This window comes from Dromiciops gliroides, chromosome 1 (genome assembly GCF_019393635.1).
Source record: "Dromiciops gliroides isolate mDroGli1 chromosome 1, mDroGli1.pri, whole genome shotgun sequence".
Taxonomy (NCBI): domain Eukaryota; kingdom Metazoa; phylum Chordata; class Mammalia; order Microbiotheria; family Microbiotheriidae; genus Dromiciops; species Dromiciops gliroides.
Window position 1 is genome coordinate 68,916,052 of NC_057861.1, and position 144,179 is coordinate 69,060,230.

Below are 144,179 nucleotides of genomic sequence, written 5' to 3' on the forward strand. Positions count from 1 at the left end.
CTGGTTCTTTCCCTGTGATCACTCACAGCATTGCAATAAAACTTGGAAAACGGAGTCACTGAGTCTTGTAATTCTTTTGGGATGACTCATGATCAATTTGACTCTGAATTCAGCTCACATCATTTAGGGAGAGCCTTTCCATCAAAGCAAGAAGATGTTGGAGGGAAATTTCAGAGATTTCAAGGGATTTGTTGAGGTTGAATGTGAGAACCAGAAGGGACTTCAGCAAACAGGACATAGATTGTAAGAGCTGTAGGGGCTCTTAGAACAGGATGGCTGAGCTCGGAGGGATGGAAATGACAAACATAGTTGACTGAGAAGTGACTGATCCTGACCTGGTTTCAGTTCTCAGGTCAATGAGTTGCCTGGTGCTGACCAGACATAATCATTCTGGTTTTTGATTACTTTAAAAAAGTCCCAAACTCTCCCTTCCTGAGATTCCCAAGATTTCTTCTTGAACTTTAACTTGTTATGCAAGAGAATTTAATCTGGTAAAACTGAGATACTTAACCCCACCAAAAGCAGTCTTGTCAGTCTCTGTCTTAGTAACCCATGTAAACTCCATCCCCAGTCCCCCTTTTTGGGTACTCCAGGTGCTTTCTGGGTGGTACACAAGCTGCAACAACTCTGCCCCACTTAGATTAAAGACCTCAATTTCATTGCATTGATTTTCATTAAAACTTCAGATTGACAGAACATATATTGTCAGAGTTGAGAGACGCATTGTAGAGAAAATGTCAGAGCTAGGAGTGGACTTTAGAATTTAGAATGTCAGGGCTGAAAGAGACTCAAGGATGGAGTGACTTGTACATAGTAGATACTGAATAATTAACTTTTTTTTTTTAAGTGAGGCAATTGGGGTTAAGTGACTTGCCCAGGGTCACACAGCTAGTAAGTGTTAAGTGTCTGAGGCTGGATTTGAACTCAGATACTCCTGACTCCAGGGCCGGTGCTCTATCCACTGCGCCACCTAGCTGCCCCTTTCCTTTTTCTTTTTCTTTTTTTAAATAATTAACTTTTGGTGAAACGAATGTAGAATGTAGAGTTGGACGAGACAACAGAACATAAAATCAGTGCTGAAAGGAACCTTGGACATCATGCAGTAACATATCCTTCGCTTTACGGATGGGAAAATCAAGACACAGAGAGGGAATTCAACCAAACGCACAATTTGGCAGTAGCAGAAGCTGACAACAGTCTCAGTCTTTTGCCTCCCATCTTAGGGTACTTTTCTGCTAACATCTGGATGAAGAAAGTTGCCTAAAGCAATGGAATTTTTGGTGGGGGTGTATAAAATGTCTGGGCAGAAGAGGGCAGCCAGGGAGCAGGTTTTTGGCCCTGATCCTGGCCCTGGTGAGGTGGCAGGGGCTGGAGACCTTTGAGCAGAGGGAGATGGATCAACTTCTGTGGTTTCATAGAATTTTATAGGTGAAGAAACAGACATACAGAGAGAATATACCCAAGGTCCAGTAAGTGTTGGAGATGGGATTTGAATCCACATGCCCTGGCTCCAGAGACAATACTCTTTGTACCATGTCACGTTGACTTGCACAGAATTTAACCACTATGCTCAAGTTAATTCGAGAGAACCCATGATTTCCCATCCTCCTCTCCCAGTCAAACATACCATCCCTCTCGTAAAGGGCTGCAATATTACAGGACAACCCGAGAGTGATGTAGGAGGTAAAAAAAGGGTTAACAGAAAAACCTAAGAGCCAAGCTTTAATTCAGATATTAGCTCTAAAAGGGAGTCAGACCCCAATTAACAGATAACTTACAAGCCAGAATGCTGGGTTCTCATGCCCACATAAATCAGTACCCATAACAGGAACAGAGGGACCTAGGCCAAGGAGACCTGACAACAATAATGGAATTGACAGCCTATAGAAATTCAGACCAGAAATAAAAGAAAAATGATTATGTTTTGAAACTAGTCATGGGAACCAGAAAGAGACATGCATAGAAAAGGCCAAATTTGTCCCCAGATTCACCTTATGACACGTAAACCCCCAAAACATACCTCCACAGAAAAAGGTACCCACCTCGGGGGTTGGCTTAGGACCCCAGGAACTCCAAAGTAGGACAGATCCTCTCTTGTACCTCCCCAAGGTGGAGATTATTATAATGAGACTGATAATCAATTTATCTATACTATAAATATAACTGTCTTTTCTTTCACTATTTGAGAGATACCTTCCCACTTTTCTGGTTCTCTCCCTGTGATCACTCACAGCATTGCAATAAAATTTGGTAAACTAAGTCAGAGTCTTGTAATTCTTTTGGGACGATTCATGATCAATTTTTTTTTTAAATAAAGTATTTTATTTTTTTCCTGTTACATGTAAAGATAGTTCTCAACTTTTGTTTATACAAGCTTTCCAATTTCAGATTTTTCTCCCTCCCTCCCCTCCCTCCCCCCTCCCCTAGACAGCAGGTAATCTGATAAAAGTTATATATATATATATATATATATATATATATATATATAATAACATTAAACATATTTCTGCATTAGTCATGTTATGAGAATAATCAGAGCAATGACAAAAAACCTCAAAATAGAAAAACAACAGCACCAAAAACAAAAGAAATAGTATGGTTCATTCAACATCTATACTCCACAGTTTTGTTTTTTTTTTCCTGGATTTGGAGATCCTCTTCTATCATGAGTTCCCTGGAACTCTTCTGTACCATTGCATTGGTGAGAAGAATATAGTCCATCACAGTAGATCAACACACAATGTTGATGATACTATGTACAATGTTCTTCTGGTTCTGCTCATCTCACTCAGACTCATGATCAATTTGACCCCAAATTTCTTGCCCACATCAAGAGTAGGAAAGGGCAGCCACAGAGTGTTGAACCCCCTTTTGGAAATCTACCCAGATTGTAAACCTGTCTCTGACATAAACACTAGCCCATCTCCTTTGGGAACATGCTCCTATCAGGATTGTCTTGCTCCTATTACAAAAAGTTGTCTAAAAGAGCAATGGGTAGTTTGAAATCGTCGCTTGGCCACATTCAAGGGCTTTTTTGCCTTGGGTGCTACAATAAACTCTTTTACATATTTTCTTCCTAGGTTTGCCTAATTATTGCTGAACAAAGATTTTATTTGAACAGACTCATGACTGTCCCAGGCCATTCTCCTTTGTGAGCTGGGGGGAGAGAGGTAATGTGGCACAATGGATAAGAACAGCAGACTTGGGGTCAGGAAGATTTGGATTCAAATCCTGCTTCAGACACTACTTACCTGTGTGACCCAGGGCAAATCACTTAATGTAGATGGGCTTAGTTTCCTCAACTGTAAAATGAAGAGATGGGACTTTACTTCTGAGGTTACTTACTGCTTTAAATCAGTAAATCTTTGAGATGGGACCTAGAATACTGGGTTTAGGAGTTTCTCCACCTAGGAACCCTTGGATCTGGGAGTGGCAGAATGGCCAGAGGTCACATGTACCAGAGATAAGGTCTCTATCTCCCTTCAATCTCTGGTGGCAGTAAAGTGGCCTCCAAGCCTGGGAGGCCTCAGCTTTGGTAATTATGCTCATTTAATCCTGGATTGTCTCAACTGTGGAGGAGGGTTTTCTGAGGAAGTGAGGGCTTTGGGAGGGAAGAGGGTGAAGTCCCCTTAGGGAAGGCAGATATTTCCTTACCCCCTGCTGACAGAGCTCTTCCCCATAGGTGCAGTAGCACTGCTAAGGTCAAGAACAAGAAATCTTCCAGCAAACAACCTCTCAGGCCCTGGAGCCCTGACTGGGAAATCCCTCCTCTGCCCCTTCCTTCCCCAGGGCTTCCCTGGAGGGCACAACAGTCAGAGCTGGATATCTCCAGTTCCTTCAACTGATTCTCCTGGATGGCAGAGCTCCCAGGACCCTCACCATCCTGGGGGGTGAGGGGAGGGGGCTTCCTCTGGTTGGTCTCTAGATTGCTAGAATCCCTATTGAAACATGACTTCTCAAATGGAATACATGACCTAAGGTGTCCTTGAATAGAGAAGACAACAGGGCCATTACCTCCCTCCTGTGATGTTTAAAATCTAAATGTGTGGTCGCCTTAAATTAGAAGCTTCAGCACCACTCTTTGGGCATTAAGCATTTATTAAAGCATATTAGGTATCAGGGAAAAAAAGAACACGTGAAGTTAAGAAAAGGCCTATCTAGCCTAGAGTTCCATACTGGTCTGGTTCTTCCTCAAGTCCTCTGCCATGAGCCTGCTTCAACTATGAACTCCCCTCAAACTGAGTGTGAAAGTTTTTTATATGTCTGGAGAAGAGGCGGTCCTTACACACTGCTTCAAGCTGATTGGTAGGCATCATCCAAATCCATTGGTTCACTGGACTTGAAGGTGGTCTCAAGCTGAGTTCAAAGTCCTTAGCTTCTGAGAACAGTACCTTCTTAAGGGCTAGCCAGGTGTGGTTGCAATCTAATTAACCTGAAGTAGGCTAATGAGCATTCAATCACTCTCACTTAATTTAATAAGTTTAGATTAATCTCCAGGTGAGCCTTTGAGTATCTGCCAAAATCCCATTATTTTCTCACACTCCCTACACATTGACCTTCTTTGAATTAATGACCAAGTGATTCTCGACTCCTTGACTTCTCTGTCTCTCCATTGCCTCTTAGCTTTTAAAGCCCTGGACAGCTTGGTCCCAACCTATTCATCTAAGCTTGGTGGGCATTCCTCCAATCCTTGCAATCTGCAACTCAACCAAACTTCTCTATGTTGATGCCTCATCTCCTGCCTCTTTGCTTTTGATCCGTCTCCCATGCCTGGTATACATGCCCTTGGTTTCATGAAGCCTCCCTATTTTTCTCACATAGGGTTGTTGTTGTTGTTGGGTTTTTTTGGTGGAGCAATGAGGGTTAAGTGGCTTGCCTAGGGTCACACTGATATAGGAGGCAAAAAGAGGTTAATAGAAAAACCTAAGGTCCAAGCTTTAATTCAGATATTAGTTCTAAAAGGGATTCAGACCCTAGTTAATGGATAACTTACAAGTCAGGATGCTAGGTTCTCTTACCCACAGAAATCAGTGCCCATAACGGGAACAGAGGAGAGCCCATGAAGACTTAAGACTATAACAATAAAAGAAATGACAGGCTATAGAAATTTAGACTAGACATAAATGAAAAATGAAGATGTTTTGAAACTAAGCATGGGAACCAGAAAGATAAATGCGTAGAAAAGGCCAAATTTGTCCCTGGATTCACTTTATGACATATAAACCCCCAAAACACACCTCCACTGAAAAAGGTACCCACCTTGGGGGTTGGCTTAGGACCCCAGGAACTCCAAATTAGGATAAGCCCTCCCCTTTACCTCCCCAAGGAGGAGATTATTATAATGAGACTGATAATCAATTTATGCATACTATAAATATAACTGTCTTTTCTTTCTATATTTGAGAGATACCTTTCTACTTTTCTGGTTCTCTCCCTTTGATCATTCACAGTATTGCAATAAAACTTGGTAAACTGAGTCACTGAGTCTTATAATTCTTTTGGGACGACTCACGATCAATTTGACCCCAAATTCAATCACACATCAACACAGCTAGTAAGTGTCAAGTGTCTGAGGCTGGATTTGAACTCAGGTCCTCCTGAATCCAGGGCTGGTGCTTTATTCACTCACCACCTAGCTGCCCCCCTATTTTTTTTAAGATGAAGTTCAAACCTCATCTTCTACATGAAAATTTTCCTGTTTCTCTACTCCAGCCCTGCCAAACTCTTAGTGGCTTCTTCCTCAAATAACCTTGCACTTACCTGATTTGTATTTATTTTGGTTTTGTTGTTGGGTCGTTTCAATTGTATCCAACTCACTGTGACCCCATTTGGGGTTTTCTTGGCAAACATACTGGAACAGTTTGCCATTTCTTTCTACAGCTCAGTTTTATAGATGAGTAGCTAAGTCAAACAGGGTTAAGTGACTTGCCAGGGTCTCACAGCTTGGAAGTATCTGAGGTCAGATTTGAACTCTGGTCCTCCTTACTCCAGGGCTGGCACTCCACTGTGTGACAAGTTACTCTTGTATTTATTTATTTGCTTTTTATTTATGCTGTATAACATTTTTCTATGGACTTGTCATCTTTTCCATTAGAATGTAAGCTCTTTGCTAGTAGGGATTGTTTTATACATTGTATGTTTATTACCAGAGCCTAACATAGTGCTTGCCATATACTAAGTACTTAATAAATGCTTGTAGATTGAATTGAGTTGATCTTTCTACACTAATGTTCTTCTTCTTCTTTTTTAAACACATGTTTTTTTATTCTGAATAGAATTTTATTTTCCAAAATATATGTAAAAACAAAATTTTAACATCAATTTTTAAAAACTTTGTGTTCCAACTTCTCTTCCCCCTTCCATTCCCACCCCCCACCCACAAGAACTCAAGCAATTCAAAATAAGTTATACATGAGTAGTCATGGAAAAATTCCCATATTAGCTAGTTGTGAGAGAAAACAGTAAAAAAACCCAAAACTTCAGATTAAGGAATTGTCAAAGAGGAAATGAAAAAAAATTTTTTAAAATGTGTTTCCATCTGTTTTCAGATACTATCAGTTCTTTCTCTGCAGATGGGCTGCAATCTTCATAAGTCTTTCAGGGTTATATTGGATCATTGCCTTACTGAAAATAACCACATACTTCCTAGCAGATCATCCCCCACAATTGCTGTTATTTTGTATACAGTACATTTAACTCTGCTTCAGTTCATGTAGGTCCTTCCAGGTTTTCCTGATAGTATCCTGTTCATCATAAGCTTTATATAGTACCTTAAGCTTGACAGAGAATTTTCTTCATAAAAGCCCAGCAAAGTAGGTACCATATGTTTTGCCATTATAATCAATCATCATAATTATTTCCTTCTATCCCACTCCCTTCCTATGACATTTACTCTATCTTCTTTTTACCTATTCCTCCTCAGAAGTGTTTTACTTCTGACTATCCTCTCCCTCGCTGTGCACTCCCTTTTTTCACCCTTCCTTCCTTGTCCTCTTCCCTTCCTATTTTCCTACAGGGTTAAATAGATTGCTCCTCCCAATTGGGTATGAAAGCTATTCCCTCCATGAGCCCACTCTAATGAGATCAGGGTCCCTGAGCTAGTTCTGTGTTCTAAATTTTTCTTCTTCCCTCCCTCCTCAACCCTCCCTAAGAAATCAAGCAATTCAATATGTCATACTGATGCAGTAATGCAGAACATCTTCATCTTCCTTGAAAGTGTTTTGCTTTTTACTGCTCTCTCCCTCAATCTGCCCTTTTCTCCTTCCCTTCTCCCCACCCCCTTTTCTCCCTCCCCCCCCCCAGGGCAAAAGTATATTACTATACCTACTTGAGTATGTATGTTAGCCCTTCTCTGAGCCAATTCTGATTATATTAAGGTTCATTCACTCCCCAACTCCTTCCCTCCCTTCTACTCTCCTCCATAAGCTTTCTTCTTATTTCCTTCATGTGAACTACCTCTCCCCAGACCATCTCTCCCCTTCTCCCTCACCCAGTTTATTCCTCCTACACCTCAACCCCATTTTAATGATGTCATCATGGATTAGGTAGGTGGCACAGTGGACAAAGCACCAGCCCTGGACCCAGGAGGCCCCAAGCCCAAATCCAGCCCCAGACATAAGACACCCCACCCTGTCTGCCCTACAAAGAACAAAACATAAATGCTTTACAGATATCATCCCTTCATATTCAATTCAGCCCTGTCTTCTGTGAATTTCTTGTGAAGACTTTTTTTGTTTTGTTTTGTTTTGTTTTTTGGTGAGGCAATTGGGGTTAAGTGACTTGCCTAGGGTCACATAGCTAGTAATTGTCAAGTGTCTGAGGTCACATTTGAACTCAGGTTCTCCTGAGTCCAGAGCCGGCACTCTATCCACTGCGCCACCCAGCTGTCCCTGAATTTCTTACTGAGATAGTTCTTATGATTTCAAAGTATTATCTTCCATGTAGGAATGTAAACAGTTTGATCTTTTAATATCCCTCATGAAGTCTTTTTCCTGTTTACCTTTTTATGCTTCTCCAGGATCTTGTATTTGAAAGTCAAATTTTCTATTCAGTTCAGGTCTTTTCATCACAAATGCTTGAAAGACCTCTTTCTTATTGAAATCCCATTTTTGCCTCTGAAAAATTATACTCAGTTTTGCTGGGTACATGATTTTTGGCTGTAGTCCCAGTTCCTTTGCCCTCTGGAATATCATATTCCATGCCCTTCAGTCCTTTAATGTAGAAGCTGCTAGATCTTACTTTATCCTTATTGGAGCTCCACAGTATTTGAATTCCTTTTTTCTAGCTGCTTGCAGTATTTTTTCCTTGACCTGGGAGTTCTGGAATTTGGCTATAATATTCCTGGAGGTGTTCCTTTTGGGATCTCTTTCAGGAGGTGATCGGTGGATTCTTTCAATAATTTCTATTTTAGCTTCTGCTTCTAGAATATCAGGGCAATTTTCCCTCACAATCTCTTGGAGGATGGTGTCTAAGCTTTTGTTTCGGTCATGGTTTTCAGGTAGTTCAGTGATTTTCAAATTATCTCTCCTAGATTTATTTTCTAGGTCAGCTGTTTTTCCAAGGAGATATTTCACATTGCCCTCTATTTTTTCATTCAAATGGATTTGCTTTACTGTGTCTTGGTTTCTCATAAGGTCACTAGCTTCCAATTGTTCAATCCTAATTCTTAGGCAGTTATTTTCATCAGTTTTTTAATCTCCTTTTCCATTTGGCTTTTCAAACTGTTGACTTTTTTCTCATGACTCTACTGCATCGCTCTCATTTCCCTTTCCATTCTTTCCTCCTTTTCTCTACATCTTCTTTCTATTTCTCCTCCTTTCTCTTCAAAGTCCCTTTTGGGAGCTTCCATGGCCTGAGACCAGTTCATATTTTTCTTGGAAGCTTTGGATGTTGGAGCTTTGACCCTGTTATTATCTTCTTCTTCTGAGGTTGTATTGTGGTCTACCTTACCCCCAAAGAAGTTTTCAATGGTCTTCTGCTTTCTCTGCCTACTCATCCTGGCTTACTATTTCTTGGCTTTTAACTCCTTCTTAAAGTGTGGCACTGCTTCCAGGACACACTGTTCAAGCTACAGCATGGCCCAGGGGATGGTTGGGCTTCTTCTCAGCCTGCCTGGCCTCACTTTCATTTGATTTTAAACTCTCCACTGCGGGGTGGGGGGTGGGGGGTGGGGCTGCTTTTCGGCTCCACTCCTGTTCTCAGCTTCAGAGGGTCCCAGGTGTTTTGGGTTGGGGGGGGGGCAGACTTTAATCTCACCTGGCCTGTTCTCAGGTCTGGAGATAACCTCAGGCCTACTTTACTAAGCAACCAACCAGCAAAGCTTTCTGTGGTGTGGTTCTCAGCTTCCGATGAGACTGCTCCCCTCCCCCACCTGGGTGTCCCACAGCTCAGGATTTCTTCCTGGTTGCCCGCTGGGGTGGGACAGTCGAATCCTTCCCCCCAGTCCACTAGTACCCCTGCATTTACCCCCCCCCCCCCGGGGCCAGCCATTCAGTCCGACCGCGCGCTTGGTTCCAGAAGATGCCGGTGCTGCAGCCAATTCAGAGGCACTGGGGAAATTCCTCTGGCGGGTATCTGGTGTGTTGGCCCAATTGCAGGGTTAGGCTTTATTCGTGGCCCAGCACGGCCCCCTGAACTCTATCTATAGCTGGAGAAAACTCTCAGCCCGTATTTTTGTGTGTTTTTCTGCCCCAAGGGTTCTTTTATTGCTATTTTTGGGGTTATTGTATCAGGAACCCTGTGGGTTTAATGTCTTTCCTCTGCCATCTTGGCTCTGCCCTGTGGTTACCTGCACACCAAAAGACAACATCAGAAGAACATTAGTGGGGGCAGAGCCAAGATGGCAGAGGAAAGATATTAAACCTATAGGGCTCCTGATACAATTAACATATTTTTCATAATTATAACTTTCAATAGTCAAAATCTAAATGCATGTTGCTGCTTCACAGGATTCATTATTCATTCATACTGTTTATAGAATGAGATATTGGCCTAAACCAGTTTTCCCCAACCTTCTTGTCAAATATGGAATTCTTCCCTCAGTAATTTATGTTATTGGGCTTATCAAATACCGATTACTGTTTTTAGTTGGAAAGACTACTAGACCTGGACAGTAAGATTCATGTTCCTCAGTTCAGATCTGACTTCAGACACTAGCTGCATGACCCTGGGCAAGTCACTTAACCCTGTTTGCCTCATTTTCCTCACTTGTAAAATAACTGGAGAAAGAAATGGTAAACCATTCCAGTATGTTTGTCAAGAAAACCTCCAAATGTGGTCACAGACAGTCAGACATGACTGAAATGACTGAGCAACAAGAAAATTGTCAAAACTATTTGGTAATGGTTTTAAAATCCCAGAAAAATAAATGAGGGCCTTTTAATTTAAAAGTAAAAATTTTTTTTAAAAACCAACTAAAAACAATTAGTATCAAACCCAGGATTTGCACCCAGGCCCTACCCAGCTGGAAAAACAGAGAGAAAGTGTGGTATAGTGTGTGCACTGCCATCCAGAGGCCTGGGTGCAAATCCTGGGTTTGATACTAATTGTTGTGACTCTAGAGAAGTCCCTTAACCTATGTTAATCACAGTTTCTAGCATGTGTGCAGAATTGAAATAATAACAAAAAAATTATGGCTTAAGTTAATTTACAGAGTTAGTGGTATACTAATCAAATTACTGAGGAGCTAGCTACTCTTTAAAGCTAGACAAGATGAAAAAAATATGCATTAGGAAAAATAAAAAGGTTTAGAGTCACCATGAAAAAATACAAATAAAAGACTTGTGCTCCAGACTTCATTAACAGACTTCAAACTATTTTATAAAGCAGTAATTATCAAAACTAGGGCAGCTAAGTGGTATGGTGGAAAGACTACTAGACCTGGACAGTAAGATTCATATTCCTCAGTTCAGATCTGGCTTCAGACACTAGCTGCATGACCCTGGGCAAGTCACTTAACCCTGTTTGCCTCATTTTCCTCACTTGTAAAATAACTGGAGAAAGAAATGGTAAACCATTTCAGTATGTTTGTCAAGAAAACCTCCAAATGTGGTCACAGACAGTCAGACATGACTGAAATGACTGAGCAACAAGAAAATTGTCAAAATTATTTGGTAATGGTTTTAAAATCCCAGAAAAATAAATGAGGGCCTTTTAATTTAAAAGTAAAATTTTTTTTAAAAACCAACTAAAAACAGTAATCAGCATTTGATAAGCCCAACAACATAAATTACTGAGGGAAGAATTTCATATTTGACAAGAAGGTTGGGGAAAACTGGTTTAGGCCAATATCTCATTCTATAAACAGTATGAATGAATAATGAATCCTGTGAAGCAGCAACATGTATTCAGATTTTGACTATTGAGAGTTATAATTATGAAAAATATGTTAATTGGTTCCAGCCCAATGGAAATATGCGGTTTGAATTAGAAAAATGTGTCCACTTCATGGAATTCATTATTCTCACTAATTGGGCCCTAGTAAACCACAATAAGCTCAAAATTGATACCCAAGCTGTGTGTAAAAGGTCGCATCATAAAATATGAGAACAAAACTAGGTTAAGTACCTTTCATAATGATGAAGGGGAGAAATTTTCTAATCTTGACCCTTAAAGATTTTCAAAAATTGAAAGCATAAAAAGGCAAATTTGGCTGAACCAATAATGTGTAATAATGATGGAATGGTAGTGTGAGGTTAGGTTGTGAAATTTTAAAAAATGTTATTTTACTTTGAAATAAACAAGTATGTATTTTATTTTCTAACTCTTCACCTTCCCCCTGGGAAAAAAACAACAACCAAAAAACAACCAACCTCCTAACAAATGTGTCTAACCAAGCAAAACAAAACAAATCCCACAGTGACTATATCCAAAAACCTAGTCTTATTCTGCACCATGAATCTATCATCTCTTTCCAGTAGGTGTCATAGATTATCATCAGTCTTCTGGAATCATGGTTGGCCATTGCATTGCTCAGAGATCTTAAGTCTTTCAAAGTTCTTTGCCTTTACAGTGTAGCTATTACTGCAAAAATCATCCTTTTACATCTTGTTCACTTTGCATCCAATCCAACCAGGTTCTTCTGAATGCTTCCCTGTCATCATTTCCTTTTTTATGGGGGTAGGGGTGGGGTGGGACAATGAAGGTTAAGGGACTTGCCCAAGGTCACATAGCTGGTAAGTGTAAAGTGTCTGAGGTCACATTCAAACTCAGGTCCTCCTGAATCCAAGGCCAGTGTTTTATCCACTGTGCCACCTATCTGCCCCCTATCATAATTTCCTATTAATATTGTGAAGGGTTTTAGATGCCAAACAGAGAAGCTTGTATTTGATCGTGGAGGTAATAGGGACCTAGGGGAATTTATTGAGTAGGGGAATGATGTGGCCTGATCTGTACTTGACCTACTTTGGCCTCAAAACTCCCTCAACTGTGTTGGTTCTTCCGTTTCTGGTCTTAAGATAATTTTTCTTGATACAGAATATGGAAGCAAAAGAAGGTTGCACAATTGTTATCTCTCTGTTGTGTATAAACATGAAGCCATCAGCCTCGAGTAGGAGCCTATCCTTTTTTATGTTCCTCTTCTTGTATCCAAAATAGCTCAGGGCTGGTACTTAGCATTTTGGTCAAGTTTCAGTTCATCCCTACGCTTTGATCTTGGTGATAGTCGTGATATTAGAATCATGGCTCTCTTTTGTATTTCTCCTCCCTCTGGGTCCTTTTCCTTCTTTTATATATAGTCTTTCAAAATCTGAGTTCAGAGAGCAACTTTGTAGACACATCTGTGCTTTTAGATACGTCTCTCTTTTCTTCCTCATTAGGATCATATTTAGTTGTATTACGCAGAGGAGGGAGAGGTGCCCTGGATTTTTAAGGCTCCCATCTCTCTTGGGCATTGCCCTCTAGGGCAGCTAGGTGGTGCAGTAGATAGGGGCCTTGAGTCAGGAAGACTCATTTTTTGCTAGTTCAAATCTAACTTCAGACTCTTACTAGTTGTGTGACCCTGGGCAAGTCACTTAACTCTGTTTGCCTCAGTTCCTCATCTGTAAAATGAGCTGAAGAAGGAAATGGTAAATCACTCCACTGTCTTTGCCAAGAAAACCCCAAATGGGGAGCAGCTAGGTGGTGCAGTGGATAAAGCACCGGCCCTGGATTCAGGAGTACCTGAGTTCAAATGTGGCCTCAGACACTTGACATTTACTAGCTGTGTGACCCTGGGCAAGTTACTTAACCCTCATTGCCCCCCAAAAAGAAAGAAAGAAAACCTCAGATGAGATCACGAAGAGTCGGACATGCCTGAAATGACTGAACGATAACAATAACAATCCCTCTTGAGACATCTTTTTTTTCTTCTCTCTCGGGGCAATAAAGTTTGCCTAGGGTCACACAGCTAGTAAGTGTTAAATTTCTGAGGCTGGATTTGAACTCAGGTCCTCCTGAATCCAGGGCCTGTGCTTTATCCATGGTGCCACCTAGCTGCCCCTGGAACCACTTCCTTCTTCCTTTCTTTCTTTCTTTCTTTCTTTCTTTCTTTCTTTCTTTCTTTCTTTCTTTCTTTCTTTCTTTCTTTCTTTCTTTCTTTCTTTCTTTCTTTCTTTCTTTCCTTCCTTCTTTCTTTCTTTCCTTCTTTCTTTCTTTCCTTCCTTCTTTCTTTCCTTCTTTCTTTCTTTCCTTCTTTCTTTCCTTCTTTCTTTCTTTCTTTCCTTCTTTCTTTCCTTCTTTCTTTCTTTCCTTCTTTCCTTCTTTCTTTCTTTCTTTCTTTCTTTCTTTCTTTCTTTCTTTCTTTCTTTCTTTCTTTCTTTCTTTCTTTCTTTCTTTCTTTCTTTCTTTCTTTCTTTCTTTCTTTCTTTCTTTCTTTTTCTGGGACAATGAGGATTAAGTGACTTGCCCAGGGTCACACAGGTAGTAAGTGTTAAGTGTCTGAGGCTGAATTTGAACTCAGGTCCAGGGCCAGTGCTTTATCACTTAAGCTTCTTTTTGTATATTTTCTTCTCTCACTAGATTGTAAGCTCCTTGAGAATAAGGACTGTCTTTCTTTTTTTTATACTTGTATCCCCAGCTCAGTAAAGTGCCTGGTTTATACTAGGCCCTTAATAAATATTTATTGAGTTGAATTGAAGGGTAAAAGCTCTGGGATTATCTTATCTTTTGATTTTTAAAAATTGTTAATAGTTCATTTTATTTCTCTATCACCCATATTTCCCAATAAATCCTTTTCTCTCCTCCCAGAAGGCCATCCCTTATAACAAAGTATAAAAAGAAAAGAAGAGCCCCCCAACTTTGGCAAACCTAGCCCAAAATGATGTCAACCAAGTCTGACATTATATGAAGAGTTTAATCATGTTTCTCTTTCGATGGACTTGTAGAAACCTGCCTTCCTAAATAAAACAACTACAGTTCACACATATTTAATTCTTTAAAAATTTACAAACCATCTCCCCTCCCCCACCAACTACCCTGTGGTCCTCAGAATAACAATAACAACATTTAACAGTTAACATTAATTTAGTGCTTTAAAGTTTCCAAAAGGTTATTCAGAAATTGTCTCGTTGAGTTCCCATAGCCACTCTGTCACCCGCATTTTATAGATGAGGAAATGGAGGCTGGGGGTGGTTGGTGGTGGTAAGTGATTGTGGTCGCACAGGTGGTTATTGTCTAAAATAGGATTTCAAACCCAGGGCTGCTTGATTTTAAGTTCTCACCAGTCACTGTTCCGGCTTTCTCTCCTCCACTGTCCTAAGGGAAGCTAATCCTCTCCCAGCCTGTCTTCCACATCCTCAGTCAATTCTTGCTGGTCAGAAGACAGCCCCAGGAAGTACTTTCCTGTATTGCTTCTCCACCTTCTGAAAGCTGAAATGGCCAGCAGAGTAAAAATGGGCCCGATGATGAATTCCTAAAGAGTAGAGTGAGGCCGTGGCCAGCCTTTAGTGAGATAAGGTCACAGGGGGAAGCCCATTACCTCCTTAGGCAGTCTACTACTTATGACCACGCTTAGGATTTCCTAACATATTTCCTAATGGTTAGGAAGTTTTTCTTGCCCTCTGTGCTAAACCTCCAGCCGCTTTGCTTCATCCCACTGCTGCGTCATGCTCCCTGGGGACAGTCAGAGCAAATCAAATCTCGCTTCCTCCTGTTTGCCCTTGAATTCCTTGAAGAGCTATCACTCCCTCAACAGCCCTCACCCCTTTTTTTCTTCAGGCTAAACATCCCTGGTTTTTCCCCGCTTCAGCCTCTCAGCCACAGTCCATTCTTGGACAGGCTGATAGAATCACTTTCCTAATCCTTAGTTCTCAACACATCCTTGCTTTGCTCAAAACCTCTCAGTGGTTCCCTGTCTCTGAAAGGTTCTTTTCCTCTCAGGGTAATAATGAACCATTATACTATTTTTGGGGGAGGCAATTGGGGTGAAGTGACTTGCCCAGGGTCACACGGCTAGTAAGTATCTGAGGTTGGACTTGGATTCAGGTCCTCCCAACTCCAGGGCTGGTGTGCTATCCACCGTATCACTCAGCTGCCCCATAACCATTATTTTTGCTAAGCAAAGGTCCGTAGAGAACAGCCCTTCCTTAATGCTTTCATGAACAGAAAGCAAAAAGCAGCCCCAAGGGAAGTCCTCTAAGTTGGAGAAGCCCCAGTCCAAGAGGTAGGGCAGTCCAGCCAATCCACTTGTGGGGGAGTTCACTTTGGCTCCTCTAGGTTTGGGTCAGAGCATCCTGGCCTGCCCTGCTCCTCAAGGCCCCCGGTACTCTTCAGCTTGGTGCTCAAGCTGACTCCACCCGGATGTTGAAAGGATCCCAGGGCATGTAGCACATTTCCAAGACCGCCTGGCTAGGGCAGTTGTTGGTACATAAAGCAAGTATATAGAGTGGAGTCAGGGGTCACATCCTGCCTGTCCATCACCATGTTATTGACACAAAAGCCCTCTTACCTACTCCATAGAGTCTTTGGGTTGTCCTCGTCAGACACTCTCAGTGGTTGTCTTTTGTCCCTAGGATAAAAACCAGAATATTTAGCCTGACGTTTGAGGTTCTTTCCAGATTACCTCCCCAGCCTTATCTCACTCTAGAGAGAGAGAAGTGATAGAGTGTTGGACCTGATTTCAAATCCTGCCTTAAGACACTAGCAATGTGACCTTCCTAAGCCTCAGTTTCTGCATTTGTAAAATGAGCTAATAATAGCCCCTCCCTTATGGAGTTATTGTGAGGAGTATCTCAGATGAGATCCTATATGGAGAGTGAACTTTAAAGTGCCTTATAAATGCTCATTGATGTTATTTTTATTGTTTCCCCTTAATGTACTCTTTCCATCCAAACTGGACTTTTAAGAGGTCCCCTATGTCACCCTGTACCATCTTGGCTCTTTGTATTTGGACATTTTGCCTGGCCCTCTCCTTTGTCAGTCGATAAACATTTATGAAGTACTTACTATAAGCCAGGAACTGTGCTAAGCTCTAGGGATAGAATGAAAGATAAAAGACTGTGCCTGTTCCTAGGGAGTTCACAGTCTAATTTTTTTTTTTTTTAGTGAGGCAATTGGGGTTAAGTGACTTGCCCAGGGTCACACAGCTAGTAAGTGTTAAGTGTCTGAGGCCATATTTGAACTCAGGTACTCCTGACTCCAGGGCCGGTGCTCTATCCACTGTGCCACCTAGCTGCCCCCACAGTCTAATTTGAGACAACATGAAGCAATTATGTCCAAACAAACTATATATAGGATGAATTGGAAATAATCAACGGATGGAGGAAATTAGCATTAGGGGAGATAGGGAAAGGCTTCTTGTAGAAGATAGGATTGTAACAGGACTTGAAGGAAGCAGGAAGCCATGAGGTGCCAAGGAGGGAGAACATTCCAGGCATGGCCAGAGGAAGTGCCCAGGGTCAGGAAGAGAAATGCTTTGTGTGAGGAACAGGTAGGGGGCCAGTCTCACTGGACTGCAAGGCACATGTTTGTGAACATGGTTGATGTCTCCTGTAAGAATTTAAGCTTTTTGAGAGCAAGGACTTTGCCTCTTTTCATCTGAATTCCAAGAACCTAGCATGGTATTGGGTATATAGTCAGTGTTTGATAAATGTCTGTGAAGTTGAATGAAGAAAAGAAAGCTCCGGACAAATTTGTTTTGGAGTTAGGATTGGAACTCACGCTTCTTCCATTGGTTGGGGGTGGGGGTAATATATCAGATGCTCACTCCTCTAATTTCCCTAAGAGATATATACTCTCGGGCAGCTAGGTGGCACAGTGGATAAACCACCAGCCCTGGATTCAGGAGGACCTGAGTTCAAATCCAGCCTCAGACACTTGACACTAGCTGTGTGACCCTGGGCAAGTCACTTAACCCCCATTGTCCCGCAAAAAACAAAACAAAACAAAAAGAGAGATATACACTCTCCTACCTGGTCCCTAATACCTTAGACCAAAGAAAACTGTCTCAGCCATCATGTTGTGCTCAAAGAACCACTTCCCTTGGGCATCGAACCATTTTTCAAGGGGAAAAATTAGACAGTTGACCTTAAAGGCCTGTTTTGCAATAGAAAACTTTTAGAGGCAAACACTCAGCAAAACAGACTCCTCCACTGGTAGGCCCTTCTTGGTTGTTATGCATTACATAATGCTTTTCCCACCCTCTCACTTATCACTCAAATACAGGCGAGAGAAGCAGAGGTTCCTCTTTGAAGAACCAGATGTACCAGCACCATGCAGGGCAGAGGAATTGCTCTTCTCCTGGGTGAGTGTGAGGCCAGCTTGCTGACTTGGTTCTGGTAGGCCTAGGGGTAGGGAAGGAGCCACTCATTCACTATATGACTTGGGACAAAGCTCTTTCTTTTCTCGGGGCCTGAATTTCCCTAGCCTTGGTAACAAGAGGGTCAGGATTAGGTTTTTAGAGCTGGAAGGACGTCTAACCCAATCCCTTCATTTTATAGAGGAATAAACAGGGTCAACTTCTCTACATATACCTTTGATCCCATCCCCTCCTATCTTCTCCAGATTGTCACCACTATCAGCCCCTTTCTTATTCTTGGTTCTTCATTCTCTCCCTCTCTACTGCTTTCTCCCCTGTTATCAATAAGCATGCCCAAGTCTCTCAAATCCTTAAAAAAAACCCTCACTAGAGCTTATCATCTCCACTAACTAGCATCTTCTTTTCTTCCTTTCTCCTCTGAAGTCTTTGAAAAAAGCTTTCTACATTTAGGACCTCCATTTCCTCTTCTCTTAAGTCCTGGTAAATTTATTTTCTGACCTAATCACTTAACTGAAATTGTTCTCTCCAGAGTTACCAACAGTCTCTATCTCTTTTTAGGCAATCAGGGTTAAGTGACTTGCCCAGGGTCACACAGCTAGTAAGTGTCTAAGGGTAGACTCGAACCCAGGTCCTCCTGACTTCAGGGCCAGTGCATTATCCTTTACACCACATAGCTAACCTCCAACAGTCTTTTAATTCAATCTAATGGCTTCTTCCCAATCCTCCTCCACCTTGGACTTTCTGCATCATTTGATACTGTTGACCATTTCCTCTTGGATGTTCTCTCTTCTTTGGGATTTTAGGACACCACTCTCTCCTGGTTCTCCTCTCTGATGCTTCTTTTTCAGGTTCCTTTGTTAGTTTTTCACCCATGTAATCTCCACTAATGAGGGATGAACCCCAAGGCTCTTCCTGAGCCAAATTTCTCTTTTCTTTCTATATTTTCTCTCTTGTTGACTTCATCAGCTCCCATGATGGTGCAGTGGATAGAACATGACTTGAAGTCAGGAAGACATGAGTTCAAATCTAACCTCAGATACCTGCTAGTTGTGTGACCCTGGGAAAAGTCACTTAACTTCAGTTTCCTAAGCTGTAAAAATTGGGATAATGACAGCACCTACCACCCAAAGTTGCTGTGAAGATCAGATGAGAAATTTTTTATAAGTCATGTAGCACAATGCCTGGCACATAGTAGGTATTTAATAAATACTTGTTTCCTTCCTTCCATGGATTCAATGGCCAATTTTATTCAGATGACTTCCAGATCTATATATCCAGCCCTAGACTTTTTCCTTGGTGACAGTCTTGCAATGCAAACTACTTTGGATATTTCCTTTTGGGAGGGGCAGGGCAATGAAGGTTAAGTGACTTGCCCAGGATCACACAGCTAGTAAGTGTCAAGTGTCTGAGGCCAGATTTGAACTTAGGTCCTCCTGAATCCAGGGCTGGTGCTTTATCTACTGTGCCACCTAGCTGTCCCTACCTTTGGATATTTCCAACTGAATCTCTCAGGGATTTAAAAAACTCAATATGACCCAAGCACAATGTATTATATTACACCAAAACCAATCCACCTAACTTATTACTGTCTGGGTCACCACCATCTTCCCAGTGACCCAGGTTTGCAGACTCAGGTATACCCTCTCTCATCCCACATATTCTATCTCTTGTCAAACGTTGTTGTTTCTCTCTTCATAACATCTCTCACATATATCCCCTTGGTCCTCTCCACTCACACAGCCACTCCCTAGTCCCTCATCACCTCTGGAATAGATGATTGCAAATGGTCTTTTATTTGGTCTCCTTACTTCATTTCATCCTTCCAACAGACCCCAAAGAGAATTTCCCTAAGTGTAGGTTTCATCCTGTCATCCCCACCCCTGCTTAAGAAACTCCAGTGGCTCCCTATTGTCCCAAGGATCCTTTGACATTTAATTCTCTTCATCACCTGGCCCTTTCTTATCTTTCCAGTCTTCTAACACTTCACCTCCCTTCTTGCCCTCTGAAATGTAGCCATACAGGTTGATACCTCACACTCATTTCTCATCTTCGTACCTTTGCATTATCTAGACACCAGTCCTAGAATACATTCCCTCTTCTCTGTCACCTCTTGGAAACCCTGTTTGTTTTAAAGATTCAGTTCAAGGGCTACCATCTACACCTTTCCCAATTCCCCCAGTTTCTAGAGGCGTCTCTTCCCAAAATAAAGTGTATATATTTAGTATATTTTCTGGATATACTGTATGTATATATTATTGCTTTCATTAGAATCTTTTTAAAAAATAATAATACAGAATCCGTACTGACAATTCCAAAAGAGATATGTGTTTTTTGGACATGGCTAATGTAGGAATTGTTTTGCTAGACCATGCAGCTATGTATTGACAGATTTCTTTTTACTTTTAAAATTTATTTAATGGGAGGGAGTAGTTGGAAGAACAGATTACTAAAAAAAATACTTGTTACTTGAAAAATAGATACTTGTTCCTTGAAAATAAACTATTAAAAATATGAGCTATGGGCAGCTAGGTGGCACAGTGGATAGAGCACCAGCCCTGGATTCAGGAAGACCCGAGTTCAAATCTGGTCTCAGACACTTAACCCTTACTAGCTGTGTGACCCTGAACAAGTCACTTAACCTGAATTGCCTCACACACACAAAAATGTGACCTCCTTGAAAATGGTTCTTTTTCATTTTTGTCTTCATAGCTCCAATACTTAAAAACTGCCTCATGCATAGTAAATATTTGATAAATTTTTGTTGATTGGTTAAGTCACTAATCCAAGATCACACAGCTAGTAAACTTCAGGGGCAGGATTAAAATCCAGGTTCTGTGCCTCCTGAGCCAGAATGCTACATCATGCTGACTCCTTACAGGTGAAGAAAGAATTGGATTAGAAACTTTGAATTGGAACAGCCCTCAAGGGGGCATTTAGTCCAACCTGTTTTTGAGCAGGAATCCTTTTTTTTTTTTTAAATTAATAAAGTATTTTATTTTTTTTCCATTACATGTAAAGATAGTTCTCAACCTTTGTTTATACAAGCTTTACAATTTCAGATTTTTCTCCCTCCCTCCCCTCCCTCCCCCCCTCCCCTAGACAGCAGGTAATCTCATATAGGTTTTATATATATATATATATATATATATATATATATATATATATATATATATATATATATATATATACACACACACACACACAATAACATTAATCCTATTTCTGCATTAGTCATGTTATAAGAGAAAAAAAATCAGAGAAATGATGGAAAACCTCAAAATAGAAAAAAACCAACAGCATCAAAAACAAAAGAAATAGTATGGTTCATTTAGCATCTATACTCCGCAGTTCTTTTTTATTTTTTATTTTTCCTGGATTTGGAGATCCTCTTCCATCACGAGTTCCCTGGACCTCTTCTGTGCCATTGCATTGGTGAGAAGAATATAGTCCATCACAGTAGATCAACACTCAATGTTGATGTTACTGTGTACAATGTTCTTCTAGTTCTGCTCATCTTACTCATCATCAGCCCACGCAAGACCCTCCAGGTTTCTCTGAACTCCTCCTGAGCAGGAATCCTTTAACAAGTGGGTATGTAGCCTCTACTTGAAGACCTCTGGTTTTATGATCCCTCATGACCTTCTGAAGCAGTCCATTTTGCTTTTGATTGGCTCTAAGGGTCGGGGCAATTGAAATCTGCAACTTCCTTTGTTGCTTGGCTGAAAGGGGTCCAGAGAGTCCCTTTAGCTCTGATATTCTGTGATCCTGATGTCTGGTCAGAGTATGGCGATGGTGGGAAGGTAGATAGCTTCAGGACAAAAGAGAGGGCTCTAGTCTGGAGACAGGAGATCTGGATGCTCCTCTGTCTGGGCGTGCTGACTCCCTTGTGCCAGGGCACAGCTTCAGGAAGACATTGAGCCGTGGGCTTTCAGAGCCAGGAAGGAACATCCAACCAACTCCCTTTACAATAGGGGAAACTGAGGCCTAGAGAAAGAAAGGGATTTCCCCAAGGTGATGAGGCTAGTGTAGGGGGGATCGCCATCTGAAATATTGCTGATAGAAATGGTGTGTCTGCCTCAGTTGGCAGGATACATTATTCTAGTCCTAGGGCCTTCTCCCCCATCTTGACCATTCCTTCCTTTTTACTGCTGAGTTAACAGCTAACCGGTAGAGCCTGTTCCTCTCAGATAAGAACAAACTACTAATTCAAGCCCTAAAAGCTCATTCCCACTCCCCAAAATTTCCTTCCTTTTTCCCTGCTGAGTCAACAGAGGTTTTCTAAAGTTAGAGAACAAAGGATTGTCAATTCTCAGGGTCTGGCTGTCCCACAGGGTGGGGGCAGCAGTGGTGCCACATCTGGGGGGGAAAGGGGGGTGGTCTATATGTTTAGAAATGTCAGTGAAGAATGTGAACCCATATGGGGGAGGGACCTTGCGTTAGATCTAGGATAAAAGGGGGGGGACTTCACTGGAACACATTGTACCTGCAAGGGGTACTTGCCCATCCTTGCAAGGTCAAGAATAAATGGCCTTCCTGCTTTGCACCAGACCAGGAGTCCTGTCTCAGTTTATCTGTTTCTTACAATTGCCATCTATACAGGACTAAAATTCTAGCTAAACTGTCTAAAAATCTATTGAGTGGTCGCCATAAATTAAAAACTTTAGCAAGAGTTTTTAGACTTTTAAGCATTTATTAAGGTGCATTAGGATCTAGTGATCAGTGAGAAAGAGGCTGAGATTCGTTCAACTATATATCTCAGGGAGGCAGCATCTCAGCTCCACTCAAACTGAGGTCCCGGGCAAAAGCAAGAGCCCTCGACCCTTCCTCCTCCCAGAAGCCTCCTCTCCAACTGGAAACAAGGCCATCCACACACACACACACAGCTCGAAGCTAATTGGCTGGTAGCTTTGATTGACAGAACTAACAGGCAGCTCTACAGATGCAAGCCGGCCAGCTTCCAGGCATGGCTTGTCCTCACATGGTTTCTCCTCATGGCAGAGCTCCCCTACAGTATCTCTCCAGCAGGGGGTGTCATTCCAATTCTCACACTAGTAAGGGGCAGAGCCAGGATTCAATCTCAGGGCTTCTTATTTTTAGTCTATTGTTATTTCTGCCACTTAATGATTTTTTTTTTACTATAGTCACTTCATTTATTTATTTTCAGCAACAAACATTTATTTTATTTTCCAGTTACATATAAGGGTAGTTTTCAACATTCATTTTTACAAGATTTAGAGTTCCAAATTTTTCTCCCTCCCTCTCCTCCCCCCTCCATAAGATTGCAACCAGGTTATATATGTACAATCCACAAGTATTCCTTTTTTCAGTTCTTTCTATAGGGGTGCATAGTAAGCTTCCTCATTAGTTCCTTGGGATTGTTTTGGATCATTGCACTGCTGAGAGTAGCTAAGTCATTCACAATTGCTCATTGAACAATACTGCTGTCACTACGCACAATGTCCTCCCAGCTCTGCTCACTTCACTATACATCGATGTTCATGAGTCTTTCCAGGTTTTTTTGGGATCATCCTGTTTGTCATTTCCTGTAGCACAAGACCATTACGCTACAATCATATAGCACATCTTTTTCCATCATTCCTCAATTGATAGACATTCCCTTGTTTCTCAATTCTTAGCCTCCACCAAGAGTTGCTATAAATATTTTTTGTACAATTTTTCCCCCTTTTCTCTTTTTCATGATTACTATTGTTAACTGTTTCCTTCCCATCCTATTCCCTTCCCCATGATATTTATTCTATTATCCATCTTCTTCCATCCTATCACTCTTCAAAAGGGATTTGCTTCTGTCTGTCCCCTCCCCCACTCTGCCCTTCCTTCTTTTGCCCCTCTCTCTTTATCCCCTTCCCCTCCTATTTTCCTGCAGGGTTAGAGAGATTACTCCACCCAATTGAGTGGGTATGTTATTCCCTCCTTGAGCCAATTCTAATGAGATTGAGGTCTTTTAGTCAATTTTGATGAGTGTTAGGCTCATTTACTGCCCAGATTAAACAGATTATTCCACCCAGTTGGGTGTGTCTGTTAGTCCCTCCTTGAGGCAGCTCTGATGAGTTTAAGGTCTTTGAGCCTTTTCTGATGAGTGTAAAATTCATTTACTACCCTGCTCCTCTCCCACCTCTTCCCCCACTCCATAAGCCTTTTCCTGTTACTTTCCTGTAGGATTTCACTTCTGCCCTTCCCCCTCCCCCAGTGAATTTCCTTCACCCCTCTATTTAACCCTAAAGATGTCATCACATAGCTAAGTGACAAAGGGGACAAAGCATCACCCCTGGACCCAGGGGGATCCCAGCCAAAAACCCAGCCTCAGACACAAGACAGTCGCCCACTGTACAACCCCAGGTATGTCTCCCAGCTCCAATTTTTTTATGGTTCTCTAGGGTCTTGTATTTGAAAGTCAAATTTGCCATTCAGTTCAGGTCTTTTCATCACAAATATCTGAAAGTCTTCTTTTTCATTAAAGTCCAATTTTTTCTACTGAAAGATAATGCTGAGTTTTGCTGGGTAGGTTATTCTTGGTTGTAATCCCATTTCCTTTGCCCTTTGGAATATCATATTCCATGACCTCTGGTCCTTTAATGTAGAAGCTGCTATATCTTGTGCTATCCTGACTGGGGCTCCACAGTACTTGAATTCTTTCTTTTTGGCAGCTTGCAATATTTTCTCCTTGACCTGAGAGCTCTGGAATTTGGCTATAATATTCCTAGGAGTTTTCCTTTTGGGTTCTCTTTCTGGAGGTGATCGGTGGATTCTTTCCATTTCTATTTTAGCTTCTTCTTCTAGAATTTCAGGGCAATTTTCCCTGAGAATATCTTGGAAGATGATGTCTAAGCTCTTTCCTTGATCATGGTTTTCAGGTAGACCAATAATTTTCAAATTATCTCTCCTGTACCTATTTTCCAGGTCAGCAGTTTTCCCCAGAAGGTATTTCACATTGCCCTCTATTTTTTATTCATTTGGATTTGTTTTATTGTGTCTTGGTTTCTCATAAAGTCACTGGCTTCCATTTGTTCAATCCTAATTCTTAGGCAATTATTTTCATCAGAGAGCTTTTGTACCTCCTTTTCCATTTGGCCAATTTGACTTTTCAAGCTGTTGACTTTTTTCTCAAGTCTTTCCTGCATCACCCTCATTTCTCTTTCCATTTTTTCCTCTACCTCTCTAACTTTATCTTCAAAGTCCTTTTTGAGCACCTCTGTGGCCTGAGACCAATTTAATTTTTCTTGGAAGCTTTAGATATAGGGGCCCTGATGTTGACATCTTCCTCTGAGGGTGCCCCTTGGTCTTCCTTGTTACTGAAGAAACTTTCCATGGTCCTCACCTTTCTCTGTCTGCTCATCTTGCCTTTCTTTTACTAGACTTTTAGCTCCTTAAAGTGGGGCACTGTTTCCAGGCTGCAGTATCCCAAGCTTAAGAAGTCCCAGGTGGTATGATTTAAGGAGAATCAAGTTCTTCCCTCGCCCGGCCTGTTTCCTGGTCCTAGATGACCCCAGACTAACTTGCCAATCAACCAGCTTTGTGTGTTGTGGTTGTCAGCTCCAATGAGCCTGTGCCCCTCTCCCACCTGGGCCACTGCTACTCGAGCCTACCTCCTGGTTCTCAGCAGGGGTGTAAAATGCAAGTTCTGACTTAGCACCAGCATAGACCCCTGTAGTCTCCCCCCTGCCCAGGGCTGAGCCCACTCACCAGACTGTGAGCTTAGTTCCAGACGACACTGGTACTGCAGCTGATTCAGAGGCTCTGGGGGTCTCCTTCTCTGGTGAGGCCTTCCTGGGACGGGATCTGTGTCAGGGTGACTGTGAGGTTGGGCCCGACTCCTATATCAGCACAGCAGCTCCCTCCTTCTGACCTTCCAAGCTGTTCTTGGTTAGAAGATGATTTCAGCACATTCTCCTGTGGGTTTTGCTGCTCCAGGCATTTTCCTATGACCTTATTTGAATGTTTTTAGGAGTGATCATGTCCTGAGTTCGGGAGCTCACTGCCTTTCCTCTTGCCACTTAATGCTTGAACTTCCAGGAAAAGTTTTTTCATTCCACTGAATGTCAGGGATTGGAGCAGGCTGAAATGTGAGGTTTGGTTGGAGTTAGATATATTTTGATTCAGTGTACATGCACAGGATCTTAGGATTTAGAAGAGGAGTGGATTTAGGGATTATTGGTTAAACATCCTGATTTTACAGATGAGAAGATGGAGACCAAGGTCATCGTTTGGTCATTTCAGTCATGTCTGACTCTTTGTGACCCCATTTGGGGTTTTCTTGGCAAAGATACTGGAGTGGTTTGCCATTTCCTTCTCTAGCTCATTTTACAGATGAGGAAATGGAGAAAAAGAGAGTTAAGTGACTTGCTCAGGGTAACATAGCTAATTAGTGTCTGAGGCCAGATTTGAACTCACTTCTTCCTGACTCTAGTTTCAACCTAGGTCTTCTGAATCCAAGTCAAAAAGTCTTGCTATTTCTGTCCAGGCCAACTCTCACCTTCCATGAGCTTCTCCCCCTCCCCCTCCCCCCCTCCCCACCCCAAACAGGCTCAGTAGTTATCCAAAGTTACCTGGAGATGGATCCAGCTCTCCACCAGTCAAGGGATAATGTGATTTTTAGGTTGTATTAAGAAAGGCATATTTTCTAGGACTAGGGAAAGAAGAAAGGAAGGAGGCATTTAAAAAAATCCATTTATTTATTTATTTTTGTTTTTCTTGATCTTAATAGGATTTTATTTGTTCCAATTACATGTAAAGATAGTTTTCAACATTGGCTTTTATAAGATTTTGAGTTTCAAATTTTTCTCCCTCTCTCCCTTCCTTCCCCCCTCCCCAAGACAGAAAGCAATCTAATACAGGTTATTTATACACACACACACACACACACACACAATCACATTAAACTTATTTCTGCATTAGTTATGTGAAAAAATCAGAACAAAAGGGAAAAACCTCAACAAAGAAAAAACAAACAAACAAAAAGAAGTACAAATGGTATGGTTCAATCTGCATTCAGATTTCACATTTCTTTTTTCTGGATATGGAGTGCATTTCCCATCATGAATCCTTGTATTTCTGAGAAGAGCTAAGTCTATCACAGTTGATCATCGCATGATGTTGCTGTTACTGTATACAATGTTCTCCTGGTTCTGCTCACTTCACTCAGCATCAGTTCACTTAAGTCTTTCTGGTTTTCCTGAAATCTGCCTGCCTATCCTTTCTTATTGCACAATATTATTCCATTACATTCATATACTACAACTTGTTCAGCCATTCCCCAATTGATGGACAACCCTTCTATTTCCAATTCTTTGCCACCACAAAGAGAACTTCTAGCAATATTTTTGTACATGTGGATCCTTTTCCCTTTTTTATGATCTCTTTGGGATACAGACCTAGTAGTGGTATTACTGGGTCAAACGATATGCACAATCCCATAGCCCTTTTGGCATAATAGGAAGGAGGCATTTATTAAGGGTCTACTTGTACTGAACTGTGCTAGGCATAGACAAAGCATTGGGGTAAGTGCTTTTCCAGACATCTCAGTTGGTCCTGCCAGCCACCTTGGCAGGTATGTACCATTCTAATCCTCATTTTACAGTTGAGGAAATTGGGATAAACAGGGGTTAAATGACTTGCCCCGGGTCATAAAGCTAGCAAGTGTTTGAGGCCAGATTTGAACTTGTCTTCCTATCTCCAGGCCTAGCACTCTATGGTTCTACTTAGTAGCTGAAAGTCACATGGGTCTTCTCTGGTCAAACAATATTTGGAGTCAGTTCTGGGTGATAGATTTTTTGGAAGGACATGGACCATCTGGAGGGTATTCAGAGGAGGGCAGCTGGCATGGAAATGAACTCCAAGAAAATTCCATATGACGATCAGCTGAAAGAAGTAGGAGTGTTTAGCCTAGAGAAGAGTAGGCTCAAGGTATTTGAAAGGTAGTTATGTGAAAGAAAGATTAGGCTTGTGTCACTTTGCTCCAGGGGATAGAAAGGTGGAGTGGAGTGGATGTGCAGAGAGTTTAGGCTTAATAAAAAGGAAAACAAAAAAAGCTAACATCTTAACAACTGGCACTCTCCAAAGCATAATGGACTGCCTCCTGAGGCAGCTAACTTCTCCTAATCGGAGTGCCCACCAGCTGGACAGCTATTTGCTGTCTGTTCTGTAGATGAGAATGTAGTTCACTTATGGGTTGGATTAGATCATCCTTGAGTTCTCTCCCAGCTCTTGTGGTTATGTGAATATAATGTATTACTGATGGCTTCTAATATCATAACCTTTGAACCTCAGAGGTGGAAGGGGCCCCCTTTTCTATTTTCATTCTTTATCTCTGTCTTTAAAATATTTTTCAGGGTTATTTTTATGTAGTATAATGCATAGACTGTTGGACTTAGAGTCATGAAGACCCCTGAGTCAGAATATTCCAGGCCTTAGAACAGTGCCTGACACATAGTAGGCACTTAATAAATGTTGATGGATTGATTTTTACCTCAGACACTTTATTAGCTGTGTGACCCTGGGCAAGTCACTTACTGCCTTTCAGCCTCCGTTTCCCCATCTGTAAAATGAGAATAATAATAGTATCTGCCTCACATGGTAGTTGTGAAGAGCAAATGGAACAGCATCTGTAAAGTGCTTTGGAAACCTTGAAGTGCTATGTCAGTGCTAGCTATGGTTATGATCATGATCTTCATTTCTGGATATATCCCTTTGCCCTCTCCTACCCACCAAGTTGTCCCTTATAAGAAAAAAAGCAAAAAAGGGCAGCCATATTAACCAATGCCACAGTTGAGTCTGATGATATATTCAATGCTTCACACACATGGTAACATGGAGTGGTGGAAAGAACCTGCGTCTTGGAGTCAGAAGACATGGGTTCAAGTCTAGCTCTCCCACTCCCTAGTTTTAAGATGTTAATTAAATCTCTCTCCTTCTCTGGGACTTGGCCACTCCTACTATAAAAAGAAAGGCTTGGATTTTATCATCTTTGATAGGCTTTTAATCCTGTGATCTCTTGGGCAATGTGGGATAGCCTCCAATCTGTTGTGTTTTGCTCCACGATGGTAGGATTTATTTGGTTTCCTTTTATTTCTATCCTTGCCATCCAGTACAGTTATTGGCTCACAGTAGGTGCTTAATAAATGCTTGTTGGTCGACTGAATCCTGATGTTCCTCTACTTTTCCCACCCAAATTCTGCTCCCTCTCTTCCATGCACTTAACTTTATGTCTCTGTGGTTACTTCATCAATGTTTGTGGAATGAATGGATGAATGAATGAACGGGCCCTCTAGACATACACACACTCCTGGGAGACTAGAGGTTCCTTCAGCTCTTGAGATCTCACATAGAGGAGGGCAGAATTGCTCTTCTGAGGTTTTTGTTGTGGTGGCATAGCATAGCACCTGGCATACAGAAGGCATGTAATAAGTGCTTGTTGATCACTTGATGGCTATCAGATGATGACTTTTCTATCTTTTTCTCCTAGGCTTGTTCTATCTCACTTCCAGGATAAGGACACAGATGCACAAAGGTAAGCTGCTTCCTTCTATTAGGAATTAGAAGATGGTGGAATAAGCAGGGCTGGTGAAGGTAAAGAAAGTCAGTAATCTCTAGGAAGTTCATTGGTAGTGAATGGTTTCTCAAGATCTTGCTAGGCAGATATTCTCCTATTCCTCTGCTCAGTGGAGTGGAGTGAGATACTGTGATCCATGATGTGGGGCAATTTGTGAAGGAAGTGGCATTTCAGGCTCAGATATGGAAGACACCTAGTCTGGTCTATATTAGAGTTAGACTCCCTTCTACAATATCCCTGGCAAATATCTATTCAACATCTGTTTGAAGAATTCAAGTGATGAAGGACTCACTAACTCCCCTACCAGCCCCTTTCCATTTTGAGGCAGTTCTCATTGTTAGCAAGTATTTCTTTCCATGGAGTCTGACATTACTTCTTTGTACATGACTCACATTTTTCCTAGTTTTTCTTTTGGGCATCTTTTCTACATGACAACCCTTCTTCAGTTAGCTATTTTCTTGTCCTCTAAATCTTTTTTTTTCTAGTTTTATCAGCTAATTATTGGGTGGCATGAACTTTAACCCTCCTTACCATTTGGATTACTGTTCTAGAAATGTTCATGTTCATCATTCAAAGAATCACAGGAAGTGGAAAGGGGGGAAATCTTTCTTTGAAAGATCAAAGAAAGATCAGGCTTTTATCATACTCTTTGGATCATTACACTCCCACTCCAGAAAAAAAAAATATCTAAAACAAAGTTTGGGTATGATTCATGTCTAGGGATGTTTTCAAAAGGGATTTCCTAAAAGGGATTAATGGAGATCTTTCTAGGAAAATTACTCAATGAGCAGAGTAGTACATAACAGATAAAGGACAGTTTTTTATTTCTTCCATCACAAAAGAGATGCTTAAAATACAAAAGACTCATAAGCAAATACTGACAAATACTTAAAATATGAAATGGTAATTCTGATTATACTCTACTAGGAGGTAAGGAGAGGTCTTCAGAGAGAATTTTTTTTTTTTGTGGGGCAATGAGGGTTAAGTGACTCGCTCAGGGTTACACAGCTAGTCAGTGTCAAGTGTCTGTGGCTGAATTTGAACTCAGGTCTTCCTGAATCCAGGGCCAGTGTTTTATCCATTGTGCCACCTAGCTACCCCCTTTACCTACAAGTAAATAATTATGTCTTATAGACACTTTTTTATATTTGGTTTCTTTCTTTCTTTCTTTCTTTCTTTCTTTCTTTCTTTCTTTCTTTCTTTCTTTCTTTCTTTCTTTCTTTCTTTTTGGTGGGGCAATGAGGGTTAAGTGACTTGCCCAGGGTCACAAAGCTAGTAAGTGTCAAGTGTCTGAGGCCTATTTTGAACTCAGGTCCTCCTGAATCCAGGGCCAGTGCTTTATCCACTGCACCACCTAGCTGCTCCCCCCCCCCCCCTGGAAATTTTTCAAGAATGTTTGACAGATATTTCACATTCTCCTTGGATCTGCAGTGTTTGAGCAAGCAACTCAAGGTTTATATTTCCTTGCCAGCCATATATGTATGACTCATCCCTCTGGCAGGGGTAATCTTCTTTTCTGTGTGAGATTTAAAATTGGATATTAGATCATAAATCTCCCCTACTTAACCTTTCCCTTAATTTATCTCCCAGACTAGTAAATGGAAGAAACTTTTGGTTTTCTAGATAGACCTTTTATTGTTATTGTAGTCACAAGGTGATGTTGATTAGAAGGATAGGAAAGTAGAAACACAATACAAATCATCTCAAGTCTAAGCTTAGTCTATATTCCTTATAAAAACTCACCCAAACCGAAAGGCCACCTTTGGAGAGAGACCGTCTGTGCAGCGCCGTCAGGAGACCAGCCGAGCAGGCCGAAGCCCCACTTCCGTTCTCCCCACCCCGGAAGTCGAGTGCGCCGCAGGCAGTGTGACGTGCGCAGCAGGAGGACTGTTCATCTCCTCCCCAAAAGGGTGGTCCTTCAAAAACTGGCGTCTTTCAGTTATCCTAACCGACTGTTAAAAACCTTTCATATTTTTTTTACCACATCTGAGAAGAGTTTAGTTGTAGGGAATACTTCCTGTTGGGCAACCAACCCTCAATTAAAGGACTCTCTCTTGAGCTCATGATGTAACCAATACTAGAAACATCCATCTTTCATGATCAATATCTGGCCACTTATATTCATGGAAAGAAACACAGAGCAGAAAAGGCAATTGAAATATAGTCTCAGTCCCACAAGAGCACATTTAGAAGTAGAAAAGAGAATGAGAGCACACCTTGTTTCTTTTAAAGCCCACTAAGTGGACACTCTTCTGGCCAGTGGCCTATCACCTTCAAAAGATCTCCCAGTGATGGGGATAATGAAGAGCCAACCTGGGTCTCCTGGTCCTACATGCCCTTTAATAAGGGGCCAGAGTGCACTTGTTAGTGGAAGTGTCCCAAATGCATTACCAGCTCCTGGGGAAGTGTTCCAATTCAAACACTTCCTTACAGGTAGAGTTTAGAAGGGATTCTTCTTCAGGTTAGACCAGGTGGCCATTGAGGTCCTTTCTGACTCTGTAATCCTGTGATTATGTGAAGTAATTGTAAGTGAATTTGAGAGGGAGGGGACATTGACAATGGGAGGGATCTTCCATGACTTCTCACAAGAAGGGATCTCTAAGAAGCAGAAGGGAGGAAGGGGTGAATGCATTCCAGGCATGGGACTTGTAATACGGGCTTTGTTATTCTTATTCATATAATTTGGAGAGCCCCATGTAGCCTACCTGCACCTGAGTGTCTAATGGTTTCCCTGGAAACTTCCCTCCAGTTTTTCCATCATCTGGACGATGCCTGAACTCCATGGCCTGCCCACATAATTCAAACTGCATAGATACGGGAAAAGATTACTACTGTCTCTGTTACCCTGGATTTGCATTGGCCTCTGGAGACCGTGTCTTCACTGACCCAAATAACAAATGTGAAGGTAAGAGATGGTGGAACTAAGAGTGGGGGATGTGTATGTGTGTGTGTGTGAGTAAGTATAGGATCATGGGTAACATAATCCAGATTTAGCATGTGGATAAATCAGGAGACTCTGAGGCTCCATGGGCAGAAGCCTGTCCTTGAGAGAGACAGACAGGGGCTGGTAGGTGACACAGAGTTGTCTGGGGAAAAGTGAAGTCAACAGGCATTTATTAAGCATCTGCTATATGCCAGGAATAATACTAAATGTTGGGGATACAAAGAAAGGCATGTTAAGGGCTAAAATTCTAGCTATTCTGTCTAAAATATATAATGAGTGGTCACCAATAAATTATAAGATTTAGCAAGAGTTAGACTTTTAAGCGTTTATTAAGGAGAATAAGAATTTGGTAAAGAGAGAAAGGCCTAGATTCTTATCTATTAAAGGGATAGTGCATTTCTAGCCCCCTTCTCCACCAGCATCCCCAGGAAAGAGAGCGAGACAGAGATCCCAGCTCCCCCTTCCTCCTCCCACCAGCAAAGGTTACTTCCTGACACCAAAGAAAAGCCGCATGGCCCTGCCCTCAAAGACCTTCCTTTCATGGCAGAGCTTTTCTACAATAAGTCTCCAGCAGGTGGTGTCATTCCAGTTGTTACAGGCAAAGACTTGGTCTCTGTTCTCAAGGAACTCACAGTCTACTTAATGGGAGAGACAGCATTTAATAACTAGTTAAATACAGAATATATGGAGGGTGTCTCGGGGGAAGGGTCTCGTAGGTGTTGGGGAAAAGGAGAAAGGAATCTGGCCTAAGGTGAGGTTTGATTTGAGTCTTGAAAGAAGATATCAGATGGAGGTGAGGAGGGAGAGCACCCCAGGCATGGGGGATAGCCAGCAAAAAGGCAGAGAATTAGGAGAGGGAGTGTCTTCTGTTAGGAAGCTAATGTCATCAGATACTGGAGTGTATGGAAGGGAGAATAAAGAATAAGAAAACTAGAAAAGTAGGAAGGGTCCAGGTTGTGAAGGGCTTAAAAAGTCAAACAGAGGTGATTTTATAAGCTCAGAAACACTCAGGCAGAAGGGTACTTCTGATTGCCTTAGTAGGTGTTTCTAATTCTGGAAGAGTGCCTGAGAAGACGCTGAAAGGGCTCATGGGGAAGAAGAATCTAAATGGTTCCAATTGGTCCTAGAAGGAAGAACTAGAAACAATGGGTCAGAGATAGGCAGAGGAGAAGGTGTAGAGAGGCAAATTTCAGCTCAGTCTAAGGAGGGAACTTCATTACAATGGGAGCTATTTAGCACTGGAACAGGTTCCTGAGGAGTCTGGGAGTTCTCCATCACTTGAGGTCTTCCAGGAGATGCTGATAACCACTTATTAGGGATACTATAGAAGGGAGTCCTGCTCTGGTCTAGGTTGGACTAGGGGGTCTCGGAGGTTTCTTTCAACTCAGAGATTCGGAAGCTCTGGGTTTCCTTCTTGGTACCTAGAGGAAAACTGCTGATACTAACTTTTTTTGTGAATATTTTGATTTCCATTTACAACCAGAAGCCCAGAAGCCTTGGTGTGAATAACTCTTGACCAAATTCACCTTCTGCCTTGATGTGGTTGTATCTTCCCAAAGTTTCCATCTTTATGGTCCCAATTTCAACTACACCAGAATCCCAGGGAGGTAAAACTCCACCCGTAGTGCCAGTTTCACCTTCAGGAGAAAATCAGACATTATTTGTGTTGGAGTTTTCTTGGGTTGATTTATTTATTCAGCAGCTAGGCAGTATAGTGGATAGAGCATTGGACTTAGAGTCAAGAAGACCTCAATTCAAATCTTGCTTTAGACAACTAGCTTTGTCACTATGAGCATAACCTCTTTCAGCCTCAGTTTCCCCATCTGTAATATAGGAATAATAATAGTACTCACCTCATAGGAATGATATGAGAACCAAATAAGATAATGTGAATTAAGTGCTTTGCAAACTTTGAAGTGATCTATAAATACAAACTATTATTATCATTATCTTTGGTGTATAATTTCTGTTTGGGGGAGGTCTGAAAGGTTGTGAGGTTTGGAGAAAATGTTTACTCCACCATCTTGTTGTTCATGTGACCCAGAAGTGTATTATTATCATCTATCACCTAAATACTCATTTCCTGAGTGTGGACTACAAGGCCAGTTCTGTGGTAGAGTTTGGGAGAGTATGCAGAAAAGTGTGAGAAATAATTTTTCTACTCAGAGGGGTTTTGGTGTAGTTGGAGATATAGTAGTATCTACCTCAATATAATTGTAAGGACATAATAAGAATTGTGAGTATTTATACAGCACTTAAGATTTACAAAGCAATTTGCAAATATTATCCCATTTGATTCTCACAACCACCCTGGAAGGTAGGTGCTATTATTGTCCCAATTTTTCAAATAAGGAAACTGAGGCTGAGAGAGGTTAAATGACTTGCTCAAGGTCACACAGGTACCAAATGTCTGAAGGAGGACTCCTAAGTGTAACACTCTATCCACTGAGCCATCTAGTTGCCTGTGGTATCAAGAATAGCTGGGTGCTCAGGCGGAATGATGTGGTGGCAAGAGCCATGGATTTGGAGTCAGGAAGACCTGTGTTGGGATCCTGGTATGGTTATTTATAACCTGTGTGACTTCATACAATTTCCTTAACCTCTCTCAGCCTCGATTGCCTTATTTGCATATAACAGTGCTCTATACTGTTCTACTGTTTCCCTCCTGTGATAGGATAGATCCAAAGATAGAATAAGCCAGTGCTCCCTTGACATGGGGAGTACCAGTAGACTATTTAAGGTCTGAGGCACTTCGTGGATGAGATGGGCACCTCCCAGACTTTCTCCCTTCCTCCCTACATGTCAATCATTGGCTCCCACTTGCTGATAACTCTTTTTTTTTTGTGAGGCAATTGGGGTTAAGTGACTTTCCCAGGGTCACACAGCTAGTAAAAGTCAAGTGTCTGAGGCCGGATGTGAACTCAGGTCCTCCTGAATCCAAGGCCAGTGCTTTATCCACTGTGCCACCTAGCTGCTCTGATAGCTCTCTTCTTGATCTAGGCAATTAACATACCTCAGACCTCAAATTTGTGTTTCAATGGGCAGTTGAATTAGATTTGTAAATTCATTATTTTTTTTAAAGCCTTGAGTGGGTGAAGAGACCATTAAAATGCAGGACTTGGTGAACACACTGTAACCATCACTTTACGATCAAACCTCCTGGTAGGTATTGTCCCATCATTAACCTGGTTTCCAGGACCATTCGCATGCATTTCACTGACATTTTTTCCCCGTCATTGACATTTTGGAAATTATTTTGTTCATCTGGGCTTATTCCTTATGTTCCCCAACCTGGTTGGTCTCCCTGACATGTCTCTGTTCTAGTCCATTCTCCACTCAACTGTCAAAGTGATCTTGCTAAAGCACAGGTCTGATCATCTCTCTCCTCCCTGCCCCCAACCCAGTAAACTCCAATGCTTCCCTTTCTCCTCCAGCATCAAAAGGAAAATCCTCTGTTTAGCTTCCAGAGTCCTTCATAATCTCTTCCTGCCCCACCCTCCCCTGCCCCACACCTTCCAGCTTTCTTACTCCTTACACCCACTCTGCCCATGTCCTTTGAGCCAGTGATACCATCTTCCCTGCTTTTCCTTGCAGAAGATACTCCATTACTAGGCTCAGGGCATTTTCTTTTCTTCTTTTTTCTTTTTTTTGTTTTTGGTGGGGCAATGAGGGTTAAGTGACTTGCCCAAGGTCACACTGCTAGTAAGTGTCAAGTGTCTGAGGCTGGATTTGAACTCAGGTCCTCCTGAATCCAGGGCCAGTGCTTTATCCACTGCACCACTTAGCTGCCCCCAGCTCAGGGCATTTTCACTGACTGTCTCCCATACCTGGAAGGGTCTCCCTCCTCATCTCTGTCTCCTGGTTTCTCTGGCTTCCTTCAAATCCCAGATAAAACCCCACCTTTTACAGGAAGCCTTCTCTAATCCTCCTAAATTCTAGTAGCTTATTCCTTCTTTGAATTATTTCCTTTTTATCCTGTATATAACTGGTTTGTACATATTTGTTTCTGTGTTGTCTCCCCAATTAGACTATGAGCTCCTTGTGGGAAGGGGGTATTTTTTGTCTCTTTTTGTATCCCCAGTGTTTAACACAATGCCTGGCACATAATAGGCATTTGATAAATGTTTATTGCCTGACTGTGGGATTACATTGTATTTACTCATGCTTCAGCTGTGATGCTGCATAATCCTTCTCTCTACATTCCAGATGAGGATGAGTGTGCAGATTCCACAGTGTGCCCACCATATTCCACCTGTACCAACACCCCTGGAAACTATACATGCACTTGCAAACGCGGTTTTGTAAGGAGGAATAGGAAAATCCAGGCTAAGCATCTCCACAATATGGAGTGCCAAGGTGAGTAGGGCTGGAGGGGATTCCTGCAAAATATAAGTCTTGTTTCTTTGTTTTTTGCAGGGCAATGAGGGTTAAGTGACTTGCCCAGGGTCACACAGCTAGTACCTGTCAAGTGTCTAAGGCAAGATTTGAACTCAGGTCCTCCTGAATCCAGGGCTGGTACTTCATCCTGCCCTGCGCCACCTAGCTGCCCCCTATAAATCCTATAAGTCTTGTTTCAATGAAATAAGGTCTGGAAATGAATGAATTTGAACCTGGCTCTATTTAGATGGCTGGATAGATCTCGATCTCCCTCCCTCTCCTTCCCTTTCTCTCCCTCTCTCCCTCTCTCCCTCCCTCTCTCTCTCTCTCTCTCTCTCTCTCTCTCTCTCTCTCTCTCTCTCTCTCATGTAGGACACACCCTCATATCCCAGGTGAATCTTACTGATGGCATCCTATGAATTCCCCATGGACTAGTCACTCAGTGCACTAGAGAATTCCTTCAGTTTAAAATTTTTTTATTTTTTTAGATAACCCATGAAATACTTGAACTATGTATCCTTTATCTCACTTCTTGCCTCATGTTTGGCTCATCTCTTTTTACATATCATGCATCTTTCCATTGCCTTTTGAGTAACTGGTAACTTGAATTTCTCTTAAGAATATGATGTCCCATAATTGGCAGTCCTATTATATCACTGGAGGAGTAGTAGTATGAAAGCTATGGGGCTTCCTGGCAGTGATCATCTTGAGAGACAGCATGGGACAAGAGGAAGAAGACTATATTTGGAATCAGGGGTCTTCAATTTTTTGGCTTTTTAAAATTGGTAAATTTAATTTAATTTTAAAAAAGAGACTGGGGTGGGGGAGGCAGCTACGTGACGCAGTGGATAAATCACTGGCCCTGGATTCAGGAGGACCTGAGTTCAAATCTGACCTCAGACACTTGATACTTACTAGCTGTGTGACTCTAGGAAAGTCACTTAACCCTGATTGCCCTGCAAAAACCAAAACAAACAAACAACAACAACGGAAAAAAAAACAAAGAGAAAAAAAGAGACCATATCTCACTCAGGTTGGAAATTTAGGGACCACTTATGGCCTCAACCTCATTACTGATTGGCCCAGGAACTTTGACATGCTTCCTTTTTCACCTGGTCTGCTTTGTCCCTCCTTAGCCAACCCAGTGGTCCCTATTCCTGGGGACTCAAGTTATTGTTGCTAGACTTAGTGTGGACACTCTATTTGCTTAGCTTATTGCAGTTTAGAACTCTGGAGCTCAAGATTCACCAGCGTCATCATCCCTGGTGTCTGGGATTATAGGTCTGGGCCATTATACCTATCTATTCTGAATTTCTAATCCCTGTTTTGCCACTTACTATCTGTGTGAGCTTGGGCTTCAGTTTTCTCATCTGTAAAATGAAGGGGTTGGACTCAATGACTTCTAAAGTCCTTTCCAATTGTAAATCTATGATCCTATGATCAATGAGAATGCTGTACCATTTCTCCAGAAGCTCTCCTTCTCCTCTTCAATTCCATTGCTAGTTTAAGGTTAAATGTACTGATAGACTAACTCCAAGGTCATCCCTCCATTCATTATCTCACTGCCTTTTTGATCTGGAAAATGTGCATTGTTTATTCACTTTGTTGTTCCAGTGTGAATGATTATACTTAATTCTTTTGAATGATCAAGGGTCTTATTGAGGAAACTGTAATGTTGGAGAAAAAAAAAATTACCACCATCAGAGTGAACAGTTGGCTAGTAAACTGGATTTGTTTCGTTGTTTTCAGTTGCTTCTGACTCTTCATGACCCAGTTTGGGGTCTTCTTAGAAGGGACACAGGAGTGGTATACCATTTCCTTCTTCAGCTCCTTTTACTGATGGGGAAATGGAGGCAAGTGATTGATTAGCTCTTAGTAAAACCATTTCCTTAAATGGTATAGCAGTTAGCAGTTACAAAACATGTTCCCCCCAACCCCACCCCCTTCAAAAAGCTGGAGCACATTCTTTCACAAATACATGCCATGTCTGTGGACCAAGAGCATGATCTTAAAGAACAATGGCAGGGAGGTGCACATTTATGTAAGATGTGGCTAAGGAAACTCACAACTTCAGGGACCTCCATATGTGTTCTGTACAGGTTCCTCAGCTGGGCTTGACTCTCCATGGGGTATGGTGCCTCCAATGGACTCCCTGGGTTTGCCCCTTGATGGACTCCAGGCCCAGCTGTAATCCTTGGCTGGGTCACTGCTGTACTCTTCTAGAAAGAATAGAGACCCTTAGTCTAGGACAAGCAGAAGCCTCTGTTGGGCTTTGGTTCTGAGGGTTATCACTTTCCTGAAAATCACCTGGCAGGATAAGGTACCAGACAATGAGTTCCTTTCTTGAACTAAACTGCCAAGCATTCATACTCCAGTGCAGAGAGTGCAATGCCAATGGACTGGCACATTATTCAAATGTCAAAAGACATTTGCCTAAAAGACTTATTTCATGGAGAATTCACATGACACAGAAGCTCACATAGTGGTCAGAAGAAGTGATACAAGAACACTCTCAAGGTGTCTCTGAAGAACTCTGGAATTGATTGTATGACTTGGGAGACACTGGCAAAGGACCTCTCAGCAGGGTGTGCTCACATCAAAGAAAGCACTGTGCTCTATGAGTGAAGTAGAATTGTTGTATCTCAAAAGAAGACTGAGATGTTCAAATTTAGAGCCATCTCCACTCCAAATGTCCTATTTGTGCCTGACATGTAGTAGAGTCTTCTGAGCTCCCATTCGTCTGATCAGTCACAGTTGTACACTTTAAACCTTGACTCCAACAAAGTGATGCCATTTTGGTCCTCTTCAAGAATGAAGGACACAAACCAACCAAGCAACTAACCAAGCAACCAAGCAACCAACTAAGAAACCAACCAAGCAACCAACCAACCAAGCAGCCAACCAACCAAGCAACCATCACTTAGCAGTAGGAGGTGGGAGAATAGAAGTTTAGTCTTTTCTCTTGACAACTCCTTCTGGTTTAGAGCTGGGTCCCTGTGGTGAGAGAACTCACCCTAACTTGTAGTGGCCCCTGCAGAACCTTTCCCAGATCTTCATCTCTGCATTGCATAACCAGGCAATGACTGTTTGTCTGATAATCACTGATTTCTCTGAGGTTCAGGGTTCCCATAAAAAAAACCCAACAAACTCCAAGGTTTTCTGGTTAGTCTATGAAACTGAAGGACTTCAGATCTATGTCTTCTAGATATTCTCCCCCCCCTCTCTCTCCCTCTCCCTCTCTGCTTCCCCCCTTTCCTTTTCATATAAAAATGAGTTACTCAAACCATCACATCCTGTACAAAGCATGGAATGGTCCACTCACACCACAAGGGGACTCACTCTTTAGTAAATTCTAAATATAATCTGAGTAGGAGGCACCTTTACTTCTTTGTAATTTGCCCATTATGACCTCCCAATTTGTTTAAGTCTGAAAGGTCACACATTTACGTAAGAAAAAAACTTCCTTACAATTGGGAGCTTAAATTGGAGCTAAGTGAATGTGCCCCTACAGGAGTCAGTGAGTTCCCCATCACCTCAGATCTTTCAAGAGCAGCTAGATGGCCATTTGTTGCAGATGTTAGGGAAGGGATTCCTGCTTTGGTTTAGGTTGGACTAGCAAGTCTTTGAGGTCCCTTCTAACTTAGAGATTCTAAGGTGTTGTAGGTTTCCTTTTCAGCTCCATAAGGGAAGGTTACCAATACTAGCTTCTCTGTAAATGCTGTGATAGGGGACACAGTGGATAGAGTACCAGCCTGCAGTCAGTAAGATTCCTCTTTTTGAGTTCAAATCTCGTCTCAGACGCTTACTAGCTGTGTGACCCTGGGTATATCACCTAATGTTGTTTGCCTCAAGTTCCTTGTCTGTAAAATGAGATGGAGAAGGAAATGGCTAACAACTCTATTTTTGCCAAGAAAATCCCAAATGGGATGATGAACAGTCAGGTATGACTGAAATGCAAACAAAATGCTTCCAGCCTTGGTCTGGGGAACTCTTTTGACCAAATTCACCTTCTACCTAGATGTGGATGAATGTTCCCAGAGTCCCAATCCTTGTGGTCCCAATACCAACTGCACGAACCTCCTTGGAAGATATAAATGCAGCTGTTTGCCTGGATTTTCTTCTCCCAGTGGAAAATCTTGGATCCCTGGTAGGACAGGCCCCTTCCAATGTACAGGTAATAATCATAGTGCCATTGATGCCTTGATCTTGTGTCTAGAATTGTCTCACCTGGACTTAAGTACTTTGTGACTTACTAAAAACATTTCCTCCTTTAACTGCAGATATTAATGAGTGTCTCAGTAAAACAGCCTGCCCCCAGCATTATACCTGTCAGAATACCCCAGGGAATTATGCCTGTACCTGCAGTGCTGGCTTCATCATTAGGAACTCTCAATGTGAAGGTACCAAGGATACTAAAACATGATCCATCTTAGAGTGTTCTTGGGTGCATTTTTCCATTCATCCAAAAAATATTTTATTGCCTGAGTGATTCCCATTCACAACTATAAGCATAGCAGCCTTGGTCTAGGGAACTCTTTTGACCAACCTCACCTTCTACCTAGACATGGATGAATGTTCCCAGAGTCCCAATGCTTGTGGTCCCAATACCAACTGCACGAACCTCCTTGGAAGCTATAGTTGCAGCTGTTTGCCTGGATTTTCTTCTCCCAGTGGAAAATCTTGGATCCCTGGGAGGACAGGCCCCTTCCAATGTACAGGTAATAATCATAGTGCCATTGATGCCTTGATCTTGTGTCTAGAATTGTCTCACCTGGACTTAAGTACTTTGTGACTTACTAAAAACATTTCCCCTTTAATTGCAGATATTAATGAGTGTCTCAGTAAAACAGCCTGCCCCCAGCATTATACCTGTCAGAATACCCCAGGGAGTTATGCCTGTACCTGCAGTGCTGGCTTCATCATTAGGAACTCTCAATGTGAAGGTACCAAGGATACTAAAACATGATCCATCTTAGAGTGTTCTTGGGTGCATTTTTCCATTCATCCAAAAAATAATTTATTGCCTGAGTGATTCCCATTCACAACTATAAGCATAGCAGCCTTGGTCTGGGGAACTCTTTTGACCAACCTCACCTTCTACCTAGACATGGATGAATGTTCCCAGAGTCCCAATGCTTGTGGTCCCAATACCAACTGCACGAACCTCCTTGGAAGCTATAGTTGCAGCTGTTTGCCTGGATTTTCTTCTCCCAGTGGAAAATCTTGGATCCCTGGGAGGACAGGCCCCTTCCAATGTACAGGTAATAATCATAGTGCCATTGATGCCTTGATCTTGTGTCTAGAATTGTCTCACCTGGACTTAAGTACTTTGTGACTTACTAAAAACATTTCCCCTTTAATTGCAGATATTAATGAGTGTCTCAGTAAAACAGCCTGCCCCCAGCATTATACCTGTCAGAATACCCCAGGGAGTTATGCCTGTACCTGCAGTGCTGGCTTCATCATTAGGAACTCTCAATGTGAAGGTACCAAGGATACTAAAACATGATCCATCTTAGAGTGTTCTTGGGTGCATTTTTCCATTCATCCAAAAAATATTTTATTGCCTGAGTGATTCCCATTCACAACTATAAGCATAGCAGCCTTGGTCTGGGGAACTCTTTTTTGTTTGTTTGTTTTTGAAAATGCTATTTTATTTTATTTTATTTTTTTATGTATAAGGTATTTTATTTTTTCCGTTACATGTAAAGATAGGTCTCAACTTTTGTTTATACAAGCTTTACAATTTCAGATTTTTCTCCCTCCCTCCCCTCCCTTCCCCCTCCCCTAGACAGCAGGTAATCTGATATAGGTTATATCTATATATCTCTATACATATACATATAGATATAGATATATACACACACACATATATATATATACATAATAACATTAATCCTATTTCTGCATTAATCCTGTTACAAGAGAAAAAATCAGAGCAGTGATGCAAAACCTCAAAATAGAAAAAAAAAAACAACAGCACCCAAAACAAAAGAAATAGTATGGTTCAATCAGCATCTATACTCCACAGTTCTTTCTTTCTTTTTTTTTCTTGGATTTGGAGATCCTCTTCTATCATGAGTTCCCTGGAACTCTTCTGTACCATTGCATTGGTGAGAAGAATATAGTCCATCACAGTAGATCAACACACAATGTTGATGATACTGTGTACAATGTTCTTCTGGTTCTGCTCATCTCACTCATCATCAGCTCACGTAAGACCCTCCAGGTTTCTCTGAACTCTTCCTGCTCATCATTTCTTACAGCACAATAGTATTCCATTGTATTCATATACCACAACTTGTCCAGCCATTCCCCAATTGCTGGGCACCCCCTCAACTTCCAATTCCTTGCTACCACGTAAAGAGCAGCTATAAATATTTTTGTACATGTCGGTCCCTTTCCCCCTTCCATGATTTCTTTGGGCAAAAGACCTAAAAGTGGAATTGCTGGGTGAAAGGGTATGCACAGCTTTATCGCCCTTTGGGCATAATTCCAAATTGCTCTCCAGAATGGTTGGATCAGCTCACAGCTCCACCAACAATGCATTAGTGTTCCAATTTTCCTGGGGAACTCTTTTGACCAACCTCACCTTCTACCTAGACATGGATGAATGTTCCCAAAGTCCCAATCCTTGTGGTCCCAATACCAACTGCACCAACCTCCTTGGAAGCTATAGTTGCAGCTGTTTGCCTGGATTTTCTTCTCCCAGTGGAAAATCTTGGATCCCTGGGAGGACAGGCCCCTTCCAATGTACAGGTAATAATCATAGTGCCATTGATGCCTTGATCTTGTGTCTAGAATTGTCTCACCTGGACTTAAGTACTTTGTGACTTACTAAAAACATTTCCCCTTTAATTGCAGATATTAATGAGTGTCTCAGTAAAACAGCCTGCCCCCAGCATTATACCTGTCAGAATACCCCAGGGAGTTATGCCTGTACCTGCAGTGCTGGCTTCATCATTAGGAACTCTCAATGTGAAGGTACCAAGGATACTAAAACATGATCCATCTTAGAGTGTTCTTGGGTGCATTTTTCCATTCATCCAAAAAATATTTTATTGCCTGAGTGATTCCCATTCACAACTATAAGCATAGCAGCCTTGGTCTAGGGAACTCTTTTGACCAACCTCACCTTCTACCTAGACATGGATGAATGTTCCCAGAGTCCCAATGCTTGTGGTCCCAATACCAACTGCACGAACCTCCTTGGAAGCTATAGTTGCAGCTGTTTGCCTGGATTTTCTTCTCCCAGTGGAAAATCTTGGATCCCTGGGAGGACAGGCCCCTTCCAATGTACAGGTAATAATCATAGTGCCATTGATGCCTTGATCTTGTGTCTAGAATTGTCTCACCTGGACTTAAGTACTTTGTGACTTACTAAAAACATTTCCCCTTTAATTGCAGATATTAATGAGTGTCTCAGTAAAACAGCCTGCCCCCAGCATTATACCTGTCAGAATACCCCAGGGAGTTATGCCTGTACCTGCAGTGCTGGCTTCATCATTAGGAACTCTCAATGTGAAGGTACCAAGGATACTAAAACATGATCCATCTTAGAGTGTTCTTGGGTGCATTTTTCCATTCATCCAAAAAATAATTTATTGCCTGAGTGATTCCCATTCACAACTATAAGCATAGCAGCCTTGGTCTGGGGAACTCTTTTGACCAACCTCACCTTCTACCTAGACATGGATGAATGTTCCCAGAGTCCCAATGCTTGTGGTCCCAATACCAACTGCACGAACCTCCTTGGAAGCTATAGTTGCAGCTGTTTGCCTGGATTTTCTTCTCCCAGTGGAAAATCTTGGATCCCTGGGAGGACAGGCCCCTTCCAATGTACAGGTAATAATCATAGTGCCATTGATGCCTTGATCTTGTGTCTAGAATTGTCTCACCTGGACTTAAGTACTTTGTGACTTACTAAAAACATTTCCCCTTTAATTGCAGATATTAATGAGTGTCTCAGTAAAACAGCCTGCCCCCAGCATTATACCTGTCAGAATACCCCAGGGAGTTATGCCTGTACCTGCAGTGCTGGCTTCATCATTAGGAACTCTCAATGTGAAGGTACCAAGGATACTAAAACATGATCCATCTTAGAGTGTTCTTGGGTGCATTTTTCCATTCATCCAAAAAATATTTTATTGCCTGAGTGATTCCCATTCACAACTATAAGCATAGCAGCCTTGGTCTGGGGAACTCTTTTTTGTTTGTTTGTTTTTGAAAATGCTATTTTATTTTATTTTATTTTTTTATGTATAAGGTATTTTATTTTTTCCGTTACATGTAAAGATAGGTCTCAACTTTTGTTTATACAAGCTTTACAATTTCAGATTTTTCTCCCTCCCTCCCCTCCCTTCCCCCTCCCCTAGACAGCAGGTAATCTGATATAGGTTATATCTATATATCTCTATACATATACATATAGATATAGATATATACACACACACATATATATATATACATAATAACATTAATCCTATTTCTGCATTAATCCTGTTACAAGAGAAAAAATCAGAGCAGTGATGCAAAACCTCAAAATAGAAAAAAAAAACAACAGCACCCAAAACAAAAGAAATAGTATGGTTCAATCAGCATCTATACTCCACAGTTCTTTCTTTCTTTTTTTTTCTTGGATTTGGAGATCCTCTTCTATCATGAGTTCCCTGGAACTCTTCTGTACCATTGCATTGGTGAGAAGAATATAGTCCATCACAGTAGATCAACACACAATGTTGATGATACTGTGTACAATGTTCTTCTGGTTCTGCTCATCTCACTCATCATCAGCTCACGTAAGACCCTCCAGGTTTCTCTGAACTCTTCCTGCTCATCATTTCTTACAGCACAATAGTATTCCATTGTATTCATATACCACAACTTGTCCAGCCATTCCCCAATTGCTGGGCACCCCCTCAACTTCCAATTCCTTGCTACCACGTAAAGAGCAGCTATAAATATTTTTGTACATGTCGGTCCCTTTCCCCCTTCCATGATTTCTTTGGGCAAAAGACCTAAAAGTGGAATTGCTGGGTGAAAGGGTATGCACAGCTTTATCGCCCTTTGGGCATAATTCCAAATTGCTCTCCAGAATGGTTGGATCAGCTCACAGCTCCACCAACAATGCATTAGTGTTCCAATTTTCCTGGGGAACTCTTTTGACCAACCTCACCTTCTACCTAGACATGGATGAATGTTCCCAAAGTCCCAATCCTTGTGGTCCCAATACCAACTGCACCAACCTCCTTGGAAGCTATAGTTGCAGCTGTTTGCCTGGATTTTCTTCTCCCAGTGGAAAATCTTGGATCCCTGGGAGGACAGGCCCCTTCCAATGTACAGGTAATAATCATAGTGCCATTGATGCCTTGATCTTGTGTCTAGAATTGTCTCACCTGGACTTAAGTACTTTGTGACTTACTAAAAACATTTCCCCTTTAATTGCAGATATTAATGAGTGTCTCAGTAAAACAGCCTGCCCCCAGCATTATACCTGTCAGAATACCCCAGGGAGTTATGCCTGTACCTGCAGTGCTGGCTTCATCATTAGGAACTCTCAATGTGAAGGTACCAAGGATACTAAAACATGATCCATCTTAGAGTGTTCTTGGGTGCATTTTTCCATTCATCCAAAAAATAATTTATTGCCTGAGTGATTCCCATTCACAACTATAAGCATAGCAGCCTTGGTCTGGGGAACTCTTTTGACCAACCTCACCTTCTACCTAGACATGGATGAATGTTCCCAGAGTCCCAATGCTTGTGGTCCCAATACCAACTGCACGAACCTCCTTGGAAGCTATAGTTGCAGCTGTTTGCCTGGATTTTCTTCTCCCAGTGGAAAATCTTGGATCCCTGGTAGGACAGGCCCCTTCCAATGTACAGGTAATAATCATAGTGCCATTGATGCCTTGATCTTGTGTCTAGAATTGTTTCACCTGGACTTAAGTACTTTGTGACTTACTAAAAACATTTCCCCTTTAATTGCAGATATTAATGAGTGTCTCAGTAAAACAGCCTGCCCCCAGCATTATACCTGTCAGAATACCCCAGGGAGTTATGCCTGTACCTGCAGTGCTGGCTTCATCATTAGGAACTCTCAATGTGAAGGTACCAAGGATACTAAAACATGATCCATCTTAGAGTGTTCTTGGGTGCATTTTTCCATTCATCCAAAAAATATTTTATTGCCTGAGTGATTCCCATTCACAACTATAAGCATAGCAGCCTTGGTCTGGGGAACTCTTTTTTGTTTGTTTGTTTTTGAAAATGCTATTTTATTTTATTTTATTTTTTTATGTATAAGGTATTTTATTTTTTCCGTTACATGTAAAGATAGGTCTCAACTTTTGTTTATACAAGCTTTACAATTTCAGATTTTTCTCCCTCCCTCCCCTCCCTTCCCCCTCCCCTAGATAGCAGGTAATCTGATATAGGTTATATCTATATATCTCTATACATATACATATAGATATAGATATATACACACACACATATATATACATAATAACATTAATCCTATTTCTGCATTAATCCTGTTACAAGAGAAAAAATCAGAGCAGTGATGCAAAACCTCAAAATAGAAAAAAAAAACAACAGCACCCAAAACAAAAGAAATAGTATGGTTCAATCAGCATCTATACTCCACAGTTCTTTCTTTCTTTTTTTTTCTTGGATTTGGAGATCCTCTTCTATCATGAGTTCCCTGGAACTCTTCTGTACCATTGCATTGGTGAGAAGAATATAGTCCATCACAGTAGATCAACACACAATGTTGATGATACTGTGTACAATGTTCTTCTGGTTCTGCTCATCTCACTCATCATCAGCTCACGTAAGACCCTCCAGGTTTCTCTGAACTCTTCCTGCTCATCATTTCTTACAGCACAATAGTATTCCATTGTATTCATATACCACAACTTGTCCAGCCATTCCCCAATTGCTGGGCACCCCCTCAACTTCCAATTCCTTGCTACCACGTAAAGAGCAGCTATAAATATTTTTGTACATGTCGGTCCCTTTCCCCCTTCCATGATTTCTTTGGGCAAAAGACCTAAAAGTGGAATTGCTGGGTGAAAGGGTATGCACAGCTTTATCGCCCTTTGGGCATAATTCCAAATTGCTCTCCAGAATGGTTGGATCAGCTCACAGCTCCACCAACAATGCATTAGTGTTCCAATTTTCCTGGGGAACTCTTTTGACCAACCTCACCTTCTACCTAGACATGGATGAATGTTCCCAGAGTCCCAATGCTTGTGGTCCCAATACCAACTGCACGAACCTCCTTGGAAGCTATAGTTGCAGCTGTTTGCCTGGATTTTCTTCTCCCAGTGGAAAATCTTGGATCCCTGGGAGGACAGGCCCCTTCCAATGTACAGGTAATAATCATAGTGCCATTGATGCCTTGATCTTGTGTCTAGAATTGTCTCACCTGGACTTAAGTACTTTGTGACTTACTAAAAACATTTCCCCTTTAATTGCAGATATTAATGAGTGTCTCAGTAAAACAGCCTGCCCCCAGCATTATACCTGTCAGAATACCCCAGGGAGTTATGCCTGTACCTGCAGTGCTGGCTTCATCATTAGGAACTCTCAATGTGAAGGTACCAAGGATACTAAAACATGATCCATCTTAGAGTGTTCTTGGGTGCATTTTTCCATTCATCCAAAAAATATTTTATTGCCTGAGTGATTCCCATTCACAACTATAAGCATAGCAGCCTTGGTCTGGGGAACTCTTTTTTGTTTGTTTGTTTTTGAAAATGCTATTTTATTTTATTTTATTTTTTTATGTATAAGGTATTTTATTTTTTCCGTTACATGTAAAGATAGGTCTCAACTTTTGTTTATACAAGCTTTACAATTTCAGATTTTTCTCCCTCCCTCCCCTCCCTTCCCCCTCCCCTAGACAGCAGGTAATCTGATATAGGTTATATCTATATATCTCTATACATATACATATAGATATAGATATATACACACACACATATATATATACATAATAACATTAATCCTATTTCTGCATTAATCCTGTTACAAGAGAAAAAATCAGAGCAGTGATGCAAAACCTCAAAATAGAAAAAAAAAAAACAACAGCACCCAAAACAAAAGAAATAGTATGGTTCAATCAGCATCTATACTCCACAGTTCGTTCTTTCTTTTTTTTTCTTGGATTTGGAGATCCTCTTCTATCATGAGTTCCCTGGAACTCTTCTGTACCATTGCATTGGTGAGAAGAATATAGTCCATCACAGTAGATCAACACACAATGTTGATGATACTGTGTACAATGTTCTTCTGGTTCTGCTCATCTCACTCATCATCAGCTCACGTAAGACCCTCCAGGTTTCTCTGAACTCTTCCTGCTCATCATTTCTTACAGCACAATAGTATTCCATTGTATTCATATACCACAACTTGTCCAGCCATTCCCCAATTGCTGGGCACCCCCTCAACTTCCAATTCCTTGCTACCACGTAAAGAGCAGCTATAAATATTTTTGTACATGTCGGTCCCTTTCCCCCTTCCATGATTTCTTTGGGCAAAAGACCTAATAGTGGAATTGCTGGGTGAAAGGGTATGCACAGCTTTATCGCCCTTTGGGCATAATTCCAAATTGCTCTCGAGAATGGTTGGATCAGCTCACAGCTCCACCAACAATGCATTAGTGTTCCAATTTTCCTGGGGAACTCTTTTGACCAACCTCACCTTCTACCTAGACATGGATGAATGTTCCCAAAGTCCCAATCCTTGTGGTCCCAATACCAACTGCACCAACCTCCTTGGAAGCTATAGTTGCAGCTGTTTGCCTGGATTTTCTTCTCCCAGTGGAAAATCTTGGATCCCTGGGAGGACAGGCCCCTTCCAATGTACAGGTAATAATCTAGTGCCATTGATGCCTTGATCTTGTGTCTAGAATTGTCTCACCTGGACTTAAATACTTTGTGACTTAATGAAAAAATCTCCTTCCTGAAGTGCAGATATTAATGAGTGTCTCAGTAAAATTGCCTGTCCCCAGCATTATACCTGTCAGAATACCCCAGGGAGTTATGCCTGTACCTGAAGTGCTGGCTTCACTTTTAGAGACTCTCAATGTGAAGGTACCAAGGACACTAAAACATGATCTATCTTAAGAGTTTTCTTGTTTTTTTTTTCCTTCATAAAAAAGTTATAGCCTGAGAGCCTCCAGTATGAGAGACCCTCTGATAGCATGTAAATAAATGTGGAAGATGGTCTTTTTCCTCAGAGAGGGTGTAATCTATTTGGAAAAACAAGACATATTTTCTACAATATACTTGTAAGGACATGCATTAAGAAGATGAATATTTCAAGGTTGTGGGATTCTGCTGTCCTGTGTAGGGAAGCTGGTGATACAGAAAGAGACTGAAGTTGGAATCAGAGAATCTAGCTTCAAATTCCTTCATCACAGCCTCCCTTAACTAAAACTTCTGATTCATTTGACTAGAAAGGTCTGGAGATACACACACACACACACACACACACACACACACATATACCCATACATATGCACATATAAAATTTTATATATGTATATAAAATTTTAATAAATATATATGTATTTTCTCTATGATTTCAGAAGCTGTAAAATTGATTCAACAATTAATTTTCCTTTTATCACTCCTTAAAATATCCCAAAGGGTAACTCTCTGCCCACCCTCAGGAATCCTGCTTGACTGCCAGAGATACCCCAACATCGGCTGGCTCCAGAACACCCCTGTATGTAAAATGAAGGGGTTGGAATAGGTGGTTTCTGAGATCTTTACCAGCTGAAATCCATGGTGCTAGGATGATACTGCCAATGCAGTTGCCATAATATAGAGGCATTGATCATGGTGCAGGTGGGCTGCTTGTGCCATATCACCTCTGAGTGTAACCAGAACCAGATCAAGATGTAATTGGGCAGGGGCAGCTAGGTGGTGCAGTGGATAGAGCACCGGCCTTGGAGTCAGGAGTACCTGAGTTCAAATCCGGCCTCAGACACTTAACACTTACTAGCTGTGTGACCCTGGGAAAGTCACTTAACCTAAATTGCCTCACTAAAAAAAAAAAGATGTAATTGGGCAATATTCAATAAAATAAAGAAAAATACAATAAAACATGGAAACCATTACATTAAAAAACTGTCAACATGCAGCACATGTGGGGTATATACCTCCATCTGTGGTGCTTACTAGCTGTCCTGAATTTCTAATCCCTGTTTTGCCACTTACCATCTGTGTGAGCTTGGGCTTCAGTTTTCTCATCTGTAAAATGAAGGGGTTGGACTCAATGACTTCTAAAGTCCTTTCCAATTGTAAATCTATGATCCTATGATCAATGAGAATGCTGTACCATTTCTCCAGAGGCTCTCCTCCTCCTCTTCAATTCCATTGCTAGCTCAAGGTTAAATGTACTGATAGACTAACTCCAAGGTCATCCCTCCATTCATTATCTCACTGCCTTTTTGATCTGGAAAATGTGCATTGTTTATTCACTTTGTTGTTCCAGTGTGAATGATTATACTTAATTCTTTTGAATGATCAAGGGTCTTATTGAGGAAACTGTAATGTTGGAGAAAAAAAAATTACCACCATCAGAGTGAACAATTGGCTAGTAAACTGGATTTGTTTCGTTGTTTTCAGTTGCTTCTGACTCTTCATGACCCAGTTTGGGGTCTTCTTAGAAGGGACACAGGAGTGGTATACCATTTCCTTCTTCAGCTCCTTTTACTGATGGGGAAATGGAGGCAAGTGATTGATTAGCTCTTAGTAAAACCATTTCCTTAAATGGTATAGCAGTTAGCAGTTACAAAACATGTTCCCCCCAACCCCACCCCCTTCAAAAAGCTGGAGCACATTCTTTCACAAATACATGCCATGTCTGTGGACCAAGGGCGTGATCTTAAAGAACAATGGCAGGGAGGTGCACATTTATGTAAGATGTGGCTAAGGAAACTCACAACTTCAGGGACCTCCATATGTGTTCTGTACAGGTTCCTCAGCTGGGCTTGACTCTCCATGGGGTATGGTGCCTCCAATGGACTCCCTGGGTTTGCCCCTTGATGGACTCCAGGCCCAGCTGTAATCCTTGGCTGGGTCACTGCTGTACTCTTCTAGAAAGAATAGAGACCCTTAGTCTAGGACAAGCAGAAGCCTCTGTTGGGCTTTGGTTCTGAGGGTTATCACTTTCCTGAAAATCACCTGGCAGGATAAGGTACCAGACAATGAGTTCCTTTCTTGAACTAAACTGCCAAGCATTCATACTCTAGTGCAGAGAGTGCAATGCCAATGGACTGGCACATTATTCAAATGTCAAAAGACATTTGCCTAAAAGACTTATTTCATGGAGAATTCACATGACACAGAAGCTCACATAGTGGTCAGAAGAAGTGATACAAGAACACTCTCATGGTCTCTCTGAAGAACTCTGGAATTGATTGTATGACTTGGGAGACACTGGCAAAGGACCTCTCAGCAGGGCGTGCTCACATCAAAGAAAGCACTGTGCTCTATGAGTGAAGTAGAATTGTTGTATCTCAAAAGAAGACTGAGATGTTCAAATTTAGAGCCATCTCCACTCCAAATGTCCTATTTGTGCCTGACATGTAGTAGAGTCTTCTGAGCTCCCATTCGTCTGATCAGTCACAGTTGTACACATTAAACCTTGACTCCAACAAAGTGATGCCATTTTGGTCCTCTTCAAGAATGAAGGACACAAACCAACCAAGCAACTAACCAAGCAACCAAGCAACCAACTAAGAAACCAACCAAGCAACCAACCAACCAAGCAGCCAACCAACCAAGCAACCATCACTTAGCAGTAGGAGGTGGGAGAATAGAAGTTTAGTCTTTTCTCTTGACAACTCCTTCTGGTTTAGAGCTGGGTCCCTGTGGTGAGAGAACTCACCCTAACTTGTAGTGGCCCCTGCAGAACCTTTCCCAGATCTTCATCTCTGCATTGCATAACCAGGCAATGACTGTTTGTCTGATAATCACTGATTTCTCTGAGGTTCAGGGTTCCCATAAAAAAAACCCAACAAACTCCAAGGTTTTCTGGTTAGTCTATGAAACTGAAGGACTTCAGATCTATGTCTTCTAGATATTCTCCCCCCCCCCCTCTCCCTCTCCCTCTCTCCTTACCCCCTTTCCTTTTCATATAAAAATGAGTTACTCAAACCATCACATCCTGTACAAGGCATGGAATGGTCCACTCACACCACAAGGGGACTCACTCTTTAGTAAATTCTAAATAAAATCTGAGTAGGAGGCACCTTTACTTCTTTGTAATTTGCCCATTATGACCTCCCAATTTGTTTAAGTCTGAAAGGTCACACATTTACGTAAGAAAAAAAAAAACTTCCTTACAATTGGAGCTTAAATTGGGGCTAAATGAATGTGCCCCTACAGGAGTCAGTGAGTTCCCCATCACCTCAGATCTTTCAAGAGCAGCTAGATGGCCATTTGTTGCAGATGTTAGGGAAGGGATTCCTGCTTTGGTTTAGGTTGGACTAGCAAGTCTTTGAGGTCCCTTCTAACTTAGAGATTCTAAGGTGTTGTAGGTTTCCTTTTCAGCTCCATAGAGGAGGGTTACCAAATTCTAGATTCTCTGTAAATGCTGTGATAGGGGACACAGTGGATAGAGTACCAGCCTGCAGTCAGTAAGATTCCTCTTTTTGAGTTCAAATCTCGTCTCAGACGCTTACTAGCTGTGTGACCCTGGGTATATCACCTAATGTTGTTTGCCTCAGGTTCCTTGTCTGTAAAATGAGATGGAGAAGGAAATGGCTAACAACTCTATCTTTGCCAAGAAAATCCCAAATGGGATGATGAACAGTCAGGTATGACTGAAATGCAAACAAAATGCTTCCAGCCTTGGTCTGGGGAACTCTTTTGACCAAATTCACCTTCTACCTAGATGTGGATGAATGTTCCCAGAGTTCCAATCCTTGTGGTCCCAATACCAACTGCACTAACATCCCTGGAAGATATAAATGCAGCTGTTTGCCTGGATTTTCTTCTCCCAGTGGAAAATCTTGGATCCCTGGTAGAACAGGCCCTTTCCAATGTACAGGTAATACTCATGCTGCCACTGATGCCTTGATCTTGTGTCTATGATTTGTATTACCTGGGCTTGGGTGTTTTGTGACTTACTGAAAACATCTCCTCTCTGCTCTGCAGATATTAATGAGTGTCTCAGTAAAACAGCCTGCCCCCAGCATTATACCTGTCAGAATACCCCAGGGAGTTATGACTGTACCTGCAGTGCTGGCTTCACCTTCAGGAACTCTCAATGTGAAGGTACCAAGGACACTAAAACATGATCTATCTTAGAGTTTTCTTGGGTGTGTTTTTTTATTCATAAAAAAATGTTTTATAGCCCGAGTGTCTCCAGTTTGAGAGGCCCTGTGATAGTATATAAATAAATGTGTAAGACAGTCCTTGTCCTCAGAGAGAGTGTAATCTAATTGGAAGTACAAGACATATTTTCTACAATATACTTGGAAGGACATGCATTAAGAAGATGAATACTTCAAGGTTGTGGGATTCTGCTGTCCTGTGTACGGAATCTGGTGATGCAGAAAGAGACTGATTTTGGAATCAGAGTATCTAGTTTCAAATTCTTTCATCACTGCCTCCCTTAACTAAAACTTCTGATTCACTTGAATAGAAAGGTCTGGAGATATCTATCTATATCTATATCTATATCTATATCTCTCTCTCTATATCTGCTTTCAGAAGCTGTAGAATTGATTCAACAACTAATTACCTTTTTATCACTCCTTAAATACCCCAAAGGGTAATTCTCTGCCCACCCTCAAGGATCCTGCTTGACTGCCAGAAATACAACACCAACATCAGCTGGCGGCAGAACACCCCTGCATGTAAAATGAAGGGGTTGGGATAGGTGGTTTCTGAGATCTTTACCAGCTGAAATCCATGGTGCTAGGATGATACCACCAATGCAGATGCCATAATATAGAGACATTGATCATGGTTCAGGTAGGCTGTTTATGTCATAATACCCCTGAATGTAGCCAGACCCAGATCAAGATATAACTGGGCAATATTCAACACAATAAATAAAAATCTAATAAAACATAGAACACATTACATTTATTTTTAAAATTTAATCTATTTATTTATTTTATTATGATTTTTGCAGGGCAATGAGGGTTAAGTGACTTGCCCAGGGTCACACAGATAGTAAGTGTAAAGTGTCTGAGGCTGGATTTGAACTCAGTTCCTCGCTGCCTAAAGTATATTGACATCATTCTAGTTGCCCCCACTAAGTCCCAATCAGGATTCACCTGTCCATTCATTTTCATTTGCTTTTTATTTTATTTTTTTGCTGGGCAATGAGGGTTAAGTGACTTGTCCAGGGTCACACAGCTAGTAAGTGTCAAGTGTCTGAGGCCGGATTTGAACTCAGGTACTCCTGAATCCAGGGCTGGTGCTTTATCCACTGCGCCACCTAGCTGCCCCTTCATTTGCTTTAAAAAATATAATTATAGTTAGTGTATATTCGATTCTTTTAATTCGTTTACATTTTTATTCTTTGGATTATTTCATTAAACTCTATCTAGATTTCTTTGGCATCCTCATGCTTATCCCTCTTAATCGCATTATAGAATTCCATTACATTAATACTAGAATTTATTGAATTATTTCCCTATTAGACATTTAGATTGCTTTCAGGTTTTTGAATTTTGTTTTTTTAAATGTATTGTTGTTATGGAAAATCTTTGAACAGATGGCTTTTGTTTACATGTGGGTTTTTCCCAACAATGGGATATTTGAAACTTTTACTGCATAATTCCAGTTCCCTTTGCAAAACAGTTTTAAAAAATAACTTGCACATCTATCAGTAAAGAATGGTAGAGAAAAAACTCCACCAGCACTGAATTTCATTGCTTTTAATTATTTTTATCAATTTAATAGATCTGATGTGGTACCTCAAGGTTGTTTTGATTTTCATCTCTTGATTTATTAATGAAGTTGTTCATTAATGTGATTTACATGAATAATAAACAGAATGATAATGGACTGAGGCAGTATGAGAGCTTAGTAGATAGAAGTCTGGCCTTAGAGTCAAGAAGACCTGAGTTCAAGTTCTGTCTCTAATCATAGGGGTGTGATCAGTGACAGGTCATTTAATCTCTCAGTATCTTAGGGAACTTTCTAAAATTATACGTAACATATTACATTAAATAAAAATAAACTTACATATGATTTATGTATAAAACAGATAGTGTAATAGTGGGGTCTACTTACTATGGTAGAGGTATATTTAAAACCTGCACTATGTAAGAGCCTCATGCCTCCTATCTAGGTATGTGAGATACCCTTGTTTCTGTCTGGGTTTGGATCAATCCAATCTTTTTTCACCCTAGCAGGTCTACATTTCCAAAAATGAGTCATCATCAGATTTTTACATTCAAACTCTCTCGGTATCCTAAGAATAATCCTGGTGAGGGGAAACTTACCTCTTTAGCTCTTTAACCCCTATTAGATATTTTTTTTTAACTATAAGACCTGACACTAATGAGGTAATGCACTGATACAATATGTACACAATGAGTCACTCGCATGAATGACGTATTTATATCTTTAACATAAACATTTACTTAACAATGATGTTAGAGAAATATTATTTATCCTAAATTAAAACAAGCAAATAAATAATAAAATTTATTACAATACATATGTAAACCCAGAACACACTCTTTTAGATAAGAACGTGATAAGAGCAAAACTTAGGTGTGTGGGATAACATATCTTGGGACTTATAGAATCCACTGCAATTAGTCCACTTAGGAACTTCTGCCCCACATGAAATGGTTTCTCTGGGTACTGTTTCACTTTAAATCCTTACCACTCTTCTGCTCCTCTCTACTCAAAACATAGCCTTCATAAACTTTTTCAGTCAACCAACATCCTTACAACGGCATTTCGACTGTAAATAGTTCTCGTTGAGCCAGAAAACAGCAAAACATTATTCACTTACCTTGAAGCTGAAATGACCCATTAGAACATAGACCCTTTGCTAGGAAAGCAAAGTACTCCTCAAGTACTTCTATGATTTATCGTATTTTATCCATAAAACATATGTGCAAATTAGTTGTCATATCATCATGCTTTGCCACACTCTGAAGTCCTCGCTAGGACCTTCCATCTCCTTGGTGCCCTTGAAATTGTATTTATTTTCATTCGTATTTCTCTAATTTTTCAATATACATTCTTTCTCTGCCTCTTTAAAGCTGTTTTCATACAAACAAGGCATCATTCTATCTTCCTGACAAAGATATCTCAGTACTCACATCTACACTACAGATAATCTCTCCAAAATTGTGCAAAACCTATTTGCAAGCTGTGATTCTTCACAGGTATATTAATAGTGTATATTAAAAGAAAGTTTTAAAAAGATCAGGCATCCAAAATATCATCCATGATAATGGCAATATTTCATGTCGCTTGATGAGCAATGTGAATTTCTTCCTTTCTCTAAGATAGTTGTTCTGTCTTTTCATCATTAAATAATTATTTTCATCATTTTATGATAAAGTCCGTAAAGAGACAGTACACCTTATATATGTTACCAATGAGTCACCAATCTGCATTGTTGGAGGGAATTTCTGACATGGAAATCATGGGTTCAGGCCCTTTCATCCTTCTGCCCTCCCAACCCCCTATTACCCACCATGCAGTAAGTAATCCAAATTGTATTAGTCCCATTTTGCAGATGATGAAACTGATCCTCCAGGAGAAGTGACCTGATGAAGGTAGTGACCAGTGGTAACTAGGATTCTTCCTGAATAATCAGCGCTGTTACCTATAGAACCCAGGGCTTGAGAGAGAATTCTAGCTAGTACTGGCAGGAAAGCAGGGAGGAGAGGCTGTGGGGGTTGGTGGGGGTGGGGGTGGGGAGGGCAGGTAGGAGAAGAGACAAGAAAAAGAACTTATACCCTGGAAACAGTCACATTCTGTACATTTTCTAGGCATCTATCACTTACCAATATTTCTATTATTTATTCCCTTACAGCAATGCTCCTCTTCCCCCTACTGGAGTAAAGTTCCCTAGACTCTTAACAGCTGGGAGAGTGAGATGTTTTATTTTTATTTTTTTAAATTTTATCTATCTATCTATTAATTCATTTATTTACTTATTTATTCATTTATCTATCTATCTATTTATTTATTCATCCATTCATTCATCTATTTATTTGTTTATTTATTTATTCATCCATTCATTTATCTATCTACCTATTTATTCATTCATTAATTTATTTAGAGATGTTTTATTGACTCTGTATAGAGGAGAGATAGGAATGAGGACACATCTAGAAAAGCCTTTCACTCTTTGGCCCCTGAGGTGGCAGTAAGGGTGACCAGGGGTACATGGAGATTGTCTTTGGTTTGGGGTTCCAATGGCATTTGGTTGCAATGGTCAATTGACTTGACTGCATTTTCTTCTTCAATCTTCAGATGTGGATGAATGCATGGATGCCACAGCTTGTCCAAAACATGCTACTTGTACCAACACACCAGGAAACTATTTCTGCACCTGCAAACGTGGATATAAGTCAAGCACTTTGGAAGTGAGCTTCCGAGGCCAAGGAACACAGTGCAAAAGTGAGTGAACAGATTCCTGTAAAGTCTGTCTGATCTGGTCAGCAAAGAGGGGAAGGGAATTTAGACCCTGAGCCTGGCACTCTATCAACTGCACCACCTGGCTGCTGCACAGAGAAGGTGCTGAACTGTTTCTGTAGGGAAAGCCTTAGGCGAGGTATGAAGGGTGGAGTTACCTACAGCAATGAAATCACATGTCTGGTGGGGCAGCTAGGTGATGCCATACTCTACAGAGCTCTGGGCCTGGAGTCAGGAAGACCTAAGTTTAAAATCTGTTCTCAGGAACAGCTAGGTGGCACAGTGGCTAAAGCACTGGCCCTGGGTTCAGGAGGACCTGAGTTCAAATCTGACCTCAGACCCGTGACACTTACTAGCTGTGTGACCCTGGGCAAGTCACTTAACCCTCATTGCCCTGCCAAAAAAAAAATCTGTCCTCATCAGACACTTACTAGCTCTGTGATCCCTAAGCAAGTCCTTGAACCTCTGTTTGTCTCTGTTTCCTCAACTGTGAAATGGGAATAATAACAGCATCCACCCTGCAGGGTTGTTGTGAGGATCAAATGAGACAGTATTTGTAAAAGCACTTGCCAAAGTGCCTGGCACATAGTATGTGCTTTATAGATTAGAGTTGGGGTTTTTTTTGTTTGTTTGTTTTGTTTTGTGGGGCAATGGGGGTTAAGTGACTTGCCCAGGGTCACACAGCTAGTAAGTGTCAAGTGTCTGAGGCTGGATTTGAACTCAGGTACTCCTGAATCCAGGGCTGGTGCTTTATCCACTGCGCCACCTAGCTACCCCCATAGTAGGTGCTTTATAAATGCTTAATCCCTTCCCTTTCCTTTCCAGTCCCCATCCTAATGGATTTAATAGTAAGGATATAGATGAAGGCAACCAGGGTGATGATGGGCCTCGAGTCAACAACATAAGAGAATTGGTTGAAGGAGATAAGCGTGTTAAGCCTAGAGAAAAGAAGAGTAAGATGGAGAGTGTAATATGTGACATGATTATTGTTGTTTAGGTTGTGACCCCATTTGGGGTTTTCTTTGCAAAGATACAGGAGCAATTTGCCATTTCTTTCCCTAGCTCATTTTACAGGTGAAGAAACTGAGGGAAACAGGGTTAAGTGACTTGTCCAGGATCACTTGGCTAGTAAGTATCTGAGGCCAGATTTGAACCGAAGTCTTCCTGACTCCAAGCCTGGCACTGCTCCAAGTAGCTTCCCAGATGGGAGATGGAATAATGAGTGCAAAAAAAATAACTAATAATCCAGTTTGCCCATTACCAAATAGGGTGTGAAGAGGAGTAACTGTAAAAAAAAAAGATTATAAAGTTAGGTCGGGCCCAGATTATAAATCATTCAATACCTGGCTTAGGACTTTGTATTTTACTGTATCCTAGAAGCAATAGGGAGCTGCTGAAGGTTTGTGTGTGTGTGTGTGTGTGTGTGTGTGTGTGTGTGTGTGTGCGCTTGTGCGCACTTTTTAAAAATTTCACTCTTTATTTTAAAATTTTAATAAACATTTTTTATTTAAAGTTTTGAGTTCCAGATTCCATCCCTCCTTTTCCCCTTCCCCTCCTCCCTCCTTGTTTTTTCTTTTTTGGTGGGGCAATGAGGGTTAAGTGACTTGCCCAGGGTCACACAGCTGGTGTCAAGTGTCTGAGTCCGGATTTGAACTCAGGTCCTCCTAAATCCAGGGCTGGTGCTTTATCCATTCTGAGACCCAGCTGCTCCCCCGCTTCCTCCCTCCACCCTCCTTAAGGCAGTAAGCAATCAGATAAATGTCATGCATGTGCAATTAGTAAAATATGACCATATTAGTCCTTTTGTATGAGAAAACTTGAATGAAAGAAAAAATGAAAGAAAATGAAAAACAGCATGCTTTCAGTTTGTGTTCAATCAATATCAGTTCTTTCTTTGGAGGAGAATAGTATGCTTTGTCATTAGTCCTTTGGGATTGTCTTGGATCATTGTATTGCTGAGAATAGTTAAGTCATTCACCGTAATTCATCAAACGATATTGCTGTCCCTGTGTACAATGTTCTCCAGGTTCTGCTCATTTACTTAGCATCAGTTCATATAAGTCTTTCCAAGGCTTTCTGAAATTATCCTGTTTGTCATTCCTTATAGCACAATAATATTCCATCATCATCATATACTACAACTTGTTTGCCATTCCCCAATTGATGAGCATTCCTTTGATTTCTAATTCTTAGCCACCACAAAGAGAAGTGCTATAAATATTTTTGCACAAATAGATCTTTTTCTCTTTTTGGGGATGTCTTTGGGATATAAACCTAGCAGTGGTATTGATGAATCAAAGAGTATGCACAGTTTTATAGCCCTTTGGGCATATTGCTCTCCAGAATGGCTGGATCAGTTTACAACTCCACCAACACGTCCCTTCCAACAATCAACATTTTCCTTTTTTTGTTATATTTGCCTCTCTGATAGGTGTGAGGTGGTACCTCAGAGTTTTTTTAATTCACATTTCTCTGATCAATAGTGCTTTAGGGCATTTTTTCACATTAGAGTTAGCTTTGATTTCTTTGTCTTGAAAACTGCCTGTTCAAATCCTTTGGCCATTTATCAATTGAGGAATGCCCTGTATTTTTATAAATTTTACTAGGTTCTCTATATATTTGAGAAATGAGTCCTTTATCAGTGATACTTGTTGCAAAAATTCTTTCCCAGTTTTCTGCTTTCCTTATAATTTTGGTTATATTGGTTTTGTTGGTGCAAAAGCTTTTAAATTTTATATAATAATTATTTATTTTACATTCACTAAAGGTTTTTGAGGAGGGTGTGATAATTAAAAAGATTGAGAGACCTAGTCTCTGGATAATTTAATCATTTTATTAATAAGGACAGTAGGTTATTAATAAAAGGATGGTCATTTGATCATCTCTCTCAGACCAAAACCCCCTAATGGTGGTGAGGTTACAGTTTATATATCCTTCGAAGAGGAGTGCCCTTCCCTAGGGGTGCCTAGTCAATTCTAATTGGTTAATTGGTTATCTTCAGACACATGACTTAGGTCACTCAAATCTTGGTCAAAGAGACATCACTTGTTTGATAATAGGGAGAATTGACATTTTCTCAGAACCTGTCTGAGAAACACAATGAGCAGGAATATACACATTAGCCCAAACTTAGAATTTCTTTTGCTCTCTGAAAAGATCTTGGGCTGGGTAAATCTCTAAGAGAAATTTCCCACACTGGTTGGTTTCTGAATGAGGAAATAGAAAAGGGATAAAACCTTGGTCCTAATACAATAATTAGTTATTAAATATAAGAGAGAAATATTTATTCCTCACAAGGGGAATCACATGGCCAAATCTATTTCAAAAAAGACTTTTCTGGTTATTGAGGAAAAGAATAATAATGACAATTCCCACATATATAGTAACTCTTGTCTTGCAAAGTGCTTTAATAAAAATGACCAAATGAAGTAGGTGATATAAGCATTACATACATCAATAGTTAATAATAATTTATTAAGTACCCACTTTGTGCCCAGACACTGAGCAATAGGGATACAACTAAGAAAAAGACAGTCTCTGCCTTCAAGGAGCTTACAATTTAATCAGGGAAGATAATATACAAAAAGATACTGAAAAGTGTGTGTGTGTGTGTGTGTGTGTGTGTGTGTGTGTGTGTGTGTGTGTATACATGCTCCAGAGGGTACCTGGCACAGGGAAATGATAGTCACAGAATTGAAAGCAAGCCAATGGGAAGCCAGTGAAAGCAAGCTGATGGGAAGTAGAAAAGTTGGTTGGAAATTCTGAGCCCTCTAGGATTTAACTCTAACATTCTTCTTCCTATACCAGTGACAAAACACAGACTTGATGGGTTGGATGAAAGGTGTGGGTAGGGACAATCATGTGCCAGGTCCTCTCCTGAGACAATGTGGGGTCTAGCCACATGGTAAGGCCTATGCAGTTCCTCTCTCTCTTCTCCCTTCCCTGCCCCAACTCATGGCCACACTCACATCTACCTTGGTCTGACTGATGCTTTGGGACCTCTAATTATACCTTATCTTGCTGAAACATAAACATGATTATTTTGGGCCTCCTAGGGACTCTTGTCAAGTGCAAAGCAGACTTCCTGGATCAGGAACAGGTGAAGCACTGCCAAACCAATTCAACTCAACCTGTGTTTCCTGCATACGTAAGTGATGATTTTCCTAAAAAATGATCTCAGGGCACTTTGTTGCTTTTCAGGGAATTTTTTAGAGCCAGAAGCAAAAACCCTAATTGGTATGAAGGGGAGAGGAGGGGAGGACTTGGCTCTAAATGAAGGCTTGATCTGGAAGGTAGACAGAAGATCTATGAGGCAGAGAGGCAGCTCTTGTTGGTCAGTCATGTCAGACTCTTCATGATCCTGTGGACCATAGCACACCAATACTCTACATGGGATTTTTTGGCAAAGATACCGGAATGGTCTGCCACTTCTTTCTACAGTGAATTAATGCAAACAGAAGTTGCGACTTGCCCAGGGTCACACAACTAGTAAATGTCTAAGGCTGGATTTAAACCCAGGTCTTCCTGACTCCAGGCTCAGCACTCTATCCACTTAGCCACTTTGTTGCTGCCAAAATCCCTAATGAGGGCACCACCAATGAGGCTTTCTACTGCCCTTACTCAGAAGATAAAAGGAAAGAGAATCAAAACCCCTGGGAAATTATTTCACCTGGGACATTATGTTATAGTGGCCAAGCTGAGTGTTTTAGAATGAAGGAGAGCAATAGACCTAGATAAGATGTCACCATGGCCAAGAAATTCTTCTGTAGAGAATATGGAGATGGGTAGTTTCTCCTGCCTATCTTGGATCTGTTTCTTTGTACTGTGGGTGTCCTTGAGTAATACTTGTTAGTGGGACGGTGTCAGAAGGTTCATGAGGAATTAGGCATAGAATAGATTAAATGACTGGCCAGTGATGACTCACATCTTCTGAACCCTTTCTATTCTTGGGACTACACTTGGTTCAAAGGTTGTGGGACTCTGAGAGTCTATGGTTGTTGGACCCTGAAGGATGGGCAAGACAAATCAAGTCAACAAGCGTTTCTTGGTTACTTAAAATGTGCCAGATACTGTGCTAAGCACTAGGATATAAAGAAAGGTAAAAACATCAGTCTTGCCCTCAAGGAGCTCACATTCTCGGATAACTTTTTTTTGGTGGGACAATGAGAGTTAAGTGACTTGCCCAGGGTCACACAGCTAGTAAGTGTCAAGTGTCTGAGGTCAGATTTGAACTCAGGTCCTCCTGAATCCTAGGCCAGTGCTCTATCCACTGCACCACCTAGCTGCCCTAAGGAGCTCACATTCTAATGGGGGAGACAATAAGGAAACAACTATGTACCGTACATAGAAAACATATACAGAGTAAAGGGAGGTAATCTCAGAGAGAATGCAATAGCAGTGATTGATGGAAGGGGGAACTACTAGGCAGATAGTTGTCTGGACTTCTTGCCAATGTGATGGGTCAGTGTCAAAGACCATGGGCCCATGACAACTCTTGGTGAAGGACTGATGACCACCATTGAAAAAGTAATTGTGTAAATCACCTATGGAAGCTCATGTACTTTGTTGCTTATGATTTGGACAAGTTCTCCTGCTTACATAGTTTTGCTGGTTTGTAGTCAGTTTTACATATTTGATAAATGACAAAACCCCAGCTTTGATTTCTTGGTAGAAAATTTCCTTTACTACCATCTCTCTGAAGACTCATCATGTCAGTGAGGTAACCCTGGACTCTCAACAGAGGGCAGTTGGGATTTGAATCCAAGTCCTCTGCCTCCAAATCCAGGGTTTTTCCCATCACATCATGTTGTCAAGGGACTGGGTGGTTGGACTCAAGGTTCTAAAGATCTAGGGATCTCTACTTTAACATAACCTTCTACTTCTTCTGCTTTGGGCACAGACTCCCTTCTGCATGCTAGTGGACTCCACCTTTAGTGTTCTGGAAGACACCTGTGGGAGTAAGACCACCACTGTGTCTTTAAAGGTAAGAGTTGATTCATAAGAGTCATCAGTATGGGAGTTCATTGAAACAAGGACAATGTTAGTAACAGCTGGCCAAAGCTGAAACTAAGGTAAGGCAACTAAGACTTTGCTCCAGGGCTGGAAATTTAGAGAGTATAAAAATTTAACATTTACTCTACTTCAGCAGAGTAGTAGGAAGTGAGGTGAGGAGATGCTCTAGGAAGATGCCTTTCAGGGACCAAATGCTATAGGACCTTGGATTACAGCTTATTCCCTCCATTTCACAGAAAAATCCACAACCTGTCTTAGCCAGATTCTTCCCCAATCAAGTCAAGTGATTTTAGACTTGATTCCTCAATGCTCCTTCTCTTTCCTCCTTCCTTTTCAGATGCATTAGCATCTCTCTTTCCCTCTTTCCATAAGCAGCATTTTTTCACCCCAGGAAAGGCAAGTGTGAGAGAAAGCAAAAAGATTATGTGATCCCCAAACCCATAGGTTGTACTAGATGACCTTTGAGGGCCTTTCCAACTCTAAGATCCTATTCCCTAAGGCACTAGTGGTAGATACCACTCCCCAACTGAATTTTTCTTAATAATTATTTAAATATTTTTATGTTTCTCTTGTTTTTACATTGCCTACATTTTCAAAAATACCCATTCATCTTTTGATATCCAATGCAATCCCTTGTAACAGAGAATGAAAGAGAAAATGATGAGGGAAGCAATTCAGCATTAACCCTATCTGACAGTATATAGAATATTTCACACCCACAGTCCTCCACCTCTGCAAAGTCTTCTCTGGGTCTCCAAGCTTGGTCATTACATTGAATTTTGAGGGTATATTTTTTACTGCTTGCTCTAGTTGGTGCTATTTGTTCTGAGGAGTGTAAGCCCTGGGTGTTCACTTCACTATTTACAGCTCTGCGTCTGAGCCAAGTTTTTGGCTTAAACCATGGTTTTATTTATGAGCTCAAGGTGAACAAGATGGAGGAGGGTTAAGGGTAGGATTCTGGGACTTTATTTCAGAGTTATGACGGGATTCTTCCCCCCCCCCCCATCACATTGATGAGCCCTTTCCATTTCCCTTCCCTTTCTTCCCCTCCCCTCCCCTCTTTTCTCCTTTCATAGAGGTAATAGATTATTTTGGAAGTTGATCAGGATTGGCCTTTGGGATGACAATGGAGGCGGAGGAAAGCAGAAAGACGATGAATTACTTCCTCTGTCCCTAAGAATCTGCTACCTTTCTCAGTGGCCAAGTTTAGATGTTGCTGAGTGGATTCTTGTGCACACGAGTCTCTTATTACATTAAAAATCAGTAAGTATGTATTGAGAAAAGTCTTCTTTTCTTACAGAAAGCTGCTGACAACCTGGCATCTGTCCTCCAAGAGACCTCCACATGGCACAACTTGAGTCAGGAGGAGACCTCAAACCTCGCAACAGTTTTTCTGAACAGTGTAGAGAGTATCACATTGGCAGCCTTTGTCAGTCCCTCTGGGAACACGAGTCAGAGTCAGACGGTGACAAATGAATATCTAGGTAGGAACCACTAGCATTGACAAGCTGAAACCTATTTCCTTCCTTCCTTCTTTCCTTCTTTCCTTCTTTCCTTCTTTCCTTCTTTCCTTCTTTCCTTCCTTCCTTCCTTCCTTCCTTCCTTCCTTCCTTCCTTCCTTCCTTCCTTCCTTCCTTCCTTCCTTCCTTCCTTCCTTCCTTCCTTCCTTCCTTCCTATATTCATTCAACAAACCACATGCAGAGCACTGTGCTAGATTCTGAAGAAAATACAAAGCTTACGTAAAATAAGGTTTCATTTCTCATCAAACTCAATAGTGAATGAGATACAAAATAATATGAGAAGTTCATCAGAGATACAAAATCAAGTGTTATTTGAAGTCTGCAAAGGGAAAGGTTATTACTGACTGGGGATGGAGATTTGATCAGGGAAGGCTTAATGAAGAAGGTGGCATTTCTGTTTCTAGGATTCTGTGAGTCCCAACTCTCTGGATCTGAGCAAGCCAGAAACCCCAGAGAGCTCCCAGCAAGTGACTTCCCCTACCTGTGTTTTAAGATGTTGCCTTTAGTTTTTAGACCATTTATAGAGTTGGGACATGTTGGCACGTAGACCTTGGAGTACTTTTGTCTTGGCTTTGGCTTCTTCCCACTGTGTTGTCTCCTCATACCTTTAAGTTTGAGTCTTCTGTAGCCTCCTCTCTCCAGCCTCTGCCCTCATCTCACTGTTGTCTTTAATTCTTCCATCAAATTCAAAATAAAATCCATAGCCCTCTGGGATTTGTTCTCAGATATCAGCTCACCCTTCACTTACCTCCTTTTACTGAAAAATGAGTCATAAGATGATAGGTTTTAGAGTTGTAGGCGCCTCTAGAGGTCATCTCATCTAACTCTCCTCATTTTACAGAAGAGGAAAAAGGCACAGAGAGGACAAATAGCTTGCCCACAGTCACACAGTAAATGGCACAGCTGGGATTGGAAACCCAGTCTTTTTGGACTCCAATCCTGTGCTCTTTCTAAGATACAATATGTGTGCATCTTTCTTGGAATTGTGGAAACTTAATTCTTTGGAATTCTTTGGAGCACCTCAGAGAATTGTATTGCTGGGAGATGTTATCCAGCATGAGTTCTTCCCTCCCTTTCTAGATATTGAGAGCAAAGTCATCCAAGACGACTGCCTGGTGGAAAACTTACCTTTGACCTTGTCAGCCAAAGGGGATTCCATGACGATTGAGTGCAGCACCATAAATGAATCTGTATCCTTGGGTACATTATCAGGTGGGTCAAAACTCTGGGGTTCTCGAGGAGAGGGTTTGAGGTAGACTGAAGGAAATAAGATAGTGTAACTTGCCTGCCTTTCTGCAAGGCCAGAAAGGGGCCCATTTTAGCCTCACCATTGGGGTTCTGCTAAGGTGGCCATGTCAGAAGGCTAGGGTGACTGTCTTGGTCTATTCCTTTCCTTCGGTGATGAGGTTTGGCAACAAGAATGCTACTAACAACTGGCCTTCGTGCAGGTACCAAAAGGTTTTCTAAACACTTTTCATTATGTCCTTTGATCTGCACAAAATCCAGTAAGGTAAGAGCTATAAATATTGTTGCTATTTTGTGTATAATAAGGAGATTGGTCAATGAGGACCCAGTCCTTAGTCCTTGTGGTTCAGTCATTTCAGTTGTGTCCGACTCTTCATGACCCCATTTGGAGTTTTCTTGGCAAAGATACTGGAGGGGGTTGCCATTTCCTTCTCTTGCTCATTTTACAGTTGAGGAAGCTGAAGCAAACAGGGTTAAATGACTTGCCCAGGGTCACACAGCTAGTAAGTGTCTGAGGTCAGATTTGAATTTAGGAAGATGAGTCTTCCTGACTCCAGGTCAATTTCTGATAACATCCTTTACAATACTTCTACACAATCAAGTTATAGAAATGCTTCACCCCATCTTTGAATCCCCAGCAGTACTTAACATATCATCCCCATATGCACATATGCACATAGATGAGTCTTCCTGACTCCAGGTCAATTTCTGATAACATCCTTTACAATACTTCTACACAATCAAGTTATAGAAATGCTTCACCCCATCTTTGAATCCAAAGCTGTGTGACCCTGGGCAAGTCACTTAACCCTCATTTCCTTCCCCCCCCCCCAAAAAAAATCCAACAACAAACAAACAAACAAACAAAAACAGTTGACTTTTTTTTTTTTTGGACACAAGGAAAAGGCCTGCTGGAGAGAAACCTAAGGGATAGGACAGAGAATCCTCCTCTTTTCCCTCCTCTCTGACTTCCCTCCATTTCTTCATCTATAAAATGAGGAGAATAGATTGAAATAGATGGTTACTAAGCTGCCATCCAGGTCTTGATCTATAGCCCTATAATCCCCTTCTCAGCCTCCTGTCCTGCTTGTCTCCATCCCTTTCTCTTAGACAGCTATGGTTAGAGATAGCAGCCTAAGAGTTGCCAAGAAGAAAGGAAGAATTTATTAAGTACCCACCAAATCCCAGGCACTGTGCTAAGTGCTTTACAAATATTTCATTTGATCTTCACAACAACCCTGGGAGGGAGGGAGGTGCTATTATTTAAGATAAGAAAACTGAGTCATATGGGTTAGCCCAGAGTCACACAGCTAGGAAGTGTCTGAGGCCAGATTTGAACACAACTCTTTCTGGCTCTGGGCCCAGCTCTCTGTCCAAGAAGCCACCTAGCTATCTCCAGGATAGCAGCTGCCTATAGGGCAACTTTGCCCAAGAGGCAGCAGGTCCTTCACGTTAGCAGAATGAGCAGGAAACCCTGAGCTTCAGGAGCTGGAGCAGGTGCTGATGAAGCTAACCCTCTCCTTTCTCCTTGAAATTCTGACCTTGAGTGCAGGGCTCAGGACATTGGGAGTGCTTCCTCATAAATTGGCAGCATGCAAAGGATACTAAGCATGTTCTAAGGATTGGGCCCTCACTGGTTAATACCCCCCCCCATTATATACAGATAAGGAAACTGAGGCTCAGAGAAGTGACTTGCTTTGGGTCTCACATTTAATAAATGACTTAATCAGAAGTAGAGCCCTGGTCTTCCTGACTCTAAGTCCTCTGCTCTATCCACTCAACTGCATTGCCTCTGAATAATAGTGACATGATCCTTAAAGAATCACACAACTAAAAAAAATGTAGATCCCAGGCAAATCTGGTTCTCCTGAATCTAAGGCCAATGTTCTTTCTATGACACCATATTCATTCATTCATTCATTCATTCATTCATTCATTCATTCATTCATTCATTCATTCATTCATCTATTTAGCTACTGATTCATTTATTTTTTGTTTTTTGGTGTGGGCAATGAGGGTTAAGTGACTTGCCCAGGGTTACACAGCTAGTAAGTGTCAAGTATCAAGTGTCTGATGCCAGATTTGAACTCTTTCAGGTCCTCTTGAATCCGGGGCCAGTGCTTTATCCACTGTGCCAACGTGCTGCCCCCCCTTTTAAAAAAAGATAATAAACATTTTTATTTAAAGTTTTTAGTTCCGAATTCTATCCCTCCTTCCCTCCCTCCCTTCACCCCTCCCTGAGGTGATAAGAAATCAGATATAGGTGGAAAGGAAGGATTCCAAGAGCTTCTTGGGACTGTTTATTTTTGTCTCAATAGCCCCAGTGCCTAACAAAATTCCCAGAAAACAGTGGAGCTTAATAAATGTTTGTTGTTGAATTCTCATTAAAAAGTTCAGCAAAACCCCCTAATTGAACGGCTGTACCCGAAAAGGGGAGTTAATTTCCATTTGGGGAGTTTGCTGTTGAACACAAACAAGGTTCCGAGGTTATAATGTTAGTCATTTGGAATCAACATTGTCCATGGTTACATGTAGGGGGTCTCTGGAGTTGCCTTGGTTGGCACAAGTTGTGGTCATTGTGTGCAGTGTTTTCCCATGGTTAGCCTTTCTTCATTCTTTAGCATTTCCTATGAAATTTCCCATGTTTCTCTCAATTCTGCACATTCATTGGTTTTTATGGACCATTAATATTCCATTCTATTCATCTACCATAACTTGTTCAGTCACTGCCCAGCATGTTGTCTGTTTCCCTAAATGTTGTTATACAGAGCCCTAATTAGGAATACTGGTAGGCTGGAAAATTTAGATGGGGCTGGGACCAGGGTGGTCTTATAAGAGAGTCTGACAGAGGCTCCTGTTGTGTGTTATGAATATTTATGTTATATGTTTATATTGTATTAGAAATATTCTATACCAATATTTTATATTGATAATATATTAGACATTTATATTATACAATATATAATGTAAACATTTATAATATATTAAAACATTTTAATTTCATATTCATATTATATTGGAAATATATTTATATTACTTATCAAAAATATTATATATTTATATACTACATAACGTATTATAAATATTTTATATTTATTATATTTTATAGGTACTTGCTTTCTGGCATTAAGAGAAAGGTACATTCTGCCTAAAAAAACTGAGATTGTTGTCTTCAACAATTAGCCAACATTCATGAAACACTACATATGAGGCTATGTGTTGTCTTGTTAAAAAGATAGGTATGGACACAGGACCTGCTCTTAAGGAGTTAACGCCTAACTGGGGCAGCTAGATGGTGTAATGGAAAGAGTGCCAGACTTAGAGTCAGGAAAATCTGAGTTCAAACCCAGCCTCAGACTCTGGTCTGTTTGTCTCAGTTTCCTCATCTGTAAAATGAGATCATAATTGTAAAGCGCTTAGCATAGTGTCTGGCGCATAGTAAGCTCTATATAAATGTTAATTGTTGTTATTGTTATTATTATTAATTGGGGGTGTTACTCCTTGGAATGTTGGTTAGGTATCATGGGAGTAGCTTTTACTTCTTTCCTGGGCATGGAGTCCTTTCTAGATGAAAGCTACTTCTACGACCCAAAGGCTAACTTGACCAGCTCTCCTCAGAAGCTTTGGATGAATTCTCGAGTTGTAAGGGGCATCATCACTGGTGACAAGAAAGACAACTTCTCCAAACCAATCATTTACACTCTGGAGAACATCCAGGTAAGGATGATTATCTCTGTCCTTGAACTGAACCTCCTGGGATCCCTTGGCAAAACATTGGTAGGTTGTCTCTTCCCATCAGTCAGTCCATGAATTTGTACTGAACATCTCCTCAGTGTGGTTACTAGGATGAGGCCATTAGGGCTTTTGCCCAGGACATCACCACTAGAGGATGCTGATGGATTTTGTAATCCTTTGGCATTTAGGAATAACAGAGTTTAATAACTAGTTAGTTAAAGGAGGAAGCTATTGGATGGTGGACTGTGTTGCACTCCTCTCTTGTCCTACCTTCCTCTGTTCTCCATATGCGATGACCTTGCATCAGTATCCCAGGTTGCCCGGAGGTAGCTTTTTACCCCCAATTTACCTGAGAATAAACTCTGTTTTAAGCATGGTTTGTGGTCCTTGCCCCAGATGCAAAAATTCCTGGTTGCCAGTCTCTGCCTCCTACATGGCCAGCCCTGGATTCAATGACAGTTGACATTTCCCTCTGATACCGCTAAGGGTTTCAATTTCCCCTTCAGTTTTGTTGGAAGTAGGGGGTGTGTTGCATATGGAGATCTCAGTGGTTCCAGTCCACCACACCTCCGACACCCCTGCACCCTCCAGCTAGTTCTCATTGCTGCTAACAACAGCCCCTATTTCGATAGCCCTTTACAGTTACAAAGTGATTTATGTATACTGGGTCCAGGAGGTTTATAGGAAATATATATAATTTCACAGATTAGGAAAATGAGACCCGGTGATGGAAAACAGCTCAGCTGTAGTAACATAGCTATCTGGTAGCAGAAGGGAGGCTCAAACCCAGTTTTTCTGACTCACAATCAGATCTCCCCCCTCTATACCATGCTACTTTTGCCATTAACACTGAATACAAGGGCTTATGTTTTTGTAGCCGAAAAAGAGTTCAGACACATCCATCTGCGTCTCCTGGGATCCAGAGATCAAGGGTGGGAAGTGGACATCCTCAGGCTGTGTGATGCTATACTCCACTGAGACACATACCACATGCAGCTGCAATCACTTGGCCAACATGGCTGTTATCATGGCATCTGGGGAGATCACGGTGAGTGGGGACAATTATGGGATGCACCCCAGGGCTTCTTGCAACAAAGAACTTAGTTTTGCTGATCAAGCAAATCAACCAAGAAGTACCGAAGTGTCAATGATTTACTCATTCATTAATTCGTTTGACAAACATTAATTAAATGCCATCTGTATGAAGGGAGATCATTGTGATGGGGGCTTAGAGAAATATAAGACTTAGATAAGACAGGGTCTCTGTCCTCATGGAGTGTCTACTCTAGTAGGGACTAAAGGCATAAGTACAGATAAAACAATAAACGTACTTGGGCTTGCTTCAAGTACTTAAATACGTCAAAGTCCTGTTTGAGGTATCCAGGGGGAACCAGGGAAGGTTTCCTGGAGGAGTCAGCATTTTAGGTGGGCTTTACAGGATGAGGAGGTATTTAACAGATGAAAAAGTACAAGGAAGACATTCCAGGAATAGAGCAATGGGAACCAAGACAAGGACGCCTGAAATTGTAGATCATGGTTTGGGGGCAGAGTGTCAGCAAATTTTTCTTTTTTTGCTGGGCAATGGGGGTTAAGTGACTTGTCTAGGGTCACACAGCTAGTATGTGTCAAGTGTCTGAGGCTGGATTTGAACTCAGGTTCTTCTGAATCCAGGGTCGGTGCTTTATCCACTGAGCCACCTAGTTGCCCCCGTGTCAGCCAATTTAAACAGATGAGGCTGAGAAGGCAGAGGAGCCCCAGATTGTGGAGGGCCTTGATTATAGGGCCAAAGAGTTTGAACTTGATTTCCTAGGCAATAAAGAGCCATTGAACATTTTTGGGGAGGTGAAATAACCAGATTTATGTGTAAGAGAGATTGTTTCGAATGTGCTATAAAGGGTGAATCGGACAGTATGGTGATGGGGACACCTGTTAAAGAGTTTACAATTGTCTAGATGAGTCATAATAAAGACCAGGGCTTGGAAGTGGTAGTAAGAATGGTGAAAGGTGGAAGGAGGAGACATGTGAGAAGTGTCACAGAAATGGAATGAACAGGTATTCAAGTAAACCAGTAACTGGTTAGATGTGGTTGGGGTGCCAGAGTCTGTAGGTGATACAAAAGAAATATAAGACAGAGTTCCTGCCTTCAAAGAACTTCCAGTTTAAATTGGAAGACAAAATATAATTGTATCAAGAGAAAATGAATGACACATGATCAAAATAATGGCTGAGTGAGACAGATATTTGGGGTTGTAGGAGCTTGGAGGAGGGAGAGATTCTTTTGGGATGGTGCGGTCAAGGAAGCCTTGCTGGGAGAGTTAGGCCTTGAAGGATGGGTGGGATTTGGAGGGGGTAGAGATGAGAGGGGAATGGTGTGAGAAAAGGGATATTGACTGCCTGGGGTAATAAAGGGGGGAAATCAGACTTTCAATTTTGAAAAAAATTAAAACCCCACCAATTTAGAATCCTTAAACAAACCAGAGTCTCAGCTATTTAGCATGGCACAGGAGGACACTTTCTTGGGGTTGGGGAGATGGTGGACCATGAACCCTGAAAGTCCCTTTCTAGGAGGTGCCTATAAAGTGGGTGCTCAGCAGTTGATCCGTGTGGGCTGCCTTCCTTTCAGATGGATTTTGCCTTGTTTTTGATAAGCCACGTGGGGATGATTCTTTCACTCCTGTGTCTTGCCTTGGCTATTGCCACCTTCCTGCTGTGCCGCTCCATCCAGAATTGCAACACCACTCTCCACCTGCACCTGTGTGTCTGCCTCTTCCTGGCTAAGCTCCTCTTCTTAGTAGGAGTGGACAAGACAGAGAACAAGGTATGACTTCCCATTCTATGCTACATGGCCTCATCATAGTCCTTTTGATTGGCTTCCTCCCTGCTCCCCATTCTCACGATATACTCTCCAACTACCCATTTCCTATTATGTTTTCCATTCTTTTTTTTTGCAGGGCAATGAGGGTTAAGTGACTTGCCCAGGTCACACAGCTAGTAAGTGTCAAGTGTCTAAGATCGGATTTGAACTCAGGTCCTCCTGAATCCAGGGCCGGTGTTTTATCCACTGCACCACCTAGCTCCCCCCATATGTTTTCCATTCTTGATATCTTAAGATCACAGGTAAAGATAGAGAGGCATCATGGTTTGTGGAGAGAACACTGGACTTGTAGTCAGAGGAACCAGATTCAAATCTTACCTTAGACATTTACTGGTTTTGTGACTTTAGACAAGTTACCTAACCTCTATGTGCCTTAGTTTCCTCATTTGTAAAACAAGGGTTCCAGACTCAATGATTACTGATGTCTCTTTTAACTCTGAATCCTCTGACCCATCTAGATCCAAGACTCTATGATACCATGATCCTAGGTCAAAAGGCTAACCTTTTAGGGGGCAACCTGTGACAACACCTTCTGAGTGTCTCCACATTTTCTTGGGAGTCTCGCCTGTGTCAGAGGGACCCTACTTCTGACCCAACTCACATATATCAAACCTACATGTCTTTGCCAGCTCTCTGGCCAGTGGAAGCACTTTGTCCTCAGGATCACTGGTTTATTTGGCTAGGCACTTTCTACCATGACCTAGTGGAGTCAAAGAAGGGCACCCTGCATGCAGAGGCCACATGGGAGCTCCCTCCTTCTCCCTGCCCTTCGTATGATGCTCACTGGGGAGGATGACATGATCTCCTTTCTTTGCAGACCGTGTGTGCAGTCATTGCTGGACTGCTGCACTACCTCTTCCTGGCCTGCTTTGCCTGGATGCTGGTGGAGGCCATGATGCTATTTCTGATGGTCAGGAACCTCAAGGTTGTGAACTACTTTAGCTCCCGCAATATCAAGACAGTGTATCTCTGCGCCTTTGGCTATGGTCTTCCAGGGCTGATTGTGGCTGTGGCCGCAGGAAGTCAGTGGGAAGGCTACGGGATGCATAACCGGTGAGTGTGAGGAAGGGTGGTATGTTGGAGGGAAAAGAACCTTGGACCAGGGAGTCAGAATTCTGAGGTTCCAATCTGGTCTCTTTTGCCTTTCTCTCCTTGTGACCTTAAGACAATCCTCTCTGGGTCACAGGCTCCTCCTCAATGTTTAGGGTTGAACTAGCTTATAGCTAAGCTCTGATAGACTATATTATATGTACATCCATTCCACTTCTGTTCTAAAGTTCCTCCCATCTCTGACATTCCATGTTCTAAAGCTCCTTCCGGCTCTGATTTTCCAAGTTTTAAGGTCCCCTCCAGTTCTGATAGTATTGCTTGGGGACCTGGGGGATATTTAGCCTTGAATAGGAGAGGATTTTGTAGAAGACATTATATTTGAAGGGTTGTTGTATAAAAGAGGGATTAGATGTGTTCTGCTTGCCCCAAGGGGCAGAACCAGGAGTGAGGGAGAGAGGAAATTGCAGAAAGAAAGGTTTAGACTAAAGATATAGAAAAAATCCAAACAATTAGAGCTGACCCTGGGTGGGATGGGCTATTTCTCTCACCAGAAGGCTTTAGTCAGGGGGCTTAGATAAATTCTTGTCAGGCAAATTAGAGATGGAGTTTTTGCTCAACCCTGGATTGAACTAGATGCATTCTGAGATCCTCTACAACTCTGAGTTTCTGTGATTTTAGAGATTTTTTTTTTCGTTCTAACATTTCTGTTCTGCATTCTGAAGACCCTTCTAGTACTAACATCTTGTGTTATAAGGGCCCTTTCACCTTTGCCAGGAGTTTTTTGTTTGTTTGTTTGTTTGTTTTGGTGCGGCAATTGGGGTTAAGTGACTTTGCCCAAAGTCACACAGCTAGTAAGTGTTAAGTGTCTGAGGTCGGATTTGAACTCAGGTACTCCTGACTCTATCCACTGAGCCACCTAGCTGCCCTTTATATATATATATATATATTTTTTTTTTTAGTTTGCCAGGAGTTTTTAACCTGGGACCTGTGAACTTGTTTTCTTTTTTAAATTTATAAATATATTTTAATGTCATTAGATTCCTTTGTGATGCTATGTAATTTATTTTATATATTTTTAAAGACATTTTGAAAAGGGATCTGTAGGCTTCCTCAGTCTCTCTCTCTCTCTCTCTCTCTCTCTCTCTCTCACACACACACACACACACACACACACACACACACACGTTAAGAACCTCAGATCTAAGCTCTTTTCCACTTCTAAAATTCTCTGTTCAAAGAACCCTTCCAGCCCTGACATTCTATATTCTCAAGGCCCTTTCAGCTGTAACATCCCATGTTCTGTGTTCCGTGTTCTAAGGAACTTTACAGCTGTGACATCTCATGAGACTATTTGCTTTTCCAGAGCAATAGTTATTCAAGAAATGCAGCTGTTACTTGAAAAGCGGGGCCAGGTGGGGCAGTATTGTTTCACACACACACACACACACATACACATTCCCAACCCCAGCCCACCCACCCCAGCCTCAGCCCCAACCCCAACCCCAAGACCGACCCCCCAGTTATAAACACTGATTTTTCCTTTGTCATTTCAAAGCTGCTGGCTGAATACGGATACTTGGTTCATCTGGAGTTTCCTGGGACCTGTTTGCACAATAATAATGGTATGTGAGTCACTTGTTGAAGCAGAAGGGGGCAGGAGGAGTTCAGCCCAAGGCGTGTGCTCCATTTCATCATGAAAGGGTTGGGAGTTCACTGGGCTCTGGACTTGGTTGGGTTAGCCTTATGCATCAGGGGAAAGGGCAGCTGGCCAAATGACATGATTCTAGGGGTCCCAAGATGTGTGTCTTCCATCTTCTACCTGTTATTATATGATTAGAAATTATTTTTACTTTACTTTTTAAGACTAGGTCTCCTTATCTCATCCAAGTTGAAAGTACAAGGGCTTCTGATGGATCAGTCCCCACTCTGATTGGTGTGGGGGGTTCTGACCTGCTCTGTTTTCTAACGTTGGTTGGTTTATTCCCCTTCCTCATTCCCAAGGTCCTCTTCTGAGCTCCTTAGCTCAATATATCTGCCTATCTCAGCATCCCTGGGTGGCAGGAATTATGGGTACTGGCCACTATGACTGGCTAGAAATTCATTCTTTAAAGGATTTGAAGGGGACATGAAAATTATCTTCAAGTATTTGAAGGGGAATCATATGGAAAAGGGAACAGACTTACTCTAGTTGGAACCAGAGGATAGAATTGGGGAGAAGCTGGAAGATTTATGCCTGACATAAGAGAAAAAAATCTTAAAAATTAGAATTATCCCAAAGTGGAATGAATGGGCTGCCTTGGGATACACTAGGTTTTCTCCTTACTAGGGGGTTTTCAAAATAAGTTTGGACACATCAGGTATGTTGTAGAGCAATTTGTGTTCAGCTATAAATTGGACTAATTGGATTTTGAAGGAACCTTCTAATTCTCAGATTTTGTAAATGAGGTGATCTGATTTTTACCTGAAAGCAGGTTTAGATGGGAGGTGGGTGGGGACCAGAAAATTCTGTGGGTAAGGAAAGCATTCCACTGGATGGGCAGCTAGGGAAGCAACAAAGGTGAAGGGATGTTGCTTTAAAAAACAACAACAAACAACAACTTGTTTTTTTTAAATATTTGTTTTTAATTTTCCTTCTGAACATCCTGGAGAGAGGTGGACCTTAGAATGAAATTGATAACATGGTTCTTTTAGCTAGTTCTTTTGGCAATGTATTGGGATCCATTGAGTTCTACTACTCACTAGTTGTATGACCATGGGAAGTTTCCTCATTTGTAAAATGAGGAGAGTAAGACATGTTATACACTTTGTAGGGCTGTTGTGGAAGAAGTGATCTGTTAACTTTAATTGCAATGGAAATGTACTTTTATTATTATTAATTTATTGGAGGCTTGTGTTTCATTATGGACCTAAATCTCCTGGTGAATTGGGAAGGTGAGTGTGAGTAACAGAATATTGCTACTGAAAAAAAAGGACCAGGTCTGAAACTCACAGGAGGATGGGTATGAAGTTGTTGGTGGAGGGCTGGTTTTTAAAAAAGAAACCAGTCCACAAAAGAGCCGAGGTCATTCCCAGAATGGTATAGTAGAAAGAGATTGGATGTGGAATTAGAGAATTTCGGTTCAACTCCTGCTCTGGCACCTGATGGAACCTGACTGAATCACTTTTTTTAGTGTGTGGGGGGGCTCTGTTTCCTCATATGTAAAATAAAGGAGGTTGGGCTTTTTATGACATGGTCCCCTTTAGCAATTCGATGAAGCCTCTGAACTCCCTCTTAGGATAATGCTTTTAAATGCATGAAATCAAATGTGCAAGATTACAGAGGAAATCAATTATATTGAAATATAGTTATCAAAATATTTAAAAAGACAAGATTCACAGATTCCAGGTCAAGAACCCTTGGACTAGAGTAGCTCCAAAGTCTATTCTAGGTGTCAGTCTACAATGAGAGAGGCCAAGGGGGAAACAGGGGATCTCCAGCCCTCCCCGCCCCCCTTATCTGAGACTCAGTCCCAAATCCATCTTTTTCTGATCTTCTTGCAGATTAATTCAGTCCTCCTGGTGTGCACCCTTTGTATCCTGAGAAAGAAGTTGTCTACTGTCAATGCAGAAGTATCCACCCTTAAAGACAACAGGTGGGTTTAGTTAGAGGCCCAGCAGACCCTGTGCTTCCAATTGAGGTGGGGGAAGCCACTGGAATGAGGGCTAGGGAGAGAGGGTTCCCTTCCTGATGCCACAGAAGACCTGCATAGAACCCAGACCAAGAGTCAGTCCACTGTTCACCCTAGAACTCACCTAGAACTATTAGTTGCCTCTCTCTATTATCTTCCATAGATGATTGGGGCACTATGCTAGGCACTGGAGATACAAATATAAGTCATTGAGACAGTTCCTTCCTTTAAAGATCTCACATTTTAATGGAGAAAGACAATAATGAAGAGGAAGTCGAAAATAGGGCAGAGGGGAAAATGTACGTGTGGCAACATGAATTGGAAATGTCTGAGAAGTGACATGCTGGCCAATTTCCAGGCTAGATAAGGCGAAAGCCAAACTCTCAAAACCTAGAATAGTATGAGGCACAGAGACTTGAATTCTAGTGAGAGAGGGATGAAGATGATCAGGGTGCAGGCAGCATCCTTTGGAAATGACCAGAAAGTGCCTTGCTAGCCTGGTTCTAGGCAGGAGAAGGGAATAGTTCATCTATTGGAGCTCAGGGGCCCCAGGAGCAGAGTTTAATTTCTTCTGGGTGGGTACAGCCGAGGGGAGCAGGCTGTGCAATGTTATACTAAACACTTCAATAAACAGGGGTCTGGTGAGGCACTGTTGACCACTTTTCTTCTTTTTCCAAACCCCTTTACAATGCTTCCTTTGTCCCAGTTATTAGCCCATGTTTTTAGCTATTGCTCCTTTCTCTGAACATAGGGACCATCCACTAATTTCTTTGAGGGAGGGCAGCCTGGTTGCTAGTTGGAGCAAATCTGCCCCACTGAGTTGGCCCCAGAGACATTTCTGTGGCATTTAGTAGCTTGTGGTTGGAGATTCCTCTTGCTCACTTTGTGGTCATTCTGTGGTTGAGACAGCCTCTTCTCCCCCAATTGATGCTAAATATTGGTGCAAAAGCAGATGCATCCTGTCAGCTGAGCTCTTTGAACACAACCATAAGCTTGACATATACGTAAATCTGTTACTGGCCTTAGTCCCTCTAACACTCAGCCGTGCTACAATACATTTAGATGTATCAACTTTTGCAAAATAATAGGGGAAAAGAACCCAGCTCCACTCTTCTGAGTGTTCTTTCTTCCCATATTATACTTGGGAAGATGACTTTTTGAACCAAAGCTTAGAACTTTGCATTCCTTCTTATTGAATCTTAGGTAAAGCTTCAATGTTCTAGCCTATTGTGATCTTCTTAGATCCTATCTCTTATTGTTGTTGTTTAGTCATTTTTTTCAGTCATGTCTGACTCTTTGTGACCCCATTTGGGGTTTTCTTGATAAAGATACTGGAGTGGTTTGCTATTTCCTTCTCCAGCTCATTTTACAAAACTGAGGCAAACAGGGTTAAGTGACTTGCCTAGGGTCATGCAGCAAGGAAGTGTCTGAGGCTGGATTTGAACTCAGGAACATGAGTCTTCCTGATTCCAGGCACTATCCACTTAGTTGTCCCATCCATCATCCAACATATTAGCTATCCCTCCCAGCTTTGGATCATCTGCCACTTGATAAACATGCCATCTCTTTCTTCATTTGAATAATTGATAATAAGGTTTGAATAGCACAGGTCCAAGGATGGATTCCTTGGATGCTCTACCCTGAGACCTTCAGGCTGAAATTGATCCATAAGTGGATTTTCTTTGGGTTCCATCATTCAAACAATTCCAAATCTACCTAATGTTGAACTACACTATTATGCAGTCCACACTTTTCCATCTTGTTGGTAAGGATAGCATGAGGGACTTGGTCAATGTTTTGCTGAAAGCTGTATTGGGCAGTGATGGGATGGGGTGGTGCTCTGCTGGGCTGGTAGGGCACTCCCAATTGCCTCTCACTGTCCCTGGCCTTGTGTGACTTACCCCTTCCCAATCATTTCTTCATCTCTTCTCCTCAGGTCTCATATTCTCTATAGCTACTCCTCTGTTTCCTTCCCTTTGGAAAATTGATTTTCTTTTCAAACTGATTATAGGAGGGGATAAAAACAACCACCACCAATATAAAGGGAAGTGGCCAAGGTCCTACTTCTCATTGTCCTACATCATCACAGCCTTCTCCAACCAAAACTGCTGACTCATTTAACTAGAAAGGTCTGGAAACACATTTCTCTCTCTGCTGTTGGAAATGATAAAACTGAAACAATAATTTCCTTTTGTTTACTCCAAGCTGTCATACCAAAACATGCCCTATCACTGTAAAGTCTCTGCCTGGCTCAGTCTCTGTGTCTGTCTGTCATCCCACAGGTGATCCCACTCTTTGGCTTTTTTCCTGCCAGAGAGCAGCATCGCCTCCTGTTGTCCAGTATTACAGTCCCATCTACCCTGAGCTCTACATAATTCTCACCCTTCTTTGACCTTAATCTTGTCTACAACATAGATTTTTGTTTGTTTGTTTTGGTGAGACAATTGGAGTTAAGTGACTTGCCCTGAGTCACACAGCTAGTGAGTGTCAAGTGTCTGATGCCAGATTTGAACTCAGGTCCTCCTGAATCCAGGGCTGATGCTCTATCCATTTTGTCACCTAGCTGCCCCTACAACATAGATTTTTTTTAAACCTCCCCTTTTTGGTTGTCCTTATTATTCTCTCTCTCTCTCTCTTTTGGTCTGGTATTATTATTATTATTATTATTATTTTGTGGGGCAATGGGGATTAAGTGACTTGCCCAAGGTCACACAGCTAGTGTCAAGTGTCTGAGGCTGGATTTGAACTCAGGTCCTCCTGAATCCAGGGCCAGTGCTTTATCCACTGTGCCACCTAGCTGCCCCCTGTCCTTATTATTCTCTACCAGTGTCAGCATTCTGAGCTTTAGGATGCCTGATGTATACGTTACCTGACCTTTCTTTAATCATTCACAAATATTTTTGGAATCTCAACTGGTGTTAGTTTGCTGTGCAACCTCACCAGTGTCTTTAGGCTATTACCTTTTCCCCCCTCAGTGCAATTTTTTCTACTTGCATCTTCAGAATTTCATTCTTGATAGCCTCTTGTTCATCTTCATCAGAATTGCATTATAGAAATTTAGACTATAAAGCCCTACCTGATATTTCTTTAAACCCTTTGAAATCTGCTCTCTCAAATTCTAGGTCAGATTGTTCCTCATGTTCAATAGTCAGTAAACATTTATTAAACACCTACTTTGTGCCAGGCACTGTGCTAAGTTCTGGAGATATGAAAAGAGGTAAAAGACAGTCCAAATCCACAAAGAGCCCAAAATCTAATGGAGACATCAAACATGTACAAACAAGCCCATCTACAGGATCAACTAATCAATATTTATTAAGTGCCTACACTTAAATTCTAAGTGCTAAGTGCTGGGGATACAAAAAGAGGTAAAAGACAGTCCCTGCCCTCAAGAAGTTTACACTCTAATGAGGGAGACAACATGCAAAGCAAATATACAGAACATTTAGGAAATGATTAATAGCAAGAAGGTACTAGAATTAAGAAAAGCTGTGAAAGGCTTTCTGCAGAAGAATGAATTTTGGCTAGGATTTGAAGGAATCCAGGGAAGCCAGAAGGCAGAGATGGGGAGAGAGAGTATTCCAGGCATGTGGGACAACCAGAGAAAGTACCTAAAGCTGAGACACAGAGTATCTTGTTTGTGGAATAGCAAGGGAGCTGCTGTCATTGGACTGATAAACATAGTGGGGCATAAGGTGTAAGGAGACGGGAAGGGGAAGTGCTAGGATATGAAGGGCTTCAAAATGCCCAAGAGGATTTTTTATTTGATCCTGGAGATTATAGGGAGCCACTGGAGTTACTGAGTAGGGAATATGTTTTTTGGTTTTGGGGTTTTTTTTGCGGGTCAATGAAGGTTAAGTGACTTGCCCAGGGTCACACAGCTAGTAAATGTCAAGTGTCTGAGGTCAGATCCAAACTTAGGTCCTCCTGAATGCAGGGCTGCTGCTTCGTCCACTGTGCCACCTAGCTGCCTCTGGAGGTGTGTGACATATTCAGACCTATACTTTAAGGAAAATTACTTTGGGCTGAATGGAACTGGAGTGGGGAGAGATCTGGGGTAGGCAGACCAACCTGCAGGCTATTGCAATAGTCTAAGCATGAGGTGATGAGGGTCTGCAACAGGGTGGTGGCAATATTAGGGGAGAGAAGAAGGCATATCTGAAAGATGTTGCAAAGGTGAAATGAATAGGCCTTGGCAATGGATTGGATACGTAGGGATGGGTTGACAGATAGTGAGGAGTTAAGAAGACACCTAGGTTGTGAGCCTGGGAGACTGGGAGGATGGTAGTATCTTTCATAGTGACAGGGAACTTTGGACATGGGGGAGAAGGTTTGGTGTAAAAGATAAAGGATTCAACTTTGGATATTTTGAATTTAAGATGTCTAATGGGCATCTGGAGATGGGAGACTAGAGGTCAGCAGAGAGGTTAGGACAAACTAGGTAGATTTGAGAATCATCAACGTAGAAATGATAATTAAATCCATGGGAGCTGATTCACCTAATTCTTCTTTATTCATTCCTGTTCACTGACCTGACACTATTAATTAGTAAGGACAAGTTGACATCCATCAAAAGCTCACCATTATCTTCTATGCACACCATCTAACCATAAAATGGTATTCTGGGAGAAGCTGCCAAGCTATCTTTGGCTCTCAGAGAGTCAAATGCCTCTTTCCCCTTAGCTCTGTAATTATATGGATAGCAATACTTATTTCTTTGATCTAGAGTGTGTGTGTGTGTGTGTGTGTGTGTGTGTGTGTGTGTGTGTGTGTGTGAATCAATCAAGTTTTGGCTTAGCCCCCATCCTATTAGGAAATTTCTTCCTTTTTTTTCTTTCCCTGGTTCATGTTTCACCATTTCTCCTGTGACTCAAGGCTATATTGTAATAAATATTTAACTCAATTAAATTTAAAGTAATATAAATAGAGGCATTAGTCAGCATATAAAAAAGATACAGACCATACATAGACATACATTAGCTCTCTGGACCCACCCTGTTCCAATATTTTTGAAGATGAAATTCATCTTTCCTTTTCTTTACTGAACCCCAGAAGTCCAGTTCTCAGCTGCTTCCAAATGAATTTCTTCTCCTACACATTTATAGTGTCCAAAGTTAGACTCTCCATTGATATACTGCAGGAAGGAGTCTTTCCTGAGACTGATATAGCTTGTTTAAGCAGAGTAGCACCAGGTTGTAGGTCTGGGTTCTTAAAATCCTCATCTCATTTAAGTCTTCTTCCTATATCTCTGACCTTCTAGTCCTTGAACAAAGTCTGTTGGGATTTCTCAAAAGGAAAAGTCTGCTATTAGAGTCCCTCAAGCAAATGACTGCTCCCAGTTAACTCATATCTTTCTTACCCTAATCTCTCTGAAAAAGTTCATATACTGACCACACCCCACTTAAGTGGGCTTGTTCCTTTGTTCACAACTATGGGGACTGAAAAGGAGTGGAACTTGCCTGCTACATACTTATCTACTCTCTTTTGAATAAGATGTACCCTTTCCACTGCTTCCAGTGACCAGCACACAGTGCTGGTGGTTGTTGTCTTTCATGTTTGAAGAGGAACAAAATGACATTACTTTGTTGGGGTGAAGGTACAGTTTGTCTGACTGTGTCTGATTGGACCAGTAGGAGCTTGGAAGGCTCCACCACAGGGTGGGCACAAATAGTCCATATGAACATTTCAAAAGGAAATGGATCTAAATTTGTGTATTTTACATTTCCTTTGTGCTATTGAGATTCTGCTTTGCTCATAAAGCTCAGTGCCTTCTTTGATGTGGGCACACTGTGCTGGTAGTCCTGTGTCAGTGTCTTCCATGTCTCACAATTGATTTCAAAGTTCTTCAGAGAGACCTCGAAAGTGTCCTTGTACCACTTCTTCTGACTTCCATGTGAACACCTACCTTGTGTTAGTTCTCAGTAAAATAATCTTTTAGGCAGGTGTAGGTTTGACATTTGAATGATGTGGCCAGCCCATTGGAGTTGTGCTCTCTACAGTAGAGCCTGAATGCTTGGCAATTCACGTGGAGAAAGGACCTTAGTATCTGGTACCTTATCTTGCCAGGTAAACTTCAGACTCTTTCTAAGACAATTCAAAAGTGATTCAGTGTCCTGGTAGACTGTCCACATTTCACAAACATACAACAATGAGTTCAGTACAGTGGTTCTTCTCTCCCACACTTTCCTTTGAAGCCAAAGTTGAGAAGATGAACTCCCCAAGATCATGGCCTCCAGAGGTCTGATCTGGTTGGGGGCAGTTGAAGGATGAGATGGCCAGGTCCAACAGCTGAATGGGACATGCACAGAAATAATATGATAGAAGGGAAAGTGGAAGACTTGCCAAGGAAATCTACATGTTAAAGGTCATGAGGAGTCTGAGGAAGGAGGAACTATTTTGGACTAGGAGGGTAAAGGAAGGCATCATGGTTGGGGCAGTACTTCCACTATGCCTTTTAACTCATGGAGACTGGTGCTGTTAGTGAGGAGGGGAGAGAGGAAGGAATAGAGGAAGAAAGGAAGGAAGGAAAGAATGAAAAAGAACTAAAGAAAGAAAAAAGGAAAGGAAGAAGGAAGGAGGCAAGGGAAGAAGAAAGGAAAGAAAGGAAGGAAGAAAGAAAGAAAGGAAAGAAGGAAGAAGGAAGGAAGGGAGGGAATGAGGAAAGAACTAAAGAAAGAAAGGAGGGAGACAAGCATTTATTAAGCACTTATTATGTGTCAGCCACTGTGCTAAATATTTTATAAATATTATCTCATTTGGTCCATTCTAGGCTGGGTATGAGCAATGTCATGAGAAAAAGCACAGAGATGGGGACAGAACAGGGCATGGTGGAAAGTTAGAGAGCTAGATGTAGGAATCAGAAAGACCTAGATTAAAATCCTGCTTCAGGACTTAGGTGTGACCCCAGGTAAATCATTTAAAGTCTCTGAAGCCTTAGTTCCTTTATCTATCAATGAGGGGGTTGGATTAGATTTCTACTCCAAATCCATGACCCTATCCTCCTACAAATAAGAAATGAATCCAGTGTGACTGGGAATAGAGAATACTTCAAGTTTCATATAAGGCAATAGGGAAGCATGGAATATTTCTGATTTAAAGAGTGATATTCCCAGAAGAGTTCTGAGATAGACGCAAGAAGGATTGCTCAGGGGCAGTGAAAGATGGAGGCAGTAAGGCCAGTTATGAGACTGTTATAAAAGTCCAAATGAAAGGTGATGGGGCCTGCACTACCATGGTGGCTCAGTGAGATGGGGTCAGATGTATTGAGCTAACAGGATCATAGATTTAGACCTAAGAGACACCATAGAAGCCACCTAGCCCAACTTCCTCATTTTACAGATGAGGAAACTGAAACTCAAAGAGGGGAAATAACTTGCCTCGGTCCACACAGCTAGTGAGGGCCTGAATGGTAATATGAACCCAAGTTTTCTTTTATTTAAAAAAAATTATTTATTTGTTTATTCATTTATCCATTTATCTATTTGTTTGTTTGTTTATTTATTTTGTGGGACAATGACAGTTAAGTGACTTGCCCAGGGTCACATAGCTAGTAAGTGTCAAGTGTCTGATGCCAGATTTGAACTCAGTCCCTCCTGAATCCAGGACGGGTGCTTTATCCACTGCACTACCTAGCTGCCCCAAACCCAAGTTTTCTTGTTTCCAAGTCCAACACTTTATCAACTATACCAGAGAGCCTCTAAGGCTGAGGGTTACAGAAATGGTTTCAAGCCTGAATGATTGGGAGGATGGTGAGAACAAAAACAGAGAAGCAGAGTAATAACTAGGAATTTTTGAGCCTAGGGCAAATACTATAAATTGTGCCTAGAGCAAAGCAGATTTTGGGGGTTGGTGGAGCACCTCCCCATGGAAGGATCCAGACTCTTTGACACTGTTGTGAAGAGATAGCAGCACTGTTATCATGGCATTTGTTGGGATGTTATAGGGAAGGATGGAGGAGGAGCTCACCTCAACCTGTCATCTTATAGCTTCTTATTCAAACTATTCTGGATAACTAGGTGCTAAGCTCTCATCTTTCTATACTTTGGAAGGACTGCAAGTACTAACAGAATGCTCTAGTTAAGCACTCTCTATATTTGGTACCCTGTACAAAAGCCCTGATTAGATGTACCCTTAGGTACATTTCTTCAAGGGTGTAGGGGCCAAATTTTAATTGGGAAGTGTTTGTTAGGTGGCTCGCCACAATATTGGGGCAAGGAAGGAGATTAACAGCCTCTTTCAAAAACAGAATAGGGTTTATTAACAAGAACAAACTTAAAAACACAAGTAAGATTAGTAGAATTAAGGGAAAGGAAAAAAAAAAGGAATGGGGAAGGAAAATAATATGACCTGAATCACACCACTGCCTGGGACTCAGCAGAATATACGGCTGCGTCCCATCTCTTTCCAGCTCCAAAGCCAGAATGGCGAATTTCCTCCCTTCTCCTTACCAGCAATCCCCGGGGCTTCCAGGAAACAGGGCAGACAGACACACAGTCCCAAGCTAATTGGCTGGCAGCCCTGATTGACAGAATTAATAAGCTGCTCTAAAACTGCCAGCCCCCCTTCAGCTTCAAGATGCCAGAGGTCACCTGACTGCCCTCACCCGGCTTCCAGTCATGGTGGGGCTGCCCTCATTATAATTTGGCCAGGCCCATGCAGGCACACGAGTACATGCCAGAGCAAGGTCAGGGCACACGGGTTTTCTAATTTTAGGTAAAGATGGGATCACAGAAACCTCAAATCACAATTAATTCTTCACAAGGGAATTAGGGGAATGATTCCATTTTCCAATCTTCTCGCCACAGGATACTGACATTTAAAGCTTTTGCTCAGCTCTTCATCCTGGGATGCTCCTGGATTCTGGGAATTTTTCAGATTGGTCCCATAGCGAGTATCATGGCTTACTTATTTACCATTATCAATAGTCTGCAAGGAACCTTCATTTTCATCATCCATTGTGTCCTCAGTCGACAGGTAAAAGCCACAGTTACCATTTCCTTTTCCATGTGGCCTTCCCTTCATGAAGGCAGCTGAAGCTCAGAAATAAATAACCTTGTTTTTCAACCTCCAGGTGAGAGAAGAGTATAAAAGATGTTTCGTAGGGAAGGTCAAATCCAGCACTACTTCTGAGACTTCAGGGATCTTATTATCCTCAATGCTGGCCAATTCCAAAACGGTAAGGGGTCCCTCATGCTTCTAGTGTTGGTCTGGGGTAGGAAAAGGATCTACCTCATAAGATTATGTGCCTAGGTAGAAGGGTTACCATAGAGGAAAGAGCTTCCAAAAGTTGGCAAGCAGCACACTTTTCTTTCTTTTTTTTTGTGGGGCAATGAGGGTTTTTTTGTTTTTTGTTTTTTTTGGTGGGGCAATGAAGGTTAAGTGACTTGCCCAGGGTCACACAGCTACTAAGTGTCAGGTGTCAAGATTTGAACTCAGGTTCTCCTGAATCCAGGGCTGGTGCTTTATCCATTGTGCCACCCAGCTGCCTTTCATAGCACACTTTTCTTAAGCACTTATGTGCCTGGCACTATGCTAAGTGCTAGAAATTACTAATAGAATCATATTACTCATGAGGAAACTGAGTCTCAGAAAGATTAATTTTTGGACATGAAACAATTACAGCTCATTAACTCCATTGTAGAAATACAAATAAAGACCAGGGATTTCAATTATGAAAAAAAAGAAAAAAGAATGAAGACATTCCCTGTCTTCAAGGAGCTTATATTATAAAGGAGGAAAATAACATGCAGAAGGGAGCTAATGAGTAAGAGGAGGGAGCCGGAGAGTGGGAGAAGAGGAAGATGAAGGTACTTAAGCAGGAGGGAGCATTAAAGTCTGTAAAGGCAGAAAGAAGCACAGCAGGAAAGGAATGAATGTGATGACCCTGAGGATCTAAAGATGGCAAATAATGCGGTTCTTGCCCTATATGAGCTTATACCCTAATAGGGAGATAAAATAGATATACAGATCAGGTGTCAATGTCCACAAATATTTACTGAGCCCTATAATAAATCTGCTCATTCATTCATCCAACAAGTAATCCTGAGCCTTATTGTTAATTTATTAATTCATTCAATATTGCTTACTAAACTCTGTGGCTTATTCATTCATTTATTCTTTGCTAAGTCCTATTCAGGGCAGCTAGATGGCACTTGGAACCAGAAAGACTCATCTTCATGAGTTCAAATCTGGCCTCAGACACTTAGTAGCTGTGTGAGCTTGGGTGAATCACTTACCCTTGTTTGCCTCAGTTTCCTCATCTGTAAAATTCGCTAGAGAAGGAAATGGCAAACCACTCCACTATCTCTGCCAAGAAAATCCCAAATGGGGTTATGAAGCATCAGACATGATTGAAAAATAACTGAACAACAAAAGTCTATTCATTTGACCATGCAAAAAATATTTACTAATTAACTAGTGTGTTTCACTCTCATGGAACTTATAGTCTGATAGATATATAAACAAAACCAATTCTAGTAAAAAATAACATGATAAGTCCATCAGTCAGTTATAGGACAAAGTTCTATTTTAGTTCAGAGGAAGAAGGACTTTACTGTTGGGGGTTCAGGAAAGACTTCCTATAGGATCTGGCATATGATTTGGGTTTTGGAGAATAGGTAGGAATTCAGTAGGCAAAGAGCTCTGTTCATCAGTCATTCACTCATTCAACACATGCTTACTAAGACCTTCATTCATTCAAAAATGTGAATTGAACACTATGTGCATATGGGGATGATATGTTAAGTACTGATGGGGATTCAAAGATGGGGTGAAGCATTTCTATAACTTGATTGTGTAGAAGTATTGTAAAGGATGTTATCAGAAACACATGACCAGAAAAAACAGGTAGATCAGTAATGTAGTGTGAGAAAGAGATAAACTGATGACCAGACCATGTGTTCCATTGCTATCAAGAAATGTCAAAAGAATTAGAAGAAAATTCACATTATATTAAGTAAACTGATGCATACTTTCCTGGAAGACACTGGGCAAGTCCCTCGACATCCTGAGTCTCAATTTCTTCATCTGTAAAATCAGTGGACTCTGATGCCTCTTCCAGGTGTAGGTCTATGATCCCATGATTTATAGGAGGATATGGACAAGAATCACTAAGGACGTCCAGTATGAATGAGTTGGGGTCTGCCTCATTAGAAAGAACACCCTCCCTGATGAGATCGTGGGTCTACTGAAGTATAATCTAACTACTCAGATCTGTCTTCCTTTTTTTCTTTTCTTATTCTAAATTTCTGCCAAACTGAACTTCTAGGTTTTTTGTTTGTTTGTTTGTTTTTGCGGGGCAATGAGGGTTAAGTGACTTGCCCAGGGTCACAAAGCTAGTAAGTGTCAAGTGTCCGAGACTGGATTTGAGCTCAAGTCCTCCTGAATCCAGGGCCAGTGCTTTATCCATTGCACCACCTAGCTTCCCCCAGAGACTGAGTATTACCCAAAGGAGTTCAGTCTGTTCATCCACACAGAAGAGACTAAGTAGATGAAGAAGGTCTACTACCCAGATTTCAATATTCATATTATTGGACACCCTATAGAGTTTGTCCAACAGTATGTACATCTAGGACAGACAATACAATAAAGGCCTTTAGCAAGTTCAAGAGTTACATTGGATAGGTAGGTAGGGATGGGTTGCAATCTGCCTCATTGGAGGGAACTTCCAAATCAATGAGATCACAGATCTATTTGTGTATTTGAGCAAAATTAAACAGGACATGGTATAACAATCCTCCAGGAACTTACAATTTTGAATATGAATAAATACAATCCAGAGGAGAATTCTACTGTGGGCTGGAGCATTAGTAGAAAATACTGAGGGCAGCTAGGTGGCGCAATGGATAGAACACCGGCCCTGGAGTCAGGAGGACCTGAGTTCAAATCCAGCCTCAGACACTTAATACTTACTAGCTGTGTGACCCTGGGCAAGTCACTTAACCCCAATTGCCTCACTTAAAAAAAAAAAAAGAAAATACTGAGAGCTTAGATGAAGGAATAAACATTTTTGGTTGGGGGTATGAGTGAAGATTTCCTGGAGGAGTTGGTATTTGCACTTGACCTAGAAGAACCAGTAGCTCATTGACAGGCAGAGATGGTGGGAGAAAATTATGGGAGACTGGGCTGAGTAAAGAAGTAGAGGCAGAAAAATACTAGAGCTGATTAGGGTAAGTAAGAAGTCTAGTTGGGTTGGAACTCACTGAATGAGTCTTGGGCCCTCCCAGTTGAAGTAGCACATTTGAAGATGAAAGGGATAGAAACTGAAGCTTCCTGGAGGGTTGAGGGGGCATGATATTTGCACTTCTCTCTATAATCTGGTAAATTACTCTTTTTCTCTCACAGGGCTGAAGTCTATTTTAGCTTCTGAAGACACCATGGAATAACAAGGAAAGTGTCAGCAAAGACAAATTCACTGGGATTCTTTTGTAAACTATCTAAAGCTTAACATGGTAACACAGCAGGATAATCACCTGACACAGTTGTCAGGTGCATGGAAGACAACTGAAGCACCTGTCTCCCATCGTGATCCCCTTTGTCCACTTTGGAGTGATCAGGCTTCTGCTCCAAGAATCCAAGGCTACAGGGATAGTTAGTCCTTCTTCCTCAGGGGGAACAAAGTCCATATTTCCTGAGTTTGGTCATTTTTGTTAACAAATATTATTTCTATTTCTTAATTATTTTTTGCAAACTATCTTCTCCCATCCAGTTATCAAGCATTTATTTTTTCCCTTTCATTCCATTCCCTCTCCCAACTGAAAAATAAAAAATAAAAACAATAAAAACCTTGGAGTAAATATGATAGTTAAGCAAAACAAATTCTCACATCAGCCTTGTCCAAAGATGTGAGTCTAATCCTACATATTTAATCCATTGCCTCTTATCAGGAGGTAGCATGCTTCATCACTGGCCCTCTGGAATCATGTTTGATCTTTGTGTATTAATGAGAGAGCTTTACTCTTTCAAAATTCTTATTTTTTACAATGTTTTTGTTATAGTATAAATTGTTCTCCAGGTTCCATTCTCTTCACCCTGCATCATTTTATATGAGTCTTCCCAGTTTTCTTGGAATAAATTCCTACAAATGAACAAATGCCACTTGTTGCTTGTATGATCTCGGGTGAGTCCTATTTCCTCTAAGTGGAAAGAGGGAATTGGATTCAATGATGAGGCCTCAATGATAAGTTTCCCAAGATCTCTTCTATCTCTAAATCCTGTTATTGTATGATAAGTGACCTTGGGCAGGTCATCTAACCTTTATGGGCCTCAGTTGTAAAATGAGAGAATTATGCTCATGATCTCTAAGGTCCTTTCTAGCTCTTGACCCCATGAGTCCTAGATTAGTGATGAATAGAACCACATCTTTCCATTACTTTTCCCTTTGGAAAGTTTATTTGGAGTAACAGCAGTGATTCTACTCTCCCCCAAGACAAATTTTCCTTCATTCTCAAAAACAGTCAAGAAAACCCAGAGGCTTTTCTCTGCTTGCCCACATGACTTCCCTTTCAAGCACTCTATGTTCCAGCCAAACGGAATCATTCTCCTATTCTAATCTTTCCCTTTCCCATCTGGGATTTTGCTCAAACCATTCTCAAGCCTACAAATGGACTCTCCTTTCCACTTGCTTCATCATCTGTTAAAGTTCCACCTTCCAAGGCCCAAGGCCACAAGGCCTTCCCTTTATGTGTCCAATTGGAAGAGACCTCGCCTTCTTCCAATTTCTCATAATATTTCACCTGGGCTTTACCTTCCTCCTTTACTCACAATAATTTGTGCAACTGTCCTTCTCCTGTTATTGTTGTTGAGTTATTTTTCACTTTGTCTGATACTTTGTGACTCTATTTGGGGTTTTCTTGGCAGAGATACTACAGTGGTTTGCTATTTCTTTCTCTCTCTCATTTTACAGATGAGGAAACTGAGGCAAACAGGGTGAAGTGACTTGCCCAGGGTCACACAGCTAGTAAGTGTCTGAGGCCAGATTTAAACTCATGAAGATGAGTCCTCTTGATTCTAAGCTCAGTGTTCTATCCACTGTGCCACCTAGCTTCCCCTCCTTCTCCTATTAGAGTGTAAATTAAGTGAAAGCAGACACTGTGCTATTAACCTTTGTATCCTTGACATATGGAATTTCACTTTGTATATAATAGATAATAAATGTTTGTAAAAGAAATCTTAGGATGTGAAAAAATAAATTATGGACTGAATAAAGATGGAGACCTCATTACCACTGAGAATGAATCCAAAAAATTGAGAAAAAGGTAATGGTGATGGAGATGAATCTCCGCCTTTCAGTGGGAACTCATTCAATTTCTGTTCACGCTTTGAGTACAGCTCTCTGAGCTCACTGGAGGGAAAAGGAAGAGTACTTACTCATAACCATGCTTTGCATTTCCCTGGGGCACCTTGTTCCTGGCCCAGCCCAGCCCAGCCAATGCTCATCCCTTACACTTCCATTATCATCAGCCTTCAGCTTCCTCCTCCTCATCTCTCAGCAGGATACTGAAATAGGGAGGGCTGTCAGGAAGGATGTCCCAGGAAGCTTGAAAGAACATTTCCACTCTTTCCCACGTCTGCCTGGGCTACAACAAAGCTTTCGAATGCAGCTCTTTGTTCACTTAATCTAGATATCAGCTTTTCTTCTAATAGGGGAAGAATAGTTCAGGGATGGGCACTGAATGAAGTGTCCGAGCAACAGGCTTCCCTTCCTGTGTGCAGTCTTGTGATGCATCAGTGAATGGACTGCATTAAGCAGTGACTGCATTTGCTAAGATAAAAGGGTCCTTTTTATTAGAGTTCCTGCCAAGCAGTGTGCTAAGATCATAGGACTGTCAAGTTGGAAGGGAGAGAACTGAAGCTTCTCACAGTCAGGTGGGACCTTGGGTCAGAGCTATAACAAAGGCGAGGCAAATGGGGCAATTGTCTTGAGTGCACAAAGCTGAGGGGGTGCAGAAAAAATATAGCACACAAAAACTTGATGTATGTTCAGAATGGGGTGACTGGGGTGGAGAACACTGAAGACTATGCCATAGGAGGATTAGTTAAAATAGAAAAAAAGAACAAACCTTTATTTAGTACCTTCTATGTCTCAGGCACATGCTTTACTAATATTATCTCATTTGATCCTCACAGTTGATCTCTGGACAACCTTAGGAGGGAGGTGCAATTACTATCCCATTTTATAGTTCAGTGAGTTGTCCAAGGTCACACAGCTATTAAGTGTCTGAAGTTGGATTTGAACTCAGGTCTTCCTGACTTCAGGCCCAGTGCTTTATCCACCATGCTACCTAGCATAGATAAGGGAGGGAGGATCAGCAAGAACATAACACCATTAAAATAGGAGGACCATAATTTTATATTCTTGCATAAAAGTGGGATAACACTAATCACAGGTTAGGGTAATTTAACAGTGCCCCCATTACATTAGTAAGCTTTCTGAGGGTCATACCTGAGTAGGAATCCTTTTAATGACATCCCTTGCAAGAGGCCATATGGTTTCTGAATGCAGACCTCCAGGGACAGAGAGCCTACTAGCTCTCCAGGCTGCCCATCCCACTTCTGGACAGCTCCAATTGGCTGGAAGTTTCTCCTGATATCAAGCCCAAATTGGCCCCATAGGCCACTCAGATAATGAAAGGTTCAGCCACCTTCATTCCCTATGGCAATGACCTCTTGGAGTTTAAATCTTCATTTTCCCCAAGGGGACAGCTTGGTTTGGGCTCTCCCTTCCTTGCTTCCTGTCGTCCACACTTGTAACCAGGCCAGGCCCAATTTATGAGGAAGCACTCCCAATGTCCTGAGCCCTGCACTCAAGGTCAGAATTTCAAGGAGAAAGGAGAGGGTTAGCTTCATCAGCACCTGCTCCAGCTCCTGAAGCTCAGGGTTTCCTGCTCATTCTGCTAACGTGAAGGACCTGCTGCCTCTTGGGCAAAGTTGCCCTATAGGCAGCTGCTATCCTGGAGATAGCTAGGTGGCTTCTTGGACAGAGAGCTGGGCCCAGAGCCAGAAAGAGTTGTGTTCAAATCTGGCCTCAGACACTTCCTAGCTGTGTGACTCTGGGCTAACCCATATGACTCAGTTTTCTTATCTTAAATAATAGCACCTCCCTCCCTCCCAGGGTTGTTGTGAAGATCAAATGAAATATTTGTAAAGCACTTAGCACAGTGCCTGGGATTTGGTGGGTACTTAATAAATTCTTCCTTTCTTCTTGGCAACTCTTAGGCTGCTATCTCTAACCATAGCTGTCTAAGAGAAAGGGATGGAGACAAGCAGGACAGGAGGCTGAGAAGGGGATTATAGGGCTATAGATCAAGACCTGGATGGCAGCTTAGTAACCATCTATTTCAATCTATTCTCCTCATTTTATAGATGAAGAAATGGAGGGAAGTCAGAGAGGAGGGAAAAGAGGAGGATTCTCTGTCCTATCCCTTAGGTTTCTCTCCAGCAGGCCTTTTCCTTGTGTCCAAAAAAAAAAAAAGTCAACTGTTTTTTTTTGTTTGTTTGTTTGTTGTTGGATTTTTTTTTTTTTGGGGGGGGAAGGAAATGAGGGTTAAGTGACTTGCCCAGGGTCACACAGCTAGTAAGTGTCAAGTGTCTGAAGCTGGATTTGAACTCAGGTCCTCCTGAATCCAGGGCCGGTGCTTTATCCACTTGTGCCACCTAGCTGTCCCCTCAACTGTGTTTTAAGAGTCCTACTCACTGTAACAATTAGGGACAGTGTCCCTGGCATTTTCACTCCAAATGCCTTGCATTTCTCATTTCTGGAGTGCCTTGTTCTGGGTGAATACCAGGGAAATGAGAAGGAAATAACTACTTGCTTGGGCAGGGGTTACCCCTAAATCTGACATTCTGTGATTTCTCCTCATTGTTCCTGGTTCTCACCACTGGGGCGGAGAGAAACAAGTCTAATCCCTCTCCCTTAGGACAATGTTCTAGACACTTGAAGATGCCTGTTGTATTCTCCACGCCCCCTCTGTCACCCCCCTTCCCCAACCTCTACCCCATGTTATTTATGCTCCTCCTACAGCATCCTGGTCATCCTTCTCTGGACACCCATTTACTTGTAAATGTCCTTAAACTGTCACACTGGGAATGGAATGGAATACTCAGGGCTTCTGCAGGCTGACCAGTGCAGGTTGTACTGGGATATCCCTCCTTCTGGACACTACATCTCTTGATATAGCCTAAGAAAGGTTTATAGATGATGCAGTGCACAGAGCACTGGACTTGAAATCAAGACTCATCTTCATGAGTTCAAATCTGGCCTCAGACACTTAATAGCTGTGTGACCCTGGGCAAGTCACTTCACCCTGTTCACCTCAGTTTCCTCACCTGTATAATGAGTTGAAAAAGGAAATGGCAAAACACTCTTGTCTCTTTGCCAAGAAAACCCCAAATGGAGTCACAAAGAGTTGCATATTACTAAACAACATCATTGATGATTACATATATTTAGTCATGCAAACAGTTCTGAATATTTTATTTACAACATTATTGTAATTAGTTGTTCCAGTGTCACAACTCCATCAGAAAAGGAAATAAAGTTAGAATGACATGACCTGTTCTTGATGAAGCTAGGCTAGTTCTTGGAGCTTGCTGCTTCCTTCTCTAGATGCTCATTAGCCACCCTTTTAACAATATGGTCTAGCATTTGCCCAGAAATCTAAGCTACCAACTCTAAGCTTTTTCTTTTTTACACAAGACATTTTCTCCCTTCACTCTTCCTGTGGTACATTTCTGTTCTCTAAGATCATTCACAGAACATTGACAGTGACTCAGCTGTCACATGTGCCTTCTGCTGTGTCGGCCAGCCCTGAGATTCTGGGAAGAGCTCTTTGTGAAGGGCTGCTGTGGCAATCTTGGTCATTCTTGTGTGGAAGGACGGGAGTGGAGCAATGACTCATGGACACTGACTCCACACCCTTCTGAGGAAGGAACACAGAGAGAGAGAGAGAGAGAGAGAGAGAGAGAGAGAGAGAGAGAGAGAGAGAGTATGCATATGTACACATGTGCTTCTATGTGGTCCCTTGAGAAGGAGAGGAAAGACCAAGATGATGCTAAAAGTACAGAGAAGGAGAGTAGATTTGTATCAGAATAGCCTCAGGGTAGTGCAGAGCAAGCTATCTACTATCCAGACACCTGGTGGAGTTCCATGGAACTCCTCCCATATCAAGCTCAGTTAGTCCATCTTCCCCACCAATCTTTCCTCCAGCCTCTTCCTTCACTCCCCACAACCCTCCTGACCTGAGTTCTCTGTTGTGACCAGACAAGGTAATTCACAGGATTTGGAGCAGGAAGAGGTCATCTATCTCAACATCTAAATTGTACAGAAGAGGAAACAGAAATCCAAGGTAGGGGAAGTGACTTGCCCAAGGCAACATGGCTGGTAATGGTCAGCTTTCCATTGCTTCCAAATCTAGTATGTTTTCCATAATACCACCTTGCCCAGAGGCTTGCCTTTCTAGTCAGGATCCCCCTTTTTGCTTCCTGAGCACCAAAGATCCGAGGTTTGGCTGATACTCATACATTGTGTGGAACAAGGATTTGTGGAAGAAGGAGGCTGGAGAAGACCAGGGAGGCTGGCCTGACACTCTGGGAGGCAAATTCTCCCAGGAATATGACTTCTAAGAGTCATTCAGGCATCCAATGAACCAAATGAATATACATAAAAATACCTCAGTCCTTTCATCTAACACTTCCTTCCTGCACCATTTACTTCCCTGAGATGGAAGAAAAAAAATAACACTCTTATTATCTAGTGGTTAATCTTACCTAAAACAACACTTTTTTGAGGCAAATAATCCAAGAGTCATTTTAGAGAGTAGGCACCTGAGGCTCTGAGGAGGGGTGGGGTAACCACAGGGTCACAGGACCTTTGAAGCCATCTAGCCCATTCTCCACATTTTAAAGATGAGAATACTGTTACATCTTCTACCAAATGTATCCCAAGAGTCACATGGGTACCCACAAAGTAGCACATTATAATACACAAAAATGATAAGGTCTTTAGAGAGGCATGAGGGGGGAATATTTTTTTTCCCTTGTGGAATAGTTTAAAAAGAGCTGTGTTCAAGTGTTGGCTTCCCCGACAATTATTCTGGGAAAAAGAGCAGGTTATAACAAATAATCACACAAGTGGAGAAAACATTTCAAAAAGAGAAGGAAATGAACTTTCCCACAAAAACACATCATAGAAAATGAGTTCAAAGACACTTCCCTATTTGGTCAGCCCTAGGAATCTCTCTAGCTGTAAAAGGAGACCCCCGAGTCTGAGTGGGTAGGGGGTGGGGGTGGGAGTAGAGTTGAGGAAACTGAAGTCCAGAGAGGTGACTACTGAGTAGCATTTCATAACGAGGCCTCTTTATGTAATTGGTTTTGTTGCTACTGTCACAAATATGTGTGGAAGGCAAATCACTTTCTCCCTTGAAAGTTATATGTCCTATTATACGTTACTTATTATCCAAGCATTCAGGAATGCATCAGTGGGAATAGTACCTCCAGCAACATAGATTGTAGTCTTTCTGCAACTGAGAATTGCCAGCCCCCTCCCCAACCCCACCCAGATCACCATCTTGAAGGTCACTTGGTGATGATTTTCTCCACACTTAGCTGGAATGATCTTCAGATACACTCATCCTTGAAACATCCTGACCAGCTTGGTTGGACCTTCCAGAGCTCATATGCAGTTGGCACAACCTTAAGAGAGCCCAGAACCATCATTGTGCCATAGAGAGGGAAGATTATAGTCCTGGGACAAACAATATACCATGGCTTATCTATCTATCTATCTATCTATCTATCTATCTATCTATCTATCTATCTATCTATCTTTCTTTCTTTCTTTCTTTCTTTCTTTCTTTCTTTCTTTCTTTCTTTCTTTCTTTCTTTCTTTCTTTCTTTCTTTCTTTCTTTCTTTCTTTCTTTCTTTCTTTCTTTCTGGGGTAATGAGGGTTAAGTGACTTGCCCAGAGTCACAGAACTACTAAGTGTCAAGTGTCTGAGGCTGGATTTGAACTCAGGTCCTCCTGAATCCAGGGCCAGTGCTTTATACACTGTGCCACCTAACTGCCCCATGCTGTCCCACCATGGCTTACTTTTAAAGTGAAATCCTATCTAAATTTTAAGTAGATGGAAACAAGAGGAGGTCTCTTTTCATAGCACTTCTGTGGGGTCAGTCTTGGTCATTATACTTTTGTAGCACTCAGCATTGATTATTTTGTTGTTGCTGATCCTTCCATTCATGTTATTTTAAAACATCAGTTTGATTTTATTTTCAGTTCCAAATTCTCTCCCTTTCACTTCCCCTTCCTCTACCCATTAAGAAGGCAAGAAAAACAAAACCCATTACAAATATGTATAATTATCCAAAAATAAATTTCCATGTTAGCTATTTTCCTTCTTCAAAAAAACCCCAAAAAACCAAGAAAGAGAAAAAATATACTACAATCTTCACACTGAGTCTATCAGCTCACTATGTGGAGGTTGATAGCCTGTTTCATCTTGACTCCTTTAGAATTGTGGTGGGTCATTGCATTGATCACAGTTCCTAAATCTTTTACAGTTGATGATATTTAAAATATTACTGTTACTGTGTAGATTGTTCTGGCTCTGCTCATTTCATTTTGCATCAGTTTATACAAGTCTTCCCAGTTTTCTCTGAAACCATCCCCTTCCTCATTTCAGCACAAGAGTATTCTATTATATTCATATACCACAACTTGTTCAGGTATTCCTCATTTGATGGACGAGCCATTAATTTCCAATTCTTTGCCACCACAAAAAGAGCTGCTATAAATATTTTTGTATACATTGGTCCTCCCCCCCCGCTTTTTGATCTCTTTGTGATGTAGACCTACTAGCAGTATTTCTGGGTTAAAGGTTATAAACAGTTTAATAGCTTTGAGGGGGCATAGTTCCAAATTGCTTTCCAGAATGGTTGGACTAGTTTATAGCTCCATGAACAATGTGTATCTATTTTTTCATATCCCCTCTAACATTTGTCATTTTCCTGTTTTTTTGTTTTGTTTTGTTTTGTTTTGGTCATATTAGCCAATCTTATGGGTATGAGGTGGTACCACAGAGCTGTTTTAATCCAAATTTCTTTAGTGATTCAGGGCATTTTTAAAAAATGTGGCTATTGGTAGCTTGGATTTCTTCTTCTGCAAACTGTCTATTCATATCCTTTGACAATTTATCCAGGGTGGGGTGGCTTTTTTGTAAATTTGGCTCAGTTCCCTATATATTTCAGAAATGAGATCTTTATTAAAGAAATTTTTTGGAAAGATTTTTGCCTCCCCACCCTGAGTTTCCTTTTTCCTTCTAATTTTAGCTGCACTGGTTTTATTTCTGCAAATATTTAGTTTCATGTAATCAAAATTGCCCACTTTATCTTCACTGAGTTTCTTTCTTTTTTTTCATGAATTCTTCCACTATTCAAAGGTTTGACAGGTAATTTCTTCCATGATCCAGTAATTTATGATATCACCTTTTATGTTTAAATAATGTACCCTTTTTTGAGCTTATCTTGGTATAAAGTAGGAAATGTTGGCCTAATTTCTGCCAGACTACTTTCCAGTTTTCCCAACAATTTTTTTGTTTTGTTTTTTTGTCAAATAGTTGAATGCTTTCCCGAATACCTGGGATTTTAGGTTAATCAAACACTAGTTTATTGTCCTCATTTACTTTTGTATATTTTGTACCTAACCTGTTCAACTGACCTCTCTATTTCTTAACCAATACCAAATTGTTGTGATTATTACCACTTTGTGTATAGTTTGAGATCTGGTACTATTAGGTCCCCTTCCTTCCTTTTTTTTTTTTTTTAATTGATTCCTTTGATATTCTTGACCTTTTCTTTTTCCAAAATAATTTTATTATTTTTCTAATTCTTTGGTAGTTTGATTAGTATGACACTGAATAAGTAAGTTGATTTAGGTAGTATTTTTATTTTTATTATTTTGGCTTGGCATACCTGTGAATAATTAATGTTTCTCCAAGCTTTGTCTTAATTTATGTGAAGAGTGCTTTGAAATTCTGTTCATATAGTTCCTGTGGGTATCTTGGCAGGTAGACCCTCAAGTATTTTATACTATTTGTAGTTATTTTAAATGGAATTTCTCCTTCTATCTCTTCCTACTGAGTTTTATTGGTAATATGCAGAAAAGCTAATGACTTGTGTGGGTTTATTTTATGTTCTGCAACATTTCTGAAATAGTTAATTATTTTGATTAGGTTTTTAGTTGACTCTAAGGTTCTCTAAGTATACAATCAAATCATCTGCAAAGAGTGATAGTTTTGCTTCTTCTTTACTTGTGCTTATTCCTTCAATTTCATTGTCTTATTTTATTGCTATAGCTCTAGGATTTCTAGTACAATATCTAATAGTCATGATGATAATGGGCATCATTGTTTCACTTCTGATCTTATTAGAAAAGCTTCTAGCTTTATCCTCATTACAGATAATGCTTGATCTTGGTTTTAGATAGATACAACTTATGATTTTAAAGAAACCTTTTATTTCTGTGCTTTCTGGTTTTTTAACAGAAATGGATGTTATGTTTTGTCAAAAGTTTTTCTTCATCAATAGAAATATCATGTAATTTTTGCTTGTTTTGTTGTTAATATGGTCGATTATGCTTACAGTTTTCTTAATACTGAACGAGCCCCACATTTTTTATATGAATTCAGTCTGATTGTAATTGTAATATATTGGTGTAATATCCTTCCTAGTATTTTATGTAACATGTTTGAATCAATATTCATTAAGGATATTTGTTTATAGTTTTCTTTTTCTATTTTGACTCTCCCTGATTTAGGTCTCAAGACCATATTTATATCACAGAAGGAATTTGGGAGGACTGCTTCTTTACTTATTTTTTCTTTTTTTTTAAATCATAAAAGTTTTTTATTATTTCCCATTTACATGTAAAGATAGTTTTCAATATTTGTTTTCATAATTTTTTAGTTCTTTACTTATTTTTTCTTTTTTATCATAAAAGTATTTTATTTTCCAGTTACATGTAAAGAGAGTTTTCAACATTTGTTTTCATAAGATTTTTAGTTCCAAAGTTTTTTCCTTCCCTCCCCCCCAAGACAGAAAGCAATCTATACATTGCCTTTTTTTTTTTTCAAACAGTTCATGCAGTATCAGAATTAATTGTTCTTTAAATGTTTTGGCAGAATTTGCTTATAAATCTATCTGGTTGTGCAGATTTTTTCCTTAGGGAGTTCGTTTATGGAATATTTAGTTTCTTTTTCTAAGATCGAGTTATTTATGGATTCTGAGGGTGAAGTTCTTACACTATGAGTTTGGATGCCCTCCCTGAAGCTAGCTGAATTGCATAATAGGGGTCAGGTCAAAATATTTAGAGGGGGGGTTTCAGGGAGAAAAACAAGCATGAAGTAGTTAAAATATTATTTTGGAGGCTTGCATATCAGGGAGAAAAATAACCTAGTGGTAGATGAAATATTATTTGGGGGACATAGCTACATCAACTTTTTTTTTTTTTTTGCTTTTTGTTTTTGTTTTGTCTTTAGAATTTTATTTTTCCAAATTACATGTAAATACAAATTTTGACATCAAATTAAAAAAAAACAACTTTGTTTTCCAAATTTTCTTCCTCCTTCCCCCCACCAAGAACTCAAGCAATTCAATATAAGTTATACATGAGCAGTCATGCAAAACATTTCCACATTAGCCAGGTTGTGAAAGAAAACAGACAAAAACAAAACTTCAGATAAAGAAACTAAAAAAAAAAAATGCTTCAATCTCTATTCAGACACCATCAGTTCTCTCTTTATAGACAGACTTCATTTTTCATATGACCTTCAGAGTTGTGTTGGGCTATTGCATTGCTGAAAATAACCAAGTCAGCAGATCATCTTACAGTATTGCTGTTATTTTGTATATAGTACATTTCATGTTGCATCAGCTCATGTAGGTTTTTCTGATAGTATCCTGTTCATCATTTCTTAAATAGTAAACTACATTAATATAGTACTTTAAACAGAGATTTCCTTACAATAAACCCATGAGGTTGATTCTTGTAATAACAGTAATAGATAACATTTATATAGTACCTTATACCTGACAAAGAATTTTCTTCACAATAGCCCAGCAAAGTAAGTACCAAACAGTTTATCATCATCTTCAATCAATTCTCATCATCATCAATTTATCCTCATTGTCATCAATCTCCATCTTCATCGATCATCAATAATAAATTATCATCATCATCTTACATTACTCTTGCCTCTGCTTCAAAAAAATTTTCAGTTACTATTGTTAACTGTGTGGTAAAAAAAAAAATGAAAGTCTTTTAACAGTCGGTTAGGATAACTGAAGGACCACCTTTGGGGAGAGAGAGAGACCATGTCAAGTGCGTGCTGCTGCTAACCGTGAGCCGGGCCAAGTCGAACTCCCGTCAGCATCAGTCTGTGCAGCGCAGTCAGGAGACCAGCAGAGCAGGAAAAAGCCCCCACTTCCGTTCTCTCCTTGCCTTTTAAGCTCGCACCCCGGAAGTCGAGTGTGTAGCAGGCAGTCTGACGTGCACAGCAGGCGGACTGGCGTGCCGTAGCTCATGCCGTTGGTCTCCTCCCTGAAAGGGTGTATGAAAATGGTATGGAAACTTATTATTTCAGAGACTAACTTGCTGTGAACTCTGATGCAGGCCCTGGAGAGAATATATGTGCAACAAAAGGAGAGACAGGTATACGTAAGTCCATAGTTTGCTTATGATGGTGACTATGTAGAGCACAATTACTAGGCACAGTCCAGTATTCATCCTCTCTCCCTCCTAATTTAACCTAATTTAACTGAACTTATTTATCTTTTTATCTCACTCAGCTGACCTCACCTGTGGCCTAGCACAATCACTGGCTGTCTCAGAACCATGAGATATGGTATGATAACCTTTCCATAACATTTTCAGGTGTCATGAACACATACTAAATTTGGCTTTGATCCAGACACATGGTGGTAAAAAGTGTTACAGATTGCATAACTACCTCAACCCTCTATTAGAAGTCTAAGGATATAAAGGAGGGAATGTAATGGAATTTATTAATTTGATCATTGACAATGCTATGCTAAGGTTTAGAAAAAATGCAGCAATTCAAACAGTTAAAGAAGAGAATCCAGCTTTCCAGACCAGAGTCCAGAATCCAGTTTTCCAGACCAGAATCCAGTTTCCTCCTGGTGACATCTTACCACTTCAGGAAGACAAGAGAACTCAGAGACTTTATATGAACTGTTTTGCTTTATTAGTTTTTACTATCTCCTTTCTGTTATAATATACACTATCTGTAACATGTACTCTCTGCAGAGGCTTTCCCTTTGCAAGACTAATGTCAAAGTGTCGGTTCACAAGGACAAAAAAAATTGCCCCTCTGGACAAAACTTTCCTCTCTTCCTTTTCTATATTGTTGTTCACATATTATTAGTTAGCAATAGTTATTATATTCTTTTTTACTGTTCCATCAAGGAAACATTCTGTTTCTTGAGGAAGCAAAGGGGGGAAATGTGGTAAAAAAAAAAAAATGAAAGTCTTTTAACAGTTGGTTAGGATAACTGAAGGACCACCCTTTCGGGGAGGAGACCAATGGCATGAGCTACAGTACGCCAGTCCACCTGCTGCACACGTCAGACTGCCTGCTACACACTCGACTTCCGGGGTACGAGCTTAAAAGGCAAGGAGAGAACGGAAGTGGGGGCTTTTTCCTGCTCTGCTGGTCTCCTGACTGCGCTGCACAGACTGATGCTGACGGGAGTTCGACTCAGCCCAGCTCGCAGTTAGCAGCAGCACGCGCTTGACATGGTCTCTCTCTCTCCCCAAAGGTGGCCTTGGGCTTTTGGTGAGTTTTATACGGAATATAGACTAAGCTTAGACTTAAGACGATTTGTATTGTATTTCTACTTTCCTATCCTTTTAATCAACATCACCTTGTGACTACCATACAATAAAAGCTCTAACTAGAAAACCAGAAGCTTCTTCCATTTACTAGTCTGGGAGATAAATTAAGGGAAAGGTTAAAGAGGGGAGATTTATGATCTAATATACAATTTTAAATCTCACAACTGTTTCCCTCCTTCCTATTCCCTTCCCCATATTTATGCTATTTTCTATCTTCTTTCACCCTATACCTCCTCAAAAGTGATTTACTTCTGAATGGCCCCTCCCTGAATCTGTCCTCCCTTCTTTTGCCCCTCTCTCTTTATCCCCTTCCCCTCCTATTTTCCTGCAGGGTTAGATAGATTACTAAACGCAATTGAGTGTGTATGTTATTGCCTCCTTGAGCCAATTCTAATGAGATAAAGGTCTTTGTGCCAATTCTGATGAGTGTAAGGCTCATTCACTGCCCCACTCCTTCCCCATCTCTTCCCCCACTCCATAAGCCCTTTCCTGTTTCTTTCATGTGCAATTTCACCCCATTCTACCTCTGCCCTTCCCCCTCCCCAGTAGAATATTCTCACCCCTCAATTTTATCTTAAAGATGTCATCATGGGGCAGCTAAGTGACACAGCGGACAAAGCACCTATCCTGGACCCATGAGGACCCGAGCCCAAATCTGGCCTCAAACATAAGACACTTACCCACTATGTGACCCTGGGCATGTCACCCAACTCCAACCACCCCACAAAAAAAAGATAAAAAACAAATGCTTTAAAGATATCATCCCTTCACAATCAATCCCCACCTGTGCCCTCTGTCTAAATTTATTTCTATCATCTGTCCTAATACTGAGAAAGTTCTTATGAGTTAGAAATATCATCTTCCCATGTAGAAATGTAAACAGTTCAACCTTTTAACATTCCTCTTAATTTCTTTTTCCTGTTTGCCTTTTTATGCTTCTCTAGGGTCTTGTATTTGGAAGTCAAATTTTCTATTCAGTTCAGGTCTTTTCATCACAAATAACTGAAAGTCCTCTTTTTCATTGAAGTTCCATTTTTCCTCCTGAAAAATTACACACAGTTTTGCTAGATAGGTGATTCTTCATTGTAATCCCAGTTCCTCTGCTCTCTAGAATATCATATTCTATATTCCATGCCCTTCAGTCCTTTCATGTAGAAGCTGCTAGATCGTGCCATCCTGACTGTGGCTCCAAAGTACTTGAATTTTTTTTTTTCCGGCTGCTTGCAATATTTTCTCCTTGACCTGGGAGCTCTAAAATTTGGCTATAATATTCTTGAAAGTTTTCATTTTGGTATCTCTTTCAAGAGGTGATCAGTGAATTCTTTCAATTTCTATTTTACCTTCTGCTTCTAGAATATCATGGCAATTTTCCCTGACAGTTTTCTGGAAGATTATGTCTGCCTCTTTTTTTTGATCAAGGTTTTCAGGTAGTCCAATAATTTTCAAATGATCTCTCCTGGATCTATTTTCCAGGTCAGCTGTTTTTTTCCCCAAGGAGATATTTCACATTTCCCTCCATTTTTTTATTCATTTGGATTTGATTTATTGTGTCTTGATTTCTCATAAAGTCATTAGTTTCTATTTGCTCAATCCTAATTTTTAAGCAATGATTTTCTTCAGAGAGCTTTTGTACCTCCTTTTCCATTTGGCCAATTTGGCTTTTCAAGCTGTTGACTTTTTTTCATGACCCTTCTGCATCACTCTCATTTCTCTTTCCATTTTTTCTTCTACCTCTCTTACTTTACCTTCAAAGTCCTTTTTGAGAGCTTCTATGGCCTGAGACCAATTTATATTTTTCTTGGAAGCTTTGGATATAGGAGCCCTGATGTTATAATTTTCCAGGGGTGCACCACATTCTTCCTTGTCACTAAAGAAACTGTCTATGGTCCACATCTTTCTCTGTCTGCTCATTTTGTCCATCTTTTACTTTACTTCTTCTTAAAGTGGGGCACTGCTTCCAGGATATACTGTTACAAGCTTCAGGAGGTCCCAGGTGGTATTATTTAAGCAGGGGCAGGTTCTTCACTTGCCTGATCTGTTCTCTGGTTTGTAGATAACTCCAAGCCAACTTGCTAATTAACCAGGCAGCAAAACTTTGTGTGCTGTTGTTGTTAGCTCTGACAAGCCTGTGCCCCTCCCCAACCTGGGCCATCACCACTCAAGCCTACTTCCTGGTTCCCAGAAGGGGTGAAACACCCAAGTTCTGCCTCAGCACCGGCAAAGACTCCTGTAATCTACCCCTGGCCAACCATTCATCCCTCTCTCCAGACCGTGGGCTTAGTTCCAGATGACATTGTCACTGAGGCTGATTCAGAGCCTCTGGGGGTCTCTTTCTCTAGCTTGGCCTGCCTGGGACTGGATTTGTGTCAGTGTGACCGTGGGGTTGGGCTCCACTCCTGCCCTGGCACAGCAGACCCCTCCTGCCAACCTTCTAAGCTGTCTTTCACTGGAAAATGGTCTCAGCCCATTCTTTTGTTGGTTCTGTTGCTCCAGGAATTGTCCTATGGCATTATTTGGGGGTAATTGTGGCATGAGTTCTCAGAGCTTACTGATTTTTCTCTGCCATATTGGCTCTGCCCCACATCAATTCTACATCAACTTTCAAAAAATATTATTGTCAGTATTTTTCCATGAATTTATTTATAAGTTCATAACCTTCTGTAAGTGATGTAATGATTGGAATGCTGCCACCTACTGGAGAGCTACTGTAGGAAAGCTCCACCATGAGGAGAAGGCATCTGAGGGCAAGCCATGCGGTTTTCCTTGGCATCAGGAAAGGATGTTTGCTTGTGGGTACTGTCTATAAAAGAGGCGAGGCTTGCTCTCTCACTCTCTTTCTGGAGGACCTCATGGGGGAGAGGTGCCAGAGACATTGACTCCCTGAGATAGACAGCTGAATCTAGGCCTTTCTCTCTTCACCAAATTTTTATTCTCCTTAATAAATGCTTAAAAGTCTAACTCTTCCTAAAGCTTATAATTTATTGGCAACCATTCATTAGATATTTTAGACAGACTAGCTAGAATTTTAGCCCCTTACAGTGGAAACTGTCATAATGGTCTAAAAACCATAAAGCTTACTCTTATCACAATGGTTTCTATGTATAGATTCTATTAACTACAGCCTCTCATAAGAGGAAACTCTCATGGTAGTCTCAAAACCACCAGGCCTGATCTTATAACATCTATACATTTGAGAAATACTGCCTTTATCAAAGAAATTTGCTGCAAAAAATTCTCCCAATTTCCTGTTTTCCTTTTAATTTTGGCTGCATTGGTTTTGCTTGTACAAAGTTTTTTATTAAATGTAATTTTAAAATATCCATTTTATTTCTTATGATCCTTGCTGTCTCTTGTTTGGTCATGAACTCTTTCCTGATTCATAGATCTTCTAAGTGCTAGTGATGCTAAATTTTGAGGGGTTATATATGTATCATCTTTCTATACAGAAATGTAAACAGTTTAACTTTATTTAGTCCCATATGATTTGTCACTCTTATTTACCTTTTTATGGTTCTTTTGAATCCTGTGTTTGGATGCCAGATATTCTAAGCAGCCCTATTCTTTTTGTCAGGAATGTTTGAAAATCCTCTAATTTAATATCCATTTTTTCCCCTGTAGGATCATACTCAGTTTTTCTGGGTAGATTATTCATAGTTGTAATCCTAGATCCTTTGTCTTCCAGATTATCCTATTCCAAGACATCCATTTCTTTGTTTTTTTTTTTGTTTTTTTTGGTTAGGCACTTGGGGTTAAGTGACTTGCCCAGGGTCACACAGCTAGTGTGTCTGAGGCCGGATTTGAACTCAGGTCCTCCTGAATTCAGGGCCGGTGCTCTTTCCACTGTGCCACCTAGCTGCCCCTCATCCATTTCTTTGTAATAGTGGTTGCTGAATCTTGTGTGATCCTGACTGTGGTGCTGTAATACTTGAATTTTTTCTTTGCTACTGCTTGCTGTTTTCCCCTGGACCTAGGACTTCCAGATTTTCCTTATTTTTCATTTTAAAGTTTCTTTTGGGAAATGATTGTCAGATCCCTTCAATGTCTATTTTCCCCTCTGGTTCTAAGGTATCTAGTTGGTTTTCTACTATAATTTCTTTTTTCCTCTTTCTTTCTTTCTTTCTTTCTTTCTTTCTTTCTTTCTTTCTTTCTTTCTTTCTTTCTTTCTTTCTTTCTTTCTTCCTTCCTTCCTTCCTTCCTTCCTTCCTTCCTTCCTTCCTTCCTTCCTTCCTTTCTTTCTTTCTAGTGAGGCAATTGGGATTAAGTGACTTGCCCAGGGTCACACAGCTAGTAAGTGTTAAATGTATGAGGCCACATTTGAACTCAGGTCCTCCTGAATCCAGGGCCAGTGCTCTATCCACTGCACCACCTAGCTGCCCCTGTAATTTCTTGAAATATAAGTCTAAGCTCTTTTTTTTTTTTTTTTGCTTATGGCTTTCAGATATGCTTGTGGCTTTTAATAATTCTTAAATTATCTGTCCTCAGTCTATTTACCAAATCAGTGGTTTTTCCTTTCTGATATTTTGTATTTTCTTTTTTCAGTCTTTTGACTTTTTTATATTATTTCTTGATCTCTCATGAAGTCACTAGCTTCCATTTGGTCAATTCTAGTTTTTAAGGTTTATCTATCTTCTTTGGTGATATTTGTATCTCTCTTACCAAGTTATTAATTTTCTTCCATAACTTTCTCAGCTCTCATTTCTTTCCCCATTTTTTCCTTTACTACTCTTATTTGTTTTGTTTTGTTTTGTTTTTTAAATAATTTTTGGCTCTTTTGGAAAATCTCTTTCTTTAACCCTTCTAGGAATTCTTGTTGGGCTTGTGTCCACTTTTCATTTTTTCCCCCAAGGCTTTGCTTGTAGATGTGTTTTTCTATTTTTGCATGGTTGAATTTCTTTCTTTTTTTTGTTTGCTCATTCTTCCAATCTCCTTCTTGACTCTTTACTTTATGTCAGTGTTGGGCTTTGCTCACTTCTCAGTGTGTGTGTGTGTGTGCATGTGTGTGTGTGTGTGTAGGGAATATTTGGCCTGAGCTTCTGTACTTTTTCATCCTCCTGATGTTTTCACAATTCATTGTGGGGATGTGCAAATTTTTAGTGCCTGCAAAATTATGTGATCTTGAAGAAGTCTTTTCATATCCCTTCTGGTATTAGGAGATCTGCAAGTTCTTGCCCTAAGTTTGGGTCTATTGGATTCTATGTGGTTGAGTTCCATTAGGCTGTTGCTGGATCTAGTCACTATTAGCCTGCAAGGAGGTTCTGCAGGTCCATATTGAGCAAAGTGCTGGTTCCCCACTCCTTTTCCCCTTTCTGCCCTGTTTTTCCATTTCAGGTTTATGTATTAGACCAAAGGTTAGAATTGAGCCACTGCTCTGCTCCTGGGCTCAGAGCCACACAGCTAAGTTTCTAGAATTTGTTTTGTATTCAATACTTAGCTAGGGCTCTGTGTTGTCTTGGCTGCTCCTTTCCACCTTGGATCTATGACCTGGAACTGAGTAATGGGTGACAGAGCTGCCAGATGGCAGTCATTCCTACTCCAAGCACTAGTTCATGGGTCCCCTGGGATATCTTTCTCTCCTAGTACTTGCTTCCATCTTGTTGCTGCTGCTACCTGCTTAACCCCCACCACAGTGTCAGCACACCTCTCTGTCTGTCTTCCTAAGTTGCCCTGAGAAGGAAAAATGACTTCCTATAACATTTTTTTGGCCTTCTCAATAAGAATTTGGTCTGATACATTTTCTAGATTGTTGTGGAGGCGGTGTATTGGGAGAGCTAGGCAAAAATGCTTATTCTTATGCTGCCATCTTGACAATGCCACTTGAGGAAGGCTTTATTAGAAAGGGATTGAGATTTAAATTCTGGGTAGAAATAATCCTTGTTCTGTGGCCTAGGAAAACAGGGGAAAGAAAGAAATGTTTAATTGAATTCACTCTCATTGATGACTAGAATTGTGACAGCTGCTGATTTGACCTAATCTCAGCCTTAGTTCACTCCTCCTGTGTGCCCGTCATTTTGTTCCCCAGCCTGTCTAGTCATCTGCTTGTGTCTCACTCTTGCCTCTTACATCTCTGGATCTCCAAAATTTGAATAGAAGACCCTATCACAAGGTCACTGGAACCTCTAAACAAAGAACACTCTTTTGAATAGCTAGAATCAGTATAGAACAAGGATTCTCTATAATCCCAGGAAGGTCTTCCAAAATTTCTGTGATCCTGGAGAGGTCTTCCAAAAATCTCTGTTGTCTTAGGCTTTGGTAAGTTGATATTATATTTAATTAAAGAACCAGCCTCAGTTATTTAGGGGTCCTTATGGACCCATGTTGAACATATTTTCTAGAAGTAAATGAGTGAATAAACAAAGAACTTTCAGTCCAATGGGCCTAAAAAGTATAGGTAGTATGGGGACCAATTTTTAATTGGGGAGTGCTAGTTAAGCGGCTCGCCGCAGTATTGGGGCAAGAAAGGAAACCGGCAGCCTCCCTCAAAACAGAACAAGATTTATTTTAACAAGAATGAACTTAAAAAAACCAAAACAAACAGGATCAGTAGGATCAAGGGAAAGGAAATTAAAATGGGGAAAGGGAAATTATAATACCTGAAAAATACCACCACCCAGAAATCAGCTGAAAATACACAGCAGAACGCCTGTCACTTTCCAGCTTCCACCTAGAATGCCCAATTCTCCTCCACCAAACCTAGAAACACCCCACACAGTCCCAGCCAATGGGATGGCCGCTCTGACAGTCACATGACTGCTCTCACTAGGCTTCCAATCATTATAAATTTGCCAGGCCCGTGTAGGCATCGGCGAGTGGTGATGATGTGAGGTATCAGAGCCCTGGCAATGGCTACAACCACTGGGTGGAGCACCGTGTAGTTTGCAGAGCCCCAGGCCAGTGCTCGCCGAGACATAAAAACCTCAAATAACAATTAATTCTTTACAGTAGTTAGGATATATCCCATGAAATTTCACATAATTTTTCTTTTACTGATGTTTCTTTTCCTCTGGTGATGCAGCAAATAATAGTCAAGCTAATCCAGCATTTATTGATAAAGAATTCAGAAATGGACATAGAGCTGACAGTATTTTTTAAAACCACCTATTGTCAAAAATATCATGTATTGAGCTATTTTTGGGGGTTATGTTTTTATTTTACTTTATTTTTTTTAAGTGAGGCAATTAGGGTTAAGTGACTTGCCCAGACTCGCACAGCTAGTAAGTGTTAAGTGTCTGAGGCCAGATTTGAACTCAGGTACTCCTGACTCCAGGGCTGGTGCTCTATCCACTGTGCCACCTAGCTGCCCCTTAGGTTGTGTTTTTATAAAGGGAAACCTGTTGGTATATTGGCAGATGAAAGTAAGTTGATTTGTTTGTTTAAAGAACAGTTCCATAAGCAAAGTGGGGGAACATTTAGGGATATGGTGAAAAATTTTGAGAAGGGCTTTTTTCTAAATCTTGTCAATCTACTTCAGAAAATATGCTTCCATACTGGTGAAACACAGGCCACCTCCTTGAAATTCTTATAACTCCAATGATCTGATTGAGACCTTGCACAACATTTATAAGAAAGGTTTGGATCTTTATGAAATGAACCAATGATTTCAGAGTTTTCCAATGACATTTTTGATTGTGGATACTACAGATACCTGTCCATTGTGGTCCAGCATTTAGACATCAAAGTAAACGTCAAAGGTGGTATTTGAATCCAGGTCAAGATATGTTAGAGGATACCTTCCAATGGAAATACTGTGTGCATGTTTGTAGATTGTTTCCAGGGTAGCAGCTTCTCCTCCTCCTCCTCCTCCTCTTCTTCTTGGTGGCATATTGGATAAGTCCTAAATCCAAATCCAGCTTTACACTCTTAATAGCTGTATGAACCTGGTCATGTCAAGTAACCTCTGTTTGTCTCAGTTTTCTCATCTCTAAAATAAGGATAATAATAGCATCTACCTCTCAGAGTTGTTGTGAGGATCATGAGATATTTTCAAAGTCCTTTGCAAATCACAAAGCATTAATTACATTAATGGTAGTTGTTGCTATTATTGTTATTATTATATAATTCTTTACTTTTGTGAGTATAAAGTACTATGCTAAGTCCATTAGGAGGCACAATGCCACAGGCACTTTGATATTCTATTGTAATAAACATCCATCCATTCATTCTTTCATTCATTCAACAAACATTTATTAACCATTTTCTGTTAAACCTTACACTTTCAGAATATGGAGACTGGGATCATCTTGTGGGGGGTAATGTACACAACTATGATACAAAGGAGAGTGAAATAAATACAAAGAAGTCCAGGCAAAATGCCGTTAAAATTTTTGGAAGTTAAAAATGATTTTTTACTTTACCATACTTTGGAAGAGGTAGAAGGAAGATGTCAGGGTTGGCTTTCTAGAGGAAGTGGTCCTTGAGTTGGGCTTTGAAGAAAGAGAGGGACTTTAAGGCACAGAACTTGAAGACAAAGATGAATCCACTTCTGGACACAAAGATAATATAAAATAGAAGTCAGGAATGAGGACAGGTGCCTATGTGAACCTCTTTGGGCTGCAATGTAAGATATGATCAGGGGAGTAGTGAATGATAAAACTTGGAAAGTAAGTGGGAGGCTGATTGTGTAGGCCCTTGAATGTCAGAATGAGGTATTTGCACTTTAAAATAGGTAGGCAATGGGGAGCCACTGAAGATTTTTCAACAGAGGAGTGATATGTACCAGCAACCTGCAGCCAGATTAAATCTAGAATGAATGGGGTTGGCAGCTGATATGAAACCCCATCCTCTCAGATACCATGAGGCTGAGCAAGAAGCAGTTACAAACCCCAACCCCACTCCGTTTCCCTGCTTTTCTCTGATGGCTTGCTGGATTAGGAAGAGATATGCCATTTAGGAGATCAGTCAATTAGTTAAAGCAATTTCTTTGCTGTTTACTTTTTTATGTTCTACTATATATGGTTTTTTGTTTTTTGGGGTTTTTTTTGAGGGGCAATTGGTGTTAAGTGACTTGCTCAGGGTCACACAGCTAGTAAGTGTCAAGTGTCTGAGGCCAGATTTGAACTCAGGCCCTCCTGAATCCAGGGCTGGTGCTTTATCCATTGTGCCACCTAGTTGCCCCTATATATGGTTTTTAAAAACAGTTCTCTTACTGTCTTAATCATTTGTTCTTTAGTCATTTCAGTTGTTTCTGACTCTGTGACCCTATTTGGGGTTTTCTTGGCAAAGACACTGGAGTGGTTTTCCTTTTCTTTCTTCAGCTCATTTTACATATGAGAAAACTGAGGCAGAGTTAAGTGACTTGCCCAAGGTCACATAGCTAGTAAGTGTCTGAGGCCAGATTTGAACGCATAAAGATGAATCTTCCTGACTCAAAACCCATACCCACTGCACCCCCTACCTGCCCTTTAAAAAATCATGGAACCACTAAAAAACTGATCATCTGTCTTATGAATAAAGTCAATAGGTCAAAGGGAGCAGGTTGACCAAATGAGGGACTGGGGCTTGAATCTCCATTGCCAGACTTGTGCTTGAAGTCTTTCAAGCTTGACAGAATAGCTTGTGTGATCTTTGAGAAACTAGAGTCACCCATATGCCATGAGGAGACACCAAAGCAGGATGACAGATTGAGAACTGAAAGAGATTTAGAGGTCATTGGTGTAGAGATAGAAGGGATCACAGGAGGGCTTGACACCCTTGTTCTATGAATGAGAAAAGTGAGGCCCAGAGAGATGAAATGACTTGTTTTGGATCACACTGAGAGGAAGTAGCAGAATTGGGATTAGAACCTGAGGCTTCTGATTCCTAACCCAGGGCTTTCCCCACAGTACCATGATGTTATTCTCTTTGTGTAACCTGATTTTCTTTTCCTTGCTTACACAAGATAAAAGAAGCATTCCACATCCTCATTCATTTCTTGGTACCCAATAGTCTGTTTTTATTTTGTCTGGTGTCACAATGATGCTCATTCCAGCCTCAGCTGATGTTTCCCAATCCCATAGAGAGTTTCTGAAACAGATCAACATGAATTGCCTCTTCACTTGAGACAAAGAGCCCAAGGTGGAAGAGATGGAAGATACCATAGTTCCTGGGCTATTGTTGAGGAAAAGGGGAGTAGGAATAATAGACATTTGTATAATGATATTTGAATTATAGATCTAGACATTTGTATGGGCTTGGTGTGTACTCATAGATATTATGTTATTTCATCTCAGTGTTTTTGTTGTTCAATTGTTTTTAGTCAAGCCTGACTCTTTGTGACCCCATTTGGGGTTTTCTTGGCAGAGGTACTGGAGTGGTTTGCCATTTCTTTCTTCAGCTCATTTTACAAATGAAGCCAGGGCTGCAATAGTCCCAGAAAGGACAGCAATTTGACCTGAAACAAGTTCATGTATCTACAGTAGGAAGGGAACCTCAAAGCCCATCTGGCCCAACTTCCTCCTCATACATTTGAGGGAACTGAAGCCTAGAGAGAGACTAGCCCAAGTCTACTCATAGTGAAAGACACAGATCTAGAATTCTAATTCCAGCACTCTGTTCTCTCAGATATGTATTGATATCTTTTGTTCTTCTACCATGTAATTTCTCAATGTATCCATCTCAAATGATACTCCCCTTCAACCCATGAAGAGCCATCTCTGATAACCAAGAATTTTTTTTTTTTTGGTGAGGCAATTGGGGTGAAGTGACTTGCCCAGGGTCACACAGCTAGTAAGTGTTGTGTCTGAGGCTGAATTTGAACTCAGGTCCTCCTGACTCCAGGGCCAGTGCTCTATCCGCTGCGCCACCTAGCTGCCCCTAAGATTTTTTTTAAAAAAGAAAAAATATGTTTCAGCAAAACTAAATAATATGTTGAGAAAATCTGGTATTACATTCTGTATTCCAGACCCACAATTCCCTAACTCTGCAAAGAATTGGGTGACGTGACTTTGCACATCTTTTTGGGGCAGAACTTAGTCGTAATTTCACAGCATGTAGTTTCAATTGCTTTGTTATCATTCTTTCCATTTACATAGCTATAGTGATTGTGTGTGTTTTTCTTTTATTGGTTCTCTCAATTTTTTTTTGCAGGGCAATGAGGGTTAAGTGACTTGCCCAGGGTCACACAGCTAGTAAGTGTCAAGTGATTGAGGCTGGATTTGAACTCAGGTCCTCCTGAATCCAGGGCCAATGCTTTATCTACTGCACCACTTGGCTGCCCTCCTCTTTTATTGGTTCTCTATCAGTTTATTTTGTTTTTGTTGGTTCTCTATCAGTTTATTTTGTTTTTGTTTCTGTTGGTTCTCTATCAGTTTATAAAAACCTTCTTATGCTTTTCTTTATTCATTATATTTATTGTTTCTTGTAAGACAGATATTCTATTTTATCTGTGTACTACAACTTGTTTAGTCATTACCCAATTTATGAGCATCTAAATTGTTTACAATTCTTTGCTACTGCAAAAAGTACATTTTTAGTAATTTTCTTCACACAATTTCAAATTGCTTTCTGGAATGGTTAAACCAATTAACAACTCCAGCAATAGCATGTTGGTGTGCCTATCTTCCTATGGCTCTTCTAACATTGCTTATTACCATGTTTCATCATCTTTGCTAATTGATTAAGTGTGAGATGAATTAATAGAGCTGTTTTTGAGGTGCATTTTGTTATTTTTTAAAGTAATCTTTTTATATATTTTGCTTTTGTATCACCTACTTTTCCCACTATGTCCCTCTCCTGACTCCATACTAGTGAGCCATACCTTATAATAAAGGATAAAAGAGAGGATTTAAAAAAATTCAGCAAAACTAACCAAGATATTGGGAAAAGCCTAATGTTATGTGCAATGCTTGCCATTCATGATCTTCCACCACTGCAAAGAAGTAGGAGGATAGGATTAGAGGAGAGGAGGTATTATTTTATCTTTTCTTTAGGGTCAGGATTGCTTATTATTATTTTGCATCATTCACTTTCTATTGTTTTATTATTGCCTTTTCATTTATATGGCATACATTATTTTCTTGATTTTGTTTGTTTCACTTTGTTTCATTTCACATACATCTTCCCATGATTCTCAGTATTTACCATATTCATCATTCCTTACAGCTCAGCAATATTCCATTTCCTTTTCCCTGGGCTGAGGGAGAGAAATGATAAGGGGAAATTAAAATATGTGGTAGTTATTATTTTTATTCTGGTCCAAAGGGATATTGATACAAATTCACTGTAATAAATTCCAAGTCTATATTATAGGATTATAGGATTGAGACCTGGAAGGAATCTTAGAAACCAACTTTTCATAAGAACACAGACTTAGAAGCAGAGTGGACCTTATAGACCATCTATTCTAACCTCTTGATTTAATACTGCAATTTGTTTAGCCAGTATCTAATTGGGCATCAAATGTATGTGGGTCCTTTTATTTCTCTTTTCACTACTCACTTCCTTAAAGTGGAATCTCCTTAGCAGTGGAATCTCTGGTTCAAAAGGTAAGGACATTTTAGTCACATACTTTCCATAGCTCCAAATTACTTTCCAGAATGGTTGGACCAATTCATATTACCATTAATGCGTCTGTCTTTCCACAACACTACCAATGTTGGCTATTCCTATTTTTTGTTATGTCTACCAACCCACTAGGTCATATAAAAGTTGTTTTGATTTGCATTTTTCTTATTATTAATGATTAGAACAATGTTCTGCATGGTTGTTAATGTGTTGGCAAATTATTTTGGAAACCATTTCTATCCTTTGTACTGTTGCCAGTTAAACAATATTTTTGGCCATAAACTCCCATAAACATGACTAATTTGCTTATTTAGCTGGTATTCCATCAATAAGAGAGGTTTTCATATACCTCATAAAAGCATCGTAGCTTATACTTATCTTGTGATTACATTCTAGGTTTTCAGTGACAACATTAACTAATGAGGGGTGGGGCGGAGATGTTCACCTCCTTATTCTCATATAAATATCAGACCCTCATTAGAGATACTTGATATAAAGATTTTCTCCTTAATCAACTGCCTCTGATCCTACTTATATTCTTTGTGCAAAAGATTTTCAATTTCATGCAATTAAAATTATTTTTATCTTTTATGAAGGCCTCTGTACCTTGTTTGGTTAAGAATTCATTCTCTATCTATATCTTTGAAAGGTACCTGATCTAGTTCCCTTCTAATATTTTTTAATGGTCTGATCATTAAAATTTAGGTTGTGGGTCCATGTTATATTATAGCACACGGTATAAAATACTGATCTAAACAGTTTCTGCCAGATATCTTTCCACTTTTCTCAGAAATTCTTGTCAAAAAGGAATTTCCCCACAAGTAATGCCCTCAAACTTATGTACTTAAATCTAGCATTCTTCCTACTACATTACAAGAACTATATAGACCTTAAAAATTCCTCCAAGTTATTTTGTGTTGTTCCTATTGGTCAGCTTGTTCTTTAATTTGATGTCCCTGTGGATTTTGAGATATAGACTTTCCTCACTGAAGAAAGAAGAATCCATCATCCAAAATACAAAATAAGAAGGAATCAATACAAAATACAAAATAAGAAGTCAGGGCCCAGTCTTTTGAGCTTACACTGTTGTTGCTGTTGTAGAGAGAATTCCTATAGACAATGACATCACTTACATTGCTGGGAAATTTTTCTGTAAAAAAGCCAAGCGAGGACCAGTGTGAATTTCCCTAGACTGGGGAAAGAGAAGTAACAAGGGGTGGGACTTAGAATATATGTGGCAGCTATTTTTATGCTGGTCCAAGGAGTTTTTTATATAAAGTCACTGCAAAAATTTCCAACTTCACATTAGAATCAAAGGAGTGAAGACTGGAGAGGAATTCATCTTATTTGATTCCTCATAGGATCACAACTTTAGAATTGAAGTAGAATTTAGCTTTTATCTACTTTAACTTCTTTATTTTGTAGCTGGGTATACTGAAGCCCAGAGAGGAGAAGAGAACTTCCCTATCATATGGGACATAAGCAACTATACAAAAGTTTGAACCTTGGTCCTTTGCCTGGCAGATAGTAAGTATTTAATAAATGTTTAGCAGCTGAATAAAAATCCATTGCTCTTCTCATGAGCAAGGTTAAGATAGATGATTACTTGAAGTGTTTAGAAACAGAGAAATGTCCTATTTCCCTTTTTAATTTTTAATCAAAGCTTGACTTGTAGTCTTTTTTGGGATGCTCCTGGAGTCTTGTTTTTTCCTGATTGGATCAATATCTGAACCTGCTAGGGCAGTTACTGACAACTTCTTTACCATTCCAACACCCTGCAAAGGGGCGACACCTCCCTGCTGCACTGTGTCTTCAATCACCAGGTAACATGGTTGCCTTTGATTTTCTCATTAACTCCTTCCAAAGGTCTGTTTTGTGGTTGTTGGTCTCACTTTTCCCTGCTATTATCATTGTTATGATTTTCTTGTATGTGTATTAGGATTTTTCTCTTTCCAAGAGTTAGTCCTCTCATGTGTATGTGTGTGTGTGTGTGTATCTGGGGGGAACTTGCCTCTACAAAATTGTCCAGTTTTCATCTTTATGGTTTCCTATCATCTCCATGCCCTGAGGTTGCTGTTGTTTTTTTAAATTATTGCTAAATATGATGTCTTAGGAGAACTAATGACACATCAGGCATTTTTATCAAAAAGGTCCTATGAAACATTTGTGGTTTTCACCTCCAGTTCTAAGAACAGTGCACACTGTCTTGTCTTTTACACAATGGGAAGACTAACAAAATGGGACTGTGTCATCTTTAGAGTTGTCTAAGAATTAGAAGGGAATTTTAGGGTTTATTTTGTTTAAACTCTTACCTAAACACGGATTCTCTCTACAACATGTCAGATGAATCTCTGAATACCTTCAGTGAAGGGCAGCTCACTATCTTCTCATACCCCTTTTAAATGACAGTTTTTATTTTTATTTTTTAAAATAATAAACATTTTTATTTATCCCTTTTCCCCTACCTTCCCATCTCCCTCCCTGAGGTGGCAAATAATCATATATGGGTTACACATGTATGATTATGTAAAACATTACCACATTTGTCATTTTGTACAAGAAAACTTGATTAAAAGAAAAAAATGAAAGTGAAAAATAGCATGCTTCAGTCTGTTTCATCAATATCAGTTTTTTCTTTGGAGGTGGATAGTATGTTTCATCAATAGTCCTTTGGGATTGTCTTGGATCACTGTATTGTTGAGAATAATCAAGTCATACACAGTTCTTCATTAAACAGTATTGCTGTCTCTTTACAGTGTTCTCTTGGTTCTGTTCACTTCACTATACATCAGTTCATACATGTCTTTCCAGGATTTTCTGAAGTCATCCTGCTTGTCATTTCTTATAGCACAATAATATTCCATCACCATCATATACCGCAGTTTGTAAACAGCCCATTCTACTGGGGTTGGTTTCCCCTCCACCCAGGCAGGTTGGGAGCTGAAATAACTATTCATCCCACAATACCTGCTCTCATCACTAGGTGGCACTGCATGCTTTAACTTTTCGGCTGACTAGGTTTGTGTTCTTGGTTCCAATTTTTAGCCATTTGCTTTATATTATTTAAACATGCTCATACCTTATACCATATCTCCTCCCACAATAATTGCTCTCCATAGGTTTCTGTCCAGGGTTTTTCATTTAAAAGCATGACTTAATGCCACCATAATTCATAACTTGCTTGGCTTTTGCCCCATTCACAAAAGATTTCAATCTATTTCTCAATTTCAGTGACATGGTAGGATTATTCATTCATATGTAAATTACTATAGGAAAACAAAGTTAACAATGTTAGTTTTAAAACTTCTGATTACTGTCTAATCCCCACTTCTCGTGAGATCTGAAATGTCAACTCCTTCTATTCAGTCTTCAATGCCTAGTGTTCTCTAAAGACTATGTTGGTAGGGGAAATCACCCCTTAAATATTTTGTTTTCAAAGGCAAAAGGTACATGGCAGTTTCTAGCTTGCCTCACCAATCTCCTCTTACCATCTGGCTGGATTGGTAGTGACTTGCATTCAATGGCTTCATGGGCTTTTTGCAATTTTATCTAGATATCTTTATCCAGAGGATTTTCAAATCTACCTATCCTGCTCCCACCTCTTTGCTAACTTTCAATCTTGCATTTCCAACTGCTTTTCAGATATCTCCAACTGGATGTCCACTAGATATCTTAAATTCAACATGTCCAAAATAGAACTTTTTATATTTCCCCTGAAACAGTACCCATTTCTTCCCTTCCCTATTACTGTAGAGGGCAATAAAAGCCAAGACTAAAGTAGAGGGAGAATTGTTGCATGACTTTTTTGTTCACAGATGATTGTGCATCTCAGTGCAGCCTCTGAAGATGAGACGCAACAAAGTATGGATTGATTCTGTGCTTTTGCTAATTTTGGCCTGACAATTAACACTAAGAAAACACAGATTTTCTACCAGCCAGCATCACGCCATCCATACATGGAAGCATTGATTATAGTAAATAGAGAAATTTTGAATACTGTGGATAAGTCCACTTTCTGTGGCAGTATACTTTACAGGGAGATATACATGAATGATGAGGTTGATGCATGTATTGCCAGAGCTAGCTCAGTATTTGAGAAGGAAAGTGTGGAAGAGAAGAGGTATTAGGCTCCCTATCAAACTGAAGGTCTACAGAGCCATTATGCTGACCTCATTGTTATATGCCTGTGAAACATGGACAGTATACTAGCTCCATGCCAGAAAATAAATCTATTCCACTTGAATTGTTTAAAGATTTTGAAGATCGCTCAAAGATCTTAAACTCATCAGAGCTGCCTCAAGGAGGGACTAACAGACACACCCAACTGGGTAGAGTAACCTATTTAATCTGGGCAATAAATGAGCGGAACACTCATCAAAATTGGCTCAAAGACCTCAATCTCTTTAGAATTGGCTCAAGGAGGGAATAATGTACACACTCAATTGGGTTGAGTAATCTCTCTAACCCTGCAGGAAAATAGGAGGGGAAGGGGATAAAGAGAGAGGGGCAAAAGGAAGAAGGGCAGAGTGGGGGAGGGGACAGACAGAAGCAAATCCCTTTTGAAGAGTGATAGGATGAAAGAAGATGGATAATAGAATAAATATCATGGGGAAGGGGGGCAACTAGGTGGTACAGTGGATAGAACACCATTCCTGGATTTAGGAGGACATGAGTTCAAATCTGACCTCAGTCACTTGACATTCTTACCAGCTGTGTGACCCTGGGCAAGTCACTTAACCCCAGTGGCCTCACCCCCCCCCCCAAAAAAAAAATATATATATCATGGGGAAGGGAATAGGATGGAAGGGAAACAGTTAACAATAGTAATCATGAAAAAGAGAAAAGAGGGGAAATTTGTACAAAAAATATTTATAGCAACTCTTGGTGGAGGCTAAGAATTGGGAATCGAGGGAATGTCCATCAATTGAGGAATGATGGAAAAAGCTGTGTTATATGATTGTAGTGGAATGGACTTGTGCTACAGAAAATGACAAACAAGATGATCCCAAAAAACCTTGAAAGACTAATGAACATCGATGTATAGTGAAGTGAGCAGAGCTGAGAGGACATTGTGCGTAGTGACAGCAGTAATTGTGAATGACTTAACTACTCTCAGCAGTGCAATGATCCAAGACAATCCCAAGGAACTAATGAGGAAGCTTACTATGCACCCCTATAGAAAGAACTGATAAAAAGAACACTTGTGGATTATACATATATAACCTGATTGTGATCTTGTGGAGGAGGGAGGAAAGGGAGGGAGAAAAATTTGGAACTCTAAATCTTATGAAAATGAATGTTGAAAACCACCCTTACATGTAAATGGAAAATAAAATAAATGTTTGTTGCTAAAAAAAAAAAAAGATTTTGAAGATCACCTAGCAAGATAGGATACCAGACGCTGAGGCCTTTCTCAGGCTGAAATGCCTGACATTCAAACTATTGCAGAGAGTACAACTCCAATGGGTATTGTTCAAATGCCAAATGTACGTTTGCTTAAAAGACAATGTTTTGAAGAACGTGCACAAGACAAGTGCTCACATGGTTGTAACAAGTACAACAAGGACACTCTCAATATGCCTCTCAAGGTCTGTCTGAAGAACTTTGGAATCAAATGTGTGACATGGATACACTGGTCAGTATGGTGAGCCTGCAATGGGTTTTATGAGCAGAGCAGAACTGAAGTAGTTCAAAAGCAATGAGATGCACAAATTTAGAGTTGTCTCCACTCCAAATGTTTATGTGGACTGTTTGAGTCCAACCTGTGGTACAGCCTTCTTGTATCAGCCTGATCAGTCAAAGTCAGACACACATGGGCCTTGACTCCAACATGGTGGTTCCATTTTGGTCCTCTTGGAGAAGGAAGGACAACAACCAACCAGAGGACAATACCATCCTCTCAGTCCCTCAGGCTCCCATCCTAGATTCCTCACTATCTCTCATCCCTCTATATCCAATCTGTTGCCAAGGCTTGTCAATTTTACCTTTGTGACATCTTTCAAATACATGCCCCCAGCAAGTCTTTCCCCACTCCAAGCCATCCTCTAGTCAGCCACCAAAGTCATTTTCCTAAATGCAGATTGAACCATGACACCTCTTCCCTTCCTCTTCTCCTGCCCAACCTATTCAATAAACTTCAGTAGTTTCTGATCACCTCTAACATCAAATATAAAATGTTCTGTTTGGCATTTAAAGCCCTCCATTAACTAGCCCTCTCCTACATTTCCAGTCTTTTTACACCTATTCCTCTTCTCCCATGCACTCTTCAATCCAGTGGCACTGATCTCCTTGCTGTTCTATGAACCCTATAAGCATTCCATCTCCTGGCTCTGGGCACTTTCTCTGGCTGTCCCTCATACCTGGAATGATCTTCTCCTCTTCTCCGCCTTCCAGGGGTTCCTTCCAGTCCTAGTTAAAATGCTACTTTCTACAAGAAGCCTTTCCCAACCCCTCTTCATTTTAGTGTCTTCCTTCTGCTGATTGTTTCTTATTTATCATGTACATAGCTTGTTCTTGCATATTGTTCCCTCCCCCATTAGATTGTAAGCTCCTTAAGGACAGAGATTGTCTTTTTTGCATCCGAAGCACTTAGTGGGGGCAGAGAGATGGCACAGTGGATAGAATGCTGGGCCTGGAGTCAGAGAGACTCATCTTCCTGAGTTCAAATCTGGTCTCAGACACATACCAGCTGTGTGACTGTGGACAAGTCACTTAACCCTGCTTGCCTCAGTTTCCTTATCTGTAAAATGAGTTTGAAAAAGAAATAGCAAAGCACTCTAATATTTTTGCCAAGAAAACCCCAAATGGGGTTACAAAGAGTTAGACACCACTGAACAACAACAAAAGCACTTAGCAGAGTGCCTGGCATGCAATAGGGAGCTTAATAAATATTTATTGATCAGTTGATTGATTGAATGAATAGTTCATAGGATGGTCACTAGTGGGTTTTTATTCAGGCATCATCTTGGATCTTCTCCCAGGTCTCTGGAGTGTTTCTCAGGCATCCTTCTCGAGAATCTTTTTCTGACATCTTTGTAAAGTCGACTGGCTCTCTCCTCAAATACCCCTCTTCCACCTCCATCATGTAACATTATCAGTATCTTAGGAAAAAAAGGTTTTATATTAAGTACCCTAAACAATTTATTGATACACTTTCAGCATCTGTCTGGCTCACGGACACAGCAAGACACAGAAATTACAATATAACTCCAAACTTTATACAAGTTAAAGGAAGGCTACAGAGCAACAATCTCACCTGCCTGCATGATACCTCTCTGAAAGGCTGCTAGGATGATATTCATTTTGTAGATGAGAAGAACATGGTTTGCTAAACTTAGTCAACCTGACCACAGGAAATTAGAAAACGAGCAGAGAACAGAACTCATATTCTCCAACTGTTCTTTCAGTGTTCTGAAGAATTATGGGGTGTGTAGGGCTTAAAATGTATACTCAGGCATCACTATGTTCCTCCCTTCTCATTCCCTCTACCTGTCTCCAAAGGGCTCAAAGACTCATCTTCCTGCTAACTTTCTTTCTGTTTTCTAAGTAGTCCAGCTGCTTTATGATGGAATAAGCCTAGAAGATAGAGAATGGACCTATGATCTCTAGTATAGGGGAGTCCAGGATGAGACTCCCCTATCAATGCAGGTTGCCCATGTATAACCTATATTTGATTGCTTACTGCCTTGGGGAGGGGGGAGGGAAGGAAGGGAAGGAGGGATAAAATTTGGGACTCAAAACTTTAAATAAGCATGTTTGTTATTTAAAAAAAAATAAAAAAAGATCAAGGACATAAAAAAAATCAAAGCAGGTTGCCATTGTGGTGGAGACTTATATTAGCAAGTTGCATAGGGCACTAAGAAATTAAGGCACTTACTCAAGATCATATAGGTAGGATGTGTCAGAAGTAAGAGTTAAACCTAGGTCTTTCTGGCTTTGGGGCCAATTATCTGTTTGCTATGCTATACTTCTTACATTCTATGGGATATACCCAGAAATTATACCCAAATGTGCCTGTTTCTACTTCTGCCTCTCTCTCATTTCTCTTTCTCTCTGTCTCTGTCTTTGCCTCTCTCCCTAACTGCCTTGACCATGTGTATGTCTGTGTGTTTGAGTGTATGTCTATACATGTATGTCTGCCCATGTGTATGTCTGCACATGTGTATGACTGCATGTGTGTACATATACCACATCACTGTGTGGGATGGAAAATTCAGTCAGCTCTAGCACTAAATTCCTTTCTGGAAAAAAAACAATACCTTTCATCTGTGTGTAATCCTCACATAAGAGGCTACCTTTGTGTATCAAGGGTCCTTACTTTAGGGGTCTTTTGCTTCTCTGTCTCATTGCTCTGAATGAGGTAGAACCTGGGTGCTTTGGTATGTGTCCTGCCCCCAAGCCTAGCCACCAACTCCCCCTACTAGACTTAAGGGTCCCAAAGCTTGAAAGCATAGAACAGTTTTATTTACATATCTGAGCCCCAAAGGAGTCAAGGGATACCTATCCTCCCCTCCCTGCCAGATCTAGGCACATGAGGCTCAATAGTCTCAATGGCGTAAGGCCATGCTTTCAGTGGCATCCCAGCAAAAGAAAGACTAAGATCCACTATCCCACACCAGTGCTCTGTGGTGAATTTATGATTTGGGGCAGATGCTCTTTATATGGGGCTCCATTGTTTTACTGTTATTTTCCTTTACTTCTGGAATTTGTCTTGGTTCATCTTGTCAGTGGTGCCATTCAGTCACCTGGAGGCTGAAACAGGATAAAATGTAGCCATTTCTGGTTGCTGAAGTTGACACTCCTCCTTTCCCTTTCTTTTCCTCCCTACTCTGTCTCCCAAGGAACGTGCATCCATTCTGAAGCTTATCTCTTTTTTCTATAAAAATTGCATTTTGTCATTACTGTTCACCTGGTTCATAGTTTAAACAAGAGAGACAGAGACAGAGACAGAGAGACACACAGAGAGAAAGAGAGATAGAAACAGAGATAGACAGACAGAAAGGCAGAAATGGAGAGCCAGACATTCTCTAATTTGCTTGGATGCCTGGCTGTGGCTGAAATGAACCAAGATTTTTATGGAAAGCATATTATTAGAGTCACAAAAACAGAGATTAAAAGCAAAATGAGATCAGACCATTACTGGATTCATCAGAGCAAAGAATAAGCTAATAGTGGTATTAGCCAGGGGAAGCCTTGTTAAGAAGGGAGTTAGAATTGTTCTCTCAGAAATAGTGCCTCAGATATATTTCCTCACTGTAGTCTCCTTCAAGGAAACATCTCCTCAGGGATGAAGATCTGGGCAGTGGTTAGAGAGAGTCATGCCTGAAATGAGGAGTTGAGAAAGAATGGATGCACCCAAAGGAGAGAGAGAGCAGACAATTCACCTGTTAGCCAAACACTTCCAACCCCAGTCATCCCTTATAAGTGGTAGTGACTCTTCTTGGCATGCATTTCTTGAATTAATTTTTTCTTTATTTTGGATTTTAAATACAATTTTGATTCTTAATTTCCTGCCTTTTTAAAATGAGAACTTTCCTTTATTACTGTTAGCTATCTGTATTTGGAAAATCTTATTTAAAATTTTTGATGACACTGCACCCATGGCTAGACTGGCAAAATGCCTTATCCTTCCACAAAAATGCTGCTGAATAGAACTATCTTACTTTGGGATGTATAAAAGAGTGGTGTTTGGAAGTCACAGGCACTTTGGCTCCCAAGCAACCAATGAATCCATATTAAGGTACCATACTAACTACTGTGGAGTATATGCCCACAAAGAACTCACAATCTGGTTAAGGAAGAGAAGTATATTTCTTTCTCCATTATGTATACATTTACTGAGTTGTTAAAGTATGCAGAGTTCTGTGCTAGACACTAGGGCAAGTACAAACTTTAGATGAAACTCAACTCCTGCCCTCATGGACCGTGGTAAGAGACTTTCTGACTTACTTTTCTTTCTGCTATTTACTTAAGATAGGCACATCATGTAATTAGCTAGTTCGGAAAATCAAGCCTGATATATCAACTATAACTTTGACATTAACTGGCCAGTTTTCTATTTTACCTGGCATAGATCTTCCTCTTCGGCTATGTGTTCTTGATTTGTAAATTATTATCTCCCCTTATTGTTCTGTGAAATTACACTTATGTATCCCAGACCTACAGAACACATTTTAAAACTGATGCTTGGAGCTCACTAACTTTTTGGTAGTTATTCAGTGTAGCCCACATTCTGAGCATAATAAACGGCAGGGTCCCCATCTCTATATCATTGATTGTATGATTGGCCACAGTACCGAATCAATGGACTCAGATAATTTTTGTTACCAACTTTATGACTTGGTTGGAAAACAAGAGTGTTGCCTCATTCCACCACCGTTTACTAAGCACCTCCTGTATGTGGAACCCTGTACTAGGAGCTAGAGGATATACAAAGTTTAGATAAAACATTGTCTTTGTCCTCATGGAACTTAGAGTCAGGTTAGAGAGAACAGTATACTCCTTCATTCATTCATAAGAACTTAGTTGGGATTTGAATCTAGTGGTTTTTAGGCATGACCCTCAGGGGGCGCTGGTGTTCAGTTATGCCTTGAATGTGTCCTGTAGGAACTGAACATGCATAAGGAACTCATTTCCCCTTTTCTAGCAACTCTCTCTATGCCAGCCCACTTTGCATTGTGAGCAGGAAGAGATCCCTCCTCTGCTCATTTTCTCCTCCCATGTTTCCATAGCATTTTTATTGGAGTGTGTGTATGTGTATGTATATGTGTATGAGAGAGAGAGAGAGAGAGAGAGAGAGAGAAAGAGAGAGAGAGAGAGAGAGAGAGAGAGAGAGAGAGAGAGAGAGAAGGATGAGGGAGAAAGGGAAGAGACAGAGAAAGAAGAGAGAAAGAGAGATTGAGAAAGAGAGAGAGATTGAGAGAGAAAGAGAAAGAGAGAGAAAGAGAAGACAGACAGAGGGAGAGAGAAGAGAAAGAGAGACTGAGAAAGAGAAAAAGAGACAGAGATAGAGACAGAGAGACTAGGGGTGTCTGGACTTTAGATTCTTTTCCCAGGCCTTTAAATACTCAATATTGACCTCTCAACTTCATCTTAATGGCCCCAGACACCAAGTCTAGTCCTTTTTGTCTGAACCAAATATTTTGTCTTGAAAATCAGGAATTATCTCTCTTCAACAAAGAATTCTCCAACCTCCCCTCTATTATCTCTAAATTTGAATAATAAACTATCTAGAAAACACCTTAAATTTATGTTGGCCTAAATATATTATATACACATTATATTATTTATACATATTATATATGCATATATATACACACACACACACGTCTGTTTATCACATGTAAAGACTTAAGAAAGAGTAAATAGTGAGAGGGGAAAACAAAAGGACAGAAACATCCAGCCCTCTGGGCTGCCTTCTCAAGCTTCTTAGCAGGATTAAATAGAAGCAGATGAGAGAGTGAAAGACTCAGGCAGTAAATAGGAAGAGGTTCCCCTGATCCAGGGACTAGGTTAGGGGAAGGAAGGCTTTGTGGGCTGGGGTTTTGTGTGCTTTCCTCTGCCCACAGAGGATCTCCATTTGTCTTCTATACTTCCTCAACCATGATCCTCAGCAAACAATCTCAGAGAGCAATGTGCCTCAATTTCCTTTCTAGTCCTGTGTAGCCTCTCCTTAGAGCTGTAGTGACTTTTTTCACATCATTGCACTTTCTAGATTCCCTTTTATCTTCTATTCCTAAACCCTGTTTGTGGGGGGCAATCTTGAAAGTCAGGGTATTATCTATTTAGTGAGTCAGTTCCTCTCTACTAAGGTTTCTTTGTTTCCTTGTGGATCTAGCTAAATGAGGCAAATACGTGGTTGATAGAAATATAGTTTGGTCTCTCTAGGACTCCTAAGGTGATTAGGTAAAAGAATAATAAAGACTAAAGCTAGGAAATGTATGCAAGCATAGAATTCTTAGATTTGGAGTTTCCCATCTCTTTACTCTTTTTTTTTTTTTTTTGCAGGGCAATGAGGGTTAAGTGACTTGCCCAGGGTCACACAGCTAGTAAGTGTCAAGTGGTTGAGGCTGGATTTGAACTCAGGTCCCCCTGAATCCAGGGCAGGTGCTTTATCCACTGCATTACCTAGTTGCCTATCTTTACTCTTTTTTAAAAAAAAGAATTAAATGCCAATTTACTTCTCCATCAAAGTGTTACAAACATGTTAAAAATAATTTTTGATCCCTTGAAAAATATAACAAAAGATAACCTTGGGGGCAGCTAGATGGCGCAGTGGTTAAAGCGCTGGCCCTGGATTCAGAAGTACCTGAGTTCAAATCCAGCCTCAGACACTTAACACTTACTAGCTGTGTGACCCTGGGCAAGTCACTTAACCCCCATTGCCCCGCAAAAAAAAAAAAAAAAAAAAAAAAAAAAGATAACCTTGTTCAACAACTCTCCTACTGTTATCAAATAAGACATAAAACCAAGAGAAATATGCTTGCCACTTTCTTTTTTTAAATTTTATTTATTTTATTCTGAACTTAAATAAAACAAGCATTTCCATAACATAGAATAGAAAAAAATATAACTGTACATGAAACTGAAATCTATTGTGCATCACTTGCTATTCCTTTTAAATACATAATAAAATTATCATGTAACTTTTTTTTTACTCTTGAAAAGACTTCTATCTAGATTTTTGTGGACTCTGAAAAGAGGAAGAAGTGGCAGCCATCCAAGCCCGCTCTGCCATGGGGCAAAGAATAGGAGAGGGGCATGCTGCTCAGCTACCTTAGGTAGAAGAAATCAGAGCCGGAGAGATCACTTTACAAGGCCAATTATAGACTTGGCACAAACTCGAGGAGGCAAATTGGAGAATGCAGAGGCATGGGACTCCAGGATGCCTGGTGGAGACTGGAGCAGAGCAAACTGGGAGATTCTGAGGTTTAGACACAACTAGTATCCCATAGAAGTACAAAAGGTATCGCGATGACAGCAAGTAGAACTGGTCACTGTTTCTTTCTCCCTTTCTCCCTCAGAGTGCAACAGAGGAAGTGTTTGTTGTTGTTTTAGATCTGCTCAATTCTTTACCCTTCAGTGTCCCCTTGGACTGGTTTGGTGGAAGATGCTGAGAAAATGTAAAAATCAACCCCAGCTGTGACTTTTGTACAACCTGCTAATGGAAGGTCATTTATTATTTGTTATACTCTCTGCCTATGGCAATAAATCACATGGTTATTAACAGTAAGATGTCAAATCCTATGAATTTGAAGGGCATGACTGATAGCGGTGAAGCCAGGTCATGGCTTCCCAGTGAAGAGCTTGACAAGCTAGGTTGAGAGGGAGATTTTTATCTTTTTCTTGAGAATTTCTGAAAATATTCCAAAATACAGCTGCTAGACTGCCATTGAACCTGGAATAAATTGTGGGTGGAGTGGAATACATGCCAATCTGTTATCTCAGCTACCATCTGGTGGCCAAACGATATATTTCCTTTCCCCTCGAATGACTCATGGACAAATCATATGGTAATGTGCTTTCTCACTGGAATAGCTGAGAAGGAAAAAGGGAATAAGTCAACTTCTGCCGTCATTAAGTGCTTCTGTTAATACTGCTTTGAGCATTATTGATAGCCATACTTTATTATGTATGACAAAGGAATTCTCACCATTTAAAAGTCCTCTTTCATTTCTAGATTGGTATGTTTCCACTTTCCTCCAGATTATAATATTCTTTCTAGCTTAACTCAATATTTCTCAACTCCCTCGAGATTTTCTGGAACAGCGTGTTTTACACTGGGCTTTTCTGTTGTTTTGGTTTTTTTTTCCCCCCTGCAGAGGGTATCCCAGATTCTCATGCTGTGGTTATGGAAAGGGTAGTAGAAATAATAACAGCCCCTAATATTTTCGTAGGCTTGCATGCCATCCCCAGGCGGCACCTTGTTTGATCCTAATACTCATCGTCTGTGGTGGGTAGAACACAATACAGTTCCTATTGGGTTTAGTCATTCAACAACTTATTAACTCAAGTTAAATCCTTGTCCCAAGATCACATCACTAGTAAGTAGCATAGCTGAAACTAGAATGCAGATCTTCTGACTCTCAGGCTGATGCCCTCTCAGTCAGTCAACAGTCAACAATCAACAGGCATTTATGCTTACCCTGTGCCAGGCAGTGCCAAGCCTTGGGAATACGAAGGCCAAAAACATGGTAGTCCCAGAAAGAACTAATGAAGTAAGGGGAGGGGGACTGGTAAAGGCCTCCTGAGGAAGGCGTGATTCAAATAGTGTCTTGAAAGAAGCCAGGGAAGCCAGGATGCAGAGATGAGGAAGCTTTCCCATTTTAGGCTTAGGGGCCTGTCAGCACAAATGTACAGAGCTGAGATGGAGTACTATCCGTATACCACACCCATTATATTGCTTTTATTCACTTAGGGCAACAGTAGATAAAGAGCTGGGACTGGAGTCAGAAAGACTCATCTTCATAAGTTCAAATCTGGCTTCAGATATGAGCTATGTGACTCTGGGCAAGGCATTTCACCCTATTCCCCTCAGTTTCCTTAATTGTAAAATGAATGGGAAAAGGAAAGGGTAAACTACTCCAGTATCTTTGCCGAGAAAACCCCAAATGGAGTCACAAAGGGTCAGATGCTATTGCAACAACTGAAACAACAACAGCCCAAATAGAGAGGATGGGAGGAAGGAAGCAATATTCCTGATGTTGACACAATTACCAATCTGATCACCGGGTCCCAGACATTGAGGTGCGGCTCTTAGCCTAGGCTACTTTGGTTAGATGTGTGCCATGACCTGCATCTGGCTCTGCAGATCCTGCACAGTTCCCTGCTATGGTGAACTGCTTCTCACTACCTTTGCACCGGCTTTCCCGACACTTGTCCCACCTCTTCCAACTCTTGTTTTTCCTGGTTTCCTTCACGAAAAACCCCACCTTCAACTGTATGCCTTTCCCACTTCTCTCTCCCTACCCCTACTCCCTAGCCTTCCCTGTGTGATCACTGAGTTTTTACTTTTATATTTCAAGGCCTTCACACAGTGCCCAGCACAGAGTAAGCACCTAATAAGTGCAAATACATAGTAGGGGCTATAGAAATACTACCTATGTTATCAGTGAGGCCATTCTCCTTTCCCTGCTGATGTTTACCCTCTCCCTGCTCTTAGAGGAGCTGAACTTAAGTAGCATCTGAGGACTTGCCAAATGGCACTCCATCTCAGTTATTTTTTCCTCCCCAGGAAGCAGCACCCCTATTATAATTTCTCCACTTTGCTTCTCAGCTTCCTGTATTATCAAGCTAATGGCCTCTTTGATGTTGTATTTGTTAATTTAATAGAAAGCTGGGAAGACAGGTTCCCAAACAGAACAGGGATATATTCTAGAAAGAGCAAAGGCATTCTGTTTTCGTTTACTATAATCAAATTTTGAGGGCGGTTCATCAGATGAAAAGATTTAGCACTAGGTGGACCTTAGAACTCATCAAATCCAATGCCTTTGTTTTATAGAGAAGGAAACTGAGGCCCCAAAAGGGGAAGACACCAACCTAAGGTCATACAGGTAGTAAGTAGCAGAGACAGGAATCTGACCATAAGTCCTCCAATAGTGAAGCTAGCTCTTTTTTTCTATTTTACCATAGTAACTCTAAATGTTAACCCTGAAAGATCCTTCCAATTTACTATTTCACATTGTTCCAACAGCTCAGCTTGGCCTATTTTTGATGGCCCTGTGGATTTTGAGAGACAGACTTCCTTTGGCCAACAAAGAAGTGTCTGCCATCCAGAATGCAAGGTAAGAAGGTACCTGAGGGAGAAGGGCTCTGTGCCTTGACCTTAAGATACCCTGCTTAGGGATTTCTGTCTGTAAAAAGTTTGAGAAATGCCACCATGGCTTCCAAGTTCTGATTAGGGACTTAGTGAGTATGTAGGTAGTGATGATGTTTATCAAAATGGACTTTTCATATGAAATGGATGTGAGAAATTCCAGAACTGTATTCTTAGGCTCATGGGATTTAGAGCTAGAAGGGACTTTAGAGATCACCCAATCTAGCTCTTTCATTTTAGAGCAGGGGAAACAGAGTCTCAGAGAGAAGAAGCGAATTTCTAAAAGTACTATAGTTTATAATCAAACTCAGGTCTATTGACTCAAGCCAGTATTCTTCTCATCTTCTAGAACTTAGGACTGGAAGGGACTCTAGAAATTAGTTGGTCATGAGATCATAGGGTGATTGACTCAGATTTCTAAGGAAATTGAGTGATCTCCTGCTCTATTTAGAGAAGAGAAAAGCTGAGATCTATAGAAGGGAAGTGAATTGCCAAATGTCATGAGGTATGGTGTCTTCCCATCGCTGTTAGTAGAGGACTGACCTTTAAAGCCCATTGTAAGATCTTCGTGTTGGGCTATTTTCAGTGTTTTGGAGTTTCTCCTGATTGAATCAATAGTTGAACAGCCATATCAGTCATTGTGGAGGGCTTCGCCATCACAGGACACCTTCAGAGGACTCGCATCTTGTAGCACTGGAAAAACAGCCTCTTTTGATTGTCTCATTAGTTGTTGTTGGTGCCTTTTCTTTCCCCACTTTTTATGTACTTTTCTTGGGTTCTCCTATATTCAGTGGGAGTATATCTACCTTCTTCTGACCACAGGTCTAGGGGAAGTCCTTGTCTTTGCTGCATCCTCTGGTTTTCATCTTTCCAAATTCCTATCTATCTATCTATCTATCTATCTATCTATCTATCTATCTATCTATCCATCCATTCATTTACTTACTTACTTATTTATTTTGCAGGGCAATGAGGGTTAAGCGACTTGCCCAGTGTCACACAGCTAGAAAGTGTCAAGTGTCTGAGATCAGATTGGAACTCAGGTCCTCCTGAATCCAAGGCTGGTGCTTTATCCACTGCACCACCTAGTTGCTTCCCCCATTTCCTATTTTTAAACTATGCTCTGAAGTTGTAGAGTTCTGGATTAATGAAGACCTCAATTAACCTGATCTTTTAGGAGAATTGATGACAGAGAAGATATTTCTCTCAGAAAGGTTGTTCTGAAATTGTTATGGTTTTCAACCCAAGGGCCTCTTGGGTAAAAATTGGCTTATTTTAGAGTTATAAGAAACCTCTGAGACCTTCCACCTTAATACCTAAACCCTAAAGGCTATGCTTCATTGCAATATATTTTCAGACCACCAGGTGGTGGTCTAGTTACACAGTCAAACAAACCAAATTCCTTTATTATCCATGTCAAAAACCATATCTCATTCTGTACAAAGTCCATCACTTCTCTGTTATAAGTCTGGGTAACAGGCTTTATCATCCCTCTTGGTTATCACATTTATCAGGATTTTCATGGCTTTTAAATTTGTTGTTATTATATAAATTGTTTTCCTGGTTCTACTCATTTCCTACTATATTTATTTATATCAGTCTTACCAAGTTTCTCTAAAGTTATTCCCTTTATTATTTCTTATAGAAAGGCAAACCAGCCTAGCTAAAACACCCTGAGGGAGAGACAGGAGGCAGCATATGTCAGATGAGTCAAACCACCACCATCTTCCTTTAAACCTTGATGGAGACAACCCAGGACCCTGAACCAAGGGGCTTGGGAATAGCAATGTCCCCTAAGGCCACCAGAACTGCTTCCAGACCAGCCCCCACAGCCATTATTGAAAGGAGGAATCATTGTGGAGAAGGGGGCATTTTCTTTGTCACTTCCAGAAATAGCTACTAACCAACTGCCACTAATGAGCAGAGTTAGAACACTTCTTGCTTCCCTCTGCCACTTCCAGACTCTAAGGTACCACCATCACTCTAACCTTTCCTTTCACATTCATCCAATCCAAATCCATCACCCAATCAAGATTTTGATGGCTTTTATCTACTGACCTCTCCTTCCTTCCTGGATGAGTTCAGTGCTTGGCTCAGTCTTTCCTTCTCAACTCTTGACCTCACACAATTTGATTTCAACATAGGTATGATACTTCCTTAAGCATCTTAACTCCTCAGTTTCTCAACTTATTCACTTCCTATGACTATTATATGATAATACCCCACTTAGCAACATATATAGTTATACCATTGATTATACCATCACCTATGTTGTTCAACTTCAATATTCACAAACACTAAAATTCTCTCATCTAATCATAATCTTTTATCATTCCATCTTCACATCTGTCTTACCACTCCACACCTTGTTCTTTGTCCTTACTGCAACCTTCAAACCCTCCACCCCTCAGTTCTTTCCCAACACATCACCCCTTCACTGATTATGATCTCCTCCCTTCCCCATCTTGACCCCTCAATGAACCAGTTCAATTCTACACTGTTCTTTTCTCACAGGTGCCTTGCCCCTTATCCTTTTAATGATCTGAGGAACGGAAACTAACCAGAACAATTCAATCAATCAAAAATTATTTATTAAGTATCTGCTGTGTGCCAGAAAATGCCCTAGGTAGTAGAAATAACAAAGACAAAAATGAAACAGTCTCTGTTCTTAAAGATCTTCCATTCTAATCAGGGAGACGACATGTACATATATAAGTGTAAGGGCAGGCATTCACCCCCACTCCAATTAATCATAGAAGGCCTAGACAACTCTACTGAATCAATCAGTCAATCAAAAGTAAACTAGATATGAACAAGTAAATTTGGGAGAAGTGAAATGCTTTGTTCATTGGATGAAAAAAGGTGATACAAGAAAGGAAATGTCTTGCAATTGGTTGAAAGAATCAGACACACCACTGGGTCTCTGTATAAATGCAACAAACCAGCTCATTCCATCTACGGTGAGTTAAATGGTGGTCAGATCCAGTGGTGGAAGACTCCCAAGACTGAATTGTCCTTGGAGGGATTGGAATTGAATGTCTCTTCTCCTCTTCCCTGATTGTAGGCAGTTAGGTAGTGTTGGACTTGGAATCAGGAAGACTTGAGTTTAAATACAACCTCATTTTAATTGTTTAACCCTGGATGTATAACCTTTGTTTGCCTCAGTTTCCTCAACTGTAAAATGGGACTAATGATGGTACCTACCTCCCAGGGTTGTTGTGAGGATAAAATGAGTTATTTGTATAGCCTGTCACCTGGTAGGTGTTAAAGAAAAATGTTAGCTATAATAATAATTATTATTATTTAGAAGGTGATACTTGAACTGAGACTTGAAGGAAGTAAGGGATTCTATGTTATTAGTCTTTTTTTTTTTTTTTTTGCTAAAAATGTACTTGCTTGGGGGGGGTGGGGATTTAGGTTTTTTTTTTTTATTAGGAAGAGTCTTTTTTCCAGGCTACCTGGATTCTAGACCAAGCTCTGCCATTTACTAGACCTCAAGAGAGACACTTCCTCTCTTAACTTCAGTTCCCTCATCTATAAAATGGGATGAGTAGAGGATAGTTATAACTTTTAGCAAAATGATAAAAGGTTTGTCATCTGGATTTTACAAAAGAGGATACTGAGACCCAGAGAGGTTAAAGGACTAGGCCAAGGTCTCAAGGTCAGAACTCAAACCTGAATTCCATGACTCTTATTCTAAATATAGGACTATTTCCCCTGTACCATGCTGACTTTCAACATGGTAACATGACAGATTGGTCAGGAAATGCTTTTTGATCATTATGATGATGATGACAAAAAACAGAGCAATAACTAGTATATTTTTACTGAGGTCAAGCTGCAGAAAATAAATTTGGGTATGAAACATACCCAGAACATCCCTGGCATATGTCTGTCATTTGGGGGCAGAGGAAGAGTGTATCCCACCCATACAGGCCCTTCTTATAGTAACTAATTCTTCTTGCTAACGAGGTGAGGTACTAATCACAGTCATTTCCATGCTGCTGAAAGGCCCTGGGGCAAACCCCTAGTGACTTCACCCTAGTTGTATCTCTAGCAAAGAGACACCCTCCTCTTCTAGGTATTATATCGCATGCCCCTTTCCTTGTATATAATGTGATGAAATAATGGGATTTAGCAGATACTCAAAGACCCACCTGGAGATTAATCAAGACTGATTGAATCAAGATTACTGGATGTCTCAAAACCATGAGATGTGGTATGATAACCTTTCCATAACATTTTCAGGTGTCATGAATACGTTACTAAATTTGGCTTTGATCCAGACACATGGTGGTAAGAAGTGTTATAGATTGCATGACTACTTCTTTACCCTCTACTATATAAAGGAGGGAATGTAATGGAATGTATTAAATTTGATCATTGACAACGCTATGCTAAGGTTTAGTAAAAAATCCAGCAATTCAAACAGTTAAAGAAGAAGAATCCAGCTTTCCGGACCAGAATCCAGCTTCCTCCTGATGACATCTTACCACTCCAAGAAGACAAGAGAACAAGGGCAATAAGGTATGTTACTACTGTAAAAAACAAGGACACTTCTTGAGGGAATGTAGGACTAGAAAACAAGAACTCAATAGGGCAATGGCCGCGAGCCTTGCAGAATTCTTTGGAGGAAATCGAAATAATTATGGAAACTTTTATCAGAAAGGAAACAACCGAGGTAATTATAGGCCTTATTACAGACAGAATCAAAATGGATATAAATCTTTTCAGGGGAATACAGAGAGACAGTATCAGAATAACCGTAGACCCTATCAGGGAGGAACAGAAGGACAGAACCAGAATCAGGGTAACCATGGACTCCCTCAAAGGGGGGCAAAGGATTGACAAGACGAAGGGGAGGAATCATGAGATAATGACAATGTGACATACCCCAAATTCTGACTGCTTAAATACTTTAACCTTAACAAGCTTTTCCTTCTGCAGGTAAACTGCTTTTTTGTTTGTTTGTTTTTTGAACCATGAGTTTAATGAGTCTGTTTATGGTATTGTGTTTAAAACCTATTGCTTGATTTATCAATGGATATATTGAATATTGAGTCTTATTTCTTTTTGATAAATTGTTTATCACTTTAAGTATCTGTTACTGTCATACTAGATAGAGAATTCATGTATAAGATAATGTGTTTACTTGCTAAAAGAAGATTATGTAATAATGTCTATTATTATCAGTCGTTTACATTCATTTATCATTTACATGTCATTGTGACTATGTATACTGTGGGTATGGTTCGGAATTATTGTATATATTACAAGTACATCATCAGTTATGCAGCATAACATGCATTTTTACCATCATACTGTCTTTGGTGAAATTAATATAAGATTTATGAATTATGGAAACTTATCATCTCAGAGACTAACTGCTCTTACAATGAGTTTGATATAGGCCCTGTAGAGAATATATGTACAACAGGAGGAGAGACAGGTACATGTAAGTCTATGGTTTGCTTATGATGGCAACTATATAGACCATAATTGCTGGACACAGTCCAGTTTCTTCCTCTCTCCCTTCTAAAAGTTTTCTTTTTCTTTCACTAAGTCTGACGGCATGGTCAGAATCCATCCACCTGTGGCCTAGCACATGAGAGTAATTGACTGCTAATTAAGCCTACTTCAAGTTAATTGGATTGTAATTACACCTGGCTATCCCTTAAGAAGGTATTGTTCTCAGAAACTAGACTGTGAACTCAACTTGAGAACACCTTCAAAGCCAATGGATTTGGATGACACCAACCAATTACCTTGAAGCAGTGTGTAAGGACCGCCTCTGTTCCAGATCTATAAAAAGCTTCCACAAACAGCTTGCTAGTGAGTTCCTGATTAAAGCAGACTCGTGGAGGAGGACTTCAGGAAGAACCCAACCAGGCTGGAACTCTAGGCTAAGTAGGACTTCTTTTTCTTAACTCCTTGTGAATACCTCTATGCTTTAATAAATATTTAATGCCTAAAGACTGGTGCTGAAGCTTCTGATTTAAGGCGACCACAATTTAGATTTTAAACATCACAATAATATGGTGGTGAATTATTTAAATTATTACAAAGGGAAAACAGTCATTCATATTATATGGGGATGGGAACTAGGATGGAAATAAAAGAAGTGTCATGTTTGAGTTCTGGGCCCATGATTTTCTGGATGTACGATTGGAAGCAAGTCACTTTTGCCTACCTTCTTGGTCAAATGAAGGGATTGAACTAAGTTATTTCTAGGTTACCATAAATCTCTAGCATTTGCTATAGTTTTATGAAAGAGACCATCTGTACTTAATTTTGAAACCCCTTTATTTCCCATGTTCTTTAAGAAACCTCAAATGAGAAGAGATCATGGAGTTAGTTCTCTCTTTGCTATTAGTGAACAGTGACCATGGCTTGATGTCAGTACTTGAACTTCTGAGTGAGTATTCAATAAGTTATTTTCTTCCAATATATACCTGTTGAAAAATTTCTAACTTGATAGTTGGTTTATGGGAAATGTCTTGCTTTCAAAGTTTTCCTTAGGTTTATAAACTTCAAAATTTTATTGCATGTTACAGTAATCAGAATTCATGCTCTTTGGTATTTACTATTACATAGATTGGTTGGTTGTTGTCCTTCATTCTTTTTTAAAAAAATATTTATTTTTATTTAAAAAAATTTTAATTATAAAAGTATTTTATTATTTTATAGTTACATGTAGAGATAGTTTTCAACATTTGTTTTTATAAGATCTCTAGTTTCAAATTTTTCTCCCTCCCTCCCCTCCCTCCCCCATCCACAATTTTGTCCTTCATTCTTCTTTTTTTTTTTTTTTTTGGTGGGGCAATGGGGGTTAAGTGACTTGCCCAAGGTCACACAGCTACTAAGTGTCAAGTGTCTGAGGCCGGATTTGAACTCAGGAACTCCTGGATCCAGGGCTGGTGCTTTATCCACTGTGCCACCTAGTTGCCCCTTGTCCTTCATTCTTAAAGAGGACCAAAATAAAATCACTATGTTGGAGTCAAGGTATAGTGTGTCCAACTGTGGCTGATCAGAGCAATTATGAGCTCAGAAGGATCTACCACAGGTTGGGCACAAATAGTCCATATGAACATTTGGAGTGTAGATGTCTTGAAATTTGTCCATCTCATGTTTCCTTTAAGCTACTGTAATTTCATTTTGCCCATGGAGCACAGTTCTTTCTTTGATGTGGGCATGCCATGTTATGCAGTCCTTTGACAGTGTCTGCTATCTCTCACAATCAATTCCAAAATTCTTCAAAGATGACCTTGAGAATGCCATTGTATCTCTTCTTCTGACCTCCATTGAGGTAAACACAACAGCTCTATAGACCTTCAGTTTGGTATGTAGTCTAATACATCTCTCTCACACTTGCCTTCAGAGCCTCCCAAACAGAGTTAGCTCTGGCAATCTGTACATCAACCTCATCATCTATTTGTACATCCCTGGAAAGTATACTGTAAAGGTAATTGAACTTATCCACAGTATTCAAAATTTTCCATATGTTGTAACCAATGGTTCCATGTATGGATGGTGTGGTGCTAGCTACTAGAGAACCTACATTTTCATGGCATTATTTGTTAGGCTAAAATTAGCAAAAGCTGCAGAGAATACATATTTTGTTGCATCTCAGTTTCAGAAGCTGCATTGAGTGCACAATCATCTGCAAACAAAAAGTCACGCACAAACACTTCCTCCACTTTAGTCTTGGCTTGCAGCCTTTTCAAGTTGAAGAATTTACCATTAGTGAGGTAGCTGACTTTCATACTATATTTGTCCTCATTGAAGGTGTCTGACAACACTCCTAAAAACATCATGCTAAAAAGAATGGGAGCAAGCACACAGCCATGCTTCACAGAACTGGTGACTAGGAAAGCATGAGAAAATTGTTTATTATCCAGAACCCCTGCAACCATGCTGTCATGAAATTGACATTACTAATGAATATCTCTGGGCCTCAAATTTTGACATAATTGTTCACATGCCCTCACAACTGACAGTATCAAAGGCCTCGGCAGATTGACAAACATTGTCCATAGACCTCTGTTCCATTCCTGGCGTTTCTCCTGCAGTTTGGGGCAGCAAACACCATATCGATTGTTCCTTGGCCCTTTCTGAAGCCACACTGGCTCTCGGGTAGATAACCATCTTTCAGGTGAAGAATCTGCCTATTAAGGAGGAGTCTGGAAAGAATCTTGCCAGCAATGACGAAGAGAGAGAGATCCCCCTGTGATGGTCATAGAACAATCTGTTTCCTTTACCTTTACAGAGATGAACAATTGTACTGGGAAGCAACCTTGTATTTACCATGTGCTCATGTATACTGAGGGTGAGTAGACCCATTTCAAACAACCATCGATCCCCAGAGATGTTGGAATATTGTATCCAGTGGTGGGATCTATATTTTAGGAAAGACACTGAAAAGTTGGATAGCATCCAGAGGAGTATTGGTGGATAACACATTTGTTGTTGTTTTTCAGTCATGTTCAACTCTTGTGATCACATTTGAGGTTTTCTTGGCAAAGGTACTGGAGTGGTTTGCATTTTCTTCTCCAGCTCATTGTATGGATGAGTAAACAGAGGCATGCAGGGTTAAGTGATTTGCCCAAGCCCATTGAGGCATGATTTTAACTCAGGAAGAGGAGTCCTCCTGACTCCAGGCCTGTGTCATTTAGCAGCATTTACTATTCTCTAAATATTTGTCAAGCACTGTGTTAATTGATGAGGAAAAAATACATGCAAACAATATACCGCCCCCCCTTTCCCTTCCCTTCCAAGGAGATTACATTAACATGGAGAAAGACAACATGTATAGTGGTACTAGACAATGAGGGGAAGGGATGATGAAGGGTGCTTAAGTGGAGCAATTTAGCTGGTAAGGAGAAAGAGGTAAAGTTCAGAGAGAATCAAGTCAAGAGTGAAATGAAAGTGGGGTCCATCCCACAATGGTGGTTCCATGGAGGGAAGCCTTGAGGAGGAGAGAAGAATCCCAAGATGAAAATTCCTCAGGGTGAGAGTTTAGGAGATGAGAAGAAGATGTTACTGTCCCCAAAGAGTTGATTTAATTTTAACCTAGGCTAGATGGGCTCTGAGGCTCCTTCTACATCTATGATCTTTTTTTTGCAGGGCAATGAGATTTAAATGACTTGCCCAAGGTCACACAGCTAGTAAGTATCAAGTGTCAGAGTCAAGATTTGAACTCAGGTCCTCCTGAATCCTGGGCCAGTGCTTTATCCACTGTGCCACCTAGCTGCCCCCATCCCCAAAGAGTTGAAACCAGCCAAAATGATGAGGGGATTGGAGAACGGTCATGTAAGGCTCAGTTGGAAGAAAAGGGAATGTTTGTCCTGGAGAAGATAAGTTTTAGGGGAGACATGAATTATTTTCAAGTATTGGAAAGACTGTTACATGAGAGAAAGAGCAATGGGTGGAAGGTAGAGACAGGTAGATTTCAGTTGAATATAAGGGAAAACTTCCAATTAGTAAGAGCTATCCCAAGATAGAAGGGGCAGCCTTGGGATAATGAAGATCTCTATCACTAGATATCTTTAAGTAGCTGCTTAAAGATCATTTTTTTCTGAGTATGACTATGGAGGAGAATCTTATTTAGGTACAGGTTTCAATAGATAGTGTTTGAGGTCAATTCTAATTATGAAATTCTGTCTCAGTTCTGTCTCAGGAGGGTGTAGGATGGTAGAATATTGGACTTGAAGTTAGAGGCTTGGGTTAAAATACCACTTCTGATAAGTATCTGATGTAACCTCTTTGAGCCTCTTTTTCTTCACCTGTAAAAGGGTTCTCATAATGCCTAGAGTACCCACCTTCCCTGACTTTTGTGGAGATGAAATTTAATAGTATCTATAAAGTGTTTTGCAAACAATTCTACACTGCATCAATACCAGTTGTTAACAGCATTAGAAAGTGCACTGCTCTGGGAGCTAGAATGGGGTTCATATTCTAGCCATGTTCCTTACTAGATCTTATGAAAGTCACATCTCAGACTCTTAGTTTCCTTATTCTATGAATCTGACTTGACGACAATGTTGCAGGAATTACCCAAGCCTAAATGTAACATCCTGATACCGCTGACACAACCTTGCATCATGGAGTATCAACAGTACAAATGAGGAAATTGAGCAAAGTTAATGTCTTCTCACAGCATAGACGAACTGTGGGCCTCTAGAAGTGAAAACTATATTCTCTTTGGGGTGTGCGTGCCTCTGTGTGTGTGTGTGTGTGTTTTAAGCTAAAATGTTTTACTGATGTTTCTTTAAAAAAAAAATAGCTGTAACATCCCCATGGTTCTCTCTCTAATACTGTTGTTTTTTTCAGTCATGTCTGACTTTTTGTGACCCCATTTGGGGTTTTCTTGGCAAAGATACCAAAGTGGTTTGCCATTTCTTTCTCCAGATCATTTTACAGATGAGGAACTGAGGTAAACAGGGTTAGGTGACTTGCTATTAAATGTCTGAGGTCTGATTTGAACTCATGGAGATCAGTCTTCCTGACTTCAGGCTTGGTACTCTATCCACTGCACCACCTAGCTGCTCTTTTGGGAAATGTTGTTCAGTCATTTCAGTTCTGTTCAACTCTTTGTGACTCCATTTGGGGCTTTCTTGCCAAAAGAAACTGGTTTGACATTTCCTTCCCTAGCTGATTTTACAGATGTAAGTGTCTGAGGCTGGATTTGAACTCAGATCTTCCTGACTTGTATCACCTAGCTGCCCCATCATACCCTTTGTGAGAAAATTATTAATAATGGGGTGTTTTGGGGGACTCAGAGACCCCACCCCTTCCCAGGAACCAGATCTGGCTGGTTTTGCAGGGCCAGCCCAGAATCAGCAGAATTGCAAAAGAAATGTAGATTGACCTTCCTGACTACCTAAAGGAAGTTAACTCACCTGGGTGACCCCCTAAATCATGTCAATCAGTAGACTTGAATGTTACTGGCCAGTTAGCTTGCGTCAAGGTGCAGTGACCTACCTCTACCTGAGAGAGCATAAAATCTTTGGGGAGAGGGGGGTTGGCCTCTTATCTCCCCTGCTCTTCTTGCTGTGCCTCTCCCCATCCTGGGATTTTATGCTGTGCCTGGGATACTGGAAGTGGCAGCCAAGTATGTCCAATCTCTCTCTTTTCTATCTAAGTATGCAGGGCTTTTGAACTCTAATTCTGAGCAATGTGCTCTCTTTCTCTCTAACATTTAATATACTTTAATAAATGTTTAATGCCCAAACGTGGTGCTAAAGCCTCTAATTTATAAGTGACAATATATTAGAAACCCCAGCTAAGTCTCCATAAAACCTAGAACAAAGATAGGCACCCCGAAAGATTTTCAAATGACACACCTTCCCCTATAACAAAGAAGTTAAGCAAGACAGATGAATACATTGGTTATATCTAACCACCCATCCCAGTAAAAGACTATTTATTAACTCTCTGCCAATAGGCAGAAGACATGTTTCATCATCAATTCTCTACAGCCATGCCTGGCCACTGCATTGATCATAGTCCTGATAACTTTCAATGTTTTCCTTTACAACATCATGGTGATCAGTTAAATTGTTCTTTCTGTTCTTCTTACTTTGTGATACATTACTTCATACAAGTATTTTGATCATAA

General features: G+C 40.7%; 1 protein-coding gene across 1 annotated transcript; it reads left to right on the plus strand.

The window, feature by feature from the left end:
- Nucleotides 1–17,682: 17,682 nt before the first annotated feature.
- Nucleotides 17,683–92,268, plus strand: LOC122754057 (adhesion G protein-coupled receptor E1-like). Its single transcript, XM_044002093.1, has 39 exons — nucleotides 17,683–17,716; nucleotides 29,211–29,255; nucleotides 32,047–32,202; nucleotides 36,448–36,597; nucleotides 40,637–40,792; nucleotides 40,899–41,018; nucleotides 41,181–41,336; nucleotides 41,442–41,561; nucleotides 41,724–41,879; nucleotides 41,985–42,104; nucleotides 43,222–43,377; nucleotides 43,483–43,602; nucleotides 43,765–43,920; nucleotides 44,026–44,145; nucleotides 44,308–44,463; nucleotides 44,569–44,688; nucleotides 45,805–45,960; nucleotides 46,066–46,185; nucleotides 46,348–46,503; nucleotides 46,609–46,728; nucleotides 47,841–47,996; nucleotides 48,102–48,221; nucleotides 49,338–49,493; nucleotides 53,533–53,688; nucleotides 53,796–53,915; nucleotides 58,101–58,247; nucleotides 62,318–62,409; nucleotides 64,162–64,245; nucleotides 65,575–65,758; nucleotides 66,876–67,007; nucleotides 70,558–70,757; nucleotides 71,653–71,823; nucleotides 73,399–73,593; nucleotides 74,468–74,703; nucleotides 76,256–76,322; nucleotides 78,241–78,332; nucleotides 87,173–87,341; nucleotides 87,439–87,543; nucleotides 90,711–92,268. The coding sequence occupies exons 1-39, from the start codon at nucleotides 17,686–17,688 to the stop codon at nucleotides 90,714–90,716; spliced, it is 5,178 nt and encodes a 1,725-aa protein (XP_043858028.1). The 5' UTR covers nucleotides 17,683–17,685; the 3' UTR covers nucleotides 90,717–92,268.
- Nucleotides 92,269–144,179: the final 51,911 nt, after the last annotated feature.

Coding starts and splice junctions, on each gene's coding strand:
- LOC122754057 (XM_044002093.1), top strand. CDS start 17,686: ATGCAGGGCAGAGGAATTGCTCTTCTCCTGG. Junction 41,880..41,984: donor AGGCCCCTTCCAATGTACAG/GTAATAATCATA, acceptor CTTTAATTGCAG/ATATTAATGAGTGTCTCAGT. Junction 44,689..45,804: donor TAGGAACTCTCAATGTGAAG/GTACCAAGGATA, acceptor CCTTCTACCTAG/ACATGGATGAATGTTCCCAA.